Source organism: Amphiura filiformis, chromosome 18 (assembly GCF_039555335.1).
Source record: "Amphiura filiformis chromosome 18, Afil_fr2py, whole genome shotgun sequence".
In the NCBI taxonomy this organism is placed as follows: domain Eukaryota; kingdom Metazoa; phylum Echinodermata; class Ophiuroidea; order Amphilepidida; family Amphiuridae; genus Amphiura; species Amphiura filiformis.
The window spans coordinates 43,329,136-43,445,766 of NC_092645.1; the positions used below are offsets into that span (position 1 = coordinate 43,329,136).

The 116,631-nt window shown below is 37.3% G+C and overlaps 5 protein-coding genes across 5 annotated transcripts; all 5 read right to left on the bottom strand.

Moving 5' to 3' along the window:
* Positions 1-14,254: 14,254 nt before the first annotated feature.
* Positions 14,255-18,642, bottom strand: LOC140138701 (uncharacterized). Its single transcript, XM_072160451.1, has 4 exons — positions 18,300-18,642; positions 17,723-18,004; positions 17,071-17,172; positions 14,255-14,636 (listed from the first exon to the last, which is right to left on the bottom strand). Exons 1-4 carry the CDS (start codon positions 18,538-18,540, stop codon positions 14,449-14,451), a joined length of 813 nt encoding a protein of 270 aa, XP_072016552.1. The 5' UTR covers positions 18,541-18,642; the 3' UTR covers positions 14,255-14,448.
* Positions 18,643-23,850: 5,208 nt separating this feature from the next.
* LOC140139174 (transient receptor potential cation channel subfamily A member 1-like) lies at positions 23,851-49,743 on the bottom strand. The gene is made up of 23 exons (XM_072160954.1): positions 49,708-49,743; positions 47,018-47,174; positions 45,911-46,086; positions 45,062-45,169; positions 43,716-43,824; positions 42,123-42,268; positions 41,201-41,334; positions 40,469-40,517; positions 39,877-40,077; positions 38,044-38,216; positions 37,166-37,327; positions 35,852-35,966; positions 35,186-35,352; positions 34,560-34,653; positions 33,341-33,400; positions 31,654-31,724; positions 30,913-31,072; positions 30,414-30,506; positions 29,704-29,873; positions 28,743-28,872; positions 26,282-26,479; positions 25,321-25,506; positions 23,851-23,889 (listed from the first exon to the last, which is right to left on the bottom strand). Exons 1-23 carry the CDS (start codon positions 49,741-49,743, stop codon positions 23,851-23,853), a joined length of 2,934 nt encoding a protein of 977 aa, XP_072017055.1.
* A 2,793-nt stretch (positions 49,744-52,536) lies between these two features.
* LOC140139175 (transient receptor potential cation channel subfamily A member 1-like) lies at positions 52,537-74,849 on the bottom strand. Its single transcript, XM_072160955.1, has 20 exons — positions 74,821-74,849; positions 74,425-74,686; positions 74,003-74,203; positions 73,617-73,789; positions 68,191-68,352; positions 66,962-67,076; positions 66,160-66,326; positions 65,024-65,111; positions 64,060-64,119; positions 62,947-63,168; positions 61,125-61,195; positions 60,291-60,450; positions 59,606-59,698; positions 58,660-58,829; positions 57,490-57,619; positions 56,396-56,593; positions 55,642-55,827; positions 54,784-54,905; positions 54,228-54,371; positions 52,537-53,849 (listed from the first exon to the last, which is right to left on the bottom strand). The coding sequence occupies exons 1-20, from the start codon at positions 74,847-74,849 to the stop codon at positions 53,648-53,650; spliced, it is 2,955 nt and encodes a 984-aa protein (XP_072017056.1). The 3' UTR covers positions 52,537-53,647.
* Positions 74,850-74,885: 36 nt separating this feature from the next.
* Positions 74,886-85,568, bottom strand: LOC140139176 (uncharacterized). Its single transcript, XM_072160956.1, has 6 exons — positions 85,140-85,568; positions 81,600-81,756; positions 76,932-77,107; positions 76,552-76,659; positions 75,342-75,450; positions 74,886-74,965 (listed from the first exon to the last, which is right to left on the bottom strand). Exons 1-6 carry the CDS (start codon positions 85,317-85,319, stop codon positions 74,886-74,888), a joined length of 810 nt encoding a protein of 269 aa, XP_072017057.1. The 5' UTR covers positions 85,320-85,568.
* Positions 85,569-91,792: 6,224 nt separating this feature from the next.
* On the bottom strand, positions 91,793-116,381 carry LOC140138702 (alcohol dehydrogenase [acceptor]-like). Its single transcript, XM_072160452.1, has 17 exons — positions 116,166-116,381; positions 115,268-115,389; positions 114,373-114,536; positions 112,898-112,957; positions 112,147-112,292; positions 111,350-111,450; positions 110,981-111,027; positions 110,402-110,530; positions 109,097-109,213; positions 107,378-107,470; positions 103,950-104,057; positions 103,410-103,469; positions 101,207-101,301; positions 99,681-99,873; positions 96,420-96,472; positions 94,196-94,363; positions 91,793-93,566 (listed from the first exon to the last, which is right to left on the bottom strand). Exons 2-17 carry the CDS (start codon positions 115,374-115,376, stop codon positions 93,434-93,436), a joined length of 1,776 nt encoding a protein of 591 aa, XP_072016553.1. The 5' UTR covers positions 115,377-115,389; positions 116,166-116,381; the 3' UTR covers positions 91,793-93,433.
* Between the last annotated feature and the right edge of the window lie 250 nt (positions 116,382-116,631).

Genomic DNA, 116,631 nt, shown 5'->3' on the forward strand with positions numbered 1-116,631 from the left:
TTGACGCGTAACCTCTACAAATAGCGTACGTTAGAAGTATGGGTAATTGCCTACTTAACGTCGGTGTGTGAAAAATAACCGGCCAATTCTAGAAAATATAGTTTTGTAACATGTCCTAAATTTTTAGCTAATTTAGATGTTTGGAAATATTCGTACTTTGGTGTTTTAGGAAGGATATGTAAACGACAAATAAAAAAAAAAAATATGAAGAAATTATTTCCAACCCGTGTTAAGTCTGCAAACCACCATGCTTCTCATTTTCAAGAACGCTGGTTAACAATAAGCAGAGTATTGTCTCATTTCGTAAACAAAAGCCCACACAGAATTGTTCTCTAGCGTTCGCTTTATAATCGTTCACCCAACTGAAACTATAATACCAGCTCATTGCTCCATTGTACATGTAAAGCAGAAACATATGTTGTGTGTATTTAACCAGAGAAGATATGATTTAATCAGTTGAGCTGTTTTCAATTAGTGTTATCTTGGTTTTAATAGCTTTTAATGGGGTTTAAGTCCTGCAAAGGTCGTGGTGAATTCCACTGTAGACATGACTGCATCATGTACCATATTTTGGAATTTTATCTGCTTAAAAACATTAATGTGTAGAGCTACCATTAGGCCTATTAATATTGTTGAATTCTCAGGCGCATACAAACAATACGAGGGGCCTATGATACATACACAATTCATTTCGTGCATGCACGTGCCCTGCAAGGTAGGGAGCCTACTAGCCTACCATTTTTCTTGTAAGACGGTCTGGATTCGTAGTCCACGTAGGTCCCCAAAGTTCTTTCAGATATTAAAAGATTAAATTCCCATAAAGACGAAACAGTAATCTTTAGTGGGGACTTACGTAAATTTTACATAAAATTTCCGCCATCAATTCAGTGTTAATTTTTATTATTCAGAAAATATTTTGGCGTATATAAAATTGAAATAAATTCTCTGCTTCCTAAACCACATAAACTGAAGCATGATTGGGTATCACGAATCGCTATATATGATGTACAGTTAATATTCAAATATTCTTTTACACATTATGATGCTTCAGTTTTTACACAAACAAGAATTTGTCTTTTAAAAAGATAAGTTCACGGATCAGGTGTACAGTATATATACTTTGAGCTACTTTGGTCTAACATTTAATATTCATATCTAACCTACTCTGCACTTATTCGACAATAAATAAGTGATATGAGGCTTAATAATGATACTGCATGTGTCTTGACTCTGAAAAACAATATTTTTTTTAAACCTCATTTTGCATTTAGTTGTTTAAGCCACCTCGAAGCCACCTACACTACATGATCTCATTTTGCATTTAGGGTTTTTATTGCGTTGCAAAGTAGCAAAACTTTCTGGCCCAATTCGTGACTGGAAAAGGCTATCCCCTCTTACAACCTATCAACAGGTCTGATTTCTATAATGAGGTGTCACGGGTTTCATGAGATAATAATACCAAATCTAAACACCATGAAATTCAATACATCACGACCAAGCTCACATTGGGCGCCCCATTCCTTTTTTAAAGGAATTTTTATTAAGCCACCTCCAGGAAACAAATTTGGCTATAAACTACGAAGTATAAAGTCTAATAAATAAAATAAAATAAATAAAATAAAATGAAAATTGTACATGTATGCAAGATGCCTTATTACTAAAGTAAACAAATTACACAGCCATTTGCTCTTGCTAGTTTTTGTCAGGGTCAGGGATATTTGTCTCATAGTCCTGCTTTTATGAACACTAATATTATATAGGTTACTATACATGGGTTATTACAAGAGTCAATAAACATTTGACCAATTAACTATAGATAATGGACTTAGTTTTATGCAATGTAGTTATATTGAACCTTTTCTGAAGTCGCCTGCTGCATAGTTTTATTTACAGATGATATGTTTACTTTGTAATTAGGCCTGACCATGACTTGCTAGTTTGATTAACCAATCAGTTATGTGCATTGTCAGCATGTGATGGCTATAAGCCAATTGCAAACATATCTATAAAAAAAGGCTAAAAAATTCCTACACTGAACAGACTCTTTGCTGGGTTTAAGGGCTAAATAGTAAGTTGTCATGTGGGGCAAGATTTAATAGATAAAGGCATACAAACTAGGGTATGAGATATTAGGAATTATTTCCTAGCCTCTTAACCACATGGTTGGGCTATATAGCTATTCAAGACACAGGGTATGTAAGGGATAAACTGTGCATATGAGATGTGGGGGCAAATGGCATCATTTCACTGACATGAAAAAATATTTCATTGAAAACCCTCCCACTCAGCTATTTTAAAAAGGTAATCAGGCTTCCTCAGCATATCACATGTGTTATGGTATTATTTTGCAGAATTGCCCCGTGGTACTTTATGGAGGGGAGACTTTTATTTAAATACGAATAAAGGACGAGTGGCCAGTATTCGGTAGGGTCTACATAGCTTTACAAATTCAGAGTCTTGCAATTATGATTTTAGAGCCAAAGGGGTAACTATATATTATAAAATTATAAAAGGTTAGAAAGTCAGTATTAAAAGCAAGTCAGTAAGATACACCTCTACACTACAGGCTGCATTCCATAGTAGGCCCACAGCTAAAAACGACACTGACAGAAAAAAACTTTAAAAAGGGGAGAACTTTTTCATTTTTTTCTACAATGCAAAATTGATCATTAAGAGGAGGAAGCAAATTGTATTGCCAATATGTTAACTTTAATTTTCCACTTTTATGCAAGAAATAAAAGAAGAAGATAAAAATTCCCTTTTAAAGGGGAAGCCAGCTTCAATGCAGAAGAGATCTTGTAATTAGTTTAGGTGGAAGGCATTTTTAGGATCACTCTTTTTTATGATCTATCATGTTCCATGACAGTCCGGGATGACAGTCCACCAAACCAGGTGGTGGTCGCATTGCATTTTCATCGTCAACCGTGTAATTGAATGGGATTATTTTGAAAATTTAAAACGCTTGAAATTTCACAAACAAATAGGCCTATATGTTAATAAATAATATAAATACAAGCTAAAACCATGGGGGTTCGATAATGAACTAACCGAGTATTTGGAAAATGCCATACGGCCGGGCCGTTTCACAAGCTGCCGGCTCTATCATGCCATTCGCCGCCTGCTCCAAACCATCAATGATAAGAACATGCACACAGAAAAACCAAACATTAACTCCTATAACTTCCTGTCAACTCTTTAATTAATTACTCCAAATTGTTCTGTCTTTTTGTCTTTTCTGCCTTTTAGGCCACCCTTAGCTCATTATTAATATAAGGAAACACACTGCAGTTTTTAGTTAATTGGCTAAAAACTGCCATCCTACTTGCCTTATACATGCACATTAATTTTATATTAATTTATATATTAATTCGCAATTTATACATAGCACATTATAAAATGTATAAAGACTGGATATTGTTCAATAGGCCTACATATATATCAATTGTACCCATATCAAAAATAGGCCTTGAAATTACATCGAATTTTTCCTGTTGAAAAGACAAAACTGATGTTTAAGATATCAATTATTTCATAAATGACATTTTGAGTCATTTTATCCATAAAACGATACAGGATATAGGATATTTTTACTTTGACTTTTAGGTCCATAAAGGTTTTAATCATGTTATTATCAATACACTCACATCTCATGCTGTGTTGATCTCCAGGAGGTCTGCAAATGTAAATCTAAGAACGCCTGATAACAAGGATACTATCATTTTCTTTCGTTGATATGCTGTGGAAACTATTATAGGCCTGGCATATATATAACTTTTAATGTTATATTTCCTTCAAACCATAACTTTTGAAATTCTCACTCGTTTTCATTCGTTGAAACGGCAAAGCATACTTTCTTTTTCTTACAAATCGAATAACAGGTCTAACATATATATTTTCACCATAAAAAGTTCCGCAAAATAATTCAAACCAATGCTAGTACCCTGTAATCTCTTTAGCAAACAAAGACGATCTCCGAATTAGATAGCCAGCTCTTAGCTGGCGAAAATCAGAATCCCTCAAAGGGGCAGGGACAGAGTTGTTGTTGTTGTTGTTTTGGCCAAATAATAATTTTATTGTTTTGATTACGTTCGATAAATTTGGTTTTACCATAGACCATTTATCTTTCCTATTTTGGAGATTATAAATGACATAATGTACGATTTTGGTAAAATTTTAATTTTGTTCTTCATTTTTGTCAAAATTTACTATGATTACATAATATTACTGCTACGGTACTAGTAATACTTTATCTGTCAAGGTAGACTTCTCCGTAGTCCACTTGCCCATTTTGCATACTCTGGCCATTACATTTAAGCATAAAACTATGATTTATATTGATTTGTGTGCAACTGATAGATTTTCACATCTGTATCTGATCTTTTCAGTCACCGTACTCCCTCTGTTAGCTTCCAGGATTTTCGGGGTTCGCTATCAATAAACTGGTACTTCCAAAATCAGAATTGTTCAGTATTAAAGTGAGCCATTATAATTATGCAAGATAATGTTGCATTCAGTTACTTTTATTGTCACTAATTATCTGATATTTTTAACTCTTTATGACCATTTTACTATTGAATACTTTAATTTTAATAAACATCAGTATAATTTTGTATTCAACGAAATGGGTTCATCATGACTAATAATAACATATTTTTTAAATAAAATTCGACCGTATATGGCATAGTCTACTGTCAAGGGGGTCTTCTGATCATTTTAACCTGAGACTAGTAAACCAACAGTCTCAGGTTTACTAGTCTCAGTTTTAACTAAGCGAAAATAATGAGGTAAAAAGTAAAAACCGACTTAGCCGCTTAACTGTGGAGCTTTGGGGATCCCAGTTTTATTATAAAACCTCTAAATTTTACTTTGGAGGCTTAGTCCTTTACATGGTATTTCAGATAGCATTGGGCAATTCATGATGCAGTCATGTCTACAGTAGAATTCATCTTGACCTTTGCAGGACTTAACCCCATTAAAAGCTATTAAACCAAGATAACACTCATTGAAACAGCTCAACTGATTAAATCGGATCTTCTCTGGTTGTGCACAAGTGTCTGTTTTCATGTGCGATATCGCAATAAAGCTGGTATTATAGCTTCAGTTGGGTAACCGATTATAAAGGAAACGAAAGGAAACAATGGTATGTGTACCTTTGTTCACGAAATGAGACAATGGTCTGCTTTTTGTAAACCAGCATTCTTGAAAATGAGCAACATAATGATTGTTGACTTAACACGGTTTGGAAATAATTTCTTCATATTTTTGGTGTTATCTGTCGTTTACATATCCTTCCTAAAACACAAAAGTGCGACCCTCTCCAAACACCTAAATTAGCTAAAAATTTCGGACATGTTACAAAACTATATTGTCTAGAATTTTAGAAGAGTACTTTTAATATTGGCCGGTTATTTTTCACACAGCGACGTTAACTAGGCAATGTACTATTACCACCTATAACATTAACTAAAACACCAAAGTACGAATATTTCCAAACATCTAAATTAGCTAAAAATTTAGGACATGTTAAAAACTATATTTTCTAGAACTTTAGAAGAAAACTTTTAATATTGGCCGGTTATTTTTCACACAGCGACGTTAACTAGTCATATCCCCATACTTTTAACGTAGGGCTATTTGTAGAGGTCACGCGTCAATGGGAAAGAGCACTGTGTATTGTGTACAGGAAAACGGACAGTAACTGCAGTATGTACAATCCTGTAAGAAGTGCAAATTTGAGCAAATGATAGCTTTACTGTAATACCAGAAGATGGGAGAAATATCTCTTTTGCTGATCCAGACCCCCCCCATCCAAAACAGCCTGGAGTGACTGTGAAGACTGCATGTATTATAAACACAAGTGTGTATAACTTTGTTTGCCAAGTCATGGAACCTTTAATGTGTTTGAAGAGCATAATTAATATCCATGGTTAAACAAACAACCATGAACAAGATCTTGTTCTGTTTAATACATGTACTGCTCTGTGGTTTAGGTTGTGCAAATTACCAGTTTCGTTTGATTTTGTTTACTTACGTTTTTTTATTCTCCATGTGTTATTCAACCTTTTTATGTTCACTCAGCATGCAGGAGAATTTTAGATGTGCTATAAAGAACATTGTAGGCTTTACAAAAGCAAAACTTTAATGATAATTATAATGAGTAGTAGAAACGAGATGCAGGGTATCTTAATATTTTAATGACATTATCAATCAAAGTTTTTTCCTCCATCCCCTATACACAAAACCCAATGGCATATAAATATTTAAATTCCTCATCAAATTTATAATATGCTAATTAATCACATCCCGTGAATAATAAAATAATAAAACAATAAAACGGATGATATTTGATATTACCATATTTTGCATAACATCAGAGAAGATGAGCTCATCTTCACATGTATTTCGATTGAACATCTGCATTTTGTTCCATTAGAACAGTAGTTTTAGCTAGTACGATATTGGATTCATATGGGCCTATCCCTCATGTTATCAACTCAGACAATCCATAGAGACGAATTCGTCTGACATTTGGTTTGTAATGGAACATTTTCCAAATGCAAAACATGTAAAAAAAACTCAATGTCCGGATTTTTTTAGACGGGGAGCATCATTTAATATAAATCATTTTTAATAATAGTAATACCGGTAATATGCACTTCTTGATTTATGCTTTTGGATTTTTAAATGTATATTTAGAGTCCCTCTTTCAAATTTTATATTTATGTGTAATCTCGCTATATCATAATTTGCTGATACTTTGGTCACAATTTACATTAAAATGATCAGAAAAAAACTATTATTGTCAAAATTTCTGTTTTGGTGTCATGTTATTTATTGTATTTTTGGCGACAAAAAAGAAAAACCCACCCTATTCTACGGGCGGACCTTTCAACTTCAAGTATAGGGTCGGGTGTTTTTTGTACTTGTATTTCTAGAGAGAGGCTATCTTGAAATTACCCTAAAATATCACCAAAATCTGAAGAATTTTTTAATACCAACATATTTTCTATGATTTAAGCAAAATAAATGTGTTTTTTTTTAAATTCTCAAAAACACAAATTCCGGGTCGGTTGGCCCCGTAGAGAAGGGTTTTTTCGTAGCCTTTGATACTATTAATTTTTTTTTTTAATTTGCAACATTTTATAAAACTTAACAAAATAAAACTGATGCTAAACTTAAAATTTGTATCCATCATTGAAAATCAATCAATTCCGGAAATTAAACCTGTTATTAAAACCCCAAGCCACGATGGGTTGATTTGTTTTTAATACACAGAATAATATTTTCCCTCAGTTTATTAATACGGTAGCTACCCAAATCTGCTAAAATAAAGCACACAGTAAATTTGGAAACAGATAACACTTTGTACTGCATGGATGAAGTGTGTGTGCACTACCTATGTGTGCAATGTCCCATGAACAAACAATTACGTAATATTATTGACTTTTGTTGAACTTGTGAAAGGTCAGTCCAGAGAGTTTCTCTGCTGTTACTAAATTACTGTTTAAGTGGTAATTTTCGCGTATAGTTATTGTCGCGATTTGGAGTTACAGAGACATTTTTGCAATTGTTATTTTCGCGATGCTTAGTTTTGCCCTATCCTTGCAATACATTATTATATTCGCGAGGTGTTAATTTCGTGGATGGAACTCCATTCGCGAAATCCGCAAAAATAAACCCCTCGCGAAGTGTGCTTGCTTTCTGTGAACTTGTTTTCATTAACTTAAGATAGTGCACTTGCTTTAAACTGTTTCTTTACTCAATGAAACTCTCATTAATTGAGTAAAGAAACAGCTTATTTTCAGGGCAACCATTTTCTTGGGGGTGACTTCATCACTGAATCTACACCCCTGTGTGAGAGACTAAAGTAATGTCTTCCATACAGGGTGTATGTCTTTCAACTGGAATAGCCTAAAATGTGTATATCATATACCTGGTATATGGCCGGATTTGTGGGCAAGGCAACATGATTGTCGCAGATCTACTCACTCAAATGGCTTTACCAAGATTGCGCGCAAAGCGCGGCAATTTGGTCTAAAATAGGCCAAAAGGGAGATGCAAATTGTAAATTTTGTCACAACATATCTGTCAACTGAGCAGGGGAGGGGTCTGATTCGCCACCCTGCGACTTGTTTTCCGTCAAGTTGGTGTACCCTCTTTTTCTTTCCTACTAATAATTAGGGCTTACTCAACAAGAACTGAAGAATCCCAGCAAACACAAAACGTTTTCGACATCATTCGCAAAAGGTTATAAAATGTGGTCAGAAAACGTTTAAATGTCGGGTTATATAAAGGGTATATTAAGGGTATAAAACGTTTTCATAGCATTGAAAAACATTTTGTTGATAATCTACTGCCCAGCAAACACAAAATGTTTTACAGAAAACGTTTAAATGTCGGGTTATATAAAGGGTATAAAAACGTTGTAATAACATTCCAAAAACATTTTTGAAAACCTGATACAAAACATTCTAAACAGAATGTTATTTCTGGGTTGAAAAAATATTTTGCGAAAAATGTTTGCACAAAATATTTGCGATAACGTTTTAAATACGTTTTTATGACCTTTATATAACCCGACATTTAAATGTTAATAAAACGTTTTGAAGAAAACATTTTAAGAACATTTCTGTGTTTGCTGGGGACAAATATTTTAACATAATGTTATTAAGGTGTTGACAAAATATTTGGCAAAAAATGTTTGCAAAAATAGTTTACAATAACATTTTTGAAAACATTTTAGAAATATTGTTGTAGTGTGTTTTCATACAAAACGTTTTAAAACGTTTTCATGACCTTTATACAACCCGACATTTTAATGTTATTAAAACGTTTTTACCTAAACCAAAAGCCAAAATATAACTTATTTAAAACGTTTTAAAAACGTTTTTGTGTTTGCTGGGATGTTGGTTGTCATGGTCACTTGGGGTGTCAATCATGATGATTATAACTACTAGTACCACCAACTTGTGGGGGGGGGGGGAGAAAACGCCCCCAACATACATTATGCACATACATAATAACAAATTGCATTAACCTGGAAGAGAATGGAATTCCTGATATCTATTTGCACAAAAGGCTGGAAATCCCGACAAATTACTAACAAAACCATCTGGAATTCCAGCACCTCAATGGACAAAAATATGGATTATTTTATTGACCAGAGGCAAAAAGTCTGGAAATCCAACCAAGGATAAACACAATAAACCTGGAATTCCAAAACCCTCTATGCCTTCAGACTAACAAAATGGTGGAAAAATCTGGAAATTTTGCGCCAAGCATAGGCAAAATAGGCTGGAATTTGGAACAGCATAAGTAGAATAGGCTGGAATTCCGAGCCCCAAAGACCACCAAAAAATCTGGATTTCCGTTGCCCTCTATAGGGGGGGTGCATGTTTTATCTGGAATAGCCCAATATGTACAACAACATCCAAAATTTAGGGTTTAACCTTGCAAAAGGGATGTTTTTATGCTCCTGAAACGTCGGTTGTTTTGTCTTTTTAACCCTAAATTTTGGATGTTGTTGTACATATTAAACAGTTTTTAACATTTATTGTCCTTGGTTATGTACACTACTTGAATCTTTTTAAGATCCATTCAAAGTTTCCCTGCTGGTCAGTTGGTACTGTTTTAGTTTGCTTTTTGTTTTTATAATTTGTCATAAAATTTGTATTATATTGTGATTTTCAAAAATGAAAATTATTTGATATCAGAAAGACATGCTTCGTATTCAGAATGCAATTCGATAGGTCTGAGGTGCTCTCATGTCCCACAAAAATACTGTCGAAACGCAATAAACGCTCATTTTAGATCCCTTAATGACATAAAATTTAAAAACTTACATTTTGGTCAAAAATTTTGTTTGGATAGGTCGTTTTCACAGGGAGGGGGATGTAGGGGGTGCGACACCCCCTGGCGATCCCTCAAAAAGGGAAAAAAGAATGAAAGGAAGAAATATATAGAAGGGGAAGAGAGGGACACAGAGAGAGAGGGGAGAGGGGATAAAAACTATTCAGCTCGCAATATAGGCCCTAAAATTGGGCCGGTGTATATGGGGCCTACAATGATGTTGGTCAGGCGCGTAGATTAGCGATGGGCATAGGCGCGAGGCGCAGGGGGGTGATGGGGGGGGGGCACATCCCCAATAGGCCTATATTGATAGGGGGGATGGTCCATACAATCACCCCCATGTGGACACCTGTATGTGGGTTTCTGACCAAATTAACCTCAAGTATGGCCATATAAACCAAAAAAGAGCCCATTTTTGCGCGCTTCGAGCGAATTTATTCCACTTTTGTACCACACTTCACCAGTTTAGTTTCAATATGGTAAATTTTCCCGCTCGTTAAAATGCCAAATTGCCGCGCGCTTCGCGGGCATTTATCTCGGCAAACCCATTCTGTGAACAGATCTGCGAGACGCCCCATTCGAAATTCCTTTTTTTTTTCATCTCAAACTTGAACACGATTACGAATCTCACCCTTTCTATTATGTGAATCATAAATATGAGTACTATGTCAACTCCTCTGATGCCTGGAATAAGCATCAAGCTCATGAGCTGGATCAAAATACCGGGACTAAATTAACTAAAAGATGTTAAAAACCTATGCATCTTTCTTTGGTACGATTTTAGTACCCACAAGTGTGTTTATTTTAGCATTGAAATTGCAATTTTTCGCGCGCTTCGCGCGCATTTGTAACGGTAATGTTCTATTAGTAGTAGATCAGTGGGATAATTAGATAATCTTGCCCCCTGGCTCGGTGACTCTGGTACATCCCCCTTTGAATTTTAGCATTGAAATAGCAAATTTTTGCGCGCTAAGCGGTAAGCGCGCACTCTATCACAATTCCTCGGTAAAGGAGTTCTGGGGACAGCTTGGAAAAACTTGAGTTAGGCCTACAGTGGGGAGGGGTGTCTTCTATCCGAAGAGCCAGGGGTGGCAATCTTGTTGCGCAGGGGCCAGCAAAAAGTAAATCCGGCCAGGCTAGCAAAATTTATTTCTGGACTACCCCCCCCCCCCCCTGAGAAAATGGTCGAGCGACGGCCCTGCGTTTTCAAAAGATTTACCACATTCGCCTTGCTAATTAGCAATGAATTAATTGCATTATCTATTGACGAAATTAAAAAAGGTGTTTTTAGAATTTTTTTCGGGGAAAAATAGGTACGGCAACTGGGTATAATGAGTCCTAAAATGACTAACAATGTGACAAAATATGAAAATTGGGACGAACATTTGGCTTTGCCTCTCACATCAAAATCCTGGATACGCTATGGGAAATCAGTTACATCATCATATGACCTCGTTCAGCCCTGCTTTCCAGGAAGTGACCTTTGCCATTGCTTGTGAAATGTTGACAGTTGGTGACAGATGTCATGCTAGAAACATTTGTGGCTTTAGCATGTTTTTTATGGTAGACTGAATTATTACTGCCTTGTGCAATCCAGCTTTCCAGGAAGTGACCTTTGCCATTGCTTGTGAAATGTTGACAGTTGGTAACGTATATCTGCCTGGAATCATTTTGAATTATTTATTACCGTCGATTTCAGCTGAAATCCGTTTGCCTCCTCCATTTGGAATTATCTGATGTAGTGGATATCACCCACCATATTTTTAATGATTAGGTGCGCAAAATAGGGAAATCACTGAAATGAGTATGCTCATCTTTTCTGGATGTCCAGGGCCTCACTCAGCTCATTTGATAGCTTTTGATTCTCGGCCGCATAATTCAAAAACTCTTTCTTTGATTGTTACTCACCGGGTAGGAAGTGTTCACTTATTCATGTGTTTTGCGCCCGGTTTTGCGAAGGAATTCAAATTCGACTAAGGGGCTGTGCAATAATTATGAGCCCCCCGGAATGGCTCGCCAAAAATCGCTTGCCCCCCTCTCGGCCCGCCAAAAATTCTTTGCCCCCCCCCCCCTTGAACATGCCAAATTTTTTAGGATCCCAAATTCCAACCTTAAATGGTCTAGATTTATGTTGCGAGCGCAGCGAGCAGCAGGCAAATTTGCATATTTAAGCGTTTCCGTACCGTTTTCCTAAGCCTTTTTAGAGCGTTTTATTAAAAAGGCGCCCCGTGAATGCGTGCCAAAAATCGCTTGCCCCTCCCTCTCGGCTTGCCAAAAATTGCCCCCCCCCTTTCGGCTCGCCAAAAATTTCTTGCCCCCCCCCCCATTTTACCCTCCCCAGGGCTCATAATTATTGCACAGCCCCTAATGAATTGAACTCGTGGGATGGGAATACGAGGAATGTCCTTCTGATATCATATAATTTTCATTTTTTGAAATTCGCCATATAATACAAATTTTATGGCAAATTATTGATGTTTTTGGTATTTAACATTTGAACATTTTGACGTTTCGTATTGACGATATACGGGTTTTTTTAAGGACTTAAAAGAAGACCATTTTCATATACATTACCGGTATATTACGATGAATCCAAGTGTGTGAAAATATTGGATCCAAAACATGATAATGATTAAATTTGATGATTTACGTCAAATATTTATTGGTCTCGCTATGAGTTTTAACATTTTCCAATTTTTCATCGATCCAATTTTATATCATAATAGATGCAAAGGATAATTCTACAGCCTGTCTCAAAAAAAATTGTGCAAGTGAAAAGCGCCCTCTTTGGCAATTAGAAAATACCGTTATGACATGATGCTTACATCAACGTCAAGGGCGTAGTCTTAGCTCTCAAATACCGTTGTTCAATTTGCTTATCTTAATCTCGAGATATGTTTAGTTAACAACGTTAGGGTAAAATCACAACTGTGCCACTTTTACCATTTTTCTAGGGAAGAGGGCTGTACATGTTTAACACAGATCCTGGATGTAAATCAATGATAGCCTCAAGTTTATCAAGAGTTCCTTCGTGAAATCAAAAGAATGCATCAATTACACAGCAATACAAAATTGTTTTTACTGTTTTACTGTTCTATCATGATACAGGTATAATGATTCTCTTTTTCCACTTAAAACAGATTAAAAGATAAATAAATATTTCACATTCTACTGTAAAATTAAATGCATGTGCATGTCAATGATTTTATCATGGTAGATACTGTTCTCTTTGTCATTTAAGACATGTTAAAAGACAAACAAATATTGCACACTTATAGGTTAATGAACGCGTATTACTTGTTAGTAGAGAAATTAGACAAAATAATGCACGCGCGTTGATGTTGATGCGTCTAATGCACGAGCCCCGAAGGGGTGGGGTGCATTTATAGACGCATCAACATCAGCTATCATTGATTTACATGTACAGCCTTCTTCCCTAGTAAAAGTGGCACAATTGTGACTTTACCCTTTCGTTGTTAATTAAGCATATCTCGAGATTTAAACAAGCAAATTGAACAAACGGCATTTGAGAGCTAAGTCTGCGTCCTTGACTTTGATGTAATAAGCATCATGTCACAACGGTATTCTCTAATTGCCAAAGAGGGCGCTTTGTACTTGCACAATTTTTTTGAGACAGGCTGTAGTGCTCTTTTTTGGGTGTTCTCAATCTTGTAGGACTACTTGAATGGGCCTATTACAGTTGAAGTTCATATAGGCTACCCCCTATGGAAAACATGACCTCAATCTCCCACCAGGGAGTATGAATTTCAAATGGGGTTACCTGAAAGTGTGGGGGATTAAGGTCATGTCTTTCATAGTGGTGTATGGATTGCAACTGGAATAACCCAGACCACATCCGAATATTCAACCAGAGGTCTAATGCCCATCAGTCAACAATTTTACGTTGTATGTTACAACGTCGTATAAAAGTAATCTACGTTGTACTTAGGTTGTCATCTATATACATACATTGTAAATACGTAAATTTGTGAACTCGTATTCGTGTTGTGATAACGTTAGTTTCGACGTTGATTTTCAGACATTGATCAAACGTTCTGAACGTATTATTCATAAGTTGTTACAACGTTTGACCGGACTTAATAGAGACGTTTGAATAATACGTTCACAAAGTTCGTGAACTACCAAATCGCAACAGTTTAAAATAGTTGCTAACCTTAAATGAGAAGATAATGGGCCGTTGAAACCCCGTAATTATTACCAAATTAATTGATATCAATAATGTCTTGAATTTCATGGCAATAAATGGAAAATAATGATATCCGGAGAGGCGCATTTTGTCCATGGAAGGGGAAAACTGATTAGGAGTAGGAGCTCTAATGGTTGTCGTCCATTGGTAACTATATAACGACCAACCCTTTATAAAAAAAGAACAGTTATTAAGCTCGTAGGCGAAACAGGCATTGTATGACTAAATTGGTTAATTGCCCTCAATTTGACTAAATAAAAGATATGAAATATTACATATTCTTTGAGGAGAAATATTACACACAATTTATGTTGTATCACATTGATCAACGGACCGGATTGATACGAACGACGCGGGTCAAGATTGGCTCGCAGGCCGTAGCGTATTCTTTTCTAAACCTTTCTAACATTTTCTAATTCCCGTAGCAAGTGCGGCCAGTTTTCTTCCATCACCTCATCCGAGTATGCCTTGACGTATATATACATCCCTGTGAGTAGTCCTAACCATCCGTCAGCATCGTAGGCTTCTTCTACCTGCACTGGTATTATTGGCTTGTGGAGCTTGAATGCGTAGTTAGCCTCTGAAATAATAAAACATGCTTCACTTTAGCTCAATATTTATTTGAGACAGGCTTTAATTAATTACAATCCTCGAAATAAGTCTTGGAACGCTTACGTGTAAAAACGTAAAACTGTCACACCTCTCCCCCGCACACCGACATCGCCCGGTTAATAATTACATACAGACACCGAAATGAATACACGGGGTAGATACACGTAAATGTGCTATGCACGATTGATATTCAGACGATAAATCTTTGGATACCGGGGTAGAAAATGATGAATATCTCCCGTAAATGATTTCGTATAAAGAAACCAGATCTGGTTCCTTGCACTTGAACATATATGTTCAACGGATATTATCGTCGTTAGCTAGCGTCTTGAGAAACTAGCGTGCGTCTTGAGCTGAAAAAGTGACCAAAATTCAGATTTTAAATAGCGCAGCGTAGTCCCGCGTGGAGGTAGTCTCGGGCCAGACTGTATGTGGCTATCACGAACATAGAGGATCGACGAGTGTCAGACCGACTGACACAAACTGGCTGTGTAGGGGACTATCGTAGAGGCAGTCTAAAAGCATATGACCATGGCGTATGTATGCTCGCTGACCGTACAGAGGTCAGTCACAGGCTAATGTCATTAGCCTTAGTCGGATGTCCTTCAGCCCATTATGCGTTTAAAAAACTATTAAACAGGTCGGAAAACAATGGCCATGCGTGGCTGTGGATTCAACCTACCATGGCATTTTCTGCCATGAAGATATCGGGGCGATGACACTGTGCCCCGTGCAATGTTGAGAAACGCCGATGTCTTCAACGGTTTCTCATTGTGCTCCAACATTCATTGATTTGTTTCCAAACACAATATACGTCAGTTCCATGATCATAAGAAATTCTGCTCGGAATTTCGGCAGAGTGTGCCAAGCGTTCCAAGTACCGGTACCTTTTTCGAAGAGTGTAGCTCATTTAACCTATTATTAAGTGTTTGATGTTGTTGAACATTTACAGACTTGACATTTAATATGGAATATTTTTCGCAAAATTCCAAGACTGGTCTGGACGGAGTCTGCATAGACCGCGCGGGCTAAATATTAATTAGGGTGTGTCGGGAGACGGTGTAAAGTAATTGTTTGATAGAAAATGTGCTTTCCATATGTTTACATTTTGGTGCTCATAATGTAGCGAATTTGCCAAAAATGGCGGATTTAAGGAATCTGAATTTGAGTTTTGCGGGGGACACAATTTCGGACTTTATGCAACATGGTTCTGTTATTATCAAATTTATAGGGGTTTGAGGCGATATTTCTTAAACTTTGTCAGCAACTGGCATTAATCACAGCTGAAATACACTTACAATGTATCAAGTTTTTGAACAGGGGAGGAGCTTAAAAATAGGGCTCTTAAAAGCTGTACGTACTCGGAAAGTTTGAATGGCCTCCTTGGGTCAAATGTTATAAAAATACGGTACAAAAATAACTGTGCGGATTCCTGGTTGTCAAATGAACTCACACTGTTTCTTTGTTTGCAGTAAGTTTATAACATGTGGCCCCAGGGGATCATTCAAACTTTCTGAGTGCGTACCACTTTTAAGAGCCATATTTTTCAAAGTTCCTACCACTTTCAAAACTGGTAAATCACAGGTGCATTTCAGTTCTGATGAACACTTATTGGTATTTAGGTTCAGTAAAATCGCCTCAGACCACAATAAATTTGATAATATCAGAATAATGTTGCTCAAATTCAGAAATTTTACCCCAACAAAAATCAAATTCAGTCACCTTAAATCCGCCATTTTAGGCTAATTCACTACATTCTGAGCGCCATAATGTAAACTAATGGAAAGCACATTTTCTGTCAAACAATTATTTCACACCATCTCCCGACACACCCCAATTAATATTTAGCCCGTGCCGTTTATGCATACCTCTACCAGACCAGTCTTGGAAATTTGCGAAAAAGTATTCCATATTAAATGTCAAGTCTGTATTAGGTATCAAATATTATTTTTAAATTTCTAAAATTCACCCGAAATTTATATTTTGTCAATCACATTGATGGACTTCTTCAGAATTGATCAGTTGATCCATTTTCCCGGGAGACTGCTTTCCGGTTGTTAGACTTCTTTCCGATCTTCAAATATGGATCATATAATTATGTGGCTTAATAGGTAATTATCCTCCTCTCTAAGACTCTAGGAGCCATGCAAAGGATCTAAACACTGTTGTCTGGTTCCTTGATGACTATACTCTGATGTCCATATATAAGAAACAGAATCACTGTAAGAGGCGGCTTCAAACTCGACCGCCGGTTGATGGCGGTTGAACAGCGTTCCATTGTTTAGAACAATAGAAACCGTCTCCAACCGGACAGAACCAGGCGGAACATGCGGGCAACCGGCGGTTGAGTTTTGAAGCCGGCCCTAAGATTGATATATTATAAGATTGTTATAACACCATACCTGCCTGACAGAACGCACTGCCCTTGTATTTTCTTGAGTAACACATCAACATGGCGTCTGCCTTTTCTACACCGTCAGCCATTGCCATCAAAATGTTACCTCCTGTAAAGAAATTCACAATAAACCACCTGTCAATGGTTTTGACCAACATATGCCCATTCGTGTATTCCTGTATTTTCAGGAATACCAATGGGCCAACATTTGGCCGACGTTAATTTGCTACAGTTAATTCCCGGGAGTTAATTATTGCACCAATATTGGGCGCACGACCAAATAATTGTGCACTAGTGGAAATTTAAAATAAGATTCTTGCAAAAGTGATGAGAATTGGACAATGGGCATAACCAGACCGTTGCAACTCATATACTAGCGCAATACAAAAAGGTGGCGACAGCGTCGGCTTCCCCTGCGTATTACCCTGCACTCCAATGGCGTCACTTTCACGGAGTGTATTACAAAATAGGAACGATTATCTTAAAAGGGGTACGGTGGTGAAATACAGCTCCCACCCAAATAATTGATTACGCTAGTGATCTACCAACAAGTAACTTCTACACCATCACGCAAATAGACACGTTATTTTCTTTCCAGGACAAAATAACTAATAATCATACATAGACAAGTAAGAACAGATGCTCGATACGAAACTTACGCATTTTGTCGACGTCCATCCAGACATTGTGCCCCTTTTGTTTCAATCTGTCTCTGATCTTGATAGCTCTGTCTTGATGTTCCCAGTTGTAGCTTATCATCACATGCAGACCTCTCATAGCATCTTCATAAGACGGTGGAGGATCTTGTGGTTGATCGGCTGAGGAATCAGCTTTCTGTTCTGGAAGTTCATCGTGTATGTCGATCAGTCCGATCTGATGTAAGAGACCTTTGCTTGCTTCACGTAGTCTTGAATCGTCGGACGATTGTAGCTTTTTTAGTCCTTCGGAAGACAAAAGGCAATACTTATGAAATACTGCAAGAATATTGTTTGAAATGCGTATAAATATAAGAGAAGGTAAAAAGAAAATACTTCTTATGATTAGCAGCGTCATTTTAATTCATTATCATTATACCGGAAAAACCGAAAGTGACCTAACGTTACGTTGTCTTTCGTGTCGCCGAATGGCCTTTATTTTAGCCATATACGCAAATCGTCTTTGGTCCATGAATTCAACTGTATCACCACTGATTGCAAAAATAGATCGTGTTACTCCTATTTTCAAAGTTTTGCCTACCTTCTAATGCTGCCGTATCTGCAAAAGTCAGATGTGTCAGGATAATTTCCACGTTACTTTCAATAAAGGCTAACTTCCACAGTGCTTCCACCGCTTCCTGCTTTGCTTCTTTCTCCTTTTTAAATTTGAGTCTTATTACCGATGCCAAGACTGGGATACCTCCGTGCTTGATGATTGCACTCTTGTTGATATCGTTGCTTGATAGGTTGTTTAATCCTTCACATAGTCCCTTGACAGACATGAGAAATTGCTTATCCTCTTCTCCGTCTTTCTTGATATTAAACGAATAACGGTGTTTTTCAGACTTGATAGCTTCCTGTAACAACTCCACAATCGTCGCTATGCACCCAAGTTCAAGTTCAAGTTCAAGTTCGATACGGTTAAACACCCCAAGTGGGGAAAATAAACCGGTTTATGGTGTGTGTGCTTTTTGTTTTCTCTTAGTTGAAGATTTCTTGCAGTTGTGCTTTGAAGGCTGTTGGGTCTGTAATTGCTATTGTTGATTCTGGTAGAGAATTCCACTCGGAGACAGCCCTTGGTAAAAATGAAAATTTGTAGGTGTCCTTTGATGGTTGAGGTGGTATGAATGCTTTGCTGTGATTATTTCTGGTGGAGCGTGTTACCGGGTGCAGCAGGGTTTGAACCGGGATGGCTAGGTGACCTTCGTAGGCTTTCTGGAACTGGCTGAGACGTGATATTTTGCGTCTGGTAGATAGAAGTGGCCACTCCAGATCCGTCATCATGTCGGTGACACTGCTACGCCTGTCATAGATGTTTTTAACAAAGCGGGCAGCCCTGCGCTGAACAGCTTCAAGTTGGTATATTTGGTCCGCGGTGTAAGGGTCCCAGACTGCAGCGCAGTACTCCATGGAAGGTCGCACCAATGATTTATAAGCCATGTTCTTGATATCTTCAGTGCATCCCCGTAGATTTCTTTTTATAAAACCCAGTGATCTGTTAGCTTTTGCAGCTACTTGACTGATGTGATTTTTCCATTTCATGTTGTTTGAGATGTCTACACCAAGATATGTGTGTGAATTTGTTTGACTAAGAACGGAACCATTTAGTGAATATGTATGTTGTTTTGGTTCTTTGGCGTTTGTAACCTTTAAGACAAAACATTTGGCTATGTTGAAATTCATGCACCATGTATGTTCCCAGCTACAGAGTCTGTCAAGGTCCTTTTGGAGTTTGTCGGCGTCTGCGTCATTGCTGATTGTTCTGTAAAGAACACAATCATCAGCAAAAAGTCGGACAGTGGAGGTGATTTGGTCGGGGAGGTCGTTGATATATAATAAGAAAAGCAAAGGACCGAGTACAGTGCCCTGCGGAACGCCTGATTTGACATGTACCCAGTCCGATGCATCACCTCCTATAACAACCTTTTGCTTTCTTTGCATTAGGAAGTTAGAAATCCAAGTTAGCGTCGGTCCATCCACACCATAATGGGCAAGTTTCAGCATGAGCCTCTGATGTGGTACTACATCAAAGGCCTTGCTGAAGTCCATTATGATGACGTCTGTCTGTCGCCCCTTGTCGAGGATTTGGCGAAGTCATTTGTTGTCAGTATTAATTGAGATTCACACGATCGATTTCGGCGAAAGCCATGTTGATGGTCGGTCAATATGCCATACTTGTCAAGATGTTTCATGACATTCGAATGAATGACATGTTCCATCACCTTGCAACATATAGAAGTAAGGGAAACCGGTCTATAGTTGCAAGGCTGTGTGCGATCTCCTTTTTTGAAGATTGGAGTTACATTCGCATTCTTCCAATCTTCAGGCAAATTGCCAGTCTCGAGTGATTTTCTAAAGATGGTCGCCAGGGCTGGCGCAATCTCCTTTGCCCCCATCTTTAGAATGCGTGCGGGCACGCCGTCAGGTCCAGTTGCTTTGTTCGGGTCAAGGTCTGTCAGTAGCTCTTCAATACCATTGATGGATATATGTATGTTTGGCATGCATGGAAATTATATTATTTTATATACATTAGGTCGACTTTGGTATGTGACGCAAAAATATGTTGTTGATGCTATCGTAATGCATTATTGTGAGTTGTCTACTGGCATTCTACCCTCTCGACCTGCCAAAACATCTATGCCCCCCCCCCTGCACGTGCCAAATACCAAACCTGAAATGGCCCAGATATATGGTCGAAACCTACCAAAAGTGTACACGGGCCCTTTTAGAATTCCAAATTAGAAATGCCTCCACATTTTTTCCTTTTGCTCATTGACTGAAGGCATAGTGGGTTTATACGAACCAAAAGCGCCATTACTAATCTTGAAAAGGAAATCCAGGAAATATGATAGTTAATGTGACATCATAACCAAATGTGTTACCTACGAATACCACTAGGATGCTTTCACTATCGCAATACGAATCAATCTAAAACAAATGTTCTATTTCCATTAATGCTTTTTTCGTGTATTGTAGACCACAGTGTGTCAGGAAAATGCTAGCTCAACCAGAAAATATTTGTTTTTATAACGCGAACAATATGATCTTATTCAATTTAAGCTTAAGTTTAAGTCGGTTTCTGTATTTTGTTTATGGAATGAGTATAAATCAATTTACCCTAAAAACTCGATATTTAGCATAATGTGCTTACTATCGAGCGCTTTTAAAACATGCAAACATGATCGATATAACAATATCTATATTGAGTTTAGAGGTTCAAATTTTGTTATTATGTTAATGAATGAATAAAAAAACCAGAAAAGGTTGGAATGGATTCGAAGGAAACCCCAAACGTAGAATTCCTTCAAAGGAATTTCTTTTCGTGCACTGTCAGCCTAGTCCCGAATAAAGATGATAGAAAGCGTGTTTAACAGTATGTCTACAGCACAGTTAAGATAGAAATATGTTGCTTTTTTGATGTAATATGTTTGCATTTTTATAAGCCTAAATGGCTATGAACTTGAGCACAACATCTTTTTGGTCCTTTAGCGCTATCGGTGCCCGAAGAGGTACCGATGGCACTTTCTATCGTACCCTGAACATTTGTACAGTGCATTCGTTTTTTTATTTAAATGAAAAACAATAACACTATGCAAATGTTCATTATTATGCTTGATACAATGTATTACATCTTCAGGGAGCGATGCTGATCGGTACCTAACCGAGTACCGACAGTTCTATAGGACCAAATTGGATGTGGTGCCTTGGGACACCACAACAAATGGTTAAATTTGTGTCAGACTACTATACTGATTCAATAATTATCCTTCCCAATATCCTTTCATTGTAACTGTTATTTGGTCAATTGTGATTTTATTTCAAGAAAGTAATGATTTTATGGGAGAACTGTCTGAGAAATGTCACGTTAAGTTGCACTCACCTTAAAAGAAACAATGGGAATTTTTTTGAATGAGTGTCAGAGATGTAGGTTAACTGCTCAGCGACACTTTTGACCTGGCGAATGGTATTACAATAAACGCCTTATGAAAATATTCGATACAAATTCTTGTTAACGATGGACTACTAGCAATAAGCCATCAGATACAACTAATTTCCCGATAGATTAATGTCGGTCATTAATGAAATTGATCATTAAGAGATTGAAAATGTGGTAAGACAATAAAAACCATAAGAAATTGTGTACCATTATTGAAGCCACCGCCTTCACAGTCATATTAAATTGTTGGGCTGAAATGTGTGTAAGGTTGATTGGGTCACATATAGTCTCCTCATGGTTTAAAGAACATATAATGGGAAAATTACACTGTGAAAACGTTGGGTAATATTTACACAATACGTGCACAATCCTGAACAATTATTTGGTAAACCCATTTGTGGAATGTATTTTATCCAGCGGTTAAATTGTTCACAGTTGAATCATCATTGGGTAAAATATTATCCCGCGTTTTAACAGTGTACCACATGTGACTATTACCTCGCGTTTTAACAGCGTACCATATGTGCGCATGTGACCAGTACCCGGCATTTTAACAGTGTAAAACATGTGCGCATGTGACTTGCAAATGCAGCTCCATTGTAGCTTCGACTTCACTTCTGTTTTATTTATGAAGAACGTTTTGTTTATCTCCATATCACACCCGTCACACTTTGAAGCTGAGTCAACGAACAATTATATTATTTGGTAAAGTATTCGCCGTCTAATTGACTTTGTGTTTTGATCAGTTTGATCGTGGTTCCGAACACAGATTGACGGCAACGATCGATGTCACACTGTGACGGTGAATTTACTTTTCTTACTACCCGTTTTGGCATGTGAGCTAATAATTTCAAATGTGCTCAAAATGACCAAATATTAAGAAAACGGTAATGGAGGCATGGTAAAATAGGCCAGTCTGTCAACATTTGACAACCAATGGGCAAATGTCACATTCTGGAAAGCTGGACTGAACATGATCATATTTTTGTCAATTTTAAATTATTCCTTTGTATTCTAATTCTGTATATTTAAATATTGTTGCCATTATATTTATGCTTTTATATGTTTTGTAAAGCGCATTGAGACTTGTTTGTAATGCGTTGTAGAAGAATACAATTATCATACGGTATTATATTATTATTATATGATGTAACTGATTTCCCAATATTTCAGGGAAGCTCAGAGATAGGGATAGAATGTCCCAGGGAAGTGAAGCTGTCAAGGAGAATGTCTGAAAACGTTGAGGGAGCTGTCGCTTGATGTGGCGCAGCTTCTGACGTTGGCGGTTTTGTTGCAGGTGTGGCACTTATTACAGCATCTTTGTCTTGATTGTGAAACCTGCTGGTTTTAATTGTCGACATAGCCATGTTTGCAGCTGTAACTACAGATGACATGTGCAATCTGTGCAGATGATAAGACAAGAAAAGATGAAAATGTTTATTTTGTTTACTTTGTCCCCCACTTGCCCATCTGTCAAAATAACTTTTGTGGCAAAAATGCCAGCTTTTGTGAAACTTTTTAGATGTTTACCTTCAATAAATTCACTTTCCCCCGAAACAACAACAACAACAACAAAATATGACTTACTATTTAATTGCACTGTTTTTACTCACCCTGTATCCAAACCCACCATGTTTCCTGTATACCGCGCGTATTTCGTTTTTGGAATAATTTACCGCATTCGGGGTTTTTTTTATTACTATATGAGAAATCTTAAGAAAAAAATTACATTTTCAAGCAAAAAATGAAGGACAAAATATTTCGGAAGATTTTTTCTCACACTTTTGCGCGTCACAGACAATGTGAAATCCATAAATCGTATGAAAACAAATTTGTAATTATCCATAATTTTCATACCTAACGCATTCTGCGTTGATCTTATTAGATATTTGAGGCATTATGTTACCATAAATCCAGATTCAAAATATTTAAAAAATGGTGCATCCTTGGTGTAAGATACGAACTGCATTTTGCATTTTGGTTTTCAGGAAACGACCTTTTTTAGCCTAATAATAGAACTTATATAATATACTTATATAATCTTCCTCACCTCATTTTAATGCCTTGATTGTCACCACCAGGGGGCGCTTCACCTTCATCTTGATCGTCTGCTTCAGAGTTAATTTCCATCTTCTGGACAATAAGTCGCAGTAGGTCATGCTGCTTGTCTAATTTGCTGGACAAAGATTTCAACCTGTTAAAAATAATTCGAAAATTAAAAAGAAAGCTGGGGGAAAGATATGTCCACTTTTTTCAATGTCAGTTAAACAGATCGAAATCTCTGTCCAACTGGGTTCAAAGTTACACATCCAATTTCTTTCAATGAATAACAAACTGATGGTGGGTTCCAATCAAATTTGATACCGTCTGTGTAATAAATAAAAAAAAGCGCAGTGATTTATACTTCGGTACGCACAGGCACAACGCCTATACGTTGATCCACAAGCCTCAGCACACTTTACAGGTTGTCGCTGACCACTACGGCCCACATCATTCTACAAACTATTAAACAACAATTCTGGGACTTCAAGAGCGCACACCCTCGACATTCCACAAATAACCTTCGCAACCAGGATCAGCTCCCCGAGCTCGTACGGGTTACAACGAGACAAATTAGCAACAAGTTCCTTGTCCAGGGGAATTTCAAGGTAACAATTTTTCCACGAGAGCGTACTAGACACCGCCAGGGTTCGAACCCGCAACCTCTCGCACCATAGTCTAACGCCTTATCGATTGAACTAGCCTGACTTCTAATAATAATAGGTTTTGGCCTACCTTTGTTTTAGTTTTCCCATGGCTCCTGGACAATTTTCTTGGGCATTATGTTTCAATTCGAGAACAGATTGAATTCGCAGCTTTAATCTGGTTCGCATTATGTATTTCCTTTTAAATTCGTCAAAGAACTGGAATAAAGGACATGTATGGGATTGCATTGATATAGAAAAAAAATAATAGAGCTGCCTATGCATTTGCCCAGCGATTTGTAAATTTTCACCGTCCACTGTTTCTAATTATGTTATCGTATACGGGATATTCCATACAGTCGTTCCGAAGCATCATTTGGAATTGTATCAACAAGACTTGGTTGACCAAACATGTGGTCAAAATTTGATAAAAATGTAAAAACGTTTGGCCCTGATCTACATTTCTGTTTTGATCTCATGATTGGGCACTTTCATGTCACTTTAAGCTTTAAATCAATTCTTCTTGAGCGTTAGTTCGCGAAGGAATCCTTTCCTTGTCCATGAAATGAGCAGTTTTACCAGTTTGTCATGCAGCAATTATGCTATATACATTGTATGACCCAGTTAAATCAGGTAACCGTGAAAATTAATATATTTTGGTCATCCTAATATATTTGAATGAGATGGCATAATTTGTCTAAAGTGTCTATAGCGTAATTCATAAGCCCTCTGTGGAAGAACATAAAAACCCCTATTTTTAAATAGGGAGATTAAAATCTCCCACACAGGGAGTGTCAATTTCAAATGGGATTACCAAAATGGGTTTACTCCATTTGAAATCTACCCTCCCTGTGTAGGAGGTTCAGGTCATGTCTTTCAAAGGCGTGATAGGGAGGCGAATGTTTGGGTAGTAATCTGAATGTGTAACAATATTTACGTACGCCTCGAATTGAAGTCCCGGGAGACGAAGCATTTGGTCGTATTGTGATGTGGTCTTTGGTTACATACTGTAAGATTTTGGCAGGAATCTTTGGTTCGTACTCCGAATGCAAATTAACCTGCATGGCAAGCCGTTTGAGTTTCGCGTTTCGTTGGACTGCTTCAATGTCGCCAACTGCTAAACCAATCTGAAAGATGATGATGTGATAAAAACGGATGCATGTAATGCTGGCAAAAATACCCGGCCAAGCAAAGATGGTTTCGTGTGAAAAAAGAATTTTGTTCCATAGCTAAATGGTTCAAAATTATGCAGATTATTGAGATATTATGATATCACTCTATGTGATCCGGCCTGGGAATCGAACCATAACCACTTGGCCATGGGAGGTTCGTGATTAGGCTGGATGCAATTCGAACATATAAGCGGTCTAAGTTTCTATGTGTTTGAGTATTGTGGTCACTTGTGATCACTTGATGGTCTTATTATGGCGGCGCCTATGGGGCACGTTGTGATTATATATCCGCGTATATAAAATAGCCTAAGCTCATTGGCATTTGAAGGTAGGAACGCAGTGGCTGAGAGGGGACGAATTTGGTACCTGCTTACTAAGGCGCTTAACAGCTACATGTCACTGCTGTGATTACGAATTCAACTGTTTCATTCCCACTTGGCCTGGTTTTTATATTTCGTCATGCGATGAGCAACTTTTTATCTGTGCTTGCCTAACGTTTGTATTTTTCTCGGGATAGGTAGTGGGAGTATGATTTTGCCAATAGCAAAGTACCTGTCCAAAATGACAGGTATTCCGCTGGCTAGATTAGACACCGCTATTTTTCTTGGGATAGGTAGTGGGAGTATTTTTCCAATAATAGCAAAGTGCCTGTCCAAAATGACAGGTATACCGGTGGCCAGATTAGACACTCCAACTATAGGGCATTACGTCTTTACCTCACAACACTTACCAGTAAATTCATAAGCAGAATTGGCAGTAAAATAACTAGAGCAACCAAGAATATATAGGACAGGTATGGGTAGTGAAGTGTTGCCGGGTCGTCATCCGTGAGCGGCTCCACAAATGACTCAACGAATTCAATCTCTCCCATCATCATAGAAAATACACGGAATATAGAGATCCCTGGAGACTTGAAGGCATGGTTTATCTAGGTAAACAAGGGTAAAACAAACGAGAATGGACAAAAACATTTTATGTGTTATACCCATACCGTGGAAACTTGGCATGTTGCCCATGGGAATCGACGATAAGTCAGGTACCGCGTGAGCAAACTAAAAAATAGCGCGATCGTACACAAAAGAAACTTCGCGCGATGTCGCCAGGTCTGTACGCTGTACCGGCGTCAGTTGAATTCGAGTACGCTTAGAGGGCACAGGCATGGACAATTCCTATTTGTTTATTTATTAATCTGTGGTTAAACCTGTGATGTGGCCTTGACAAGATCAGTTCTATAAGTTGGTTGCCTTATCTGATTTTTTATTTGTACCACATTGGTTCTGTAATACAACATAAATTAGGTATCAGAAACTTAAACAATGAAGGTGTCATCCAGAATGGCTTTCAACGACTTCCCTCTAAAGGTGTATTAAAGGTCCGTAACCCGATCGACAGCATCATCCCCCGATATTTTTCATTGTTGATGAGGTTTTGGTATCACATAATAGATACTATTTTTCTCATTACTATTCTGAAATTTGACGCCCCAAGTCGATGTATTTCCGGAGAAATCATGAAAAATATCGGCCGTTACAGGCTACCAATTTCTAAATACTACAAAGTACTTCGGATTTCTGGGTAGGGAATTATGAATGAATAATCAGTCTCCTTAACAGCTACTTTTCTTTCGCGTCATTCACATTCTGTGAAAAGAGCGAACCACACTAACTGCTGAGGAGACTCCCCGGGAGACTCCAGCTTTACGGCGGTAGTATATAAGCTCTAAAAAATGTTTACATTCATTTGAAATGTACATATTGCAAGAGGAAATATATTTTGTTTCCTTTTTTTCTGAAATGGTACGAAAAAGAGTTAAAAACAAAAAATCCGTTCAATACGTGCATTTGCAACATTGTCGTCAGGTCTGTTTTGTTTTCGTCGATAATGGCATGGCTATTGCCATCATTTATACACAAAAATCTATCATGAACGATATAAAGACGAAACTGGTTGTGGTTAGTGGTAGGCCTATTATAATTATTATTAAAACTAGTGTCACAACTTAGTATCGGAACGTGACTAGTGGAGCTTGATTGTCATGTCAGTGCACCGTGCACGCACGGCACATGACGAAGGGAATTACGGCACATGTTGTTGTTGCTTGCCTGCCCAGAATGCAATTCACGCATACCAAGGTATTTGATTGCGAAATTTGCTATTTATTCACATTTACGCTGAAAATGCTCTCGTTTTTTCACGAAGCAGCATAAAAGGGACGATATTTGATATTATTATGTAGTTTTAAAGACAATCCATATCCAAAACCAATAGGGTTACCCCCCCCCCCCCTTTAACAATGAGTGGTTGTTGAATAAGCGTAATATGCGTCTCCATATGCATCCTTTGGTTTTACGTACAACTGGCAAGAAGAAGAAGTGATGTTTTCGTTGCGGGGGCACTCGAATGTGAAAGTAATACAACACAGATTAGGTATCAGAAACCTAAAAATGAAGGTGTCTTCCAGAATGGCTTTCAACGACTTCCCTCTAAAGGTGCAAGGTGTATTGAGTGGTTGTTGAATAAGCGTCTCCATATCTAGGCATCCCTTGGTTTTATGCTTGACTCGCAAGAAGAAGAAATGTTGTTTTCGTTACGGGGGCACTCGAATATGAAAGTGACGTACTTGAGTTTACCAGAGTTCGACACTAGGGTCTATCGGTGGCGATTGTTGTCGAAAATGGGAATCATTCAGTGGCAGCTCTAAGAAAATGCGGGTCTTTATGTGTGGAAACGCTAAAAATTGGGTGTCATACCGTGAAAAAGAACTTTCTGGACAAAAGTGTGCAACATTTTGCAAACATTTTCAAATGTAAAACATTTCAAATGTAAAACATTTCAAATGTAAAACATTTCAAATGTAAAACATTTTCAAATGTAAAACATTTTCAAATGTAAAACATTTTCAAAGTGAGAAGAAAAAGGGGGTCATTGGGTGACAGATTGGCTGAAAAAAAGGTCTATTGACAGGCACATAACGCGTGCTAAAGTATGTGAGTACCCTCCCCCCCCCCCGTATCGTTCCGCTTGAGGCGGAGGTGGGGTGGGGTAACATGTACATATGAATGGGCTATTGCAGTTGAAATCCGTACACCCCAATAGAAGACATGACCTTCCCTGTGTGGGAGATATAGGCAAAGTCCTCCTACATTTGGTGTGTGGATTTCATATGGAGTAACTCAATATTAAGCACATACCTCTCCGGACATTAGCATGTAGAATGATAACCCAAACGCGATAATGATGACAGAAAACATCACCATAACTTGTAGAATAGTTTTGAGGATCTCATTGAACATCACTATGAATATCCCAATTCGGTCGATTCTGAAATGGATGAAATATTCAGCAAATAATAACAATTTTGAATCGTTGTAGCTGTCATATTTTGTGTGTGACTGTAAGACGACCAAATGACCCTTATATTAAAGCCAAGAATTCTCCGCGTTGCGGAAATTCCGCGAAAATCGCGGAATTCGGAGGTAAAGCGGAAAACGCATTTCTGAGAAAAAAATTTAAAAAATAAGCAAAAATGACATAGAAAAAGAAAAACAATACAATTGAAAAGAAATAAATAAAATACTAAATAAAATGGGTCTTCAAAATTCATCAAAATAAAGTAAAGTCCTACCTCCCATTGCAGCCATGATACCCAATCAGTTTATTCTTGGTAAGATTCTTGTGAAATTTTATTATGTCAGAAATGTGCTAAAATTACAAAGCGGAGAAAAGCGGAATTTAGCATTTGTAAAGCAGAAAATTCCGGCTTTACCTTATATCATGTATACTGGTTTCATATTTTCCTTCCGCTTGCCGCTTTGCCGCTCTGAAGATGATTTTGATTCACTGCACAGTCGCCCCAGAAACGCTAGCGGCGACCAGCGGCAAGCCGTATCGATCACTCCACTGCTTTGCCGCGGCGGCAGCACCGCTGGAAGTTGAATTCAAGTCAACTTGGAACAGTGCCGCTCTGACGTATGAAAATAAAATACGATTTTGGAGCGGTTGCTGAGCGGCAAGAGTGGCTTTCAGAGTCATGCCGCTGCCGCTCAGTGGTGTGCCGCCCGCTTGCAGATAAGTGCAAGCGGCATGATGAAGCTTCAGGCCGCTCAGCGGCAACTTGCCGGCAAACGGTAGAAAGTATGAAACCAGCATTACCTTTCTTGGTACATAAGGAGGTTAAACCAAGCAAAAAATATTGCGATGGATCCAGCTGGCCATTGATAATGATTGTAGATACCAACCCAAAATGGGAGTGCAAACGTCAACGTGCAAACGTACAAGATCAACTCGTTATAATTCTGAATGCACGTGAAGTATGCGGAACCCTGAAATAAATAAAAGTAATTAAAAAATGTATCACCAAAATCATCTCATAGCTACAAATCAGGAGTATATGTGTCCTGCTCTCACAAAATGAGCATAAACTTGACAAAATACATTTCTGATATATTCTAGATCTGATACCCTTTAAAATCATACCAAACATGTTTGGATGATTCCTTGCTTTGGTCTTCAAAAATCAATATTTTCTGCCAGAATTTCCTTTGTTTTCTATTGAATTTTGTCATGTTTAATGGACTTTATCTTTTATAGCGCCCTGGCGACAATTTGGTTATTTTGTGGGAGCAGGTCACATATCACTTTTTACATGAACTTCACCAATTATTAAAGCAATAAACGAGGAGCAACCTCAATACAAAGTCATATTATTATTAAGACACTTTATGCTCATTGAGTGGTATTAATTGCTTTTATGGATATGTGTGGACAATACTAGACAAAACATGGACTTGATCTGTTCCTGGTGAGAAGCAGTAATTACACGTAAAGAAATCATTTCCAATGAATAAATAATTTTTACTTACCAGATAGAACATCTGAACGAATTCTTTGATTATGTTGAGGCAGGCGTAGATCACAATGTAAGCCAGAGCTATGTGGTGACCAACGTATTTGAACTGCAAAAATGACAGTAATGATAGAACTACTAAAATACTCGTAGAAGAAAATCAAAGAAAATGTTATTTATCCATATGTTCGTTTTATTGGCATATAACCCCATATCTTACAGGTTTGACCACTCATGACCCAAAGTTCCACCTTACTCATGGCCTATGTTTGATGGTGACCCACTATAGTTGGGAATTCCAATTTTATTTTTTTTTATCATTTTCTCACGAATACACCTCTTTACAACTGCCACGTGGTTTACGGTTGACCTCCCGTTGTACGACACTCCACTTGATCGACTTTGATATATTGAAAGTCATAATTATTCCGGTGTTCATTGTTGATTGGCTCAAGAGGTGGTAATCGTGTTGAACAAGTGCAATGTCGTACAAGCGGAGAAAATGCGCAGTTTACCTGAGTTTCTGCTGATGTGCCATTGACATTATGGCTGACTGTATCATCTTCCTGCTTGAAAGGCGTGGGGTCTACGCATGCGATGACATATGTGAACAATGTAACGAACAGTAGAAAGACCGTCATATAACTATAATGGATAGGTGCTCCAAATGCAACCCTTTGGAGAAAGGAAGAAAGGGATACTAACTAGTTTAGAAATTTAAACCAATTTCATATTATAAGATTGTATATCATCAGCTGATATCAAGGCTTTAAATCAACGTGATTTATCAAATATGAAAGTGCATTTATTCAGTGGATGCGAGGGGGAACATGAAGTTGTGTGTCATTTTTTGTCTAAACTCCCACTTCCCCTAGCGTAAATATTGAACGGTCCTTAAAGTGGTAGAAACCAAGTGCTCAGAAATAGTCAAATGAATGATGAATATATTGGTCGAATCCCCACTTCGCCCTCGCATAAATATTGAACGGTCCCTAAAGTGGTAGAAGCCAAGTGCATAGAAATATAGTTCTATTAAACTAATGAATAAATTGGTTGAATCTTTTCAAGTGGTCGTAAATATTCATATTCGTTAACATACATAAGCATAATGACCAAATAACTAAACCGAAGGAGAAAGTCTCCGATCGACTTTTATTTTTAAACTATTTTGTTCATTTGATTAGTTCTCCTGTTCTTCTTCCACCATCCTTATATAATACTCGTCATTTTGTTATGAAATTTTGTTATCGTTTTACCATTTGCTGTCGAGATACTCGATGCACAATGGGTGACTTAACAGATCAACTTGATTTTGTTGTACCATAGCCTGTACATAAACAAAAGTACATTTAAGACAATGGTGATTACAAAGCACAAATGTTTAATTGCAAACGCTTACACTATATGTAAGGATAGACCAACGTTTTGATTGGAACTCGCTACCGTATGCTTTCTCAGCTGACAAAAGTTTACTCAAACCAAAGTACGCCCTCTCCTTTTGTGCCTGCCATACTTCAAAAAGGCTTGTGTGCTACACGCTCGACTTTTGTTTCAGCTACTTTGTCATTGCCAAAGATTAGAGAGGTTGCTGTGTTGCACATCTGGCCCTCCACTCAGACAGCTCTGATAATGCGTTTTATTAATGTACCTTGAATTAGATGCCAATATTTATCGACTTGAATCAGTCACGTACTCAAACGCAATACGGCGAAAATATGCAAACGAATTATCACTAGTATACTGTATTGTAGGTGTATACGAACTGTTTTGTGTAATCTCTTGTAAGAACAATGACTGGTAAAAAGCAAAGTCTAGGAACTTACGTTAAGAGCTGGGAGGGGCATCGGGTAAATTCCGGTAGTTTTCTTGAATTCTATGCGTCTACTGATTGGTCCTTCCAAGTATCGAAAATCAAAATTGACCTGAAAGATAGAAAATAACTGTAACTAGGATCTGAAAGACGACAATCTATTATGACACCGTTCCTTAACATGTTAACCCTAATATGCTTCTACACTAAACGAATGACCGTTGGATGTTTTGGGTGGACAATTTTATGTTCCACAACGTCAGGTCAAAATTTGAGCTTTGCTTGATTGGGGATGAGATCAGATCATTGTGGCTCATAGTGTCCGTTCGGCAAGATCCGTAGAACTGGAATAGTAATTTTTTGCTGGCAACTCAATCCAGACTTCCACGTGGTGCCGGATGGGTAACGCTAATGTGGGCATTAAGGAACAGGCATGGAAACGAGGATTTGTATAGTTTTGGCCACGGTCTAGCAATTTCTTCTGCTGATTCGGCCTGGTGTGGCTCTGAAAAGACACCGTTTGGTTTTGAATACGAGGCCGAGGAGTGTCCTTCTGATATTTCTTTTAAATTCGCGATATAATACAAATTTTATGGCAAATTATTAAAAATTGATATTTTTTTTTTTGATATTTAACAGTCCTCGAAGTAAACTTTATAGATCTTTATAGATCAAATGATGGTCAGTTTTTCCTCCCAGCTTATAACAGAAGGACATTCCTCGTATTCGGAATGCAATGCGATATGGCTGATGTGCTCTCATGTCCCACAAAATACTGTGCAAACGTTGCTATCCAATCACAGATACCAGTACCGGTTTGTAACTGAACTTTAGATTGCACGAATTCAACATCAACAAAACTGCCACCGAGATATTTCGCCTACAGATATTTGACCTGCTCAGGAATTTATCATTGTTGACACCCTGTATGAATATTTTACAGATTTTACTTAATTGATTTCGTAACACAAATTTAGGGGTTATTGGAAGAACACCATACCTGCAATAGCTCCCAGATGTCATATTTGTAGATGTATTCAATATAGAATGTAGAAATTGTCAAATTATAATAGGGCAGCTTTTGCATGTGGGGTTTAGAAATAAAAGGATTTTCATGGCTGCAAAACACTTACCCAGAAGTCAGCACTGGCAGGATCATGTTCAGATATTGTTACACACCTATCCAACACTTTCTGGAAAAAATGCATTTTATTCAGAATTCTATTACCCTCACGACCCATTATGGGAAAGTAAAGCAATTAAATTTTAACAATCTAAACTATATAAATGGTGTCAAAAGTTAATAAATAGATTAATTGTGTACTGATTTAGATATAGTAATGAGTGTATAGTGCAACACATCGTATGCGCATAGTGTTGCACTCAATTAGAAATGAGTATAGAGAGCAACACTATCGTACTATGTGCCACTGCTAAAACAGTATATGGGTAATATCGGCTCAAATGTCCAATATTTGTTATTTTATGTTACTTAACAAACTGTTGATTTATTTTAGCATGTAATATTTACAATAGCGAGACACCGTTTGCCCTAATGTTATCTTTCAAGATTTATTATTGAATCTAAAAAACACCGGATTTATCGTCTCTATTGCCAATCATGGGAGTTATGAACTTAACTAGTTTGGTGACAACGCCTACAGCCGTCAGTGTCACAGTCAGTGATGTGTTAGAGACTGTTTTGCACTTACGATGCTGTAGTATTTCGTGATTTTGTTGTTCAGGTCCAAGAAAGTAGCGTATGTGGCACATACGATGGTCTTGCAGCAGATGAAAAACAAATAGCGTGCAAGACTATCGTAAGTGACACATACGATAATCCTGCAGGCTTTAATAATAAAATTCCAATGCGCTTACGATATTTTATTTTATTAATTAAAAAATAATTAAAGAATTTTAAAACTTAAAACCTGGTTTAAAATGTGTGTTTTGATATGGCCTTCCATAATTCGTCAACATCTCAGATTGGCCAAAATTGTCACCAGCACTCTACCAACGAATTGGACAAGTCTTAATTCAAAAGAAAATATCTTATTTTCGTCATAATGTAACCAATTTGAATGTCTCGGCTGTCAATCTGAACTGAATATGAGTCATTCGTCAAATTACAGCAAATTTCATCCATGAACAAAAAACATATCCAGCATATTTCGTATCTCCCTAAATTCTGCAAGTAAGCCAAAGTAAACTAAAAAATTTAGGACAAACATCCGTATATTTATAAAGCTATTGCAAACTTTCCATGGTAGAGATTGGTCCCAAGACAACATACACCTAAATTAAGTATACATTCAGTCACTGCTTTGGCGGGAAAATTCATTCGTCTCTTACCATCATAATCTCTGGCATGTTTTCTATGAGATTGGCTATTGGGCACCTTCCCTTCGCCATGTTCGACGAATAATTGTTGAGAGTTTCATGCCACCTAAGAAGATGCAAAAGATAATGTCAATATTATTATCGTCCGGGTATCTACCTTAGTATGTTTGCGGTCATGGCGTATCCCTATATTGGCTCATAGTGCTCATTGCTCATAATACATTTTGATTTGATTTTCTAAATACGCCACACGTTATAACAATGACGGACAAGAAATGTCGTTAATTTGTACCATTACGGGCATAAATACAGCTTATTTAGCCAATGTCAAAATGGGGTCATCAGCAGAAATATGTCCCTATTAAACATATTAAACTTACACACCTCGGCTATTTGGCACTTTACATTATGACAGTTTTGGGAAGAAAAGTGCAAATGTGCATCATTTTTCGACACACATGTTGTGACAAATGTTGTAACTTAAATATCTTACACAAGACATACCACACACTTGCTTGCGCAGTGAGTATGTTTGACGTACAAGACTGTATTACGGAATATGGACACCGGATGGACACATGGTCAATTCCTGGACAGGTAGGTCTGTTCATCTGTTTTTAATCATTGAATAATCCTACCTATCATGCATTATCATAGCCACTGCGACGTCATCATTCTTTTCGTCGATCACAATGTCAAAGACAGTTTCTTTTTTGTGATTCATGGACAAACATGCCCCAGCTGTAAGCAAGTATCCCACGGCTTTGGCTTGTCCCTCACGTGCAGCTACATGTAATGCGGATTCCTGTAATAATTCAGATTGATTGATGTACACTAAGCCAAAAAAGAAACTTATAATTTTACACAATGTCATATCTTAAAATCCTGTGCATCAAAATGAACCAAAATTACACACAGGATGACTTCAATACTCTACTCTAAACACATGTCAGTAACCAAGCAGTTGTGCAACTGACACAACAGCAAAATGTACTGACATTGAACAGCTTCCTGGAACAAGAAATCTCTGAGAATGCGTATAAGATCCTTACACAGATGACAATTTCCAAAGAATAAGTGGAACGTGGAACGGGCTGATATTTTGCTTTTCATGCACTGTGGTTCAGCTGTGGTGCGATAACCGCTCTAGTTTTCAACAGTACAGCGATAGGCCTTAGCTAATGCTAATGTTTCCTGTTTGTTTCCCTATCACAATTATTGGTTTCAACAAATCATTCATTAACTTTAAAAACCGACAAACCAATATTTTTATAATAAGAAAATGAATCAATATGGCGCCTCACCCCTTGCCTATCAACCTGATCTAATAGATAGGAATGTGTACTGAGTAGAATTCTCATGCAGTCAATATTACCAGCCATGGAAGATAAATGTAGCGGTGTCCTTCCCTCATGATCCCTGAAAGGTTGATCATACATTTTCAATATATAAATGGTAAAACATTTTTATGATAATAATATTACTAAAATAATTAATTTATCTAATGGCGCTATGGGCTCCCTTGACAGAACTAGAATTTTAGACACAAACTAAAATTGCCCTCCCATAAAAATCCCACCAGCAAATTAAAATACATACCCTCAATTCATGTTGGGATTTTTAGATGAGGTAGCTCTCTATTTGTACATGAAATTTACCCCAAGGCAAAGGAGCCCAGGTGCGCCATTAGGCGAACGTTTACGGTATAATTTATCATTCACTCAACATTTTGTATTAATTTATTTCTGTGTTTGCGACTTCATTTAGATAAGCCGTCTTCCAAATAACTATACTTTCATGATATTTCATAACACGAAACGACGTCGTCTGCAATTTGGTTATGTTTACCAGAACAATTGACAAAAACATAGCAACAATGGCAAAAGGTGATGGGGTGTAATCGTCAACCCCAGAAAGCCTTTTCTGAAAGAGTTAGCAAATAAAATTTAAAAAAAACCTGAATTGAAATAAAATATCATTTTCAGATTTTAATTAGTAGCCCTTGGGTAGCATTTCCTGCCATTTACGTGCATCCGTCCCCAGTTGTATTTTTGTCACCTCCTTTTCAGGAGCGTAGCAAGCGGGGGGACAGGGTGGACGAAGTCCATGGGCCCCGAGGGTTCAGGGGCCCCGAGCACAAAAGCGAACATTAAGTAAGGGCTGATAATGGAGAGTAGGGCCGGATTTACCACTGGACCAGATGGGCCCGGGTCCAGGGCCCCCAAATTGCCCTATACATCTTTCTTTTAACCCCAATAACAGCATGTTTTTGGCCAAAATAGGGCAACATTGTAAACTTTTCCGCGTTACGCGCCCACTCATATAGCAAAATTCATGTTGACCTGGGGCTAAAATAGTCTGAAATTGAAATTTTTCGCGTACTTTGCGCGCAAATGTCAGGCTAGTATAGCGGAACAAAATACGTTTAGTCCCCTTCTATATTATACGTCCTCGGCACGTGAGTTCGGGGCTCCAAATTTTGGCATGACCCAGGGCCCCCATAAGGTAAATCCCGCCGTGGTTAAAAGGGCCGTACTGCTCCTTGTCCATGGGCCCCTGATGCTCTTGCTACGCCCCTGCTCCTTTTGCAGTGCCAAAACACTATTACATCCATATACCTGTGTAATAAAGCCCCTCTTAACATGAGTAACTGTATGACTTTACTATGGCCATTCCAAGCTGCAATATGCAGTGCTGTCATCCCTTTACCATCGGTGTCGTTGATGATATAAGGTCCAATTCTGTCCAAAAGACGTTTACACGAGTTGAACCGGCCATATCTGATGGAATAAAAATGAAAAAGCTAAATAAATACGTTGATGTGAAACTTCAATGAGGCCTGTATACGCAAAATGTAGTAATACCTGTTTCTCCTGTTCCTTCTAATCCCTCACCATGCTGCAAAATGCAGTGGTGACTGCTTATCCGGCTTTATTCAAATCACACACCGTGGTACAAATTGCAGTGGTGACTGATTGTCAATCATGTTTATTCAAATCAGACACCGTGCTGCAAAATGCAGTGGTGACTGATTGTCATGCTTTATTCAAATCACTCACCGTGCTACAAAATGCAGTGGTGACTGCTTATCCGGCTTTATTCAAATCACACACCGTGCTGCAAAATGCATTGGTGACTGATTATCATGCTTTATTCAAATCACTTACCGTGCCGCCAAATGCAGTGGTGACTGATTATCATGCTTTGTTCAAATCACTCACCGTGCTGCAAAATGCAATGGTGACTGATTGTCATGCTTTGTTCAAATCACTCACCGTGCTGCAAAATGCAGTGGTGACTGATTGTCATGCTTTATTCAAATCACCCACCTTGCTGCAAAATACAGTGGTGGTTGCTTGTCCTTGTTTATTCGAATCACTCACCGTGCTGCAAAATGCAGTGGTGACTGCCCGGGGTGACTGCCTGTGCTTATTCTAATCACTCACCGTGCTGCAAAATGCAGTGGTAACTGCCTGTGCTTATTCTAATCACTCACCGTGCTGCAAAATGCAGTGGTGACTGCTTGTCCTGTTTATTCTTGAGATTTACCGTGGCTCCTAATTCCAATAATCCTTGTAATGATTTGATGTTTCCATCTCGAGTAGCATAATGCATGGGTGTGTGCCCAAGATCATCTGTCTCATTGATTAACTGATGCATTCCAGTTTTCTGTGTAGATGAAAAATGGCGCAGATCTTAATGTAAGATGGTCAAATAAAGAAAGCGGGCACGGTCATTTATAGAGCGCGATGCACGGGCTTATACCCACAAACCTCGGCCCACTTTACAGGAATCCACTGACCACATGTTTGTCCAAGCTATCTTTGGTCCAAGACACACCTTATGAACCATTTAGCTTCATTCAAGGTAGTTGCTCTATACAGGAGCAGAACCCCAATCAGCTTACATATAACCATTGCAACCAGTATCAACTCGAGTTCCGTACGGGTACACGATAATTTCGTACATAAAATGATATAACTATAGCTAACTATTCATCGTAAAATTGAAAGCAATGGCCATACCCGATGTCAGTCAATGGTATCCAAACCACAATATGAACCTGAAGACTCGTCATCAGACTTGGACACTATCCATGCTATCAGTGAGGAATTGCTATTACAATATAAATATACATGTATTACCCCATACTACAGTATTATGTTTGTAATCATTCCTTATTAAAGGCTCAAATGCATACAACTCATTTATGTTAAGTACAAACTTGAGAATGTGTTCTTCATTTTAAGTAAATGTCATCAAAACATATTTTTATTAAGTATACCAAGAAATGAACTAAGTACTCAGCGTATAAATTTGTGCCCTCCTTGTGGGTTTTTAAGACAAAATAAAGGAAACAAACATATTAATACAAACTTTATCTGCTTGCATTCTCCTTTTTACAGTGTCGTTTCTAATAGCTCATTTTTAAAGGCGCATAATTGGAACGTCATCTTTCCCTGGGTAAGATTTGACACCAGGCCACCCCATGGCCAGAGGGTAACATGAGTAGGGTTGTTTCACCTTGACGGCAAGCATAGTCTTGCAAATATGGGCTAACTTTCCCCTAGGCCATCCAATATGCCATATTCAGTAGGACTACAACTGGTGATCTACTGGTCAGTTTATACTCCTATTTCCACATTTGTTATTTTTATAGAAGGTCCTCCCAGTGAATGTGAAATCCAACATTTTTTCTTCAATCACTGCGCCGTCTTTTTTAAAGACATTTCTTGTTTGAATAGAATCCTTACTCATTTATTTTTGATCCCGTAACTATTCGTTTTGATGAGATATACTGTTCATTTAGATTACGTATATTATCACTTCAACCGACAATCCTATCAAAATAAATAGTTTCCGTTTTATTTTAACAAGTAATTATTCAAATTGACAAGATCTCCAACTTACTATTTGACAAGATAATATTTCATTTTGACAAACTTATTTTATTAACTCAAGTTAAGATTTAAAACTTTAAAGTACATAAATCGAAATCGATGTAAAAATACTACACTAACGTATTTACTAAGGTGGTGACATTAAATTCACGGTTGTTCTATTAAAAACGTAAACCTATGACAAATCACACTGGTTTGCTGGCTGCAAAATGAGGCCAGTTATGAAATTTTCATAATCGACCCCTTGATCATGGTAAATAGGGTTAATTTCACAACGCTAAATTATTAATAAATTGCCCTGCGTGGTGGTGTAAAGTGCTACCAATAACATATGAATATGAGTTAATAATACAATGGTTAATTTCAATAACAATGCGGCACATGCTAATTAAGGATTGCCGCTTCCAGAAATTGTTATATGGTATTACCTCTGCTATCTCTACTCCAAATATATTAATGTTTCCTCCACTAAGTACGATGAGATGCATAAGGTTACGGCTCTGATCATCTTTATTCATATGTGATGCACCTCGTTGGATTAGGAATGATGCTGTCCTCCATGCTCCTCGGGATGTTGATAACAGAAGAGGAGTACGACCGTTTTTGTCAATGGCATCTAACTCAGCACCCTGATGGAAAAACACCAAGTAAAGATACCAATGGATTCCACATAAAATTCATTTCTTTTTTAGGATGTTACATTGTGCAATTATATCAAAGTGTATTTTCGCTCTATTTTAATGTCACATCAAGTGGGTTAATTTCGATCTGTTAGCTTTTTCGTCATTTCAGTATTAACAAAACGTCAGTAATAAATAGAAAAAGTGGAATAAAAGTTGAAGGTGAAAATTCGTCTTTATTTAAGGCACAGGTAATGTAAATTGTTGTCTTTGATCTGAAAAAAAGTTGTGATGTTTGATATTTTTATATGAAAATAATGCTCATGTTTATGATAACGAGAACAATGAAGAGGCCTAAGCTGTGTTAGTGCCAATTTTTTTTATATTTGAAATATCCTACCATATCGAGAAGATACTCTACAACGTGCATGTGATCGAACATGGCTGCCCTTTTGTCACAAAAATATAAGAAACAAGAAAGCATTAAAGAATTATACACATTCATATTGTAATGATAATTCAACAGTGAAAACTTAACATAACTCCTTACCCCCTTCGGCCTGTTATTTAAATGACCTGGTGATCAAATTGGTCTATGTAATTGTTGAACGCTTTGCGATTCTTTATAACCTCATTGGTCGTGTGGATATAATTTTGCCAGGTTTGAAGTGATTTTACTTAGATTTCATGCTGATTCTTTAAAATTATCACAATGTTCGATACATACAGAGTCTGTGATTTTAACAACGTAAAATATTTGATGTATCTTTGCGCATGCTTAATGAAATCAAACAAGGCAAAGATTAAGCCTTACCCCGACATGGTTATGTAGATAAACTGGTTAATTATGTTAGCCAAATCCAATAAATATTACTCACGGAACTGAGCTTTCGCCATCTTGGCTGATGGCTTGATCACAGATGAACTGGTCCACTGCTTTTCCCGCGAAACTTGGTTGCTATAGACGCATCCTCGTTACCCAGAAGTGATGTTGATTTAAGCAGTGGGTCATATACATGATCAACATCACTTCCGGGTAACGAGGATGCGTCTATAGCAACCAAGTTTCGCGGGAAAAGCTTCGGAGCATAAACATTTTGGAGAAATCTTTATTTTGCTGAATTATACTTGCTTGTGTAAGGGGGTCATATTTTGCACATCTCGCATCTTCAGAGTCCGAAGTTTTTTGTCAGCATTGATGAGAAGTTTAACTGTGTTCAGTGCTCCCTGGGATGACGCAAAATGGAGTGGAGTCGATTTATCATCCTGAATAATAAACAAATAAATAAGTACCTTGAATAGCCCGCGTGTAGAGTAAATTACTTGGACCCAACGTTTTTACCTTAGAACCAGTGTATTCATATGGCCACTTTTACACCCATTTCCACATCTGGGTTTGCCCCATTGTGCCTTACACTGGGTTTCAAACTTGCTCTATACTTAAGTTCTTTTAGCCACAATAGGCTCATATGCATATAGAATGACATTTGAGTGTGATGGGTACAAAAGCTCATACTCCAAAACTTGAGGTCAACTTTTGAGCTTTGAATGTTGAATGAAGGTTATTGAACTTCGCCATACGATATGCGATTAGGCCAAAAAACCACAAGTTTGTTTCCTGTAGCGCGCATTACGTTTTTGACGGCTTATTTTTCGCATTAGATTTTTTTATTTCACTTACAAAGAAAAAAACCCAAAACCGGAAAAATCGCAACAAAAAAATAATATAAAACACTACTGGAGTAAACATTTACACATCACACAACAAACAAGCGCAGTGAAAAACTACTGGAGAATACATCACATATTTTTAAATACCTTTTTAAATCTGCAGGTTGAAAGGGGATAAATATTCTTGAATATGAAGAAATATGATTTTTTTGTGTGTGTCAGAGAGACCCACTGTAAATTCCCATTCCAATTTACAGATAAAAATGGTTGTTGTTTTTTTTTTTTGAAGACATGGATTATAAAAAAAATAAAAATAAAAAGCCGCATTTCGCATTTGACTTTTTTGACCTGCCTAATTTTGTTTCATTAAAATGTAGTCATACCTGTTGGACATCAGGAGGCGCTCCGGCTTCTAAACACGCTTTTATGGATAGACTGCAGCCTCCACTCACGGCAGAATGTAATGGTGTGTTATTCTCTCTGTCTTTAAAGCTGAATAGCTCTGCACGAGTAAAGCCCATCTTCTCACCTGTATGTGAGTACACATGAATCAAGCAAGCAATCAAGCAAGCAAGCAAGCAAGCAACACATAAATACAATTAATTTGTTACCAGTCTATAATATCGAATTGATTAATTCGAATAAAGCAATTCATCAAGTGGCGATGGGCAGCGCCATTAGACATGTTACAAGACTATCAAGTGACAGGTGATGGACCATAAACACACAAAAGAATAGGCACTTTTTTGATAATGTTCATGAAAGTTACTCAACACTTACCTTGCTAGTTTATAATACAGCGGGGGTCTCTGCCCTTATAAGGTTATAAAAGGTTGTCAGAAAATGTTTAAATGTCGGGTTATATAAAGGGAATATTAAGGGTATAAAACGTTTTCATAACATTTAAAAACATTTTTTGATAATCTACTGCCCAACAAACACAAAATGTTTTACAGAAAACGTTTAAATGTCGGGTTATATAAAGGGTATAAAAACGTTTTAATAACATTCCAAAAACATTTTTGAAAACTTGATACAAAACATTCTAAACAGAATGTTATTTTGGGGAGTTGAAAAATATTTTGCGAAAAATGATTGCCCAAAATATTTGCAATAACGTTTTTAAAAACGTTTTCATGACCTTTATATAACCCGACATTCAATGTTATTAACACGTTTTGAATAAAACATTTTAAGAACATTTCTGTGTTTGCTGAGCGCAAATATTTTAACATAATGTTATTTAAGTGTTGACAAAATATTTGGCAAAAACGAAAATAGTTTACAATAACATTTTTAAAAACAGTTAAAAAATATTGTTGTAGTGTGTATTCATATAAAACGTTTTAAAACGTTTTCATGATCTTTATATAACCCGACATTTTAATGTTATTAAAACGTCTTTACCTAAACCAAAAGCCAAAATATAACTTATTTATAACGTTTTTAAAATGTTTGCTGGGTTTGCTGGGTTACCAGACATCCTGACTATATGCAGTAATGGATACTACCATTGCTATAATCAATGAATTGTTTAAAACGAATTAATAAATTCGATATTACAGACTGGTTGCCCTGCTTTTAACTTGAAAGGCCCATTCAGTGATTTGCTTATCCGGATGATCGTAAAAATCATCAAAATTCAGATTTTGGTACCTTTATCATTGTCATATATAGATGTACTAACAGAGCCTGCTAGTGGTTCAGCCAAAAGCCGTGTATTTAAGACAAAATAAGGCAGTTACATGAATCTGTAATTTATATACTGACAGCATTTAAATTAGCTACATGTATTTGGATGGGGCTTCAGCTTCGTTAAAACTGCAGTTTTCTTCGTTTTATGCCAAATATTTTCATCCAAATGACAGTTTAAATGACTTATCCTTCACTTTAAAGCAATTTATAAACAATTTTAAGTTTTTACACTTGCGCTGGTATCACTGATTGGGTCTTTGACTTTGTGTGTAGTGTGTTACCTTCTAACAGTAGAATTTCTAAGACCTTTCTAGAGCCGGTTTCAGTGGCACGATGCAAAGAATAAACACCATGATCATCTTTTATACATAGCTTGGCCTGGAGTTCCAACTGTTGGTAAAGAATACTTTTAGCATTTATGCAAATTAGCTCATTATTAATACAAATATGCAAATTAGAGGGCGGCTAGAAAATATGAAAAAACAACACAGTAGAACATATATATTTTGACCGAGATTCGAGGCAAAAGTATGCAAAGCAAAAGTATCCTGAATATTTATACATTCATTTTGAGCAAAATATTGACAAAATGACATATTAATAAGCCTATACCTATATTGATTACATAGCTCATTAACTATATTGATTATTGATAAAAACAATAAGATACAAAGAAAACATAAATTGGTGTATTATAACAACCGTATCAGTTTGCTTCAAACTCGGAGACTAGGGGTTGCACGTTCCTCAAACCTGGTGGTTGGGTGTGTGGGTGGGTGAGGGCATCTTGACCCGAGACAGTGCACGTTTGTATTGGTTAGTGGATCAAGTTCACCCGATGTCATCCAGGGGGTCATCTGAGGCTAAATTAGTATAAATTGTTGTATGGGCATGAGAGCCACATTTTTGGAAAGTCATTTCGGGGTCATCTGAGGTCAAATTAGGTCATCAACGGAACTCTGGAGGTCAACTATTTGCATGTTCATGAAATTTGATGGGTATATAATGTTTGTTTGTGTCACAAATTGATGTAAATCATTTTGGTGTTCACTACTCGTGTATTTAGTGGGGAAGGCGGTAGTCCGAATCCAGAAGATATTTTTCATGACCTTCAAGGTCAGATTTTGCAATGCTTCTGCTGTATTGTATTAGGCTAACTTCCTGTGTCGCCCACAAAATCTTCACCCAAACTGTTTCTACGGAGAATGTTACCGCGAATTCACCACTATTAACCACCTCAAAAGGTGGTTGACCTTTGATAGTGAGGTTCACTCTCATCACCTCGCATTCACCTTCACCTGATCTGTTTCTACTGTAGCCATCACCGCGTTTTCCTCGAATCATACTGCATTCACTTGAATTCACCCGCAACCGCTTGTTCAGTAGAAACACGCTGATTGTGGGGTGTTGGGCTATTGCAGAAATTAAAGGAATCCATCATATTAAAGAAAAGATGGGATATCTCTTTACCCCATAATGAAGACATGGAACAATCAAATTTTCCCATATATTCTTTAGGGGTGGTGCCAAAGGGGCCCTGTTCGGGTTGAGCACGGAAGGATATTCTTACCTGATTTATGGTAAACCAAATTCCATACTTACAAATTGACTAACGCACTTGACTTACTAGTTTCTTGGCTGCTGTGTCGCTGTCTTTAGCTGCACAGAAGTGAATAGGGGTCTTGCCATGGTCACCAGGAATATCTGGATCAAAGTCTTTACGTGTTGCCAAAACCTACGTGAATATCAAGAGAGTGCAATTAGAAGTAGGGTTTAAGCTATTATATTAACTACAAAGTGACTTAAGAAGGGGTAATCTTATAGGTTCTACTTTGGTAATGGCGATTCAGTGGCTCTAAAAAGAGCCCTTTTAGAAGAGAGCCTTATTTGTGATTTGGGAGCCTTTTAAAGGAAATTACACTTGGCCAACTAAAATCAGCCATCCCATTGTTTTACAAAAAAAGATATGACTTCCCAGCAAACACAAAACGTTTTCGACATCATTCGCAAAAGGTTATAAAAGGTTGTCAGAAAACCTTTAAATGTCGGGTTATATAAAGGGTATAAAACGTTTTCATAACATTAAAAAACATTTTTTGATATTCTACTGCTCAGCAAACAAACAATTTTACAGAAAACGTTTAAATGTCGGGTTATATAAAGGGAAAAACGTTTTAATAACATTCCAAAAACATTTGTGAAAACTTGATACAAAACATTCTAAACAGAATGTTATTTTGGGGTTGAAAAATATTTTGCGAAAAATGTTTGCCCAAAATATTTGCAATAACGTTTTAAAAACGTTTTATGACCTTTATATAACCCGATATTTAAATGTTATTAAAACGTTTAAAAAAACATTTAAACAAAATATAACTTATTAAAAACGTTTTAAAAACGTTTTTGTGTTTGTTGGGTTGTTCTAAAGTATACACTAAACACCCTATAGAATATACAGTTTCTCACCAAGACCTACCTCGAGAATTTCAGGTTTGTTCCTATCACTTGCAACATGTATCAGAGCCATATTAGCATGATTTAAGATCGTCATATCGGCTCCAGCATCTAGTAAGATACGGAGAGCTTCAGGTTGGTTACCATATATGGCCCAATGAGATGGTGTGTTGTCATTAATGTCTTTGGCGTCAATTACTGTAGTGAAGAAAACAGATAAGGGGCTGTGCAGTAATTATGAGTCCCCAGGATAGTAAAATTCCCAAAACAGCGTACTATCCCCACGCCCCCTCTCGGCTTGCCAAAACATCTTTGCTCCACCCACACCCAAAGTGGCAAAGTGTCCCAAAACTGCAAAAACTGTCCTACAATGCATTGCAAACTTCCCATGCCGATTTGGCTTATTATACGATGAGAGCGTACTAATCAGGAAATGTTGCATATTTGAACGTTTAGATGCTGTTCTCCTAGCCTTTCGGAGAGTTTTATTTAAATGGTGTCCCATAAAGGTGTGCAAACATCGCTTGTCCTCCCCCCTATCGACGTGCCAAAAATTGCTTGTCTCACCCTTTCAGCTTGCGAAAAAATAATCTTGGACGCCAACCTCATTTTAATCTCCCACAAGGCTCATAATTATTGCATAGCCCTTGAGGTATGAAGACTTAATTTCGGAACTGAAAACGGTATTATAAAGAAATGAATGGGATCGACCAATATTCACGCCAAGACAATTTGAGGTATTTTGTGGGATGAACACGAGGTTTTCCAGGAATACGATATGTTGTTATTAGTTTAACAGTTTTCTCATGTAAAAGGGTGGAGTCACCCATTCAGATAACACTATTTGAAATTTACACTCCCTGTGTGGACGATTGTGGGCGTCTTCCATAAGCTTCCATAAAGGGTGATTGGATTTCATATGGAATAGTCCAATACAGGGGCGTAGCAAGCGGGTGGACGAAGTCCATGGGCCCGCGGGTTACGGGGCCCCGAGCAAAAGCGAAAATGAAATAGGGGCTGACAATGGAGATGTTATTAAAGGGCCCGCACTGCTACTTGTCCATGGGCCCCTGAGGCTCTTGCTACGCCCCTGGTCCAATACATTGAAACAAACAGCTGATGCACTTACTTGCACCATTGTCGATAAGATACTCGAGGATGTCAGCACATCCTTTCTTAGCAGCGACATGCATCAATGTTGCACCACGTACATCCACAGATTGAATGACATTCGGATCAGATTTGACTTGGCGAATAAGTTCTTCCAATGGCCACTTTATCATGCGCTGTAAAGAAAACAGGAACACATTAATCATGTAGTTACATAAATATAAAGAAGCCAAGAGATTTTCAACGTGTACAAAATTTTGCATTTATGGGTATGGGCGGCATGCAGACAGACTACAATGTACAACTGTGTACAAAATTAATTTGTAACTACTTGCTTTAAGCCGCCATTGATCAAGAAACGTCCGTTCGTCCAAATCAAAAATTACTTATACTCTAGCTTCATTTCACACGATAGTTACGCAGTCGATGCCAAAGTCACTGCTAACGTTTCTCGGTGGATCATCGTTAACGTTTTTGCCTGTTTATTATATTCTACTGATGTTTAAATTCGGATGAAAGCTTTTTTGATGAGTCAACTGTATCTTTGGAGTAAAGGGTGCCTATTTCGAACACGATAGTTACGCAGTCCATGCCAAAGTCACTGCTATCATTTTATTTATTCTGCTGATGTTTAAATTTGGATAAGAGCTTTTTTGATGAGTCAACTGTATCTTTGGAGTAAAGGGTGCCTATTTCGAACAGTCTAAAATTTATTATGCGATCACCCGCCGTGATCGGTTGTATTTACTTCTGAATTTCCATTGCTTTACCTGGTGTCAGGTATCATTGATTCTACTAGATTTTGATAGCAGTGGACTCTAGCCTCGTTAATGTATGTGAAGCTATCGGTGAGTAAATTCGAAGCTTGACTCAAATCAGAAGTTGCACTTGATGATAGTGTGCGTTCAACCATGCATACAATCATTTTACTTACCGTTATATCCTATTGAAAATCTCATCAAGTCAGCTTTTGATTTGGATGATAACAGACTTTCTGACCCGGTACATGAGAGTGTCCCTGAAAACTGTATCGTCGCAAACTTATTTTGGGGGTATTTTAAATCCTAAACCAAACTCACTGGTAATTACATAATTGACATGATTGATATACACCAGGCACAAAAAGAAACTCGTCAGTTATATTCATCCTTGCTGTTCAATAACTTGATAATTTTGGATTATTCTGAAATATACAATTTGTTAATTAGACTTTACTTTCTCATTTGTGAAAGTTCGTGAAAAAAGAACAAGAATTGACCAAGATATGCGCCTCAAACCCCAAAATAAAAAGTTGAATTTTCAACGATTTTCAATGGGAACGCATCGTTGTATTGCACACAAGCACCACGGGCCAATCAATTTATAAAGCACACCGTGTAACAGGCACAATTGAATCGTTAAAATTGCAACTTTTCATTTTGGGGTTTGAGAGTTTGGAGGCGCATATCTTGGTCAATTCTTGCTCAATCTTCACGAACAGGGTGTCAAATGAGAAAGAAAAGTCCAATTAACAAAATGTATATTTCAGAATATATCAAGTTTTTGAACAGCAAGGATGAATATAACTGACGAGTTTCTTTTTGTGCCTGGTGTAGTTAAGGAATAAATCAGCTATCACATACTTTTTTTTATTTTAGTGACCACACCGTCCTTGAAATATAAGGATTTTACAAAAGTACCCCATTTTCAACCCTTTCCACTGATTGCGATATCAATCAATGATCTGTATTGGGAGTGCCATGAGACGTCATTGTCATAGATTGATAATTAATTTCGTGGAAGAGATTGGAAATAAGATAGTTTTATAAAATTCTTTTATTTCAAGAACGGAGCAGACAATAGTAAGAATCTTAGTATGTTATATCTGATTTATTTTTCAACCACATATCAGTTTCAGTTTGTTTGATATCAGTTTCAGTTTGTTTGATTTAGACGTCAAAATACCCAAAACATTATCTGTATCTCCGTAACGAAATGTAAATTTTTGTTTTTGTTTTGTTTTCTTGATCTACTTACGAGCAACGACGGCTTATAAATTTGAGTAGTTACTTACTGTGCTAGGTATATCAATTTATATAAAATAAACAAAATATTTGGTCATTTGCTGTGAACATTGGCTTGATTTGCCTGTTACCATGGTGACTAAAAAAATCAATAGCATCATTCACTAGCGATACTCTTTATGTTGCCAATTTGGTATGCAGACTTGTAGTATTGGGAACCGCCATGATTACGGGTACGGGTTGCAAGCCATGAGTACGGGTACGGGTACGGGTCCCAAGTACGGGTACGGGTACGGGTTCCAGGTCATGGGTACGGGTACGGGTACGGGTACGGGTCCGAACCCAAAATAGGGTGCGAGTACGGGTACCTTTACATGATTATACATTCAGTATCACGTACCAATGGGCTATTTTCAGTTGAATTTCAGACACCCCGTGTAAGACACGACCTTTATCTCCCCCACAGGGGGTGTAGATTTCAAATGGAGTCATCAATTCAGGTAATCCCATTTAAAATTCACACTCCCTGTGTGGGAAATCAAGTCCACCATTTTAGTTAATTTTTCCCCTTTGAAGCTCGCCTTCCCTTCCCCATTTCTCCCCTTGATACATCTTGATTATACTTTGGCCACACGCCACTGTAATTGCCACGTTATCTCAAGCAAAGAACAATCTGCCACATGACTTATCATAATAGTCAACTTACATTCAATACATCTAAATCAAGATTGGTGCTACCCATAGCTTTGTTGATTCAGTATCCCTGACTCTTTCTTGACTCAATATACCTGACTCTTCTTGAGCCAATATTCCTGAATCTTCCTTGACTCCGTATTTCCAACTCTTTCTTGACTCAGTATTCCCGACTCTTCCTTGACTCCGTATTTCCAACTCTTTCTTGACTCAGTATTCCTGACTCTTCCTTGACTCCGTAATTCCAACTCTTTCTTGACTCAGTATTCCTGACTCTTCCTTGACTCCGTATTTCCAACTCTTTCTTGACTCAGTATTCCTGACTCTTCCTTGACTCCGTATTTCTAACTCTTTCTTGACTCAGTATTCCTGACGCTCTCTATACGTGTGTCTTGTCATAGGTATACAATTTGTGGCATTTTTAAAAATGACGATGCAAAATTGACAGTAATTTTTCACAAATATGGTGTAACCTACGGAACGTTCCAGATTGTTGCCTTTTTGACCAAAAAAGAATTGTTCCTTTTGACGGCACTTACGTTGAAAAGTTTGTAATTTACATGAGCAGCCAAGCGCGCACAAAAGTCCCAAAGTAAATGACCCTATTAAAGACTCTATTGTTTGCCTATGCTTCAAATGCTAGTTCAAGGTTATAGCTAATGGGCTCCAATCACGTTCCTAAATATTGCCAACAAACAAACAAACAAACAAAATAAACAAATCACGTTCATAAATACATAATAAAATATTTGAACTCCTTTGTTTCACAGTATTTGGCTCACAGACTGATCTCAAATGGGATGGTCATATTGATCATAATATTATGCTAAAGATTCATAAGATTGTGTGCACAAAAGATATAAACACAGCCAATATAAAAAGTCTCCAGTAGTTCCGTCCCCATTTAATCAGAGTCTGATGAGTTTGTGGCAAGATAATTTGTATAAGTTTCTATACACTTTCCTTCGAAGGTTGATACCAAATTTGATACAGAACTTTCTACACAACAACAAGAAGAAAACAGACGGATAAAGTAAACATTGTGAATTATTATAATTCATTGATTGAATGCATTCGTGTTTATGCAAGAATATTGTCCAGTCATATTAAACTTTTATTAATTAAATTTTTGTTTGACAAATCCATTTTGAAATTTTTGCTCCATGCCTGTATCAAGATTACGATCGACTCCTGGTTCCCCTTCTCTGATTCTGTGAGCAGATGTCACAGTGCGCGAACGGCACTTTGTGAGAACAGTGGCAGTGAAACAGACTACTTCCGACGAATCACAAACAGTTTAAGTTTCAGCATCACCCGATAATGGCCGATCGTTCCATGAAGTGCAACGGATGAAACTGCTACGCACACACCGCCTATTTTTACGGTCTTTCGCGTATGCGAGGATACGCGACGCTCTTTCGCGTATATACGAAGGCACGCGACGCTGGCGTGATTGTTATGCGACACGCACGATCGAACGATCGGCCCTCATGAATATGTGAGAATTCATAGCATACAAAGCACGGGAGGCTGTTTGTAGTTCGTCTGTGTAAGTCTGTGGGCAATGCAAGGTTCACCCAGGTCAAATAAGAATGAAATAAAATAAATTCTGACGCTGTGAAATTTATTACACAATAGAGTAAGATATTAAACCTGGTAAGGCACAACATCTTTTTTTATCATACCCTGAACATTTGTACAGTGCATTCGTTTTTTATTTGAATGAAAACAATAACACTGTGCAACTGTTAATAATTATGCTTGATGCAATTTATTACATCTCCAGGGAGTGATGTTAAAGGGCACATCTATTGCAAAACAAATTTAACTCCATTTACAGATAATAATTATTACATTACAAGTTGACACTCGTTGCAATTTTTTATTCTTATTTCTCCTAAGAAATTGTGTTGGTAAAATGCGGGCTCGTACGGGTCCTCCCCCGTTCAAAGCGAAATTGATTTTCAAGACAGCGGCCTGATGACGTAAGTAAATGAAGAGGACACTATATTATGTTCACGAGTAGTACATAACACATGAGCTCTGGAGCTCTTTTCTTGGTCATTCATGTATAAATGCGCGGCCTTCATCACGATGAATTGGGAATAGACAACAAAAGGTTCGCTCCCGGCTCATTGAAATTGTTTATTTGCATAATGAATACCATATTGATGAGTCACTCTAAAATTCTAAGCTCTTACGGTAACATACTGATCTAAAATAGTTTTTATTTTTTAGTCCAAATATTTCTCATCATGTTGATATACATATGAATTGTAATATCACAATGTACTAAGATATAATAAAGAAGCGGCCTGATTTTATCCATATGTGTAAAAAAACCATTCAATTTGTAATACTTGATTCACAATATACGTTCTGTGCATTGAGAGTGTTGACAGTCCATTCTCTCAAAGCTGGCACACTTCATTTTATGACATCATGGTTTTTTCTAGGTCAAATCTGTCTCGTTCGAATGAACTTACCGCTTATACAGTTTTTTTGCGGAATATCAATTTTAAACGACTTATTTTCTCAAAAAGGAGTCATTTTCATTGTCCTCATAATATTAGCTTGCCAATGATATGATGTTGTCCGAGCAATATATATGCCCTTTAAGAGTCATCGGTACCTAACCGGGCACCGATAGTTCTATAAGACCAAATTCGATGAGGTGCCTAACGTTACTGCAAACATCTTTTTAATATATTTCTATGTCATAACTCAAAAGTAAAAAAAATGGTTAATAAATACAAGAAACCTTTAAACGCCATGTATTATTTTTGAAAATGAAACTATTTTAATAGGCCTTAAAAGGCCTCAAAAGAAAGTTCTAAAAGTAGCATTTGTGGGGAAAACTGGAATACATGTATAAGTGTCGTGTGTCACAAAATGCACTAAAATACACTTTATTTTTAGTTTATAAATAAAAGAGCAGACATCAATATACATATTTTGCACAAAACTCTCTAGTTTTATAGCCATAAAGCCGTTTTTGGCATTTACCACGAAATTGCACTGTCCGACATATTACTTTTCTTACTACTTTTGTACAACTAATCACAGTAGCATTATTTTGATGGTGGTTTTAGACTTGGTGGAATAATATCAAAGGCGGCGGAAGCGCGGGGTGGGACTGGGGACGGGGGTCACGTCCACCCACTTAATTTTATCAAAGGGCACCGCCTCCCTAAAAATCCTAATATAACAAAAAATAAAGCTATAACTGCCCTGAGCATATTCAGTTTTTGTCCAAAAACACCATGCTCCAATAGAGTAATTGCAACATTGTGTACGCTTTGCGCACAATGGGCCACCAAATAGCACAATTTTGCCTTCCTTTTGGTCTAAAAGTCTGAAATTGATTACTGATCCCAGTAAGATCAGAACAAAATATATTCATCTGCTTCCGAATTGTAATGCTTCCGCCGGCAGTATCTAACATCTCCCTTGTCATTCGGACTGTATCGTAAAGATTCGCCTAATGGCGCAATTGGGCTCCTTTGCCTTAGGGTAAATTTCATGCGCAAATAGAGATCTCCCTCCTCTGATATACCAACAAGTATTAAGCTACCGTGCCCTTATATGCTGGTGGGAAATTTACGGGAGGGCACTTTTATGCTGTGCCCAAAATTCCACTTATGACAAGTGAGCCCATAGCGCCATTAGGCGAATCTTTACGGTATGACGACGATTCGAGTATCTCACGACACTACGACTCCTTTAACGAATGAGTCCTGTTTTAGACACAGTTTTGCTGAAAATGCGTTGATAATTAATTCAAAATGTACAGTAAGGCCAAAAATGCTTTCAATATGACACCTGTCACCAACTGTCAACATTTGACATGCAATCTGCAAAGGTCACTTCCTGGAAAGCTGGACTGTACAAGAGCATATGATGTAAACTGTTCCACATCTAAGTCATATAATTGTCCTTGACTGTATCAGATTTCAGGGAAGTTCAGGGACAGGGATTGAATGTACTGGGGAATTGAAGCTGCCAAGGAGAATGTCTCTTGCTGTAGCTTGATGTGGTGCATCATTTGACATTGGCGATTTTGTTGTAGGTGTGACACTCATCCCAGCATCTTTGTTTTTATTGTGGAGTCTTCTGCTGTACACAGCAGCTGTAACTACAGATGACATGTGTAATCTGTGGAGATGATGAAAATAGACAAAAAGTGTTATTTCTTCTTGCTTTTCCCTGCTAAATGTATAGCCTACGTATAAACAAATTGTTTGATCGTAATCGCAATGACGCAACAACAATAGTATCGGCGCCGGGTGATGAGATGTGCGGTGTTGATGAGCAAATTCCCCCATTGTCCATGTCAAAATAACAAATCGCAAAATTTCAACTTTGGGGGCAAAATGCACAATTTCAAGAAACCTTTCGGATTGTTGTCCCTTAAGAAATTCCCGCCCCACGACAATAAACATGACTAGCTATGGCTTTATTTAACAGAAATAAAGTGTAATAATAATCATGGAAATGTTGAAACTTAAATGGGAAAAATATAATCGTCCTCACCTCATTCTAATGCCTTGATTGTCACCACCAGGGGGCGCTTCACCTTCATCTTGCTCGTCTGCTTCAGTGTTAATTTCCATCTTCTGGACAATTAGTCGCAGTAGGTCATGCTGCTTGTCTAGTTTGCTGGACAAGGATTTCATCCTGTTAAAATTAATTCGAAAATTAAAAAGAAATCTGGGAAAGGATGTGTCCACTTTTGTTTCATATTTCGAAACTTATTGCCAGTTATACAGACAAGACTTTAAAATAACAAGGCATTAATAAAGCGCACATTATAGAAGCCTCTGAGCGCTGTATATAACAAGAAAGAACCATGAAAAATAATACGGTAGCATAGCATGGAAAACATAATAAAACAGCAATAGAGTACAATAATAAATCCAAATTAGTCAAAATAATCATTTAAATGAAAAGCCTTGAGTCTAAATTTGAACTCCTCAATAAAAGCAGCGTTCCTAACCTCCTGTTCATAGGATTCAAAGCTTCAATCTAAATTTTTCAATGAATATCATGAACTGATCATATTGATACCACCTGCGTAGGTTTTGCCTACCTTTGCTTTAGTTTTCCCATAGTTCCTGGACTTTCTGCATTACGTTTCAATTCGAGAAGCGTTTGAATTCGCAGGTTTCCATCGGTTCGCTGTATGTATTTCCTTTTAATTTTGTCAAAGATCTGGAATAAAGTACATGTATCAGATTGCATATCTATCGAAAATATAATAAATACAAAAATAGCTATATACAACTGAGCTTCCATACAGTCATACCGAAGCATCATTGGGAAGTGATCAACAAGACATAGCTGACCAAATATGTGGCCAAACTTGGGTAAAAAAGTACAAACATTTGGCCCTGGTCTGGTTACTTTAAATAATACATTTTGTTCTGATCTCAAGGTTTGCCACTTTTAGCTTTAGTTCTCAAAGGAATCCTTTCCCTGTCCATGAGATGAACAATTTTACCAATTTGTCATACAGCCATACACTATGACTCAGATAAGGAATCAGTTAAATCAAGTAACCCTGATCAGTCCAGCTTTCTGCCATAGTATATTTGAATGAGTTGATATCCCTTTTAAAGCTCAAACGTTGGTAAATATTACATATTTGTTTAAGGAGCCTCCAGCGTAATGGGCTATTCCAATTGCAAACTACACCCCCTGTATAGGAGATTAAGGTCATGTCTTCCATAGAGGTATATGGTTTTCAACTAGAATAGCCTAATGACCTTAATCTCCCCACAGGGAGCGTGAATTTCAAATGGGGTTACCAAAATGGATTGCTCCATTTGAAATCTACATTCCCTGTGTAGGAGATTAAAGCCATGTCTTCCATAGAGGGTATATGGTTTTCAACCCGTATAGCTCAATGTTTAGGTAGTTTCCTGAATGTGTAACAATATTTACGTACCCCTCGAAAGGAAGTTCCGGAAGAGCAAGCATTTGGCCGTATGGTGATGTGGTCTTTGGTTACATATTCTAGGATCTTGGCAGGAAGCTTTGGTTCGTACTCCGAGTGCAAATTAACCTGCATGGCAAGCCGTTTGAGTTTAGCGTTTCGCTGGACTGCTTCAATGTCGCCAACTGCTAAACCAATCTGAAAGATGACGTAATATTAAATGAAAATGAATGTCTGTAATGTAGGTAAAAAGCAAAATTATGATTACGTATAAAAATGAATTGCGATTTCATAGCAATATATGGTTCTGCCAATAAAACCCAAAATGTATTCCAACTATAAGTACATTCCCCAAGCCATGGGGATCCTTGGAGACATTAAGTGTTTGGGGTTTCTTTTAGCTCGTTGTTTCTACCATCCAATTCCCCGGGTTGTAGGGTCGGGAGATTACCACTTCCGCTCAACAACTGGTTAATCACTATGCAATAGCTGCCATATGTAGCAGCCATGTGTATATGGTACAAAATTATGTGTGTAAATTGCCAAATGTTCACAGGGCAGCTATTGTACTTACCCACTTCTGGCACTGAGCAGTCGATGTAATCTCAGCTTATAATTCCTACTGAGCCCGTCATTATCAGGATAAGTGGTAGGGTGGAGGTAGTATGATTTTGCTAATAACAAAATACCTGTCCAAAATGACAGGTATACCGGTAGCTAGAGTAGACAACCCTACGGTACAACGTCTTTACCTGCCAACACTTACCAGCAAATTCATCAGCAAAATCGGCAGTAAAATAACTATAGCAACCAAGAATATATAGGACAGGTAGGAGTAGTGAAGTGTTGCCGGGTCATTATCGGTGAGTGGTGCTACGAATGAGTTGATGAAGTCAATCTCTCCCATCATCATAGAAAATACACGGAATATAGAGATCACTGGAGTCTTGAAGGCATGGTTTATCTGGGTAAAACAGACGAGAATGGACAAAAGGTTTTACCTGTGAGGTGGCCTCTACTAAATCAGTTGGTTGGTTGCCTTATTTGATTTTAATTTGTACAACAGTTAAGATTAGAACTTTTGAAAGAAATTTAAATAATGAAGGTGTCTTCAAAAATGTCTTTCAACGACTTCCCTCAAACGGTGTATTAACAATGAGTGGCTGTTGAATAAGAATCCAGATATCTAACTACCCATTGGCTTTACGTTTGACTAGCAATAAGGTAAGTTGTTGTTGTTGTTGTTGTTGTTGTTGTTGTTGTTGTTGTTGTTGTTCTGTTTGAGGCAACTATGTCGACATGCATGTGTGGTAGCATATACAATGTGTTATTCCAGTTGAAATCCATACACCTCGTTTGGAAGACATGACCTTAATATCCCACACAGAGAGTGTGAATTAGAGAATAAACGATAGGACTTTTTATTTTGACTATCCTCTACCGTGTGATAGACGACAGGCAGGTCCAATATTTTGAGTAGTGGATGCCGGCGCAGCATGACAGTAAAAATAAAAAATTCCTATCGTTTATTCTCATTCTTAGTCAGTTAAAAATTATTTTAATAACTGTAAACTATTTTTAAAGCAAAAATTAAGTTACTGTCTAAAATGAACGAAACTTGTTTACAACTTCACATCTTTTGTTGTGCGTACTGCTAGCGCGTGCGAGTATTCCACACTGCGTCTACGCATGCAACGCGATACATACGGCCTGATAGACGACACCCAAAATCATGCGATTGACCAATCAGATTATGTGTCTACGTAATAGACCACTCCCACTGACTAAGAATATCAAATAGGAGACCTTACGTCTTCCATAGTGGGTGTATGGATTTACGGTAATAGCCTAAACACACACCTCTCCAGACATTAGCATGTAGAATGATAACCCAAACGCGATAATAATGACAGAAAACACCACCATAACTTGTAGTATACTTTTGAGGATCTCAATGAACATCACTATGAATATCCCAATTCGATCGATTCTGAAATAGATGAAATATTCATAAAAATACCAATTTTGAATCGTGGTGGGTCTCATATTTTATTTGTTACTATAGAACAACAATATCAGAGATAATAAACGTACCGGTGGGGAAAAGCTCTGAAGTAAAATTAAATTACGGCATGAAAACCTGTTATCAAAAACACTCATTTAAGAAAATTTATATAATTATTATCTACTGTTAAGGGGGTACTACACTAATTTTGCATTTTTCTCAAAAATTACAGCGCATTGGTGACAAGTAAGATATGTATATTTTAGGGGCAAGGACTACAACTACTGCACTGAAAATTCAGCAACTCAAGGCAAGTAGTTATTGATATATTGATCAAATATTGATTTTCCCTCATTTTTGACTGTAACTCCACAACTGTTGTCTGTGCTGAAATAAAATTTCCAGAGCAGTAGTTGTAGTCCTTGCTACACCAAATCTAAGGTGTTTCATACTGACAAAGCTATTAATTTCAAAAAGTCCATATCAGTTGGAATATTATTTACGCCGAATCTCAGATGTTTTGTACTGTCCAGGCTACTACTACTTCTTATATACCTTAGCTCCATAAATAATCGGTTAACGTTTAGTCACCTGCCATTAGCATATATCACACCAACATGAATAAGATCAAAAGAACGGGGGCATCGGATATGACTACCCCGATAACAACTTCCCCCATTTAACATGGTAGAAGTGGAACTAGCGAGATAGAGTATCTAATACCCAATAATATACCCGGGAAGAATACAATGCGGGGCTCGAATCAATTATTCGTTCATTGTTACATTCCCCGAGTACACTAATATGATATTTAGTCCGCACAATATGCTCATGCGATGCACTCTTTTTATGTTTATTCCACCAATGTAGGAACGACCTTGTGCATAGAAAATACCTAAAGGTTTTAGGATAACAAAAAAATAAAGCTCCTGTGTAAAAGAAACAAAGCGTGAAACTGCCTGATTTACAAGGGGCACTATTTTGAGAACTTGAATGACGGTTTCAATATTTTCAATGAACCCTACCTTTCTTGGTACATAAGGAGATTAAACCAAGCGAAAAATATAGCGATGGATCCAGCTGCCCACTGGTAATGACTGTAGACACCAACCCAAAATGGGAGTACAAACATCAACGTGCAAACGTACAAGATGCATTCGCCATAGTTCTGGGTTGACGTGAAGTATGCAGAACCCTGAAATAAATCGGATAATTAATTTCGTAGCTACAAATGACGAGTCTTTAACCATTACTTTGTATACAGGGTGCACAGCTTCTAAGTTCCCTCTAAATAAATCGAAAAATATTTGAAGACATTCAAACTTGTAAAAAGACACGTGTAGCCTTATTTGTTTTACACCTCTTGCACAAATTATAGCGTCACACGTCATTTCGTTCAGTCACAATGGTTCATTATGTAAAAAAGAGACCGTTTTAAACTGTGTTAAAAGTTGCATCTGAGTCCATAGGAGTCAACTCCCAAACAATACAGCAGGTCAGGCCAATTCATGTGTTTGTTCAACAACTCTTCCTATACCTTTGTACAGGCGCCAACCGTTGTTAATCCGTGATGAATCCACACTTTGCCAGTAGCGTATACGCGAACGCAAGTTAATGGAAGCGCGTATACGCGATACGCGTCAGAAATTTGCCATATCTGGAACTTGTGTGCGCTACATGTTGTTTTCATTATTTTGGAGGAAGCGGCTAAATATTGCCCTTTTATTCTGTACTTCTTTTGCTGCTATCAACAGGAAAGCATCGATCTTCTTGTATGTTTAGTGGCAATGACTAAACTGGTCATTCCTCATGAACTTATATATATTCAGTAATTGACCATTGGTTTTCTAGACATGTGCGGACAATACTGGATAAAACATGTACTTTTCTGGACTTGGCGGCTTGCTCCTGGTGAGAAGCAGTATTACACGTAAAGAAATAATTTTCAATTAATGAATAATCTTTACCTACCTGACTGAACATCTGAGCGAACTCTTTGATTATGTTAAGGCAGGCGTAGATCACAATATATGCCAGAGCTATGTGCTGACCAACGTATTTAAACTGCGAAAATAACAGTGATGATCAAATTACAAAAATAGTAGAAAATAAAAGTAACTGTTATTTTGTAAAGAATCATGCAAATAGTCTCCAATAGTTATTTTGCAGTAGTATGCTCTTTTTATTGATACATAACGACGTTTAAGGTTGGACTACTCATGACCCAAAGTTCCACTTTATTCGTGAGTTGCCTATATGAGGTTTGATTTGATGGTGACCCATTATGGCTTTTGTTGGATATCCTTATACACTTACACAACTTACACAGTTGCTAAAGATGAAAATATTTTGAAATTCAAATCCGATGTTTTTTAGTGGGTTTTTTTTCCAAAAATACTCTTCTTTACAACTGCCATGATCAGCTTGCGGTTGACCTCCAGTTGTACGACATGCCACTTGTTCGACTCCGACCTAAGTCATGTAATCATGATTCTGATGTTCGGTGTTCGTTGTTGATTGGCTGGTAATCTCCCGTTCCAAAAACCCGGGGGAATTGGATGGAAACAACGAACAAAAAAAAGCATTTAGTGTCTACAAAGAGGTGGCTATCGTGTCGAACCAGCGGAATGTCGAACAGAACAAATTCGTAATTTACCTGGGTTTCTGCTGATGTTCCATTGCCATTGTGGCTGACCGTACCGTCTTCCTGCATAATAGGCGTAGGGTTTACACATGCGATGACATATGTGAACAATGTGACGAACAGTAGAAAGATCGTCATATAACTATAATGGATTGGTCCTCCATATGCAGACCTTTAAAAAAATGACGAGAGTGATATTATAAGGTGACACCTTCCATTCAATTGATTAACGTGGTCATAAATATATTACACAAAGAACCTTGCCATCAACATGTAGTACAGTAGTACGTAATGTGAAATCGTCAGGATATTAGATGAATGATCAACTTCAGTTTGTCGAATTCTTCTTTTTCAGGAATGCTGTAATACTTTTTTTTGTGAGTGAGTGTGTGTATGAACATGATGAAAGTGCATTTTCATAGCTTGTCGAAAATGAAACAAGGGCTACAACGGGAAATGATTTATAGGTCACAAGAATTTTAGGAAGAATGTGTCAATGAGTAATCTTTCAGAAGGAATATGTAAAAAAAAAGATCTTGCATTTAAAGGAAATTTCCTACCGGTTGACTTCGTGCATCACTGCATATTCTTAGAAAAGCTATGAAATGGGAGAAATGAGCTCCGAACTATGTATATAGTTATAAATGGTTAATAAACTGGTTGAACCTTTTCAAATTGTCGTAAATATTCATTTTTAAACATACATAACCATATTATGATAAACAAAAAACTAAATGTAAAAGTCTCCAATCGACAGCTTTCATTTTAAACTACGTTTGGTAGTTCTTCCATCGAAATCCTCACAAATACACATCATTTTGTTATGATATTTTGCTATCGTTTTACCATTTGCTGTTGAGGTACTCGATGCACAATGGATGACTCAACAGATCAACTTGATTATGTTGTACCATAGCCTGTACGTAAACAAAAGTGCAAATAAGACAATGGCAAAATATGTCATAGCACACATGTTTAATTGCAACAGCTTACACTATATGTAAGGAGGATTGCATGTAATGGGCCAGCGATTTGACTGGAACTCACTACCGTATCAACTGCAACATAATTAAGAAATACAGGGTAATGCATTATCCTTTACATCCAAATAATGTGTCCGAGGCAGTAAAAACGTAAATGATGGGTGAGACGCAGCCGAACTCATTATTTAAACATTTTTACTGCCTTTGCGTGTAAAGGATAATGCTGAACCCTTCATTTCTATTCTATTAGCAGAAAATAGTGCGATTTAAAGAGAATATATCATTTTTGGCACAAATATTGTAAGTTGTTCACTTTGGTGGAGCGCGTTCGCGTAAGTGACAGCACGTATCACGGAAATATTGCACGCGTAACCAATCGTAATGCTGTGCGTAGAATGTGTTACGGCGCTTGACCCATTATTGCAGAATAATGGGCTCTCACGTGACGTGTTGTAACAAATCACAGTGCGTGATTTTGAACAATGGGTCGTAAGAGTAATAGAATTGATAATGTTGTCTAGTACTACCACAAGAAGGATCTCTATTGGGTATCAGAGCTGAGATACCCATTAAATTGCAAGAAACAGGCAATGACATTAACATTTGGTTAGAGCCTCACACTTTTTTGTTTTACACATTTCCATGACCTAAGAAAATTTAAATATTAATTGAGAATTTGTGGCCAAATAGTCAGACGCATGCTCGACTTAAAAATATCAACTTTGCTATTGCTAAGGATTAAACCAGTTGCAGTGTTTTACATCTGGCCTTTCCACTATAGCCGAGACAGTTCTTATAGTGCGTTTCATTGCTGATACCTCGAATTCAATGCATCAATTCTATTGTGTGCTGCACGCTCAACTTTTTATTTCGTCTACTTTGCCATTGCATTTCCACCGTAGGCCATACAGTTCTTATAGGGCGTTTTATTGTTGTAGCTTGTATTAGATGCCAATATCCATGCACTCAAACGCAGTATGGGAAAAAATTAAAAGGAATTATGACGAGTATACTGTAGGTGTATATGTATACTGATATGTGTGATTTCTTGTAAGAACAATGATAATGGTAAAAGGCAAAGTCTACTCCCTATTCCAGAAAAATACAGGACTAATTTTTGGAGATTAAAAAAAATTATATCCTGTTTTGCCAAATGAAACATAGCTAAATCCTAATCCTTTAGTTAGTCCTAACTGACAATAATGTCAATTTTTAATATTTGGTCAATTTTTGGAAATAATGGCCAAAAACACGTGTTTTTAGAGTGTTTTTTTGTATGCTGTGACAATCAAGCCCAAAGACTTGTACCAAGACTAATTTCAGTTTATGCAGTCTAATTTTTGGAAAAGACATGTTTCATACTGATAACCGATAATTTAATTAAAGAAACACAAAAAGGTGAAAATTACAGCAAAATGTCGGCATATACACAAGATTTTGAATGCTTAGACTTGTTCCAAGTCTTTAATTTTAGTGACTCGATTGTCAGAAAATATGCCGAAAATGCATGTTTTTGGCTCCTTTTTCAAGAAATTAGTAAAATAGTGAATTTTTTCTTTTATTGCCAGTTAGGACTAACTAAAGAATTAGGATTGAGCTATGTTTCATTTGGCAGAACTTGATAATATTTTTTAATCCCAAAATATTAGTGCTGTATTTTTCTGGAATAGGGAGTAGGAACTTACGTTGAGAGCAGGTAGGGGTGGCATATCCATTCCAGTAGATTTCTTGAATTCTATGCGCGTACTGATCGGTCCTTCCAAGTACCGAAAATCATAATTGACCTGGAATAGGGAGTAGGAACTTACGTTGAGAGCAGGTAGGGGTGGCATATCCATTCCTGTAGATTTCTTGAATTCTATGCGCGTACTGATCGGTCCTTCCAAGTACCGAAAATCATAATTGACCTGAAAGGTAGAAACCAAGAATCATTCATCAATATCACAAACATGCCCATCTATATATACTTTTAAGGGGGTACTACACCCCTGCCCAATTTTGCGCCTCTTTTTGCATTTTTCTCCAAAATTATAATGCATTGGGGACAAGTAAGATATGTATATTTAAAAGGGGCAAGGACTACAACTACTGCACTGGAAATTTTATTTCAACACAGACAACAGTTGTGGAGTTACATTCTAAAATGAGGGAAAACCAATATTTGATCAATAAATCAATAACTACTTGTCTTGAGTTGCTGAATTGTCAGTGCAGTAGTTGTAGTCCTTGCCCCTATAATATACATATCTTACTTGTCACCAACGCGCTATACTTTTTGAGAAAAATGCAAAAAATAGGCACAAAATTGGCCAGGGGTGTAGTACCCCCTTAATAGAATCTCTGATACCGTATTATTAGTCTTCACTGTCCTTGGTAATCAATTAACTGTTAATTTAATTGATATCTAACGGCTCGCTATAGATTTTAACAAATTATTTCGTAACACAAATCGAGAGGTTATTTACAGGAAGACCCCGTCTGCAATAGCTGCCAAAGGTCATATTTGTAGATGTATTAATTCAATTGACCTTTTCGGTAAATGCCATTAACCTGTGCGAGTGCACCTAAGATGTTGTCATTTGACGTCACGCAGGCTGGCAATGCGCAGTAACGATGTTCGAAAACGCTATGCGCATCGGCGTAGATCGGCGTGATGTTAAATGACGACATCTCAGTTGTACTCGCAAAGGCTTATGGGATTTACCGAAAAGGTCAATAAAGAATGCATAAATTATTGTAAATAGATTTTTTTGCATTAACCCCCCCCAAATGTGTTCTATGGCTCCAAACCAACTTACCCAGAAGTCAGCACTAGCAGGATCATGCTCAGATACTGTCACACACCTATCCAACACTTTCTGGAAAAAAAACATTTTATTCAGAATTATTACTTGTTTCAAGTTTTCTTTTTTGGATGAGGTTTGGATGAGGATCAGAAGGAAAATTCTCATACTTTGTTTTCGTTTTTCAGAAAAAATAATTTATATATATTCGTGAGATAGCTCAGTTCCTGTAGCCTTCTCCACTCCGTACGAAGCTGATGTATCGAACATCCAAAGTTAGAGAATATCAGTCTGTGCAACCTCGGACTATTACTAGACCTAAATTGCAGTAGCCAAATCTGCAATTTGTGTGGCGTGAGTGCTTAAATATCAAAATGACTGCACCAGCACCTATGTCCTGGTGAATTTATGAATTCGGATTTGATTTAAGAAATAAAGGGTAATGCATGATCCTTTACACGAAAATAATGTGTCCGAGGCAGTAAAAACGTAAATAACGGGTGAGGCGCAGCCCATTATTTGAACGTTTTTACTGCCGAGGACACATTATTTACGTGTAAAGGATAATGCTGCACCCTTTATTTCTATTCTATTACCACAAAATAGTGCGATTTAAAGAGAAAATATCACATTTTTTGCCCAAATATTTCAAGTTGTTTACCTCAACGTGGAGCACCTACGCGTAGCCAAAGCGCATGCACATTCCAATAACACAACCTAACATTCCATTCTCCCCTATAAGGAGGTATGCACATACAATAACACACCCGTGGCATTCCATTCTCCCCTACATAAGCAGGTGTGCTGTGCGCTTTGCTGTGCGCTGTGAAGAACATAAAGTTCGTTGCCCTTGCCACTTTATCGCTAATTAATGGTCTTTCACGTGACGCGTTTCAACAAATCACGGTGCGCGATTTTGAATAATGGGTCGTGGGGGTAATAGAATTATAAATATAATGTAAATTCATTCGATTCTTACCATCATAATCTCTGGCATGTGTTCTGTGAGCATGACTATTGGGCACCTTCCCATGTTCGACGAATAATTGTTGAGAGTTTCATGCCACCTATACAATAAGACGAATGTAAAAGATAATGTCAGTATTATCTAACTTTAATAATTTCATCGTAAACATGTTTCATTTCAACGATCGCATAAGTACGTCAGACATATAAATTTGGTGTGCAAGGTCACTATTCAATTTGTACCATTACAGGCGTAAACTGATCTACAGCTTATTTAGCCAATACCAACATGGGGTTATCTGCTGAAATATTCCCCTAACATATTGAGCTCCTCAGCTATTTGGTACTTCACAATATGACAATTAATGGAAAGAAAAGTGCCAATGTTCGTCATCTTTCGGCACTGCTGCTGCGTTGCCATAGTCCTCATAGAACCGTCGGCATTCTCTTGCGTGCTTTCTCTCTTGCCACGGCCATTCCACCATTAGTCCACATTCTGATGTTATCAATCCATCCTGTTTTCCTTCGACCTGGCCTGGCTTTTCCTTCTACTTCTCCTTCAATCGCTATCTGAACAATGCTATCTGGACGCCGCTTCCAATGACCATACAGGGATATCTTTCTTTTCTTCAGCTGACTGAGCAGACCTTGTTTCTCTGTGATGCCCACTTTCTGACGGATCCATGCATTGGTTTTCCTATCTTTCCAACTGACCTGAAGCATTCTGCGCCATACCCACAGCTCAAACGACTCTATCTTCTTGATATCGCGTTATTTTAGGGTCCAACTTTCTGCGCCATACAGGGCAGTCCGTACGATGAACGACTGTGGTAAACTAGAATAAGTTCGCATGGAGGCAGAGCGTTTGAGTCTGGATGTTCTAGGACTGGCAGAAACCAGATGGACTTTATCAGGACAGTTGCATTGTAGGTAATATCGGCTTTTTGTGTGCATTTTATATACGTTAGCTTGGGACACACATATTGTAAAAGATTGATATGGTAAACTTCAATCTCTTACACAATACATAACCCACACATGTGTGCATGGTGAGTATGTGTGATGTACAAGATGGGATATGGGCACGTCGTCAATATCAATTAAGATGTCTGGGCCTGTTCATCTGTTTTAATCATTGAATAATCCTACCTATCGTGCATTATCATAGCCACTGCAACGTCATCATTTTTTTCATCGATCACAATGTCAAAGACAGTTTCTTCTTTGTGATTCAAGGACAAACTTGCCCCAGCTGTAAGCAAGTATCCAACGGCTTTTGCTTGTCCCTCATGTGCAGCTACATGTAAGGCGGATTCCTGTGTACGTAACGCATAAGAATGAATAATTAAGACCTAATGACATGAATAACATGCGGGTTTGATGAGAATGCAGAATTAAGAATTAAAAAAACTAGTTTGGGTTTGGTGTCGTTTGTAAATCAAACTCAAAATTTGTTTACGAGTTGTCGTGCTCATTGAGTTTCTGAATGCGGCGGTAAAACAGCGTGCCTTGTCGGTAGTTTTACACCTTCAAACCGTCTCAAAAGTTAGGTGATGGTAATAAGCTGTAATAGGACACTTTCTTGCCGTAGAAGTACCATAATTATTCGCCATTTTCTGTGGTTCCTTTTCTCCGATGAAGGCACCTAATGAACTAATCTTCCTTTTAAGCGCTACTAACCAAACTGTGGGGAGTTTGATGTACAGTCTTTTTATTTATGTCTCAGATTATAGGTAAGCACGTGAGCTTTTGTCTACGTTGGCAGATCATTTGTTAAAGATCACCGTCAATTTGCAAGAAGCATGGACGAGCTACATGTAGTAGTTAGCCTAAGCAGCACAGTTTTCCCGTTTCCCTACCACAAATTATTAGTCTCATCAAAACTTTAAACAAAAATCCAACAAACCAATTTTATTGCATAATAAGAAAATGAATCAATAAGCTTCCTCACCCCTTGCCTGTCAACCTGATCTAGTAGATAGGAATGTGTACTAAGTAGAACTCTCATGCAGTCAATATTACCAGCCATAGAAGCTAAATGTAGCGGTGTCCTTCCCGCATGATCTCTAAAAGATGGCAAAAGGTTAATAAATACATGTTAAACAAATGGTAAAACAATACTAACATAATTATGCTATCGGTATAATACTATTGTATCATTCATTCAAGATTTTGTATTTATTTATTTATTTCATCGGTCGCAGCACATAGTGGCGAAGAGTGATTTTTACATATTTTCCCTTTCACATAGTGGCGTATTAGAGCTAACTATATCCTATAATAGTTATTCCTGTAAACAATTAAAGATACAGTCTAATAGTTTGAACCTTAAAATTCAATTTTAATGGAATCGGGCCACTGAGAAACATCAGTGGAGAAGTACCGACTCTGTTATTAGTAGCATATCCTTCAAACACATTTTGCTCGGAAACGTATTTTGTCCTTCACGTACGCCACTATGTATTGCGACCGACGGCTTATTTATGTTTTTGCGACTTCATTTATAGATAAGCCGTTTTCCTAATTATTATGTTCATGATATTTCATAAATTGAAACGATGTCTTCTGCAATTAGCCTAGAACTAATAACACAAATGGCTCGTATGTAAAATAAGAACAATCTTTGCAGTACATACGTTTAATGCTACCCTTATATAGACGAATCAACGCATTCCTACACCTATAGCTGGGTCCCCGTCGGCTCCATCTCACCTAAAATGTGAAATGATGCGGCCTTGGAGGGTATTTTAAACTACATTCTATCACCCGTGTTACACGTAGACAAAAGAATGATGACAGTTTACAACACAAAAGAATCTAACATCGAATTTTAAGCGGCTTTAATCCACCCAATTGGGCAGTCACAACACCAGTTTGTTGCTGCGGGGACCCAGTAATGGCCGACCAAATCCTAACAATGACTTGGCTCGTTGGATTCGTCTATACTTTGCCTTAAGCTTACACTCTAAAACTGTGCATAGGGAGTGTATATTTCCCGGCAAAAAAAGCAACAACGGCGAAGTGTATATGCGGTGACTTGTAAATCGTCAACCCCAAAAACCCTTTTCCGAAAGAGTTCCGAAAACTTTGCCACACCCTTTGGCACTGCAGTAAAGTAGTTTATGGAAATCCAACCAAATCATGAGTCTAATATAATTGATTACCAAGTCCAATATATACCTGTGTAATAAAGCCCCTCTTAACATGAGTAATTGTATGACTTTACTATGACCATTCCATGCTGCAATATGCAGTGCTGTCATCCCTTTACCGTCGGTGTCGTTGATGATATAAGGTCCTATACTGTCCAAAAGACGTTTACAGGAGTTGAACCGGCCATATCTGATGGAACAAAAATGAAAAGGCTACATAAAGTACTCGAATGTTAGTTCATACGTAAAAAAGGTAAAGGAGGCGAACCTGTATATAAACAGTAAACGGAGTGCCCATCTCTTTTTCATTAGCGATTGGGCCAGACTCCTCCATGTAATGTTGATGTAGGGGGATTGCTACACCTCATCCACGTGAGTCTGTTACCTTCCCAGCGTTAAAGAATATCAGTGCCCATTTATACACCTGGGCAGAAAGGAGTAATTGAGGTGAAGCCCCCTACTCTACTCAATGGCACAACACGCATGGCCACGGCGGGGCTCGTACCCAAAATCTCATGATTATGAGACCACACGTGCCCTCCCATAAGAAGAAGCCATATGATGTTGTGTTGGACTTGCCCTTCTTGTTGATCATCCTAATGGTTAGGGCGCTAGACTCGTGACCACTAGTGTTGTGTCTTTGGACAAGACACTCGCTTGTCTCACTCTACCCAGGTGTAAATGGGAAGCTGTTAGGGGGTAGTCACATACTGTGAGCCGTCATGATATATGTACATCCAAATCATGGCTGCTGACCTACTTGACATATCACAGTGGCAGCGAAATAAATGTAAAGCGCTTTGATCAATAATTTAAAGGCGCTATATAAATGCCTATATTTATTTATTTATTTAACATAAAGAATTTGGATTTGGTTGATACTACATAGCTTTACAGAGCTGTTTCGTAAGGGCCCATAGGCCCTCACTCATCAGAAACTTAATGCAGAAATATATTTATTTATTTATTTATTTATTTATTATATATTTACTTCAGAGGAGCCTTTAAATTCAAAATCCCTGCCCAAGTATAAACATACTTACATATTACTCAACTAGGCAAAAGAAACAGATTAGTTCAATATTAAGTGCGATATTTATGAACATAAGCCAATCCTTGCCTGTATTGATATTGACCAATATAAATTTAGCATTAATTCTGATTAATTAGTTCTAAGTTTATTAATAACAAACATGGAAGCAGCATCGACGGTAGATCCCTATAGACACTGCGTGTGTGTACTTGCAGAATGGTACTCTGGGTTTTTCCATTAGCGTTGTAACTAGAATTTTAAAAAAATGTTGACATAGTCATTAAATGTCTAATGTTTCCGGGAGTATGATAATTTTGGCCCTGATATCTCCGTAATAATTTTAATATACTATATTATAGTGTACTAATCGATCACGTGTCGTGTAGCACATTATTAACCAAAATCTATATCGATATGAATTCTGTCAAGTCATGACTCGTATTAAAGAACATTTAATGATAAATAGGGAGAACGTGTGGTCATGGCGGCAGGTATAAAAGACTGGTCACTGAATACTGATTACTGATTGCTGATTACTGATTGTTGATCACTGACTACTGATTGCTGATTGACCAGTTGCTGATTACTGAATGGTTACCTGATTACAGATTGATCAGGAGCTGCTGATTACTGATTGTTCAGTTACTGAACACTGATTGCTGATCGTTCAGTAGCTAATTACTGAATGGTTACCTGATTACTGTAAAAGACTGATCACTAGTCTTTCACTGAACGCTGTACGCGTATACGAAATACCACACTAAAGGACCGGTCAATATTTATGTGAGGGAAGTCTCGGTGGGCGGGGAATCCGATTTTTTTGGTTATATGGGATAGGGGGATGCTACGTTTTGAATGGAAACTTGAGCAGACATGAGGGGGCAACGGCATGCGGGTATGAGACAGCGGGACACATGACATCTCGTCCCGTAGCAGGAAAAAACGACGGGCCACGTGATGGCTGGGCACGGGACAACGTTACAAATGCCCCTTTAAACAACTTGATTAATATTCCTTTAATTCAGATTTTATAACTTCAAATTTGCGAATGCCCCTTTAAACAAGTCATTCAGCAAGTTTCCAATCCAATCAGTAATCAGCAGTCTTATACCTGCTGAACAATCAGTGATCAGCTATACTGAACGATAAGCAATCAGTGACTGAACAATCAGTAATCAGCTCCTGATCAATCAGTAATCAGGTAACCATTCAGTAATCAGTAACTGGTCAATCAGCAATCAGCAGTCAGTGATCAGCAATCAGTAATCAGTGACCAGTCTTTTATACCTGCCGTGGTCATGGTGGTGTAGTACATTATTAACCAAAATTTCTGTCTAGTCATTACCAAATGACCTATAAAAAGAATTAGGCAATAGGTTTATAAAGGGTGTCCCTGAAAGAACTGTATTGTCGGAAACTGAATATTTTAAGGCATAAACCAAACATAACATAATAACCGATATGGTTAAGGAAAATATCAGTTATGACATTCTTTTCGAATTTTGACAATTGACCTCTCCGTTTTTGAAATAAAAGGAGTTTACGAAACTACCTCATTTTCAATCCGTTCCACGGAGTCAAATATCTATCAAACACAATAGACGCCTCTTGTGCCGATGATGCGCAGTGATTAGCACTCCGAATATATATCATCGATTGATATTCGAATAAGTGGAAAGGTTTGAAAATGAGGGAGTTTCGTAAAATTCTTATATTTTCTAGAACGGTGTAGTCAATTGTCAAAATTCTAAAAGTATGTGATAGGTGATACATTTCTCAACCACACCAGTTATTTACTTATGTTAGTTGTGGGGTTAAAATACCCACACAATTAAGTTTCCGACGATACAATTCTTTCAGGGACACCATGTATGCACAGTATCTATAAAAGTAAAGGTACAGTTTTGAAACAAGCAGCTACACGAATTACATGTTACACGAAGGTGGGATATAAGTACTAATGCACTGGTGGTTGTTTTGTTTTTTGTGCAAGTGCAGATGATTAATATTTCAATAACCCCATGGTTAAAAAACAATAAGGAAAGTATAACATCTAACCCAATTCCAATTAAATTACAGCTATCATATTTCATTTAAAAGAGGATTTCGTGATCCGATCCTAGCATCTTCTTTTTATGACATTTTTCAATGGATATCCACGAAAAAAAGCTTATTCCCAAAATTTCAGTTGATTCTGATTTTGCGTTTGCGAGTTATGCATGATTATGTGTATTACACTGCTCCATAAACAAAGTTGTAATTTCGTTCTGGTATACCAGAACGAAATTAAAATGTCACGATATCTTTACTAAACGAATTAATCTGCAAGAAATATTTTGTACATAAACATTATGTAGCCAGAGGACTTTCCAGTGATATAAAACTCTCAACTTTTTTGTGAAAAGTGGGGGATGATGCTGTGTATCACGAAATGCCCTTTTAATGAAGTAAAGCATCCTTACTCCCGTCCTTTCTGCATAGTTGGTCAATGCAAACACTTCCAACTACAATCGGAGGCCATGGCTTCAACGCAACCATCTCTTAATTCCTCCCACTGATTGCTTTTTCAAACTCTTATACTTTTATTACTTTTTTACTTAAGCCATGAAGAGAAAGTCCAATTCTATTGACTGATTTGTCTTCATGGGAAGTAAAGACGTATAGTAACGAAAGCCAGGGCTGTCATTATACATGCTGTACATAATATAATAAGTAATCCAATGTAAAAGTTGATTATTTGTTAATAAACAAACTAAACTAATCACTCGACGTACTGTCAAATGCAATGGTGATATGCTTGTAGTGTTTACTATAATCACTCACCGTGCTGCAAAATACAGTGTGCTGCAACATGCAGTAGTGATTGCTTATTGTGTTTATTCCAATCACTCACCGTGCTGCAAAATGCAGCGGTGACTGCTTGTCGTGTTTATTATGATCACTCACCCTGCTGAAAAATACAGTGGTGATTGCTTATCGTGTTTATTCTGATCAGCCACCGTGCTGCAAAATGCAGCGGTGACTGCTTGTGCTGCTTATTCAAATCACTCACCGTGCTGCAAAATGCAGTGATGACTGCTTGTTCAGCCAATTCTGATCCCTCACCGTTCTGCAAAATGCAGTGGTGACTGCTTGTTCAGCTTATTCAAATCACTCACCGTGCTGCAAAATGCAGTGTTGACTGCTTGTTCAGCTTATTCAAATCACTCACCGTGCTGCAAAATGCAGTGGTGACTACGTGTCCTGCTTATTCTAAACACCCACCGTGCTGCAAAATGCAGTGGTGACAGATTGAGCTTATTCTAATCACTCACCGTGCTGCAAAATGCAGTGATGACTGCTTGTCTTGCTTATTCAAATCACTCACCGTGCTGCAAAATGCAGTGGTGATTGCTTATCGTGTATATTCTGATCAGCCACCGTGCTGCAAAATGCAGTGGTGACTGCTTGTGCTGCTTAATCAATCACTCACCGTGCTGCAAAATGCAGTGGTGATTGCAAATTGTGTTTATTCTGATCAGCCACCGTGCTGCAAAATGCAGTGGTGACTGCTTGTTCAGCTTAATCAATCACTCACCGTGCTGCAAAATGCAGTGGTAATTGCAAATCGTGTTTATTCTGATCAGCCACCGTGCTGCCAAATGCAGTGGTGACTGCTTGTGCTGCTTATTCAAATCACCCACCTTGCTGCAAAATACAGTGGTGATTGCTTGTCTTGCTTATTCAAATCACTCACTGTGCTGCAAAATGCAGTGGTGATTGCTTATCGTGTTTATTCTGATCAGCCACCATGCTGCCAAAAGCAGTGTTGACTGCTTGTGCTGCTTAATCAATCACTCACTGTGCTGCAAAATGCAGTGGTGATTGCTTATCGTGTTTATTCTGATCAGCCACCGTGCTGCAAAATGCAGTGGTGACTGCTTGTGCTGCTTATTCAAATCACTCACCGTGCTGCAAAATGCAGCGGTGATTGCTTATCGTGTTTATTCTGATCAGCCACCGTGCTGCAAAATACAGCGGTGACTGCTTGTGCTGCTTATTCAAATCACTCACCGTGCGGAAAAATGCAGTGGTGATTGCTTGTCTTGCTTATTCAAATCACCCACCGTGCTGCAAAATGCAGTGGTGACTGCTTGTTCAGCTTATTCAAATCACTCACCGTGCTGCAAAATGCAGTGTTGACTGCTTGTTCAGCTTATTCAAATCACTCACCGTGCTGCAAAATGTAGTGATGACTGCTTGTTCAGCTTATTCTGATCCCTCACCGTGCTGCAAAATGCAGTGGTGACTGCTTGTTCAGCTTATTCAAATCACTCACCGTGCTGCAAAATGCAGTGGTGACTGCTTGTTCAGCTTATTCAAATCACTCACCGTGCTGCAAAATGCAGTGTTGACTGCTTGCGCTTATTCTAATCACTCACCGTGCTGCAAAATGCAGTGGTGACTGCTTGTCCTGCTTATTCTTGAGATTTACCGTGGCTCCTAATTCCAATAATCCTTGTAATGATTTGATGTTTCCATCTCGAGTGGCATAATGCATGGGTGTGTGCCCAAGATCATCTGTCTCATTAATTAACTGATGCATTCCTCTTTTCTATGGAGATGAAGAAAAAATGGCGTAGACTTTAAAGGAGGACGATCCAACAAAATAAGAATAGTACATCATGATTCAAAATGCTAAATTATTCACGACTTGCACTACGTGGTGGTGTAAAGTGCTAGCATAACAAATAATACAATGGATAATTTTAATAACATTGAGGCACATACTACTTCGGTATTGCCGCTTCCAGGAAGATATTATTACCTCTGCAATCTCTACTCCAAATATATTAATGTTTCCTCCACTAAGTACCACGAGATGCATAAGGTTACGGCTCTGATAATCTTTATTCATATGTGATGCACCTCGTTGGATTAGGAAGGATGCTGTCCTCCATGCTCCCCGGGATGTTGATAACAGAAGAGGCGTACGACCGTTTTTGTCAATGGCATCTAATTCTGCACCCTGAGGAAAAAACAATAAAACTCAAAATTGAGTCTACATAATCTATTTTTGATCTTTTTTTTTAGGATGTTTCATTCTGGAATGTATATGGAATGGGTGACCATAGTTACATCGAATTGTTTTTCCCTCAAGTCCAGTCCAGTCAAGTCAAGTCAAGTCAAGTCAAGTCAAGTCAAGTCAAGTCAAGTCAAGTCTGAATGTAATAATGTGTTAAGTCCTACCTGTTGAACATCGGGAGGTGCTCCGGCATCTAGACACACTCCTATGGATATGATGCAGCCTCCACTCACGGCAGAATGTAATACTGTGTTAAGTCCTACCTGTTGAACATCGGGAGGTGCTCCGGCATCTAGACACACTCCTATGGATATGGTGCAGCCTCCACTCACGGCAGAATGTAATACTGTGTTAAGTCCTACCTGTTGAACATCGGGAGGTGCTCCGGCATCTAGACACACTCCTATGGATATGGTGCAGCCTCCACTCACGGCAGAATGTAATACTGTGTTAAGTCCTACCTGTTAAACATCGGGAGGTGCTCCGGCATCTAGACACACTCCTATGGATATGATACAGCCTCCACTCACGGCAGAATGTAATACTGTGTTAAGTCCTACCTGTTGAACATCGGGAGGCGCTCCGGCATCTAGACACACTCCTATGGATATGGTGCAGCCTCCACTCACGGCAGAATGTAATACTGTGTTATTCTCATTGTCCTTAAATGGAATTGGTCTGCACGAGTACAGCCTAACTTCTCACCTGTATGGGAATATATATGAATTTAATAAACAGATAAATAACGAAAGAGAGAATGAACGAATCGAGATGTCTAGCATGTGTGGACACGATTAGAAGAAGAAGAATCATGCTTTTGATATTGACTATAAACCTGCGCATAAATGCCACTTTAAAACAATTGCATCACACACATTTCAATGGACAATCTGTACGTATGAACCGCACGTATGAATAAAGTCAAACTTTTCACACCTAGTACCTCGCCAAAGCTTTATTATAATGATTTGTTACAAACAAAATGGATATTTCTTTCTATGTTCAATATCCTTGACTCTATGTATTCAATATAGTGTAAAATGGATCAAGGTTGTATATTTTTTTGTGTGGAGTGTTTTACCCTCTGATAGTAGAATTTCCAAGACTTTTGTGGAGCCGTTTGCAGCGGCACGATGCACTGGGTACACACCATGATCATCACGTATACATAGCTTGACCTGAAGCTCCAACTGTCGGGAAAGACGAATTTTAGCATTTATTCAAATTAGTTCAATAACTATGCAAATATGCAAATTAGAGAGCGGCTATACAATATAATACATACTTTTACCATGGTTCAAGGCAAAGTATGCAAAATAAAAGTACCCTGAACATTTATACATTGATTTTGAGCAAAATATTGGCAACAAATTACATATTAATGAGCCTTGTTAGTCATAAGTGATACATCAAATCCTGTCCATAAAAATGAACAAAAATTGCACACAGGAATATTTCAAACACACTGGTCAGTAACCAAACAGTTGTCCGACTGACACAACAGCAAAATGCACTGACGTGGAACAGCTTCCTGGACCACATTCACAGCCCAATAATTGGCACCCAACACAAGAAATCTGTGAGTAAATGGAATAGTGTGGAACAAGACCCGTTTCTTGAAGAAAGTGTGTGAAAAGCAGAAGTAACCTCGTTCCACACTATTCCATTTACTCTTTGGAAATAATCACCTGTGAGTTGTGTAAGGATCTTGAACGCATTCTCCCCCTTTTTTTGCTGGGTTCCAATTATTCGCCTGTGAATGTGGTCCCGGAAGCTGTTCTGTGTCAGTGCATTTTACTGTTGTGTCAGTTGGACAACTGCTTGGTTACTGACAGGTGTTTAGAGTAGAGTATTGAAGTAATCCTGTGTGTAATTTTTGTTCATTTTTATGGGCAGGATTTTAAGATATGTCCTTGTGAAAAATTATAAGTTTCTTTTTGAGGCCAGTTTATCTTATTGTTTTAATAATAATCAATGATTATCGTGGAAACCCTATATCCGATTTGCTTCAAATAAAAGGCATGCTGATCAGTATACTTTGTCTACTCTATTAAAATCGGTTTAATTTAATTTTCCTAATTTCCAGAAAATGCCTCATATTCCACAGACTGAGTGGAGGCTAGACTCGCTGTGCTTGGAAATCTTGGAACTATCTGTGTACTTGGGTGTATCGAGGTGGAAACTGCATAGATGCATTTATAAGAGAATCGTTTTTTAGCCAAATCTTTTCATAATTATGTTATTGTAAACAAAATTCCATACTTAAAGATTGAATAACACACTTGACTTACTAATTTCTTGGCTGCTGTGTCGCTGTCTCTAGCTGCACAGAAGTGAATAGGTGTCATACCATGGTCACCAGGCACATTTGGATCAAAATCTTTGTAACTTGCCAAAACCTACGTAAATATCAAGAAAGTGCAATTATAGGTAGAGATTAGCTACTGTTTTAACTACAAAACTACTTTATAAAGATTCGATGGCTCCGAAAAGAGCCCTTTAAGAAAAGAGCCTTATTTGTGTTATGAAAGATTGGTAGCTTAGGAGTCTTTCAAAGAAGGTTACCCTGGCCTACTGAAAAATCGCCTATCCCAATGTTTGTTATGACTTGTTCTAAACTGAAAGCCACACATCCTAAGGAACATACATTTAGTTTCCCACCAGGACCTACCTCAAGCATTTCAGGCTTATTCCAATCACATGCAGCATGTATCAGATTCATATTAGCATGATTTAAGATCGTCATATCGGCTCCAGCATCTAGTAAGATACGGAGAGCTTCAGGTTGGTTACCATATATAGCCCAATGAGATGGTGTGTTGTCATTAACGTCTTTGACGTCAATTACTGAGTGAAGAAAGCAGATAACATGACAAGGGGCTGAATTATGAATCCATAAATTTCCCCCACACCCCTCTCGGCCTGCCAAAATATCTTTGCCCCTCCCCCTGCACATGCCATATTTTTAGAAACCCAAATTGCAACGGTCTATATAAATGATGCCAGCAGAGCGACCAAGAAATTTTGCATCATATTAGAACCCTTTAAGGGCTGGGGTATGAACGTTTGGACAGTATTTATTTTGGGACATTAGAGCACATCAGACATATCGAATTGCATTCTGAATACGAATAATGTCATTCTGATATCAAATAATTTTGATTTTTTGAAATTCGCAATTTAATACACATTTTATGGCAAATCATTAAAATTGATATTTTTGATATTTAACAGTACTTGAAGTAAACTTTATAAATCTGATGATTTATACTTAAAGTGTATGTAGGTGGGATGAAAAAGCCGACGATCAATTGAAAATTTTGACCTTTCGTATTGAAGATATGGATTTTTTTTCCCAAAACACCCAAAAAAAATAGGTCTTTTGGGAAAAAATCCATATCTTCAATATGAAAGGTCAAAATTTTCAATTGACCGTCGGCTTTTCCTCCCTGCTACATACACTTTAAGAATATATCATTAGATTTATATAATTTACTTCGAGGACTGTTATATATCAAAATTTGAAAAATATCAAATTTTTATAATTTGTCATAAAATTTGTATTATATTGTGATTTTCAAAAATGAAAATTATTTGATATCAGAAAGACATGCTTCGTATTCAGAATGCAATTTGATAGGTCTGAGGTGTTCTCATGTCCCACAAAAAATACTGTCGAAACGCAATAAACGCTCATTTTAGATCCTTAAAGCGTTGTATTAAAAAGGTGCCCAATAAAGGTGTGCTGAAAATCGATTTCCCCCCTCCCCGTTTTAACGTGACAAATGAAAATTGCTTGCCTAACACCTTTCGGCTTGCCAAAAAATCTTTCTTGGGGCAGGGCTCATAATTATTGCACCGCCCCTAAGGTATGAAGAAGTAATTTTGAATATAATTTGGAGCTGAAAAGGCAGTGACGTACCGTGACCGCTCCTACTCCGGGGGGCTGAAGAAAATTCCCCAACAGCCCGAAAAGGTTGACCCAATTTTTTTTTCGGGGTTTGAAAAGTGAAGAGCAAAAAAAAAAACATTTTTGGTACTTTTTCAAATTCTTCCGCCCTTTTTTCTTTACTAATTCTTTTTGCTGCCCCTTCGTTTTGGCCGCCCCTGTATTTGCCGCCCCTTCTTCTTCCGCCGCCCCTTCGTTTTGGCCGCCCCCTGCTTTTACCCCGGGGGGCTCGCGCACCCAAAGCCCCCCACCCCAAAAAAAAAAAAAAAAAAAATACGCGCATGAAAGGTATTATTAGAACCGAACAATATTGAAAATTTGAGGCATTTATTTATGCAGGAGGAATACGATTTTTTCCAGGAATACGATTAGTTTGATTGTGTTTTCAACGGGTGTTTATAAACCGAGGATTGAAAACCGAGGATCGAAAAACGAGGATCGGAAAACGAGGCTGTGGTAAAATACATAGACAAGAATCCTCGTTTTCTAATCCTCGGTATATAACCTTATATATAGGTTTTCCAATCCTCGTTTTTCGATCCTCGGTTTCAATCCTCGGTTTATAAACACCCTGTTTTCAACAACAAAAGAAAATGGAGAAGCACACATTTTAAATTTGATTGAACGCGCGAGGGATTATGTCAAATTCGTCAATTTCCCCAGTGTAAAAAATATTAATTGGCCCCTATTATTGGGGGAACATACTGAATAATGTTGCCTTTGTTAAGGGGTGGGGTATGAACGTTTGGACAGTATTTATTGTGGGACATTAGAGCACATCAGACATATCGAATTGCATTCTGAATACGAAGAATGTCCTTCTGATTTCAAATAATTTGGATTTTTTGAAATTCGCAATGTAATACACATTTTATGGCAAATGATTAAAAATTGATATTTTTGATATTTAACAGTACTCGATGTAAACTTTATGAGGTCTTTTGGGGGGGGAAAAATCAATCTTCAATATGAAAGGTCAAAATTTTCAATTGATCGTCGGCTTTTCCTCCCAGCTACATACACTTTAAGAATATGTCATTCGATTTATAAAATTTACTTCGAGGACTGTTATATATCAAAAAATGTGAAAAATATCAAATTTTAATAATTTGTCATAAAATTTGTATTATCTCGTGAATTTCAAAAAATGAAAATTATTTGATATCAGAAAGACATTCTTCGTATTCAGAATGCAATTCGATATGTCTGATGTGCTCTCATGTCCCACAACAAATACTGTCCAAACGCTCAAAACGCTCATTCCAAATCCCTGAAGGTGTTTGCATAATTGTCCATTGTTGTTTGAAAGAACAGTAATAAAATACAAAGCAATTCGCTTAGTAATCGTAATTTATTGCCTCTAAGCCTCAAAGTTATGCATGGTCGGCTGGTCGCTTGCGATTATATTGACTTATACATGTACACTAGGTTTTTCTGATTTTCCTCCTCTTCATTTCCTAAAACGTGTTTTCATAATCTCATGTAAAGTCATACATCAACTATATAACAAATGTAAAAGCACGTTGTCACTGTATGCTCCGATGTTGAAATCTATATAAAAGATTTTAATTTTTAATAGGTTATCAATCATTGCATAAGTAAGCTAACTATACCGTCATAAGGTCAGTTTTAAGCAGGTGGTGGTCGCATTGCATTCTCTAAATTTAGTAAATTTTCGTAATTGAATGATTATTTTGAAATTTTAAAACGCTTGAAATATCACAAACAAATAGGCCTATGTTGATGAATAATATAAATACAAGCTAAAACCGTTGGGGTTCGATAATGAACCCCACAAAACTAACCGACTATATTGGAAAATGACATAAGGCCGGGCGGTTTCACAAGTTGCCGGCTCGATCATGTCATCCGCCGCCTGTTTTAAGTGCCAACACGAGCTATATTATTTGACGTTATGCGCAATTTGTAATGATTATACTCTCCACAACCGGCAGTGCTTACAAATCGACCTCAAATGCATGTTATTTGGACATGTCTGAAAATGCAACCTGCCATTAATGTAATCGGTCGTGATTGATGAAAATGGGGTTTTTTTTTAATCTGTTAAGGTCTTTTTCCATGGTTATGTGATCTGTTTCGGATGTTCATACAACCTGGACAGATATGATAATTCCTTTGATCTGAATAAAAAAAGGCTCGAGCAAATATTGTACATTACAAAAGGATTTTCAAGACGCAAGTCTTACAGAATGCATTTCTTGAAAGAGGCAAATGTTTGTAGAAATGGTTGTGCCAGCTTAACGTAGACCGGGCATGGGGGAGTGCCAGTCGTAACGCTTCTACTATTATGATTATTATAACTTATGGGAAGATATCAGTTAAAGGAAACAAACATGCACCCAAACAAACAGACCCTGACGCCCCCTCAAATCAACAATCCAACCAAATGGTCTCGGACGAAGAGCATTTCATATAAAAACAACATGGCTACACATGGTTATCCAATGTAATTCTTGATCTCACCTGGGTCAGTAAGGTGATTATAAGGCTATATATCAACCTGTCACCTCAGTGAAAAAACCTCACATTCAAATTTTAAAGTGAAAGTGAAATTTTGTTTAACGCAGAAGTAACGTAATGTGGTATTCCAGTGGAAATCCATACACCCTCTGTGAAAGACACGTCCTTAATCTCCCACACAGAGGATGTAGAGTTCAAATTTAGTCACCCATTCAATAAACCCATTTGAAATTCTCACTCCCTTTGTGGACGTTTAAGGTCATGGCTTCCAAAAGCTTCTGTAGGGGTATGGATTTCATATGGAATAGAAAAATGCTATCAGGGGCACGGCCTCAGACTCATAATCGGAGGTTTACGGGTTCGAACCCGGTGTTGTTGTGCCCTTGTTGTGCCCTTGTGCCCTTAGAGAAGGCTGTTTACCTCTATCGGCTCTCTCCACCCAGGTGTATAAATGGGTACGGGCTTGTGTTGCGCTGGGATGGTAAACATACAGGGTGTCCCCCAAAAATAAGGCCCCTCATTGCGCCCTCTTTTTCTCCTATTTCTGAAAAGTTGAGTGAAAAACGGGCACATTTCTTTAAAAGAGCATATCTTCAAAAGTTGTGAGCCGATTGATATAATTGTTTTGGTTTATTAAAGCTAACGACTCAAAGTTTCTTTACATACCAAAATATATTTGATCAACTTTTTTAAAATAGGAGAAAAAGAGGGCGCAATGAGGGGCCTCTTTTCTGGGACACCCTGTACTTGTTGTGCGGGAAGAGTAGCGGACTCCCACAACAACATTATTCACGGAGTCGACTTGCCCAAAATCTCTTCAAAAGATAGATGGGCACTTCGGCCTGTAAAAATACATGTATGACCTTTATCTTAGCCCAATGCATTGGAACAAATAGCTGATGTACTTACTTGCACCATCGTCGATAAGATATTCCAGGATGTCAGTACGTCCTTTCTTAGCAGCGACATGCATCAATGTTGCACCATGTATATCAACAGAATGAATAATATTCGGATCAGATTTGACTTGGCGAATCAGTTCCTCCAATGGCCACTTGATCATGCACTGTAAGAAAACATGAACATAATAATAGGTACAAAAAGAAGCCAATAGATTTTCAACGTATATTTATTTGTCTACAAAGTTTTCCATTTACGCTCCCTATTCACAGGGTGGGGGCATGCAGACATATTACTATCTACAACTGGCACAGTAGGTAACTACTGTGATGTGCCCTGAATAATTTATTTGATCATTTAATTTTGTTTAAAATTTAAAGCTATTTCATGAGAAATGGGAGCCCCTTTCGAAGTACATGCAAGATTTGTGTGTTATCATGGTTATGGCATGAGGAATAATATTGCAGTCGAGATTTATTTATTTTTTGGGAATTCCCCACACTTTCAAGAATGTTCACTGTATTACAGACGATGGAAAATGTCTGTGTCTATAAAAAGATTTTTGATTCTATATTATATTGATTTTAGGGGGACGTCAACCCTTATAAAAATTAATCTTTGTTATTATAACATAATAAAATAACTTTTTTGTGATATGTTCCTATATTTTACATGCAGGCCTATTAGGCGACGAAAAACGAAAACCCTGTTCTACGGGCCCGACCGACCCAGATTTTGAACAAATTGGGGAAAAAATTTTCCTGTACAAATGAATGCCGACACAAATTTCGGAAATTTCAGGAACATTTTTTTTTGTATTTTCTCAAATTGCAAATTATTTACAGATTTTGGTGATTTTTGGGTCATTTTCAAAAAAAAAAAAAAAAAAAAAAAAAGCCGACCGACCGATCCTACTTGAAAGCTCCGTTAGCCCGTAGAACATGTTTTCTTTTTTTCGTCGCCTTATGTACATATTGTTCCAAGATTGTAGTTTAATAGCTCTAATGGTATTGAAGTTATAAAAACTAAACATGCATCGCATTATTTCATAGAACATTGCATAATGCATGCCCTGTCATAATGTTGAGTTGTGTTTGAATGCACTACGTACATAAACTCACAAGCCACTTTTACACAATTCGCGAACCACAATATCCCAAGACACACAACATAACCAATTTACTTGTCGCAACGATCCAAGACTAAAAGCACCTTTTGCAACAACTCTTCAGAATGCACAACAAAACACACTGCTGGAAAACATTAGACAATGTTCTTGCATATAAACATGAATGCATACAATCAACGAACTACAATGATTTACAATGTTTACTCATAAGTGCAGTTTTGTCTACGGCAAATTCACCGTGACCCTTTCAGCCATAAACCCGCTTGGTGAAGATTAAACCGAAATATGCAGTACTAAACCATTATATACTGCGCCAATAAAGTATCCTTACACTTGGAAAAAAAATCATAATTTCCAAACTGAACAATATTGGAGTAAATTTGTTTTTTTAATAGATGCACTATCTAATCCTGCACATTATGACACCACATTGAATCCAATGTGACTTCAAGAAGTAAAGTTACAAGCATTTGATTAGACGAAGGTCCCGTTTCAAAAGTGACAAACTGGTCTATTCAAAACGCCACAGACCACAAATCTGGTTTGAGAGTGATGAATGGCTAATTTATGCGTTTGGCTTTAATTTAATACAAAAGGAACAAAAGAAAACTGAAACAAAAGAACTGACAAATAAAATGAAAGTTATGAAAAGTACAGAGAATTAAAACTGAAATAAAAACTGCTTTAAATAACGCTTCATTGAAGAAACTGTGTTGTCTCTTTGTTGCGCTTGTTGGAATCTTTTTTCGCCTTGTATAGGCCAGTTTGTCACTTTTAAAACTGGACCTTCGTCTATTCAATTGCTTGTAACTTTACTTCTTGAGGTCACATTAGATTCAATATGGTGTCATAATGTGCAGGATTAGATAGTGCATCTTTTAAAAATAAAAATTTACCCAAATATTGTTCAGTTTTGAAATTGTGATTATTTTTCCAACTGTAAGGATACTTTATTGGCGCAGTATAGTAATCGATTGTCCAATGCACATTTCTTACCACGTGATAATATTAATCCAACGAGCGATCGGATTGTCCGCTACGGTCGACTAATCCAATCGATAATGACGCTATTGACATGTACGGGTGGAGATCCACTGACTGGGTTTTGGGGATTTTTCACTGGTTTGCTATCATTTACTCATCAAGGCGCTCCACCGACAATAAATCATACTTGATTGACAGAAAGTACTAAATGTGTACCTATTACGTTTTGGTGGCACTCCTCTTCCAAACGCGACCAAGTCAGGGCGGCCCGGTGAAGCAAAATGTGCATTGGATTAACACGGGAGTTTGGATAAGATGGTAGATTTCCTTTCTCATACAAATGCATGCTCCCCCGTTATTAAAGCTTGTACCGGATTAAAAATTCAGATATTTTGAAAAGAATAAGTAATTGAAACATAGAGCAAGTACTAAAATCACTAAATCAGAGCTTTTATACTTTTTGATATATGACGCTAACTAATTCATCTCCTATACCCACAGCACAGCGCTACTAGTACGGGTCAATTACCTATGTGAGTGCCCCTGTGTTGTGTGCATACATGTAGTTAACAACAACTGCATGGTGTTTATCCGGCAGCCTTCTTCTTCTTGATTGTTGTGTTGTACTCAATATTCCAGACGACTGATTTATATCTTGTTTGAAGCTTGCCCAGCGAAGACCACATGCGTAATATATACATCATTTGCGTACAAAATCCTTGCAAAGATGATAATTTTCAAAACGGTGATAGTTTCACCATTTACTTACATGCATTCCACTTACATCATTGACAGATGTGTTGTTTCATAAACCAGACTTTAGCAAGTTAACAGAAGAATGTATTCCCTTTTTAGGAAAGATACGTACTTTAATTTACTCCGAATCTCTTGCGTGCTAGCTGGATAATTGGATGTATATTGAATACGCAAAACAAATATGTCTGGTTCGCAAGTACCTCTTCTTGAAGGCACATAGACTATAATCACATTAAATTGCCCACAACAGAAATACAATCTGCCCGAAATCATTTTTACATTTTGTTATACACTAAGCAAACTAGAAAATCCTTATTCTATTGATTACGCATTCTTCCACATCCACATCAAGTTGGGTTTTTTTCAGTCATCTGGGTTTCCCAAGTAAATAATAGACCTGACTGACTTTGTTAATTATTGTGATTACTTGAGAGTAGATTCACATATTTCATGAAATAGCTTTTTATGTAAACAATTTAATTATTTAGGATACATTACAAAGGCTGTTAAACATCATTCAGTGACTCAGCAGATTACTGAGATCAGATCATAAAGCTGTATATTACTCAATACAGCTCTATGGATCAGACGCAGTACCCTAGTCATCCTACATCTAGAATAACCATCGCAACCAGAATCAGCTATTATACTGGTAACCAAACAAAATAGACGATACTCACCATCAATTTGTGTGTATTCTCTCCCATCTGCGGTGATGCTGGTTTTTCACCTGTCGAAGCATCAGATGCCTTTCTCAAGGATGCTGTATCGGCATTGTTCTCATCAGATGCTACAAGATGACGTTCTTTCCTAGCATTGGATGTGGAAAGGAAACGGACGGCGTACTCTTTGTACTGCATGATGATGTCACCTCGCTTGTTTTGACTGTTTAAGATTACTATAGTTTTCAGCAGAGAACTTCAGCGGTCTGCCAATTTGGCGCAGTTTATGGCGTATAAGTGTGCTTCTGATTGGCTAATTGAATCACGTCATCATCACATCGGCACCTCATTCGCTGGTCAAGCTGTGTAGCAACGCGTGACCTAGTTCTATTTACGCGCTAATCAGACAGAGCAGACGAACACCGCTGAAGTAATTTGCTGAATAGTATAATGTGGTATCTAAGCCTATATAGCACCAGATCTATTGTAACACATGTTGTCCCATCCGAGCGTTGATTTAAATGTTTAAGCTTCTCGCGGAAGACACTGTGAAGGTAAACACAGTGGTTTGCTTTGCGATATTGCAGGTACGTTTTAACACTATAGATTTGAACGTAGCGACGCAACAAATACCAAATGTGCAGATTGAAGGTCATAAGTTAAAACCAGTTGACACAAAATGATAACAAATTATCGTGATTATATGTGTCAGTGATAACTCCGTAGCAGTCACCTGTTGACGATTTACCATTCGAATCGTTGCAATATTTGACACTTCGGTTTGCAATGGATAATCAGAATCTGCATGTTAGGAACGTAAATTATAAAATTAATCAATCAATCGCAACTTCAGTGTTGCTTTCGCGATTACACGACACGATGAGTGCTCAGTCTTGTGAAAGTACTGACATTATTTTCATTATCAAAATCCCAGTCCGTTTACACAATCATCTCCAAATGTGAAATATAGCCAAAGGCTGTAACGTAAAAATGTCGGTTAATTCTCTTCTCATAGCAGTTAATGATGTCGCCATTGCCCACTGCGCATGTTAGTCATGTTAGTCATATCCCCTAATACCAGTCCAATTTAAACGGATACAACGGTTGAATCTCTCAAAATGCCCCTCTTAACATGCAATTTCCAATAATAAGAAATTATTTTAAGCGTGTATCGCATACAGTCGACGATAGGGAAATGAAAAAAAAGTCACTCCTGCTATATCCTATTATCTTTCCACATCCACACCGCGCAAATTGTAGCGTCGATCAATAAAACTGCCAAACAGTAATATTTGAGTAGGGACTTGTGCAATGTGCACTCATTTTTTCATGTTGAATATTATGTTGCTGTGTAAACTTTAAGTCATAAATTGCTACGGCTAACCAATCAGGATCCAAAATCAAAATAACACTGGCTTCTACGCATGCGCCCCATAAAAAACGCCATCAACGCCTGGAGGGTCAATATTAAGCCATCTCCCACAGCCATTTCACAATAATGTTGCCGGCCTGAAATAATGGATTAATTATGTCCTCTTTTGCTCTTAGCGAGATGACATTGCAAAACATTTCAGGTAAAACTCCGTATAGCTCTATTGATATTACTAAATAGAGCGTACTAATAACGTTAATAAGTGAAACGTGTTAATGCTAGTTATGATTTAATGCACGGCGGTTAGAACATTTTTCAACAACTGTTTTAGTGAGTGAGCTAGATTCCCTCAAATTGGAGGTCTGGCACTGCTATCAGTGATAGTTGACATCATGTGATACACGAAAAATATGTGGCGAGGAAAGATTATCAAACTTTCAAATTTCAAACCCATACCAATATATTCCTCTAGTCGGAAGGATTCAGAAAATAATATAGTTTGACCTATCTAAGATGTACCGTTTTTTAGTTATTTCCAGGAGGTTAAAGATCGAATTTTGGCTTTATGGGGATCAAAAACATAAAAATACTCCACGTTTGACCGAATTTGTGTCCAAATGTTCGTTTTGATAAAACAATTCAAATGTTAATATTTAATGTCAAAATCGTTTTATTTTGATGTTTTTGACCCCATGGAGCCAAAAACTTAACCTTTGACCTTTTCGGTAATAACTCAATAAGGAACGATACATCTTACGTATGTCTGTCAAATTTGCCGCAAATACATGTACGCGGAAGTCAATTCGTGCCGAAATTCCTTCCCACAATGCAATAAGCGTTTTGCATAACAATAGATACAGTTTGGAGGTGGATCAATATTCTTTGTTATGCAATACGCATATATTGCATTGTGGGAAGGAATTTCGGCACAAATTGACATCCGGTAGAGAAACCTTAAATCCGCGTATTACCCAATCCCTTAAACTGTAATAGGCATCCAATTTATAAAGACGAACAAAAATTCGTTCAATGTATGATATAATGGCAAATCGTAGATAATTAAGTAATTATGAAAATGATAGAAAGGGCGAACAAAATTCGCAGAAGAGCGACCCAAAACAAAAACATAGCACACGCAATATGCATTAGTATCGTAGCAACAATGCATCAAGAAAATTACAAGCACGCTACTCAGGATGATTAAGGGTTACTTAGTCTGTAAATTAATTTAAGCAATTATTATTTTATTAATTTAATTTGTTTTAATTTGGGCCATGGTGATAGTGAAAAAAATGACTCAAGCGCGTGATATTGAAAATTGATCATAGAAATTCAAAAGATGACGAGGTGTTAGTTTATACCTGTAAAAAGAATACTAATAATTGGTTTTAGTCTAAAATATTTAACGCTGTGGTCTGCAGATAAATTTTCAAATTTTAACCCCAATTTTCACATAACTTGTATTTTGTAACTTGAGTCCTTTTTTCACTGCATTTTTTTATAGTTCTATTTCTGGGCACTGAAGGACTTCTACTACAATTGTCAATTATGCTTATATGAGCAATCTAACTGGAGGTTATTGCCCGAGTTTATTGAACTCTTCTGCATAATTATTATGACCAAAGTCTCTGTATTTTTTTCAAATTAAAAAACAATACAACAGTGATTGGCCTATAAAAACAAGTTTGTTTCCCGTAGCGCGCGCATTTCGTTTTGGCGGCTTATTTTGCGCATTCGAAATTTTTTTTTTTTACTTATATGAAAAAAAACTAACAAAAAAAACCCCGGAAAATCGCGAAATAAAAAAATCACTACTGGAGTAAACATTTGCACATTACACAACAAACAAGTGTGGTGAAAAATTACTGGAGAAAATATCACTCATTTACACAACAAACTAGCATAGTGAAAAACAAAACGGTGTTGCTTGTACCGGGTGTCCCAAAAGTAACTTAACATTGTGAATTTGCCATAACTTCTGTTGGGTTAATAGTGTTGTTACAAAAATGACACAGTATGTAGATAATTCTTTTAGAAATGTTATGATACCAAACATGCCTATGTGGTCATGACCCTTTGGCATGAAATTAACGAATATCTACCGTACCGTAAAACCCACTTTTATAAACGCAAAATAAGTCTTGTCATTTGAGACGTGATAACACGATATAACGTGTTATCGTTTTAAAATCTGTTTTGTTTAATTTTGCTGTGTTTGTTCGATTGTTTGTTTGTTTTCAATGCGTAATCATTTTCTTTTTATCTGGATTTTATATGGAAACTGCTTAAGATCTTTTCTGAGGATTCGATGAACAGTTGTACGCGGTACGTTGTTCTCCATTGGAAGTCGACGTACTGACCGTCTTGGGCTTTTCGCCACCGCTCTTCGATGTTTGTAGCCGATCTTCCTGTTCTTCCACGTCCTGCCCGAGATAGATCACGAACAGATCCAGTTGATAGGAATTTCTGCACTAGTTGCTGGATTGTATTTCGGCTGGGTGCATAATTTACATTAAAATGTTCCTTAAACTTTACTTGAGTGAGTTTGTCCGACTTTGTCTCGGCAAAGAACCATACCATCTGAATCCGTTGATCTATAGGAAATTCATTTTCACTTAACCTGTTTTAAAGTAAAGTTTAATATTGTCAATATATTCTAATTATAATCTAAAACAGCAGTCACGCTTACGCTAGGCCATGTAATCCATGAATGTTCTTACCTAAATGTACCTAAGTGTGCAGTGAGTGAACCAAACAACTCTATTTAATTGTTCATGTAAACACATTGTTCATGTGCTTGAACAAAGAACATTATGAGCTTGCTTTTGTGGGTTTGATACACACATATGCACAGTCGCACAGTAAGGTCAAGGGGTCATCAATAATGTTATTTTTGGTATCAGAATAATTCTAAAAGATCAATCTATGTGAATATGTTCTCCATTTTGGTATGAAGTAGGAAATATTCGAGATATGGCAAATTCACAATGTTAAGTTACTTTTGGGACACGCTGTATATGCAAAACCGGCCCAATTTGCAACGAAAAAGGGTTTTTTTTTCATTTCAAGACATGCATTTAAAAAAAAAGCATTTCGCATTTGACTTTTTACCTGCTGCAGGAAACAAACATGTTTATGGGTTTCAGGGTTTTGTTCGCCTTATCTGCCAGTGTGTAAGTAAAAAATTAAATGCATTGTAAAAGACCTATCAATGTACGTTGATTTGGACAAAACTGGAACATCAATGTTTTTTGTTGTAAGTATCTCTAAAAGACAACAACAGATCCAAAAAAAAGACAAAAAAGGGAATAGGGGGAAAATGCTAATTTGCATCAATCAAAAATGTCCGCTTTCAAACCGGTCGATTCTGGGTAAAACTCATACCAATGTATTCCTCTCATAGGTCTATAGTTTGCGCTATCTCAGACGTAATTCTGGAATTATAGGCACTAAGGTCAAATGTCAAGTTTTGGTCGCCACCATTGCCCACAGGGGTAAAACAGTCAAAATTTCTCTGATTTTAATCAATTTAACAAAGAATAGTTTGCCATATCTCAGGTGTTTTGTAACATCACAAAATAGGACAAGGTTAACATGATTCAATAGGCTTTGACTTTTCTCCCTTTTACCCGGGTAACGAAACACCTAAGGTATGGCAAACTAAATTTTGGTTAAAATGTGTTTTCCCAAGCGGAATAATTTGAGCCCACTTTGATCAAAATCGGAGAATTTTTGATTATTTTACTCCTGTTAGAAAAGAAAAAATAAAACTTCAAATATAATTTCAATTATTGAAAATAAATTGAGCCTAATTCGGTCCATAACAAAAATTTTACGATATTCAGGGTTTGGCAAATCAATTAAATTCAGCATTTATATTTCAGAGAGCAGAAGATTTTAATGTCATCAAGGGATAATTTTACTGCTTTTAGATGCAATATACAACTGATAACTCAAGAAGCAGAAACGATTTGAATACAATTAAAATGGCAACCACTGATATTGATTGATATTGCTTTGACTTTATTAACTTTCACAAATCATAATGGATGATAATTATTAAACAAATTTAAACAACGGCTCCCTAATATAACATTTACAAAGTCGCCTTTAAAGACACTACGTGGTGTGTACACAGACAAATAATTACATAGGGTGTGTAAAAATTTATAAAATTAGCAATGCTATTGTTTGATTGAGTCAATATAAAGATACTTTTTGTGATACAAGTGATAGTAGCTACTTAAGGGGGTACTACACCCATTGCATTTTTTTGCATTTTTTTGCATTTTGTGAAGAAATGAGAAAAAGAAATTGGACAAAGTGGTATGCAAAATGAAGGGCAAATCTTCTCGTTCAATTGGTGGCATCAGTATCAATGACGCGTACATGCTTCTAATGGTATAAGCCAAAAAGTGGTACATCACTGATGTTTTAAATTCAGCTTACTATCAACGGATTTCGTTAAAATTTTGGATATGCGTTGCTAACACATTAGGGAAATAATGTTGATATGTAAAAATGGTGAATAAGTGGTCCCTGATTTCTTTTATGACTTCATGAACTTGGTGCTCCACAACTATCAAAAAACGAACCGGTTAAAATGCTTCTATTTTCAATGTTGAGCTATATTTTGTATTTTGAACTTGCGACACTATTTCACTGAAACTTAATTAAGCCATATGTAACAGGTTATCACAACCACACTACAGCAATGTTGAAAAAGATTGTATTTTTTGTCACCTATACCACCATATTAGGTAGTTTTCTGTAAGCTTCATTTTTGTGATTTTGGTAACTATTTTATATTTATTTGCCCAATCCATCTCAACTAGGCAATCTAAATTGTACTCACCATTTACATCCCAAGGTATTTTAGTATATCCACCTCACACATTTCCATTATATATCCAGTAACAGACAAAATATCAAAATTAATGCCTCATTATGACATGTATGATATCATAGACTATCACATGTATTCAGAATTGATGCCTGAATTTGACCTGAACCAATTGACCTATAACCTGACCTTTGATGACCTTATAGCCTTTTTTAATCTCTTTTCCTAACAACACATTATGGAAGATACATACATGGTGTAGTATTAAATTGTCTATGTGGAAGAGATTAGGCCTATTTAATTTATTCAGTGTTATAATCAGTGAGTACATTTCTGTAGATAGTATAACAAAGGATTTAATGTATTCTATTTTATAAGTTTAGGACATGAGATGATGAACATATTTATGTAGTTCATAAACTTGCAAGAAAAAAAAAAAAGAAGAGGGGTACTGATGAAAATCAGGGTATTATTCCCCCTTAACAAATAGGTATATTTACACATGAATTGTGTAGAATCTACGTTTGAAAAAACACACTTAAATAATAGGTGAAGTATTTACATCGCTTCTGTGTATTTTAACCTACTTTGTTTGGTATTTCTTATGTTTAGGTTAAAAGATTACATAAATTGTTATGGCTCTTAAGTATTTACTTTTAGTTTATTTCTAGGTATTATGTACATCAAATAACCTTTGTAATGTAACGTTTGTATAGATAGCTGGATAGCTGTTTCCTGTACAATTCTTAACTATGTAAAGTGTTACACAGGTTGTGTATATATTTAGAAGCACAATTTTAATCATAATTATTGGTCGCAATCATCTTTCGATGCACTGATTTTGGAACAAATCCAACAGCTTTCAAGCTTGATGAAATTTGATGAATATGATCGAATTTGATTAAAACGTTGTAATGACAAACATAATCTATTTAAAAGTTGTTACGAGTCGTACATGACTCAAGGCCAAAATCACCTTTTACCCGAACTCACACGAATGCACAACACAAATATACTGTTTGATTAAGCTAACAAAATCTAAGTCTTTAATTGAAAACAAAGTATGATTGGTACATATAACAACAATTGCATATAATAAAATCACACAATCACAGTTTTATTCTATCAGTACTTAACCAGTGGTTTTCTTCTTGGTGATCCTAGAGTTCTTGCAATGTTCTGGACGACTGATGTAATATATCCTTATTCACTTGTCCTGCAAAAATCAGCGAAGTCCAGTGTACACTTGCGTTTATAAATATCCTTGCGTATGAAATCCTCACACGAAAATGATGCTGCTTTCTCCAATCACTTATCTTCTTGCGCTGCTTTCTCCAAAATATATCTCCTTGCGCTGCTTTCTCCAAAAATGGTGTTTCTTTCACCAATCACTCTTTTCCAGGGAACAGGTTTCTTTAACACAGTTCCGCTGTATTTGACAGATGTGTGGTTTTCATAAACCCAGCAAACTCCAGCAATTGAAGAGCACATTTGTGTGCTCGCAATCTCCTTCGTTGCTGTATTAAAGTTAGCTCAATTATTGGCTATGTAAACTGGTTAAAATGTACTTCTTTTTTGAAGCACGAAGACCATCACACACATGTGGAGTTTTGCAATCTCCCATGGCATTATGTAAAGTCCAAACTCAAGCCTCCAGCTTTTTATACCAGTACTCATGCAAAACCCATCATCTATTAATAAACCATCACTTCATTCACATCTTCACAGATGATGCAAGCTTGGGATTTCCCAAGATTAATTATACACATTAACCTTTCTCATTACATCACTTCCTGTGGGGTTTTCTCTATGGTGCAATACACTGAACGGGGGATTTCCAAGTTCCAAACATAGATCTGACTTTGTTTACAATAATTTGGGGGGAATTCCAAAATGACTTTCCACACCATTATCTTGCAAGTACAAGGGGGTTTCCCATCTCATGAAATACTTTCAGCTTGTAAACAAAGTTAAATAATTATATTAAATTACTCAGGGCACATCACAAAGTGCATTCAAATTTGGCTTAATTCAAAATCAAATTGAATTGAATTTGATTTTGTATTCTAAAAAAGACACGATCGATGTCTCGACAACTTATTTTGAATCCATTTGGATGAGATCCGCTGCCTTTTCTCCTATCATAATACACGGTGCGTTTGTATTACCAGAGACAATGTGGGGCATAATTGACGCGTCGACGACTCGCAGGCCTTCTATACCACGTACCCTAAGTGTAGAAAGGAAACAACAATAAATCAAATAGAGATGAAAGTAATAAAAATACATCAATATGGAGATGAAAGTAATAACAACTTATTTTATTTTCATATAATAGCTCATCCTACATACTATTCTTGTCAAATCAAGAGGATCCAATGTTGCATTTGGAAAAACTTAAGGACACCAATCAGTGGCGTACCGTGGCCGCCCCAACCCTGGGGGGCTGAAGAAAATTCAATTTTGCCGCCCTTCCTCAACAGCCCGAAAAGGTTGACCCAATTTTTTTCTCGGTCGTTTGAAAAAGTGAAGAGCAAAAAAAAAAAAAAAAAAAAAAGGTTTCAGGCTTTAGCGCCCTAAAAGCAGCACATTTGGATGTATAGTACCATTTTTTCACAATTTTTTATGCTTTATCAAATTTTTCCGCCCTTTTTTATTTACTAATTCTTTTTGCCGCCCCTTTCGTTTTTGCCGGCCCTGTTTTTGCCGCCCCTTCTTCTTCCGCCGCCCCTTCATTTTGGCCGCCCCCTGCTTTTAACCCGGGGGCTGGCGCCCACAAAGCCCCCTCCCCCAAATACGCGCATGCCAATCATTCAGATAAACTTGTATGTGCGCCAAAAGTTTCGTTTTAAAACGTACCTTAGCTTTGGGTCTACAACAGCAGTCGGGTCATCGGCTGACCCCATCTTACAAGATCCACACACGTGATATAAAGTCCCGCCAAAATGTCGAATGTATTCAGTCATATTCACGTCAGAATATTCCTCCTCCGATACACCAGGCATTTGTATGTTGAGCAACTTGACTCTATCAATGCAATAAAAGCAACAATTTTGTAATTATTGTGTATTCATTTTACATTTTTGGTCCATTTTATCTTTTCAATTTTTTTATGTTTTAGTTTTATATCTCTTTGTTCTGGTGAAATTTAATAACTTAACACTCTTATTTAAGCGAAACAATAATAATAATTTAAAGGAAAAGGTTTTGTTTGTTTGTTTGTTTGTTTGTTTGTTTGTTTGTTTGTTTGTTTGTTTGTTTTATTTCTTCTTTAACCTGGGACACTCAATCAGTTGAAAACACAATTCATCATATGTTTTTCTTTGAGGCCCAGGTCTTCTTTAGTGAAATTATTGTATGTCACACCGCTATTATAGAAAACATAATGTGCAATTTTTATGAAAAACAAAACCGGTGCTTTTATTTTAAAAATTTAAAAAAAGGTGTCTACACATGTCTATGGTGAGAGTGGTCATTGAGGTATATCTATTAACTATGTTTTCATTCAGAGTTAGACTGGTAGTAAAAAAAGAGCGGTTTGTGCTTCATACATAGGGGTATGCACCTTTATTTCATAACCACTGACGACTAACTTGCAGGGTTCGCATGTTTATGTCGCAGGTGGAAAAACCGCGGTTTTAACCGCTTGGCAAAAACAGTTTTTGCCAGTTTTTGATGGCAAAAATGGCAAAAACTAAAAAAGTGATTTATAGTTTAGTTTTTTCATCTCAAAACAAATTATTAAGTTACAAAAATAATTTCCTGAGTGTAACAAGGCCAGATTTTTTAATTATAAGTAACATATTAAGAAATTAAAGGCATGCGTTTTCATAGCTCAAGTGCATTTAACCGAAATGTGGCATAATTATATCAAATTCAGAATTGTTTTCATCCTGATGAAACAAAAATATGTTGAATGATTCATTAAAAGTTTTGTGTTACTGTTTATGAGTTTCTATGATACTTTTAATATTGAGTGACAATATGTCAGTTTTTGTCAGTTTTTTGCCGGTCTTTGCCCGTTTTTGCCACTTTGCCGGCAAAAGCTGTTTTTGGCGGCAATTTTTTATTTTGCTTATAACCCCCGCATCAAAAGTATTTGATTATATTAGTACTTGCTAAAGAAGCATTCGAATTTTGTTACACAAAATATTGTATGGGGTTCATTTTACGAGCCTTTAAGTGCCAAAAATGGCCAAAAATGAGGTTATAACGCCCTTTCCGGCCTTCTCTAATCTTCATCTCAATAGATTTACATGTATGTGAGAAGGTCCATTAAAAACAACACCATTCAAGTTTGTAATAAAATGTGCACAAAATGCTAATTGAGCAAGTACATATGCAATGCACTATTTTTCGAGAGGGGGCTATACAAATTATTCATTATGTACTGTATATCACATTATGTATGGTCTTTTCAAAAATAAAATGTCCATCTGAAACATAGGTGTATGTCATGCAATAGTTTACCTTGCCCTCAAAAAATAAATGCCTTATTTATCTCGACGAAAACCTAATGTGCTAATTATATAGCACTCCTTTTATTTTCATTCAGTCGTAAAACATCAAGAATGTAAATAGAAAGCAAAATTATACTTCTACGCTACTCAAATTTGGTACGCTCACCGGAGCGCTTTCACCGGGTCAACCGGCGTCTTCAGCGGATGTTATTGCTCTGAAGATTGTTGTTGCTAGTAATGTAGTACTAGGACACTTAGTAATCCATATTGCAATCCATATTAGAACTAAAAGACCCAGACTGAACCGTGACAAAGGGTAAGACATCGACCCTGTCTGGGACATTCTCCTGACCCCCGGAACCAATGGGCGGCACAACATTTTTCTGTTTGACGTCATCAACACCTGTGACGTCATCGGAGGTGTCCTAGTACTACATCACTAGCAACAACAATCTTCAGAGCAATAACATCCGCTGAAGACACCGGTTGACCCGGTGAAAGCGCTCCGGTGGGTGTACCAAATTTGAGTAGCGTAAAAGTATAATATTTTGCTTTCTATTTACGTTTACCGTTACGTATGAATATACATCATTATATCAAGAATGTTGTTTCCAATACATTACCCTTTCTCTTTTAAGGCCGATGTGTCGACTAGTTTCTTAACCAGGCGCATTCCCTTAAAATATATAAAGAAACGTGAAATGTTTTTAGAGGGAAAGGAATTATTTTTAATAGATTTTTTGTTATTGCAATAATTTTTCTTTATCTACTACCCACGACAGTGTGAACTTTCAACAATCACTATTCGCTCAAAATATAATCGTATTTACTTCGCAGTTTCAAAAAAACTCGGTTAAGTCGCTTTTTAATCAATAATCTTTCTGTTATTCATAAATTGCCAAATGATTTCAATCAACATACGGCCAAATTTATCGTAGAATGACGACGCCTATAATTTTTTTATCACAATTTTCAGCACTGTTAACAGATCATACATTAACAACACCAACAACAACTGGGGATTTTAGCTCTTGTAGCATGTTTATGTGGAAACTATTAAAGTCCCATTGCGAAAGTTTTAAAAAAAATGTTTATACATTTTAAAATAAACTTTGTGATTTATTAAGGCATTGTTGTTTACAACGTTGTTTCATGAAGGCCAGCCAAGCAAGAAGGCCAGCCAAGCAAGCAGGCCATCACTCATCAGAACATACTGCAAAGACTTTGCATGTAAATGCTTCATGTAAAGACCTTATAGTCCGGCTGAAAACACCATATGTTGGGGGTTAGATGGTTTTGCCAGTTAAAGTTTGTTTTTTTGCTGGTTATTGATGTTTGAGTGGTGTAGAAAAAGATTCCTTGGGATGTAAAATCGTCACCCTTGGGCAATCCGAGATATTCAAGATGGCCGCCACGTATCTCTGAAATAACATTCAAATGGTGTTTTAGTGACAAAAGGTATCATACCAAATAACTATAGTGTTTTGGGCAGTTAAAGTTTGTTTTTTGCTGATAAATGATCTTTGAGTGATGTAGAATAAGATTCTAAGGGGTGTGAAATTATCACCCTTGGGCAATCCTAGATATTCAAGATGGCCGCCACGTATCTCTGAAATAGCATTCAAATGGTGTTTTATTGACAAAAGGTATCATACCAAATACTGTTCTGGGCAGTTAAAGTTTATTTTTTGCTGATAAATGATCTTTGAATGGTGTAGAATAAGATTCTAGGGGTGTAAGATTGTCACCCTTGGGCAATCCGAGATATTCAAAATGGCCGATTCGTAACTCTGAAATAGCATTCAAATGGTGTTTTATTGACAAAAGGTATCATACCAAATACTGTTCGGTGCAGTTAAAGTTTATTTTTTTGCTGATAAATGATCTTTGAATGGTGTAAAATAAGATTCTAGGGTGTGTAAAATTGTCACCCTTGGGCAATCCGAGATGTTCAAAATGGCCGATTCGTAACTCTGAAATAGCAATGATAAATTTCTTAAGATTAACTATCATAAAAATTGTAAATACACACGCAAAACTAATATTGGCAACTATGTAGAAGATGGTTCTACCCAGTCCGCCAAACGACTACGTTGATCTTCCCCCAACTTTGAAGCTCTTTGACTTCCAGGAATACTAATGTGGGGAAGTGTGTGAACTCCAAAAGATTCAAAGCATCCAGACAGATGAAAGCTTGCATATATGTACATATCCACACATGAACGTTATGCCAAAATTTGATCGTGGTGATAGCTAGGCAAATGAAATCAGAGAACGTTTAGAAATCTCTGTGAGTGATCTTCATGCGATGGGAATAAGGCATCACAGACACCCTGTGCCTCAAGGAAGAACATATGATTGTGTTTTCAATTCAGTGAGTGTTCCAGGTTAAAGAAGAAATCAAACCAGCAAACAAACTGTATTATTTTACTGTTTTTAGTGACAAAAGCAATACACGCTGTGATGTTGCAGCATCTGAAGAAGATGCAACTGATGAATTCCTAAAACATGCTGTAGATGTCCTATCTGGTGATAAGAGTCGCATTTGGAAACCTGCTGAATTGTATCAGGAATGCTTCATACATTTGGAAATCACATTAACTCGTGCTGATCGTAGGTGACTCAATGAAGAACTCCAAACAATCTTTGCCGAAGAGCTTCTAGTTCTTTCATCACAAAGTTATTCTAGTATTATCTTATTCCGTTGCAACTTTAACGCACGTGAAATGTGAAGTTATAATGAAACTGTTATAGGCAGTAGCATCCAAAGAGTAGCCAAACAGGTAGTACGAGAGTGCAAAGACATTCGCATTGTAAAGTCACACTACAATATCCCTATCGACGAGGATTTGGCTGCATAATCATTATCTGACATGCTACAATTTCCTCGCCGAAGTTGAAGAAGTCCTTGTCAGATTTACTGATAGGCAACAAAGTCCTGTGCAAAAGCAATGGATCTTTAAGTGGCATTACTTACTCAGCGATTCAAAGATGATTATAAACCATCTGTTCGACCACCGGGTTACATGTTGCTATAATGATCGGTCCTACACTTCAAGAATGTCGGCTGCAGTTGCAGGCGCTGTTGATATTAGTCGTCAAGGAATTGAAGGCGCTCAGCTCAGGAAGGATTGGTACAAGTTGGGCAGATAATTTCAATACAGATCAGATATCACCAAATGGAAAGCTGTTAACCCCGACACTCAATACACTCCGTGCAAAAAGTCTTCCAAAATGTGTTATATTATTTTCTACCTTTCATTTCGGTGGTAGCCATCTTGGAATTTTTATGCGATTGTAAAGAAGTAAAATGTCAAACTGGATCTGCTTAATTTTAGGGTGTACATTAATTATTGTAAGAAACAAAATCTGCCAAAATAACTTTACCTTGAAACTAATGTTTTTGCTTATGACGTTTAACAGCGGCCATTTTGAATTGCGAGAGTGTCATGTTTGAAACTGTATATAGTTTATATTTAAAGCATCCAAAAGGAAAATAATTTACACAAAATACTTTAAGTTATCATCTATTATGGTACCGCTAGTGAATAACCGAGCTTAATTTTAGTATCCATAGCGGCCATCTTGAATATTTCTAATTGCCCAAGGGTTACCATTTTACATCCCCCAAAATCTTATTTTATACTGAAAGAGTAATAATCAGCAAAGAAAAATACTTTAACTGGCAAAACCATCTAACCTTGCTCTGCCACCGGACTATTAAGTTATACATGGCTTTGACTGCTGAACTAATAGCAGCCTATGTTAGCACATCTGACAAATGTACTGAATGGGCCTTTAATTTTAAAAAACTGCACGGTACTGTTACTACAAATGACTCTGGACTTATTCTGGGTGAGTTGACAATATAATTATATAATTACCTTAACTAAAACATCCACATCATATTGATCCTCCAGGTAATTTGGATCAATACATGGTGGATGTCTTGGGTTCGAATCCCGCAGTCTGATAGATCCAATGCTCCTAGGATGGAGTAGAGATGGCATGAATGTGATACCAGCTTGTTGCATTTGTTCCTTGAGTGGCTTGTCAAAACCCAACTTGGTCCCTAATCTGAAGGACGTGTAAAACGTTTAAGATTAGTAACTATTTTAAACTGTTTCGATTTGGTAGCTCTGAAACAACAACACTTTTGTAAAACGTACATAACTCATTAACAACAATATATCAAGCAAGTTTTCAAAGTATATGATTTGTAGAATGAACTTTTGCAAAGCATCAAAGTGTTATTTTTCAATAACATATTGATTTTGATAATGAAAATCGATAATGAAAATTAAGTGCTTCACAATGCGCAGACTACTCATAGTCATAGACTAAAGCAAAGTACTAATTCTGTTGTGAGATGTAAAAAGTTGACATGCTTGAATGTAACACTCCTACAACCACATCAAGAGAGCCGTTCGAAAAATACGCGAAGGGCATACATAAATCGTGTGAGCATAAATGTTGTATAATTGCACTCGCGCGCAGTTTCGCGTACTTGCAGGATTGATTCATTTTATTTGAAGGTGGGTGCATTGATATTGGTAAAATTGTCAGACATTTTAGTTTGCTATAAAAAATGGCAGAATTTGCAGAAATTCTTTGTTGTATATGAAATTATGTTCATAAGTGCAGATTCTTATTGCTCGAGATATTGGACACAAATAATGCACTTGCGCTGAATATGTCTAATACACTCTCCCTGCGGGGCTCGTGCATTGGAAATATAAACATCTCGGCGTGCGTGCATTATTGAATGAAATTTCTCTCTCAAGAAGTATTAAAGCCATATTATAATATTTCTGTAAAAATAGATTGGTATTTATTTTCCAGAAAATGTTAGCTTTTACTGTCACATATGTCCCCTTTAAATTTTGAGCCGAACAAGTGAAGTAAAGCATAGAAAATTGGAATTTACTACTAGTACTAGCGCCCATGCATGTTACTCCCGCGGTTGTAATACGGTACGATCATCGGGGTGTGTGTGTATGTGTATCTCGCACGCCGTGTACGTAATGTGCATACGTGTTCGACTAATATTTCCATCGTAATAATAAAACGCCGGTTCCTTCGTTTTATTCAAAATCTCGGATTTTGACAAAACTAGAGCACCTGAAGTCTTGATTTTGCAGAGTATCTTTATTGACTAATGTACATTACAATCGTGTAAAAACCAGAATTAAAAAAAATTGAGGGCGTTCTCCTCAGCAAATGTTATAATATGGCTTTAATACGCACTTATACCTGCAATTTTACCTTAATGCAAAGCACAATTTAAAACCACAGCAATAGCTGACGTATGGAAAAAACGAGTGGATTCGTGTGGATGTTTATATAGCCAAAGCGGTATCGGTGTAATTTTCAATAGTTTAATTCCTTCAATAGTTAATCTAATACTTACTCAGCATTTTTTACACTAAACAATGATCTCTCTTCAGTTCCACCAAAGTTAAAACATGGTGCTATGTGTAATTGAAGATCTGGCCATTCCGTGTCCTGATCACAAAATAAATAAATGAAAAATTCATATAACTCATTACAACAATGTATAAATTTAAAAAATAATCCATTTCTAAACTTTAAAAAATGTAAAATTAAATGATATTATTGCAGAAAACACAATTTAATACCACAGTAAAATGGACAGACTATCTTTATAAAACTCGGTTCTTTAGATACGGAGGCCTTTGGCTCAGACGCAATGATTTTAAGAATAGACGAGGTACGAGGGGCGGTCAAAAAGTTCGTAGAACTCGGTATGCTACTTTCTTCAAAACATTACTGCGAAGATATTAGATTTTTGTTCCACTGTATACATGTATATGGACAGGACACTCTTCAAAGGAAGCCTACCTCCATGAATTCACAGGTACTACCAGAAGTGAATACAGGGTCATTTCTCCGAACGGTTATGAAAACTCACATGAAATTTAACAATCTACAGTTGCTGTAAATGGTAATGAAGATGAAGTCCTTGATTTTCAACAGCAACGAAATGGTTCTTAGAGTTCAAGAATGTAATGAGCGTCCTTGAAGATCATCCAAGGTCCACAAGACTTGCTGACGTCACCACTAATGATATACGTGCTGGTACTGTGGCATTGATAATGAATAAATAACCAAGCAAGAAAGATGAGATGGCCACAAAATATGACATCTGTGATGAAAGTGCTTTCAACATAAACCCATTAACATTTGGGTATTCCATGTCGTCTTCTACATGGGGTCACAGAATCTTCATGCACAAAATTGATACCAGTTGACATAATCAGGTCCACTTCTTCTATACACTTAGAATGAGGACCGAGACAAGTTTCATCTATGGTTGGCTAAAGGTGATATGACATACATTAATCACTAGAAATATGAGTCCTTTCAGTGGAAGCACCTGGATCTCCCATCCCTAAGAAGATCATCACTCGGTCACCGTAGTGGAAGGTCTTCACCGCTGTTTTCTGAGATTCAGGGAGAGTCTTGTTGACAGATCATTGCCAAATGAAAGTACAATTATAGGCATATATCATACAATTTTGATTGCAAAATGGAGGCAAGACATCAAGTAAAGAAGGTTGGTGGTAGGAATGGGGCTGTTTTCGGATTGTATCCTGTGCCCTTTTCTCAGTTTGTCAAGCGCATCTATAAAAAAAAATTACGTCAATATGGTTCAGTTATGGTTGAAATTGTGGTTCTATTTCCAAGTGTAAGTATACTTTTTGGCGCAGTATATATTGAATACAATACCGGTCTTTTCAAAGATACTTATCTAAAAGGTGCGAGTGATCAGCATGATATGGTTCAATGCAGAGGTACTGCATGAACGTAGAAGTGCAGCGCGATTTAATCAAAAATTGTTTTGACCTATTGCTATGGTAGTTAATCCGATTATTACGTTAACTTCGCCAGTGCAGCGTATAGTGATTGCGGTCACACTCCACATAATAGGGTTCAATGCAGAGGTACTGCATGAACGAAGAAGTGCAGCGCGATTTAATCAAAAATTGTTTTGACCTATTGCTATGGTAGTTAATCCGATTATTACGTTAACTTCGCCAGCGTATAGTGATTGTGGTCACGCTCCACATAATAGGGTGATATTTATTGATCAATACTTTAAGTGGGATTATATTGAAAACTCAAACATGGTCATGCGTCATGGTCAATGCATTGCGTTATAATGCGTGTGACTTGGGTCATACGTAAGAATTTTGGGATATTGGATCTAATGCTGGTTTCATAGTTTCCTGCCGCTTGCCGCTTTACCGCTCTGAAGAAACGCATCAGAAACGCTATCGGTGACAGCGGCACGCCAATATATCAATCACTCCACCGATTTGCTCAAGCGACAGCATCGCTGGGAGTTGAGTTCAAGTCAATTTGGACCGGTGCCGCGCTGACGTATGACAACAAAATACGATTTTGGAGCGGTGCTGAGCGACAACAATGGCTTTCAGAGTGTGCCGCTCCGCTTGCAGACAAGTGCAAGCGGCATGATGAAACGTCACGCCGCTCAGCGGCAAGCGGCAGAAAGTATGAAGCCAGCATAATCCTTCCGTCTGATGCAATTGCGTTCGTATCTTAAGAAAAACTCGCCTATAACAACCCACCTTGTCCAATTCGGTTCGTAGGAAAGCAGTGGAATCCAATCCATTTGACGCCAGGATACTCTACATGGAAGAAAATTGATAGAGAAATCGGAAACTTGATATTCTTAAGCAAAGCTAACCATATGATATTGAAAAGATTAGAGGATTGCTGCTTCCGTTGAAAGTTTTAAAATTTTCTTGGTTATTTTAACTATCGGAACATACGAGCCTTCATAGCCGAACAATAAATCTTGTTTTTCTATTTATGTTGTAAAATAGATTTTTTGTAAAATTACCGACATCGTCCGCCATTTCCTGTGATTCCTTTTCTTTGATGAAGGCACCAGATGAATTAACCTTTCACGTGCTACTACACCAATCACGGGCCGTGGGTTTCAGGATCGTTAGACGTGAACAAATTTGTTTATCTCTGTCTTTTATTATACGGAGCCTAATGTATAACTTTGGAAATGTGTCATTTTGGATCAGCTACGGATTGTCACTAAAATCCATTTCTTATCTTTTTGTTTTTTTCAAAATATGAAATAGTGAAATTCTCACCTTTCTTCCAAGCATATAATTGATAAGTGTTGGTACACCAGCATCGCTCACTATGATTGTATCATCTTTGTTAGCAATGGTTGCTTTCAGCAGAAACGCGTAATGGTCCTGGGTAAAATGAATGAGTACGTATTACGTAATGATCCAAACAAGCAAGCAAACAAATACGTAATAATAAACTGGCTTCAAAAAGAAACTTATAATTTTTCACAAGGTCATATCTTAAAATCCTGTCTATAAAATGAACAAAATTACACAGGATTACTTCAATACTCTACTCTAAACACATGTCAGTAACCAAGCAGTTGTCCAACTGACACAACAGCAAAATGGACTGACATGGAACACCTTCCTGGACCACATTCACAGCCCAACATTTTCCAGGGTTCCAATTATTCGCCTGTGAATGTGGTCCCGGAAGCTGTTCCTTGTCAGTGCATTTTCCTGTTGTATCAGTTGGACAACTGCTTGGTTACTGACATGTGTTTAGAGTAGAGTATTGAAGTAATCCTGTGTGTAATTTTTGTTCATGTACATGCGAATAATTGGAACACAGCAAAAGAAACATGTTGGGCTGGGAATGTGGTCCAGGAAGGTGTTCCATGTCAGTGCATTTTGCTGTTGTATCACTTGGACAACTGTTTGGTTACTGACCAGTGTTTAGAGTAGAGTATTGAAGTAATCCTGTGTGCAATTTTTGTTCATTTTTATGGAGAGGATTTTAAGATATGACCTTGTGAAAAATTATAAGTTTCTTTTTTAGGCCAGTTTATTATTGTATTGTAAACATATGTAAAAAAAGGGTTTCAGTTTGATCACAGAGTTTGAGAGTACCCAGGTGGGTAGAGCCGTAATACAATATAATATGGTTTATACACCCAGTGTCACAACACGGTGTTTCATGCACAGCAATCCTCAGGTGACTCACAATACCAAGCACACACTACTTCTTTTCAACACGGCTTGCTGGCCTGTTGCCATGCCCACATTTGCTAATGAGCTTACTTCTTCTATTTAACAATTTCTTTCCTTTGACGTTTTGCACACAATATTTATAATAGTGAAAAACGTATCAAAGGAAAGAACCTGTTAGATAAAAAAAAAAGTAGTGTGTGGTTGGCAATTAGTCGCATGACTGAGGATTGCTGTGAATGAAACACCGTGTTGTGACACTGGGTGTATAAACCATATTATATTCTTGTTCACTGATTGGTTAAAAGTGGATCGCATGACCAAAAATAGTTCTACCATCAGTACTCCTATCCGTAAATAGTACCTCTAAGCCGTAAATAGTATTTGCAATGTCCCGGATGAGCCGTAAATAGTACCTCCAAGCCGTAAATAGTACTTTTGACCGTGCCTTTCCGCGTGCGCGCATTTGATGCGACGGAACAGTTCACGCACGCGAAACTGCCATAGCGTGATTTCGCACTGCTGTAATTGGTTAACCCGATTTTTGGCCTATTAGATTTTTTTGTAGGTTGTGCTTAAATTGGTCGTGCTGTTCACTCAGGATATAAGCTGGAGAGTCAAAACGTCAAATAATTTTCTTTTAACCAATCAATGAACAAAGAACATATTAATGAAGTATATAAAACAAATATATACTGCCTTTATTCGAAGTTCTGGTTAAAACTATGGTCCCTCGTTGAGATCAATTAATACTATTTTCCTTCGGGGCTGCGCCCCTCAGGAAAATAGTACTATTGATCTCACCTCGGGTCCATAGTTTTAACCAGAACCTCTCATGGCAGTATATATTTGTATATTATTTTGTAATGATTGTATTGCATTGTTTCTGAGCCCATGGTATCAACTTGGTTATCATTATAATATACATTATCCCAAGACATTATAATGAGTATCCATGTAGATAACACAATTCAGACTTATCGTAACCCCGGGTGGGTTCTTCGAAAAATTTTATACGGAGATGTGCCACTTTCGGATGCTGACTTTCAATACCAACATTTTGCAACACATCAGTTAGACTGGCCCCCAGTCTCGGTTCGGTTCCATCTCTGGATAATGTAACAATAAATAATTACGTAATGCCCTATGAAAAAAAATGCCAACTCCCCCCCTTATTTTCTTCAATGCCAAAACCCATTCCTCTTCATCCACAAATCGACGCCACTAATTACACCCACCACAGTCAACCATGCAGCAATATAGAAATATACTCGTATTATAAGTGAACGCGAAAGTCCATTGAGCGCTGATTCCGAGACTGGTCCAATCTGTTAGAGATCTCACTTCCAAATATTCGTTCAACGAAGCACGGTGATTCTGATGTCAATTACGAAAGCCCCGCCCCAGTTTCAATTCAAATATGGTAGCACAAAGCTATGCCGCGGGATGTGACGCAAGATCGGATGGGACACTTGTCAACAACTGAGAGGTATTGAGCTCAAGTGGCACGCGTCTGATAGACCCATGGTACGCGCAATAATAAAAGGCAACCACTCGACTCGGACTTAGGCCTATTGTCCATATTGCGTACATTATCGCGTGCGGTTTGCAAATGTTTGCACATTATTTAGCTAGGGAAGCCTTTTCAAATATCCCCGCGCTGCTGAGCTGCGTTGATTGGTCGGATACAATATCGTTGTTTAGTCGCTTACACAAACGTTAATGTAGTGAAAACATGGACGTGGTATATAGAAAGATTGCGTGACTCCAAATCCGTAAAAGTGAACTTCCAGCAGTTTGTGGGAGCTGGAAGTCAAATTGCCTACAGACTGGGAGGGTCCGTGTATTGGGTTGATTTTTAATGCTATGTAATCTACATTACCAGTCGTTCTCCACGGACCCGAGGGAGGGTCTACACATCAGTATACCATTTTTTTCTTTAAAAGCACCCAAATTTTCCCAAATTTGGTGCTTTTAAGGGCACTTTACCCCACCCCCCCCATTGGGCGCATTGGTCTTCACTGACAACCCCCCCCCCCCTCCTCCCATCGATATTATACTAAAATTGCTGAAAGGGCACCCCTAAAGCCGTGGCACATCCCCGTTCACCTTCAACCAGGAACAACCCCACTGATCGTAACATAGTATTCATTCGCACGGCAAATTTAGAGAGCTCTATACTTATATTTCCTAAGTATTTTGGTTGTCATGTCACCGTGCGAACTTCTTAAACTATAGTTTGATCAGCTCGTAATCGGCGAACCTTTTAACATCGCGGATTAGTATCAATATATTTTATTTTGAACACAACTTGTGACAACTCGCCAATAGTATCACAAATTATACTTTTAAGTCTTGTACTTTGTTTATTCTTTATTTAACACGGTCGATATCACAATATCACTCTTAACATGGGTATACTTTTCGGCGTAGTGGTCAAATCCTAACAATTCCCGCCGATTACGAGCTGATCAAACTATACCGAACTCTTTTTATCACACTTTCTGAAAGAGTACCTGCAAATTATCGCCAACGGGTAAATCCTGAACACATTCTATATCGACGTCCTCCAGGTGTGATTTGGGTCCTATACCAGACAGCATCAAGATCTGTAAAGTATGAGCAAATTTTACGTTATTTTCTATTTTATTTAAAAAATACTTTCTCATTATTTTAAAAGATCTGTCACTCCTTTAGGCCAATTAGTTCTTATCATATTCTTCGTCTTACCAAGACCAAGATCTTTGGTCTTACTTAATCATATTAACCATAATACTAATCATTATTATAATCTTGAAAACTGAACTTGTTCAATGTACGGGTGGCAGAACGTAACATTTTGCAATATACGTATCATTTGTTTTTTATTTGACTCAAACTAATCTGCCATTGTGAACCCAAATGCTTTTGACTTTCATAATATACATCCTTTGGATTGGAACCCATGAAACACAAACAGAAAACGTTTAAATATCGGGTTATATAAAGCGTTTTAACAGTGGCACTGTTCAAGGGAGATCAAAGAGAATGCCTACAAATCTCTTGTGAGACCAACACTTGAGTACGCAAGTAGTGTCTGGGATCCATACAGGAAGGGAGATGTACAGTCATTAGAAGCAATCCAGAGGAAAGCTGCCAGGTTTTGCCTCAATAACTACAAACAAAGGGATAGTGTCACTCAGATGATAGAGGAGTTGAAGTTGGAGACATTAGAACATAGGAGGAAAGAAACAAGAATCCAGATGATGAACAGAATCATCAACAACGAGGTTGGGATCAAGGCTGACAGCATCATTCAGCTCACAAAGACCACCAGGGCTAACAGAAGGGGATCACAGAAGATCTACCGGCCGCACGTAAAGAAAGACGTCCACAGATACAGCTTCATTCCCAGAACAATTGCAGACTGGTCTCAAGCAGCTATAAGTAATTTATTTATTCTTCCGCGAGTTACGAGAGACACACACGGCACATTGACTACCCAAATCTTCAAAGAATGTTGGAGAAGATGCAGCTTGACTGTGATTCCGACTGAACCTGAACCAGAACCAGAACCAGAACCAGAACCGGTATAAAACGGTTTATTATTCACAAACACTTATGAAAGTTGCTGCAAAACATTATAACGTAATGTTACTTTTAAAAGTGTTGGCAAAATTTTTTTATTTTCATCAACAACAAAAAAGAAATTGTTATTGCAGTGGTTATTTTTCTAATAGAAAACATTTTTAAATGTTTAAAAGATCGTTTCATATAGCCTAACCCGACATTTTAATTAGAGAATAAAGGTATAGTTTTTAGCCGCTGGAGTGTATCTATCGTCTCATATGACACGGGCGACATCGCCGAGTTGTTTTACGCCCGTCTTATATGAGACGATAGATGTACGACAGCGGCTAAAAGATAATACCTTTATTCTTATTCTTTTACACTTCAGTTCAAAGTAAAAAAATTAAAAAAAGTATCACAAATTTTATTCAAATTAAACCCTACATTTTACAAGGAATTACCTAGGGCTTTTAAAAAATCGATTAGTCCCGTTGTTGCTATGCGCCTCCGATTGGTTTTTAGTAAGTACGCGTATCGCGTCGATGCACACCCGCTAATGTGTGTGATATCGTGTCATATCACACGGGTAAGAACCAATAAGATTGCAGGAACGTTCTCTAGTGTTTAAGAAATGGTATTAAAAAGTTTTAGCAACCCCAAAACATGTTTTACATCTGGGACCGTACCTGTGGCGAGCAGACAGCACCGGCTGAGACGATCACTTCTTTGTTGGCTCCAACATATGTGGGAGTCTTATCCTTAATAAAATGAACACCAACAGCTCGCTTATTCTCCAGCTCAATCTGCAAAACAATGAAATAAATGGAAATGCTAAAAAAGTTCTCATTCTGAACAAAGTAAAGTAAGTTTAGAATTTTAGTTTTATAAACATGTTGAAATTGTTTTTTGATGTAAATGAAATAGCCGCGCATATTTAATATTGATATTAAACTGTGCATACTCTCTAAATGTAAAAGTGTAAAACGAAAGAGTGAGAGTATTAATGCACTCCAAAAAGAGTGACAATCACTCCAAAAGAGTTGCTGCAATTTCACTCCAAAAGAGTGAAATGTCCACTCTTTAAGGAGTCATGAGAGGGGCAACACTTGTTGATGTGGTCATTATATGGCTCATTGAAGAGTGAAAATGTCACTCCTTTGGAGTGACAATCACTCTTTTGGAGTGACAAATCACTCTTTTCAAGTACTCTTTTTAGAGTGCATAAATACTCACTCTCTTGGTTCACTCATTTACATTTAGAGAGTATGGACAGAAAGGTGTCATGTTCGTCAGAGGCATTTCACTTCAGTAAATGGCCTGTTTCATTTAAAACCCACACTACCCCTGTGGAAGATTTTAGAAATATCTTCCACATGGGGAGTATTAATTTCAAATGGAATTAACACATTAGCAGCTCCATTTGAAACACACTCTCCCTCAGGGGAAGATTCAGGTTGAATCTTTCGCAGAGGGTGTATGAAATTCAAATGGAGCAGCCTAATGTGCTAATTCCATTTGAAATTCATACTCTACCTGTGGCACTATGATATATGTTTCAAAATCTTCCACGTGGGTAGTTTGGATTTTAAAGGAATAGCCCAATAGATTCCTCGGGTTTGTTCTTCGAATCAAATAACAATTTTTGCTTGACAAAACCAGTAAGTTTTTACTTACTAATATTTCGTCCATCTCATCAAAGGCCTTCATCAGATCTGAACAATGCTACGGATTTCAGTTTCATGAGAAAGTGGATCAGATGCTAAATTTGCTCCTTAGTATTTTAGCAGTATCGTAACTAGAACCAAAAGTTCAGATCTGATGAAGTCCTTCAATGAGATGGACAAAATATTAGTGAGTAAAAAATAATTGTTATTTGAGATGTATCACTGTAATATCTCATAGTCTTCAACTACATAATATCTATTGAGGTTGATAAAGGTCTCCTATTAAAACTTAAAATACATACATGATTATTAAAGCTTTTTGCTTACCTTGTTTACATGAGCTCCAGTCACAACTGTTAAGTTGGGCCTTCCTATCGCTGCTTTTAAGAACGATTTAGATGTACTGACCCTGGTGTCATTTTTGATAGTTGCCGGGAATCTTCCAAATCCGATGATCTGTGTGTTATAATGCAATATATATTATATCTTATAATGAAAAACAGAGGTAAAAAGACTAAATCGCGTCTGACGTCAGGGCAAAGGCGCGCCGTTAATGGTTGCCGACCTGCGCAGTACGGCATTTTCTGTCAAGTCAGAATTTTAGACGCGAACTAGTCTTTTTATCTCTGTCTTTCATTATAAAATATGTATTTAGTTGATTTATCTTGCTGTTATAAATTCTAATATACATAGAATATTTAAATAATTAAACTAATTATTGTACCAGGGAACCGAATGCAACCAAATAGAGAAAAGCCTGATATGTACCATTATGCATGCCAAGAAAATGTAAACTTTTGAATACGTAAGAAATATATTCCTAAATTGGATTAAAATTGCAATATTTTTGGTAATTAACTTGCTTTCGTCAATGGCTGAGTAGGTACATTTTGATGAATAACTTACGTCCTTTCCAGAAGAGACATCAACCTCCTTATAACCAAGTTCGAGCCCTTTTTAAATGGAAGCAAATAAAAACAGTATATTATTTTTGCTCAATTAACATCCACAGATAGGCGTGACATTTAAACTTACGTCAACATAATTATTTGAAACTTTTTTTATCAAAATTAGTATTAGATTTCTTATCATTATTGTTATTGATTGATGTCATGAGGTCATCTTAAATATTCTTCCTTTGTTTTGTTGTTGTTGTTTGTCCCATCATGGAGAGACAACCATCTTTGATGTTTATGAAATACATGCTTATGAAAAATGTATTTTTCTTTAAAGAAAACAACTCTCAGAATACATGAAAACGATTAAAAAAATGACCTGCTTTGATGATGTCCATCATAATAGGCTGACTAAAACGTTGCTCTGAAACAGGTAGTAGACCCCCAGAATTATGGTAGGGTGATCCCTTGTGTGAAGGTCTAAAATGGAAACAATAGTTATGTTATAGCGTATCTTAAGCTGAGTTTATACTACATCGCTGAGCGATTATTTTTAGCCAATCAGGCAGCGCATTTTTGTTGCGTCGAAAAAAGCGCATTACCTCATTGGTTAAAAACCAATCACCCGTCGCTTAGCGATTGAGTATAAATTCAGCTTTACACACATTTTATATTTAAGGTATTTGTCCTATGAAAATATTGCTCAACAAATGCGTTGATTTTAACAGAGGTCAGAAGAGGAGGAAATAGAGTTAAAGTGTTAAAGTTTTTGGTACAACTGCATTTACTGTAGGGGGAATAATTGATTCGACCATACTCTGGTCAAATTGCTTCCAGCATGACACCCGTTACCAACTGTCAACATTTGGTGAAAGTCACTTGCTGGAAAGCTGGACTGAACAAATTCATCTGATTTCTGATCCGCGTTTGGGTCCGACGGTAAGTTGAGAAGACGAATCTGCATAAAACTTAAAATGGGTTGAAATTTCACACCTTTAAAGGGTTAAAACAATGGCCAACTTTTACTCGCACGACGTACAAAATGATAACATCACTACTAACTATAACATCGTTCGACATGGCATTGAAGTACATATTACAACCACTTCTTTCCAAACATCGTTTTCACTTTTTCACTTTTTATCACTCTTTTCCATTATAACATTCACAACTTACACTGAGTTATCTTCAGACTTCAAAAAGTAAGGCAGAACATCTGTCCAACCCCAGCCTTCTGCTCCGAGCTTCTCCCAACTATCATAATCAGAGGAATCTCCACGACAATATGCCATACCATTGATGGTGCTACTACCTCCTAAACACTGTAGGAATTTATTCAATACAATAATTATGGAAATGCTCACACACAAAATTAATCGAAGGTGATATCACTACTTCAAAAAAATCACCTGAGGTGATGCGTTGTCTTCTGTGTAATGGTATTGATGATTTATGTCGTTAGTTAAAATAATGTGAAACCACGTCCCTGCAAGCTCATCCATTGATGGTATTAAGGAGATCAGAAACTATTTGGAGTGAGATACCAATTTTACAGTCCTCTTATTCGCGAAATAGGTTTTTAACTTTTGAAAGATATTCAAGATAAAAAAAAAGAAAAAAGTAATCTTAAAATGTGAAACCACGTCCCTGCAAGCTCATCCATTGATGGTAAGGAGATCAGAAGATATTTGTAATGAGATACCATTTTCACTCTACAGTCAGTCCTCTTATTCGCGAAATAGGTTTATTTAACTTTTGAAAGGTATTCAAGATTTTTAAAAAGTAATCATAGATGAACAGAAAACACTCTAAATTTGTCACCCTTTCATTTACTCACTCAACCAATCAATGGATTAATCAATGAATACATGAATCAATCAAACAATCAATTCATCGATCGATCAATCAATCAATCAACCCTACTGACCTTCCCACGTGGACATCGTATTACATTCCAAGCTTTGGCTCCGTGGTCCTGTGGTTGCATCTAAATGAAACAGAAGACAATACGTTGTATTACAAAAGCTATATACTGTGCACAAGGACACTTAAAACAAAAGCAATATCCTAAGGACACTAACTCTAAATTGCAAAATAAAGTAGTCGACAGATGGAGAATTCTGTTTTGCGTACTTTGATACCTTATGCGGCACGATACGATTTAATTCCACTAAGCTATACTCATTTGAATGACAAATGGTCGAAAGTGACAAATTTAGATATATCCTCCCTCAAGGCGAGTTCTGCTATCTTTTGTTACGGGTTCAATAAAGACTAACGGATGAACGCTCACTCCGCTGTGATCAATATCTGCGTGCTTCGAGAGAAGAGAGAAAAGTCAATGCCATTTGCTACAAATGTGCTCGAAATAAGGTGGGACATCGGGCTTTGAATATCACTGCAGGTCCACCACATATGGAAAGGTTCTATACAAAAACGATTCTCTTATGAACCATCATGCGCATAGTTTCCACCTCGATACACCTGAGCACACATTTTCGTCCAAGAGCTCTCAAGCAAGCAGTGAATTGTCTCCGCACAGTCTTTGATTACACTGAGTGCATAGCAATCTAAGAGCTGTGGAGCTTCTAACTGAAAATGAGCCTTTGATTGTTTTTTGTCGAAACCCCAAGTGTTCCCTTCATCCAATCAGAATGTTTTTATATCAAATGAAAGCTAACTCTTCCCCCTAAAAACACTTTTCGTCACTAGATCAACAGATAACGCAATTCAATGTTATAGCAAGGCGAATGTGGAAAATCTGTTGAAACCTACCTATCCAAGCACATTTTTTGACCAAAATGTAGGTTTTAAAAGTCAAAACCTCAAGCATTCCTGACAATATTTTTCAAATTTTATATCATTAAATGAAAAAGCACACTCATATTGTCCATATACTAGCGTCACTAGAATGAGCAATGGCTAATTCTCTTTAAATTGCAAATCTTGTGCAAAAAGTTACTATTTTCGCCTGTTTTGTCATACGGTTGTAAATTCAATGAACTGTGACTTTGCTAAAGAGCGCTTACAAATTGATATGATACGCTACCCTGTGAAATTTTGCCACCAAATTCAACAAGATGAACTTTATGCAGACTTCATCATTGCTTTACCTGTTGTTGATTTGCAAGTCTATAGTCTTTAAAAATTGATGGCACAAATGTTGATAAAGTATCAGTTAATATTTTACAATTTGGGTTCGGACACGGGTTCGGAAACTAACGATAGCCCGTAGATTTCATACTTGAAGAAGATTTTGCCGGGAGATTTTGGCTTATAAGGAGCACTATGTAACTTAACTTAACTTAAAGTTACAAAGTTGAAGAATTCAAATATGAAGTTTGGGTATTAAATGTTTGATGGCAAAGCATATGACTAATAGCGTAATCCCGATTCTCTTACCTGAAAGTTCCAATCATACCCCGTACGCTGCAACTCTATGTAGCATCCTGGTATGCCGATCTTAGGATCGACATTGTCAGAAGATCCCGCTTCTAACAGCAGCACCGTCTTTGTTTTATCTTCTGATAACCTGCTCGCAACCACGCAGCCCGAACTACCAGCACCTATTACATAAAGGTTTATATCAGGCATATTGGCTTACTGGTATGGTTAGGTTTATGGGAATCGTTAAGAAAATTAACAATTCATACACTCTTAGCAAAGGTGCAACTTAAAACTTTTTATGTCATGTAGGGAGCCCCCTAAGGAAAAAAAGGGTTCTTTATATGACAGTTGTTCAAGAACCTAAAAGGTTCATAATAGAGCCAAACGGGGTTCTAAAGACACTTTGGAAAACCTTTAATGCTTCTTTGAAGGACATTTAAAGATTCTCCCAGTAGGACAGTCTTTTTTCTAAGAGTGTAGGGACAATGCATGAATAATCAATGACATTACACTGCAGATCCCTCAAACAATTTGCCATAATTCACCAACGTTTTAGCTGAAACGGGCGGTAGTAACCCATTCAGTCACACATTGGTTAAACAAGTGCATGACACCAGTTACCAACTGTCAACATTTGACACACAGTTGCTCCAGGCGAAGGAAACTTCTGAAAATCTCGGGCATTTTGCTTTGCAGGTATCGTTCAGTATTGGGCTTTCCAGTTGAAATCCATACACCCCCTATGGAAGACATGACCTGGCTTTATCTTCCACACAGGGAGTATAAATTTCAAATGAAGTTACCTAAATGGGTGAATCCACAACTTATGTGTAGGAGATTAAGGTCATGTCTACCATATGGGGTATATGGATCTCAAATTGAACAGCCCATGCATTTATTGTATTCTCACCTATGACGATATAGTCGTAAGCAGTCCTTAGCGCAGTGTCCGTGCTTTTCCGAAGTTTGAAAAATAGTATCGTGAGGAGTAGGATAGGTATGGTGATGTACAACAACATGATGACGTGTGATCTATATGGAATTAAGTAAAGAAACATTGGATAATATTATACGTTACCAATCCCTTGAGCAAATTGTAATATTTCACCACCGTTTTAGTTGAAAACGAGCGGTAATATTACGCGAAGCGAAACACAATGCTTCCAACATGACACATTCACGGGGACCGCCATCATTTATATCAATAATTACAAAATGTTTTAATTCGCTGTAGAAGTAGTGGTGTAACAGGCTTAATTACCATAGCGACTGGTCAAAACTATTTTCGAACTTCAAAAATAATTTGATGTATTGCCTTTCACTATAAAGCAGTCTACACTAATCACCTGATATACCCGCGTTTGCAATCATGGATTGAATCCACTGAACCGCTCTTTTCAAAGACACTAATCGTGAAGCATACGTGGCCTCAGTAAAATATAATTATAATCCAGGCCAGTAGGGCCTACTGACCCTAATTATGCTTACAATGAGAACCGAGTCTGATTAAACTGGGCAATATTATAGGAACCTATGATAGACTGCGGAACTCACTGGCAGTCATTTACTGGGGTCATTTAGGTCTAGTATCTATTGGTCGATGTGACTAACATGTGAAGAACCTATACGAGTGAACCTATACGTTCATTTTTTTCATATGGGTATGAGAAAGGATAAAATCCAAATAGAGAACATATTTTACATATGACTTGTTGTACTTGGGCATTATAGTCAGTGACCTTAAACCTGACTTTCACATGCAGCATACATGATTAATATACATTTAATGAAATTCTACGTGTACTTACCAGGCAGGTATAAGCCTACATGCAGTTCTATTCATTCACAGCTGTGTGATTATAGCTAATTTTAAAATAATAACAGGTTTCCCTTGTTTCCGTGAAGAGATCAGTTCAAGTGCATACACACCGTTGCTGACAAAGTCTGCTACTGAATGTAAAAATATTTCGACGTAGGCTACACACTAGGTTGCAATTCAAAATGAAATAAAGCTTAACACTATATTTAATAAGCTTTAATATGCGACCCGCACGGTACGTGACCTGTGGTTGTGTTTATATCGGAAATCCGCATGATATTGGCTTTCTTTAATTTTCAGGGGTCAGTGGATATTGCATGCATGAACTAATCCTGATTCCAGAAAAATACAGCACTAATTTTTTTGGAATTAAAAAAATAATGATTATCCTGTTTTGCCAAATGACACATAGCTGAAATCATCCTAATCCTTTAGTTAGTCCTAACTGGCAATCA

Excerpts from the sequence above, each read along its gene's own strand:
- LOC140138701 (XM_072160451.1), bottom strand. The coding sequence starts at position 18,540 with ATGTCTGTCAAGGGACTATGTGAAGGATTAAACAACCTATCAAGCAAC. Across the intron at positions 17,173-17,722 it reads GATGGACGTCGACAAAATGC|GAGGTAACATTTTGATGGCA; the intron begins GTAAGTTTCGTA and ends ATTTCTTTACAG. Across the intron at positions 14,637-17,070 it reads CAGTGCGTTCTGTCAGGCAG|AGGCTAACTACGCATTCAAG; the intron begins GTATGGTGTTAT and ends TTATTATTTCAG.
- LOC140139174 (XM_072160954.1), bottom strand. The coding sequence starts at position 49,743 with ATGGGTAGCACCAATCTTGATTTAGATGTATTGAAT. Across the intron at positions 40,518-41,200 it reads AATATGACCCCCTTACACAA|GGCAGCCATGTTCGATCACA; the intron begins GCAAGTATAATT and ends TTGTGACAAAAG. Across the intron at positions 37,328-38,043 it reads CCACTGCATTTTGCAGCACG|ATATGGCCGGTTCAACTCGT; the intron begins GTGAGTGATTAG and ends TTATTCCATCAG.
- LOC140139175 (XM_072160955.1), bottom strand. The coding sequence starts at position 74,849 with ATGCCGGAGCGCCTCCCGATGTTCAACAG. Across the intron at positions 61,196-62,946 it reads CACCCCTACCTGCTCTCAAC|GCTATGGTACAACATAATCA; the intron begins GTAAGTTCCTAC and ends GTTTACGTACAG. Across the intron at positions 56,594-57,489 it reads ACATGCTAATGTCTGGAGAG|ATAAACCATGCCTTCAAGAC; the intron begins GTGTGTGTTTAG and ends TGTTTTACCCAG.
- LOC140139176 (XM_072160956.1), bottom strand. The coding sequence starts at position 85,319 with ATGCAGTACAAAGAGTACGCCGTCCGTTTCCTTTCCACATCCAATGCT. Across the intron at positions 81,757-85,139 it reads AGAATACACACAAATTGATG|TGCATGATCAAGTGGCCATT; the intron begins GTGAGTATCGTC and ends GTTTTCTTACAG. Across the intron at positions 77,108-81,599 it reads TCTTATCGACGATGGTGCAA|TAATTGACGTCAAAGACGTT; the intron begins GTAAGTACATCA and ends TTCTTCACTCAG.
- LOC140138702 (XM_072160452.1), bottom strand. The coding sequence starts at position 115,376 with ATGTTGTTGTACATCACCATACCTATCCTACTCCTCACGATACTATTT. Across the intron at positions 112,958-114,372 it reads GGTATGATTGGAACTTTCAG|ATGCAACCACAGGACCACGG; the intron begins GTAAGAGAATCG and ends TGTTTCATTTAG. Across the intron at positions 101,302-103,409 it reads TACGAACCGAATTGGACAAG|GACACGGAATGGCCAGATCT; the intron begins GTGGGTTGTTAT and ends TTTTGTGATCAG.